Genomic DNA, 136,410 nt, shown 5'->3' with positions numbered 1-136,410 from the left:
CTCTGGGGGCCTCACTGCATCCAACTGCCTGTTCCTGGCGGTGAGCAAGGAAACCTCTCAGTCCCTGTGTTTGTGCACTGGAGACAGAGCTCACACCTTAGAGTGGCTTCTTGGGGCCCTGGATGACACTGGGAAGCCCCACTCAGGCCCACAAAGTGCTGGTCCCCAGGGTGCCAGGTGGAAGCACTATTGCTTTTCATGGCCTGGCCTTGGAAGTTATTTCGAGCATTCCCACATCGTCTGTTCTAATGCCCTAATGCCGTCTTTAATTCTCTTTCCTTTCTTCTCCTTCTTCCCCTCCTCTTCCTCTTCTTCTTCCTCCTCCTCTCTCTTCATCTTCTTATTGCTTTTGTCTTTCTCTTTCTCACTCACTCGCTCACTCACTCTCACTCTCATTCTCCCTCTCCCTTTCTCTCTCTCCCTCTCTCATTATTTTGTGGGGACTTTTTTGTTTCATTTGTTTGTTTGTTTGTTTTTGGAGGGAGGACCTTGCTGTGCATTCCAAGCTGGCCTTGAACACACTATGTAGCCAAAGATGACGTCAAATTTGTGATGATCCTGTTGCCTCAGCCTCCACAGGGCTTGGATTGCAGACGTGAAGCCAGCACATCTAGCTGTCATTTTAAATTCTTGAAAAATTCCAAACAACAGACTCTGCACTGGTCACGATTGGGCAGCCAGTCCTGCCTGGTGTCCTGAGCCTCCCCTCCCAGCCCTGCCTGGCATCTCACAGACCTTTCCCTCCCCTTTACATGCTTCTCTCTGCATCTGCCACTTATTCAGGGTGACAGGTGCCAGGCTGTCTGGATTGGAATTCTGGCCATCCCACCTACCCTTAGGTGTCAGCTCAGCTAATCTATCTACCTCAGTTTCCCCTTCTGTCAAGCAGGGTTGGCAGTAGTAATTCCCTGTCAATGCTGTTAAACCGGTTAGAAAGCTAATCACTCTAAAGGCGTTCACACAAGACAGGCACACTATATGTGCTCAACAAATGACAGCTGCACCACTGCCGCTCTGAGTGTTTGTGTCCCCCAAACGCCTGTGGTCACACCAAGGTGATGCTGTAGAAGAGCTCTTCAGGGTGTTTAGGTCATGGGGTGTGGTGCTCAGGAACAGGATCAGTGGCCTGGTGTAAGAGACCTCCACTGTCCTTTACTCTACCACATGAGGTTCAACCAGAAAGCACCATCCATGTCGCAGACAGCAGCCCTCACCTGGCCCCAACCTGCAACACCTTGGGCTTTCCAGCCCCAGCGGCGCTAATCCTAATCCACACCATCTAGTGTATGTTGTCAGAGCTGCCTGACAGCCAGGACACCTCTGTCATTCTCTCAGCCCCAGTGCCCATCTTCTGCAGAGGACAGAGCAGCAGCTGGGACCCGAGGCTCCCTCGCCCTAGCCTGCATGCCCTCCGAGCCCTGTGACCACACTCACCCTGTCTGTTTCCTGTTCTCTGGCCAGGCTCAGGGGAAGTCTGCATGAGGATTTGTTGGTGAATACTCCCCACTGTTGGAATTGGAGCTGTACCCTTAAAACAGAGACTCAGGTTATCAACCTGTTCTCTCCAGGGCAGAGGACAACAGGAAGCTTCCATGTGCGTTGTTCTGAGTGACTGGCATCAAGACACTGAGAACAAATCAACCAGCCCTCTAGGTTATTACCATTTTGCCAGCCCGCTGTCACCATGCAGGCAGACCATGGCGAATCTAGCCCTCTGAAGAATTTGGGTTTTGCTCAAAGAAAACTTAATGGCAACACCAACTGAAATGTTTAGGGGTTCTAGCTTCAGGGGCAGCTGGATCTAAGAGCTTAAATGGTATTACAGATGCTTTTCTCCAGACTTTTGCATTCTTCAATGGCTACATCCCCTGACAGGTCCCATCACTGCCATCTGCACCACTGATGGCAACGATTATCATCTACCAACTTGGCACCCCCAACACACAAAAACCTCTCTCTCAATAGGTGGAGAAATTCAAACTAGGATCACAGGGCCTTTCCGGCAGCCAGAGGAATGAGGAGCTGGGCTATGTGCATAGTCGGGCTGGGTTATGGGTCCAGCAGCTGTGGTTAGAGTCAGCCTTGTGCTCAAGAGACCCTGGGGAGGTGACTGGGAGGATGGAGGTTGCTGGGCACAAGGCATCAGCTGCTTCTCTTTGCCTCACACTCTAGCCACTCACCAAGTGGACCCACTTCCCCCAATTGGGCCAGTGTGACCTTAACTCACACTGAGCTCCCAGGAAAACCTCCCCAGGGGGTTCCCCCCCCCCAGTAAATGCCACTGGCATTTATTCTCCCAAGAGAACTGATCTTCCAGCCCCTGGAGCCAAAGGGTGGGAAAATGGACCATTCCTGGAGGGCCGCTTGCTAATCTGGGCTCTTAAGTATCTGGGTATTGAAAAGGATCGCCCCACTCATTCCTATTGCCAGCTGTCATTGCCCTGATGCAGTACACCACCACCCGCCACCCTTTCCTTCAAGGTTCCTCCCATCCCAGCACAAGATGAGAACTGAGGCTTGCAAGCTTCTCAGGCTGAGCTGTCCTTGTTCATGGGCATACCCAGAGTCACCGACGGGCAGAGGTGAGGGCACAGGCATCTCTCCATTTTTTAAAATTTTACTTTGAAAGTAGTAAAAATACAACAGAACAAGACAGAACAAAGCCAATTGAGACAATGCAGTGAAATTGGTACAAAACTTCACAGTAGGATACTGGGATGGTAGTAATAGGTACTATGGTATATCTCGTTATCTTCACAATAGTTGTCCAGTCATTTAGATATAGCAAAATCAAACCAAAAATAGAACTTTATAAAACCAATTGAGAGTAGTGAATAGAGCAAAAGAAATATAACAAAACAGTGATGACAACCTTTGCCTTCAAACAGAAGACAGAAGGAAATTCCCCATATTTGCTATATTGCATATGGTCATCCTTCCAAGAGATGCTGAGACATCTATCCCCAGTAGCTACGAGGAGGAGGCAGTGAGAGTGTTTGATTCTCAGCCTGCATGCTGGTAGGCTCAGGGGAGCTGCTGGTTCTCCTCCTTGCCCACACTGGTGGCGCTTACCAAGAGGGCGGAAGAATAAGCTGCCTAAGTCCTACTATGGCCGGATCTCCTCTGTGTATCTTTCCAACTAAGACCATGGTCTGTTTGTCATCTGTCCCCTGCCTTTACCTTCTAGCCCAGTCCCAGAGCTGTGGCACAAGTAATGCAAGAAAGAACCCTAAGGATGGACATGGAGGTTCCCCGTAACCCTGGCCCAGATTATAGGAATATCTGCATTCCTGAGTTTGCACCTTGGTTCCAGTTTAGCATAGGAGATTCAGTTTCTTCAGCTGCAAAATGATGCAAACAGCCCTACACTGGCTGAGGTTGCAGTGGAGCTTTCTGGTGACCAGTGCTGTGTCACAAAGTCACCAACATCTATTACTCTCAAAGCTGCAGTTCGGGTCAGGTTGAGTGGCAAGAGCTCAACTCTGCCCCACTCAGAATCAGAAGAGATTCTGGAAGGCTGAGTCTGGCATCATCAGAAAACTCCTCTCCATAGAGCTGAGATCTCTGCTGGGACATCCCCATCCGGCCTCACAGCATGCAGGCATCCCACAAAGGTGAGCAACTCAAGGGAGAGGGTTGGGCAGAGAGCACCAAACTCTCCTAGGCTCAAGTGCTCTTCATTCTGTCCCTAGAGGCAGCCATGGAGGCAACCACGTTCACGGGTAGGGGGAAGAGACTGCCCCTTGGTGTGGGGAAAGGTGCCAGAGGACGATGGGGCATGGGAGACACAGTACTGGCCATTTTTAGCAAGTAACACTGGTCATGTTGGGAAGGATAAGAAAGAGTCACTTGGGGCTCCGTAGGTGAGAAGTGGGCTTGTCACCTTTGCTGTCACTCAGCATCCTTTTGGCCAAAATGTCTTTCAAGTCTTGTGACAGCTGAAGGTGCAGCAGGAAGTGGGATTATTCCCATTGGGCCTGCCAGTAAATTGGCCCAGAAACATGCTGGGATTTGTTCCAGTCACCAGCATATCAGCACCTAGTTCACTCCAGCCAGGCCCACACACAGCTGCCTCTGTGCTCCCTAGATTTCTTCCCCAGCCTCAGTTTCCCTTCTGAACAATAGGACTGTCCTGATTGTGCTTCCTCGGAGACCAAACTGAAAGACAGGCACACTCGTAGTTCTGTCCAACCTGGGCCACTGGTTCTGTCACTCCTTCCTCAGGCTTGGGGAGCCTACAGCCTGCCTCTGCTAGACTGAGCTCCCAGGCCAGAGGACAGATCTATTCTGAGTCCTAAGATCCTGTGAGAGTCACAAAGAGCCTGTGACTCAAAGAACCTACAGGCCCCTCTGTATTTGGTTGTTTTTACTAAACAAGCACAGCCTGTGCCCCGTCAAAAGGTCAGAAAGTACATATTGGCAAGAGAAGGAAGGTAAGTGTTGCTGTGTGCTCACCAGCCAGAGGCAAAACCACAGCTAACATTTTAGAGTTTTTTGGTCCATCATTTCCCCCTGCATACAGATGCATATTTGTGCTTTTGTGAGACAATGAGGAATGCTTTTAGCAAAAACCACAAAGGAATGTCTCCAAATTTTTACTTATTTTGGATTCATTTATTGAAAAAAAAACTCAGACAAGTACACACAATTATATAATACACCTGCACACAGCCATCACCCTAGATGGATGCACATCAACATTTTGTGGAGTTGTTTTAGATACTGAAGGAGCTGGAAAACCATGGGTCATGCTGACTTTCCTGCTAACTTCTTCTTAATCTCATTTCTCTCCTTCAACTCCCAGAGGTTCACATGTGTGTACAAACAGTGTATGACATTTCTGTTTTGAAAACTTAAAACACACTACAGTGTGGGATGCACCATTCTGCTTACCCACTGTTTCCAGACCTATCTAAATTACACACATAGATCCTGTGACAAGGTCGTTGTCTTGTCATGTCTGCATGTCTGTGCAGTGCTGAATTCCATTTGTCCAGCCCTGACAGATGAATGTTTGGGTCAACGTGATCCTTCTATTATTCCCAGCAGTGCTGCTACCGCTGCCTGCCCAGGACCCATAACCCCAGAAAGAGAGCTTTTATCCTCCAAAGGAGTGAGCAAGAGTGACATCTGGGGTGTGGGGAAGAGGCCCTGCCAGCTTGAGGAGGTCCCCACACGGGAGCACGAGAGCTCCCATCACACCATACCCTGCCGTTCCTTGGTATGTTCCAGTTTTGCCTTTGTGTCAAGCCGATGGCTGTGAAAGGGTGCAGACAAATTTATAGCCAGTTTTTCCTACATAATGATATATTGTGGGTTACTTTCACTAACAGGATATCTTTCTCTAAGTGTAATGTTTAATGGTGGTCAAAGTCTTCAAGTCTTCACCTAGGCATGGCTAGGATTTCCTTCACTAATTTTTGGACACTGGGGTTGGCTTTTTCAGAAGGCTGAAGACCTGACGGCAGAGCCATCTCACTCCTTCAATCTCACATCTTGGCAAAACCACGAAGAGGCAGAGTACTGGAAATCATTAGCCCTGAGGGAATGCAAACTGCAGCCCTGAAGGTGTGTTGTTAATATTCACCAACAGGAGGATTGCAAAGAGCACTGGCAATAGGTACTGCGCAAGATGCAGAGCTGCCCATGCACAGGCCTCCCTGGTGGAAATGGGGCAGCCACTTTGGGAAACAGTCCTACAATTTCTTAGCAAGTTAAATATATATTTACTGTAAAACATGGCAATTCCCATTTCTTATCCAAAAGAAATGAAAACACATGTCCACGCTTATGTACATGTGTGCCTCTAGAACAGCATTATCCATACTCTCCCCAGCTGAACACAGCCTAAATGTACATGCACAAGTGAATGGAGAAATAAATTAGGGCACAACCTATCCACACAATGGAATACTACTCAGTAATGAAAAGAACATGCACAACAGCACAATCAGACACAAATGCCAGGCCCTCCATTGTTTCTCTGGTCCTTTCATTAGCTATGTTCTCCTCAGTGTCAAGAGAAGATGGTGGCTTCCTAGTAGTCACCAGTGAAAGCAGAGCACTGCTTTGATCAGGAAAGGCCAATCACCTACTTCATCATGTGGCTACTGTGGAGATGAGCAGGGATGCAGGAGAAAGGCCTCAGAGTTGACAAGGGCCAGGTACAGCCATTGGAATTCACCAGTCTGGTATGTAATGCATTCACCATGCTTTCCCTGGAGGCCAGCTCTGGGCTCTGCCCTGTGACTTCAAATCAGGCCAGAGGTTATGCACAACGGTGCATGCCTGTAGTCCCCATTCTTGCAGGCTGTGGCAAGAGGATCACAAGTTCAAGGCCAGACTGAACAACTAAAGCCCAGTCTGAAAATATAATAAATACATAAGCAAATAATAAATAAATGGCTGGCAATATGGTTCAGCCCAAAGACCAGGGTTCAATCCCCAATATTGGCACAGGATGGGTAACAGAACAGACAAGAAGTTCTGTTCTCCCTGGCTGATACTGTCAGTGAAGGAAAATGTTATCAAGCAAGAAATAGACAGGAAATGAATTTCCAGGTGTGAAGAGGGCTCTAAAGGGGCCCCAGGAAGCCTGGGCCAGACTACTAGGGTATGGCATTAGTCAGGTTGGGGTCAGGAGCTATTGCTATGATTAAGTCACAGGAGCTGAACCTGAGAGGGTGAGTGTCCCTCAGGCAAGAGGACAGGGGACAGTGCTGAGCTGCATGGGTCCTGTACAAGGAAGAAATTGGTGATAAAAGAAGAATCTTCCCTGGGGACAAGAGTTGTGGACACATGGGGTCAAAGGGGCCTTTGTCTACTTTATCTCTCACGGAGCTGGGTCTGTCAGGCCTGCAGAGCCTGCTGCCTGTCTGGGGATCTAGGAACTCCTGCTTCTATTTCCCTGGAACTCAGGAAGGACCAGGGTCTGAGATCTCTGGGGCTTGGTTGGGAGTGTGCAGCAGACACGTACCAAGACCAGTTGTATGGGGCTGTGGGAAGAAGTAAGGCTTGCAGGATGCCAGGTTTCACACTCAGCAGACCTGAATTTGATTCTCACATTTGTCACTATAATGATGATATTAGACCTGGTAAGGTCACTGTGTTGTCATCTCACTGTAAATGCCCAAGTTATCCAACCTTTTGTGGTCATGTTTGAACATGTTGTAAATAAAATACAGCCAAAAATACACTGCATTTTCTGTGTGCACCATTAGCTCATTTGCTATACTCTATTCTAAATCAGCAAATGCTCACTGTTTAATAATTCCCAAATGAGGAAGCACTTTGAATGTATGACATGTCAGATTGGGTGGGCTGTGCTGAAGAGGCTTCCTGAGCTCACCTGGGGTTCCATGTAACAATTTCAGAAACCCAGGTCTCTCAGCAGTGCCCAGTGGGAGGGAAGAGCACTCATGTTGTCCCACTTCCCCAGATGCCTACAGGTGTACCAGGATCCCTGTGGACTTTCAACCCTTGGCCTGTGGCTGGCATAGCCTCCCTCAGCTCTGCCTTGTCCCCCATGAGTGGGTCCCTCTTTCCATGGGGTCCCAAGGTGACAGAGAGGGTGAGATTCCCAATGCAGGCAATGAATGTTTGACATCTTGACCACAGTGACTCCCACATCCATGTCTGCTGGACCCTATTCTGACCCACTCTGACCATTGAGCCTCCATGATGATTTGGTACTTTCACTTGGGAATCAGCCTAGGCCTTTGGACAGCAAACAAGTCACTGTGATTTAAGGCCCCTAGGTAATGGAACCAAGGGAACTTGTGCCACCTGGATCCTGAGCCTCTTCCTGCCCAGCTGAACTCTGCTGCCTCCTGGTTGTCCCCGGATTTCATGTATCCATTCCAAGCAACCATATGAGGTCTACAGATGAGGGCTCCATCAGGGAAGACAGCTGTGCTTATTGTTGTAATTGTTATTTACCAAGGACTTTCTGTGGTCCATGAGCTGTGCCAGCTCTGCCCTAATCATCTCCACAGTAACAGAGCAAAGGATACTTATTCTTTTATTTTCTTTTTCTGTTTTTTTCTCTTTTCTTTCTTTCTTTTTTTTTTTTTTTTTTTTTTTTTTTTTTTTTTTTTTTTGGTACTAAGGATTGAACCCAGAACTTTTGACTGAGCTATGCTCCCAGTCATTTAAAAAAAACAGTTTTTTTTCCCAAGATCTAATATGGAACTTAGGTTACTGAACAAGAAAGCAACATGCCCCCCTGCCTGGTAAGCAGCTACAGCAGGCAAGCCAGGAAGAGAACCAGTCAGCCTCTCCCGTGAGCCTACCAGGACACGGGCTGAGAATCAAACAACCCGTCCCCACCCTTCCATTAGCAACAGCGGACTAGAGGTCTGAGCATCTCTTGGGAGGATGACTGTATTCAGTACAGCAAATGTGGGGGATTTTCTTCTGTCTTCTCTTTGAAGGCCAATATTGTTTTCACTGTTTTGCTCTATTCAATATTGTTTTGATAGGTTTTATGCTCTGTTTTTGGTTTGATGTTGCTATACCTGATTGAATGGACAACTACTGTGAAGACAACAAGATATACTATGGTATCTATTACTGTTATCCCAGTATCCTGCTGTGAAGTTCTATACCAATTTCACTGCATTGTCTCAATTGGTTTGTTCTGTCTTGTTCTGTTGTATTTTACTACTTTCAAAATACAAATAAAAACCAAAAAAAATTTAAAAGCAATTTTTTGAGACAAGATTTTATTTCCTAAGTTGGTAGGTTCCTATGGCTTGCACTTATAATCCTCCTTGCCTCAGCCTCTCAGGGTGCTGGATCACAGGTGATGCCACCACACCCACCTAAAGGACATCTTTTTGGAGGCTGAAGAAAACAGTTTTGGCAAAGCTAGGCACATGCAACTGCTGGGTCACTTGGGCTGCAGTAAATTGAAGCAGGGTAACACTAGGGCTGGGCACTAATGTAGCAGATACTGAACACCGAGCTGCCGAGTCCTTGTCCCTCCACACCAGCTGAAGGAGGGCGGCCAGGTTTTCTAGGTCTTAGGCTCAGACGTGCTAGGCTCATGCCTCCACCTTCAGCCACGTGGAGCTGGACACCACTGGACCTTCCTGTCAGCCTCTGCCTTTGAGATCAGCTAAGGTCCTCCCCAGTGGGGTTGTGGGAGGAGCCACTGAGCGAGGGCTGGAAAACCCAAGCCAGAGTCCAGGGTGCAGCAAGCTATGGGGAGGGATCAAGTTAGACAGCCTGAACATTCTGATGGACAGGCACCGGCTCCCCATAGACATCACCTCGGCAGCAAAACAGTTAACTGAGAGCTGGCAGCAGCATGAAGTCTGAGGATCACAGAAATGTCCCAACTGCCTGTTTTCTTAAGTGGATTTTTGTTTTGTTTTGTTTAATTCCACACTGTGTTAGGAAGAACTCCCCTTCCTTCAGTCATCGGGGTGTGTCCCACACTCAGGTCATTCAAACCCAAGCTTGGTGTCTTTGCATTGGATACCCCCTCTTCCTAGATCACTGCCCCTGGTGGCAGTTCCTGCCTTGGCTTGCACACTTGCCCTCCAAGAGGTGTCCTTGGGCACCTAGTTAGTGTGCACCTTTCCTCACTTCCCAGCCTGGTTTCTTCATGCCACTCTGACCATCTGACACTGTCTTCTGTTTGGTTTGGTTTGTCTTCTGTTTTTCTTCCTCGTTGACCATCTCCTGTCCTAGTGCATTCAGGGTGCTGTAATGAGTGACCAATGAGCTACTGGCCTATGAACAGCTGCAGCTTATGCCTCACAATTATGGGGCAGAGAGCCCAAAAACAAAGAATGGGCATATTTGAGCTTAGTGAGAAGACTTTCACTAATGGAGCCTTTTGCTTGTGTCGTCACATGATGGGAAGGGGCAGGGATTCTGGCAGAGCTCTTCCCCAAGGGGGCTGTTTGTACTCACCAGGGCTTCACAGGTGACCCAATCACAGTCCAAAAACCCAGTGACACAGAGGATCAGGAGCAGGGTATGAATTCACACTCACACCATAGCGCTTCTACTCATAAACTTTGGAGGGATCATAAACTTTGGAGCGAAGGGCTGTATGTAAGATGTTCACTATGCATTCCTGTCACCCACGATGTACCAGAGATACAGTGGGTACGCACTAAATCCTGGTTAATCCAGTGGATGAAGTACTGAATTCTCTAATCCAAGCATTTCCTGAGCACCTACTGTGCACGAGGATCTGGGGACACAGATTCCCAGTTAGGTCCCTGACTTCCAGTGCAATTGGTCTGAATGAATGAGAAATATACTCACCTCCAGTGACTATCAACGTTCACATGAATGTATGAGAGGGAAGAGGAAGGCTGTAACTGTGGGCTGATCTATGACCAGATGTTTCACAAGCCTCCACTGCTCTCCCCAACAATAGCTGATTGTAAAGAGGAAGCACGGGGAACTGAGTTGGCCCAAAGCACACTCACCACAGGACCAGGGTTAGAATCTTGATGCCTTGACTCAAAACTCTCAGAGCTGCCCCCTCTGCCATGAGCCCTCTCTTACAAAACAGAGATCATGTCCAGCTTACAAGGGCTCAAGCAAAAAATTCCAAAACTATACATGCAATTTTTGTTACTATTATTGTACTTATATAGCACACCCAAAAGAGTACTTTTCAGGTATGGCTGGATCGAGAGTCTCACACAACCTTAGCAGTAATAGGCCCATCCTCAGGTGGACAATCAAGTCCCATGGTATCTGCAGTGCAGTCCTCCTGTTTCCCTCCCCTCCAAATCAACCAAGACCTGAGAGGAAAAGAACATCTCACAGTAGACCTTGGAGTTGCCTAATTCAGAGCTCACTTCCAGGAGTTTGGGCAATCAAGTGTTCCCCTTTCAGCCTCCCCTACAGCCAACTATAAAGGAGGAAAGGTTTATTTAACTCACAGTTTGTAGAGGTTTCAGTCCATAATCAGCTGCCCCAAGACAGGGTACCATGGCAGAGAGGCATCTCAGAAGACAACAGTTCATGGCAGGAAGAAGGAAGCAAAGCAACAAGGGCCAACACAGTTCTGTCTATCCCTTGTTTTATCCAGCTACTTAGGGCATGCAGTGCTCATTTCCTTAATCCTAGAGTCCTTGAGCCTAGCACTGCAGCATCAGTCAATTCCAGCATCACACATTCTAGATCCAGCCACCTCTGAAAAAAACTCCACCTAGGACTGCACAAGGCTTTAGAGGGACACCTAGATACCAGCCATATCAAGGGAAATTCTCCAAATGAAGCAAATGCCAAAGCACATTTTAACCTGTTGAGACTACACCAGGCCACTCGTCCAGACAACCAGAGGTTAGAATATATACACGCATTCTTACTCTTAGTTCTCCCTCAAAGATGCCCCCAGGCTCAGAAATTAGCCACCCTTGTTACCAAGTGATTTCCCAAATCTCTGCAAGCAGGCAGGACATCAATGACTTGCACCTCCAAGACTTCAGGAGGTGTGCTTCACTGATGGAAGTAGTTTGTCAAAGAATAACATCAAAAGGCAGCTTATGCAGTTGACAGGTCACTGAGGTCAAACCACTTCCCCTGGGGGCCTTTGGTGAAAAACCAGAGCTCATAGGCCTTGCTCAGGCATTGATATTAGGAAAGGGTAAGGGGGCTAAATATTTACACAGAGTCCAAATACTCCTTTCTGGTTCTACTTGCTCATGCATCAATGTGGAGTAAAGGGTTTACTATCAAATAATCAGAAGAACCTACCCACTGGGGGTCATCTGCTCTCCAACCACCTTGATGGGCTGTGCCGGGTTGAAGAAAGGAAAATCTGTCAGGAAGCAATGAGAAAAGTGTAAATGACCACTGACCTTAGAAGAGGGCCAGATTTCCATGGTTCTTATAAATGACAAGTGTCTTGCTTTTAGAAGGGAAATCTCAACTTCCAAAGGTTCACAGGATTAACTTTTTTCTTTTAGATGACATTGTTCTTCAGAAAATTCAGGTGAAACTGGCTTTATTTTAAAAAGTTAAAAACCAATCATATATCGCTGCCACCTTTACTACAATAGATGTGACAAGTATCACTGAGAAGAGGCCAATTCATTTTGGGTATAACTGTTCAGCAGGTGTTATAAGCACCAGGTCTCCATGATGGAGAGCAAGTGGTCCTCTTGGGCTAGGAGCTGGCAGGACTTCATTCACACACATTTCAATAGCTGTTGCACTTGACCCAGATTAATGAGATATTGTAAGAGCCTCGTGATCTCAGGGTCTCCAACCACATCAGAAGATAGAAATGACCTCCTGTATAACATCTCAAATGGACTGAAATTTAGCCCAGTTTTGGGCATGTTACCAATCCTCATGAGCGCTAATGGAAGGAATCAAAACCAGGGCTCAGATCTCTCTAGACAGTTTTGCCAGAGCTCACATTAAGGTATTTATATATTTGCCTCTTTCTACCTTTCCAGGGAATTAAGACCACCATGAAGAATGGAAGTGGTGCTTTATATCCAAACACTATGCCACTCCCTGATTTATTATGGAGATAAAAGAAAATGCATTGTTATCCTGGAGGGGCTGGAACGATTTCTTTAACAACCACCTTGACTACCTCTATAGACCTTTCTGAACAGGTGGGAAAGGTTTAATCTAGTATATAATGGTGTCAATTAGTACGTTTAAACCCTCTACGTGGTGTCATGTGGGTAAAGTTTAGTTACAAGTCCTCTCTGGGTATCTCCCTCTACTCTGCACAGGTTCTAATAAAGGAGGATGTTTGTGTTTACCAGGATTATGTAGGAACAGAGTGGCGAGGGTCACAAACCTGTCAGGTGGTTGCTGCTAGTCCTAGTACTGTAAAAACTCAAATGACCATTTCCAATGTATCATCTCTTCCTATATGGAATGAAGTGTTTTTATACCATCACTGTATCCATTGAGGAACAATCAGCTAGTTTTTCAAAAATTTCAGGAGTCCTTTTTAAGTCCATCTTGTTCTGAGGCCCACTTATTTTCTTGGGAAGTATAGTCTGGTTTTAATTGTTCTTCAGAAATGGGAAATAAGGCTGAAGTTTTAAGTTATTAGAGTTGCTCTTCTTGCTTCTGTATCAGCCTTTTTATTTCCCAAGGAAACTTCAGACTTGTCTATTGGTGCCCTTTACAGTGTATGACTGAAACCTTCTTTAGGAAGATAAACTACCATTAGGAGTTGTCAAATTTCTTGCGTGTGTTTGGTAGATGATTCTTTATCCATCACTAAGTCTCTTTCTTTCCAGATTGCTGTATGGGAATGTAGTATCAGTAAGGCATATTTGGAGTTTGTATAGATGTTTAACCTTCTGACTTTTCCCAATATCAAAGAGTAAGAGTTACTAGTTCTGCCTTCTGAGAAAAGGCTTCTAGAGGAAGAGGTTTAACTTCATTGACCTGTTGTAAACTGACAGTTGCCTTTCTTTCAATGTCCTTCTTGGATATCAGTAAACCACACCTCTTCAGGATCTTGGAGGGCTAGATCACTAATTTCCTGCCTATTTGCATATGTCTGAGAGATGACTTGTTCACAAGAGTGGCTAACCTCTGGGTCTGTAGGCATCAAAGAAATAGGGTTTTTTTTTATAATAGCATAGAAGTATTTATAGTAACCTCAGGGATATTTAAGAGGATGGCTTGATATTTAGTGAGTCATTCCTCTGTTGAGTAAAATTTTACCTCCAGAATAGCCCTGAACTGATGAGAAGACTTCTAGTCTTGTCCCAAAGTTAATTTTGTAGCTTCTTTTTTTAATACACCTTTAGCTGCTATTACACGCAGGCAAGATGGCCATCCAGTAGCCACTCCATCTGATTTCTTTAAAAAGTATACTACTGGGCAAAGCTCTTGCCCTAGTCTTTTGATCAAACTCCAAAAGCACTTCTCTCTTTTTTGGTATATAGAGAAAGAAAGGTTTTATTAAGTCACATATTCCCAGTTCCAGATACTGAATTTTCCTATAGGCTTTGTCAGTCCCTTCAACAGACAATCTAGGGGCACAGACTCAGGGCCTTCGAAAACCTCACATCAAGGTTTTGCCATTAGTCCCAAATTACATATCCAGATCCTACAGAGCCTGACCATCTCCAGCAATGAGCAAAGCTGTTGTTTGGTGGCAAGAAGCTAATGTCACAGACAGCTGGATCTGGTCCCTAGACAACTATTGCTTCCCAGCTGTGAGATATTGAACTTTTTGAAGGAATATCTGAGCCTTTCTTTTGGAGACTTCATATTCTTTCCTAGCTAGAAAGTGTAGGGTCTGTCCAGTGTCAGATAATTTGTGAGTTGAGCTACAAACCAGAATATCATCTACATACTATCGGATGCTTCCTTGCTTGTTCTTTAGGTTCCTCAAATGTTTTTCTAGTGTTCAAGCGAAAAGGTAAGGACTATCTCTAAACACTTGTGGAAGAACTGTCCATGTATTTTGCTGCTTTTCTCTTGAAATATTACTTTCCCATTCAAAGACAAATAGAAATTGGGAGTCTAGATGTAGGAGGATCAAGAAAATGCATCGCCTCACTAGGATTCACTAGGATACTCGCTCTGGTTTGATTATTACTTGCTTTTGAAGTTTTACACTGTCTACAATGTTTTGTTTTTATTAATATTGTTATGTACTGCTATATTCAATTATACTATGCCTGATGATATGGACAATTCTATGGAAGATACCAAGAGACAACATAGTAACCATTGTAGATCACCTTGTACTATGATTTTAGGTGACTTTTTTGTTTCATGTCTTTATAGGAATTTGTTTTGTTTTGTCTTGCTATGATTTGTTTTTCTCTCTAATAAAGAAAGGATAGAAACACCTGTAGAGACTCATGCAGGTGTAGAACATATGAACAGTTAATGAGAACTGGTTATATAATGCATGATGAAATGAACAACTACTTTGAAGAAAAAGAGACACTACAGTACCCAGTGCTGATGCCGTAGTATCATGATGTGAAATACAGCAATACTATTATTCTTCATTCAGAGTGATTTTAGCCTGTTTTGTTTGTATAATTTAAACATACATGGAGATATGGACACTATTTTGAAGAGAATGAGAGACACTGTGACAGCCATTGTTGACTTTCCTATCGTTTGGCCTTGAATACCTAAAATGCCTTCCTCATCTTGTCCAGATTACTTCTATACTATGTTGTTTTGTGAGAATTCTCTGTATGTGAAGATATGGACAACTATTTGAAAGACAATAAGAGACAATATGATAGATAGTGAAGATTTCTGATTGTCTTTTGTGAAATGTATATCTCTTACATTGCTTTCTTACATTCTGTTTTGTTGTGTTAAATCTTTTTTTTAAATTTTATTTAAGGAGAAAAAGAAAAAAAGCAGAAAAAAGGTACAAGTTATACAGAATTTCAGAAAAAAAATAAACAGTAGGAAATCACTAGTTAATGGATTACATATTGTCATCTTAGAAATATTTGTTCAAGTTACAAAATTAAAGCTTATATAGTGGACATTCAAACAGTGAGACCAAACAGTTCTGTTCAATGACCCAACAAAACTCAGTAATATCATTGTCTATCTTTTACACTTAAATATACATGCAGTTATATCGTTTAGAGCACTTTCTTTTCCTCTCTTTTGTACAATGACTATTACACTTTTTGGGTTTTATTGCTCCCACAGTTCTTACTACTTTTTTTGGAAGAGAGTAAAACCAAATGTGACATAAGAGACAAGAGTCAGTCAAATCAAAAGGGTGGACATAATAGATAATGTAAAAGCATAATACAAGGTGATCAACAGTGGTTACCATAATGCCTCCCGCTATCTCTAATAGAGTTGCCTATATCATCAGTTATAATAAAATTTAACAAAACAGTAAAGAACGAAACCAACAGAACCAAAACATTGGAGACATTACAGGTCTTCAAAAGTAGATAAAGTCAACCAGAATGGGCATCATAATGAATCCCACTATCTTCACAGCTGTTGTCTAAACTTTCAAACCTGGTACTATCAAGCAAAACAGAATAGAAGAACATCAGTCAAAACAAGATGGTGAGAGCAACTCAGGGCTTCAAATCAAGTTAATAGTAAATCAAAGTGGGTTACTATAACATATCCTACTATTTTTTATTTATTTTTCCCTTAATTAAAAGGATAAAAATAAAAAAGTAAATAATAAAATGGAAATTGAGATAAAAGAGGGCATAACAACAAAACAGTGCAGATCAAAACATAACCATTTAAGCAAAATAGTGTTTCACCACAAGATAATCCCGACATAAAAGTAGTTACCATATTGTCTGTTTCTTTGAAATCTTTGAATATAACTTCGTATACTGTAGCATCAAATATATCAAAACAATGTAAAACCATTCAAGAGAATGACAGTATTACAGGGTATTTAGAATCAACTAACAGAAAATGAATAATGGTTTCTGTATAATCTCCTTGTCTATAAAAGTTTTTGTTTATACTGTCGCATATAATAAAATCCAATAAGATACAACATGTTAAGACCAATGGAGACAGAAGAATAAAAGCTTGATGAGACTTCAAAACAAGATGATACTAAATCAGCATTACCTATTATGACGTCGTTTTCTCCAAAAAGGCTGTTCCTATCATCCAATCTTCTCTGCCTCATTTCTGTTGAGCTCTTTTTCTGTCATTAGTTGTCACTTTGTCTTCTTCATTTTGTTTTCTGCTCCATTCATTGTGGCCTCTCTGCCACTATTTCTGGATTCTTCGTATTTTTCTTTTTTTAGAATATCCTGCAGTATTCTCTGTAGAGTTGAATTGGTGGTTGCATATTCGCCTAGTTCCTCTTTATCCTGGAAGCACCTTGTTTTTCCATCAATTTCCAGGGATAGTTGTGCAGGATATATCAATCTTGGCTGGAGGTTATTATCTTTCAAAGCTTGAATTATTTTCCCCCACGCTCTTCGTGATTTGATGGTTTGTGCCAAGAAGTCTGCTGTAATTCTGATGGGTGTTCCCTTGTAAGTGATCTGTTTCTTGTCTCTGACAGCTTTTAATATTCTGTTCTTATATTGGATTTCTGGTATTTTGATTATTATATGCCTGGGTGTTGCTCTGTTTGGGTTGTAGGTGGCTGGGGTCCTGAATGCTTCATACATCTGAGTATCTTTACCTTTTGCTAAATTAGGAAAATTCTCCTGGATTATTTCTGCGAGTAGCTTTTGTAGTTCATTGTTTGTGTCCCTACCTCTTCTTTTATGTTCTTAATTCTTAAGTTATAGACCCTCTTATCATCTTCTAGTCTTTGTATTATTGTTGTTTGTTTCTTTGTTATTTTTAAGAAGTTTTTCATTCCATGCTCCCATATTACAAATCTGGCCTCCAGTTCAGATAATCTATCCTTAGTTTCTTTCAAGCTGTTATGCCAGTTTTCGATAGAGTTTTTAGTTTCCTGGTAATCTCTTTGAACCTGCTTCACATATTCTATGCTTTCTCTATTTTCTCCATCAAACAATTCTCTCCTCTTTTTCTGTTCTTCCATTCCACCATCTGTTTTTTCTTGGGTGGTGCTTAGCATTTCTCTAACTATTCTGCTTATGTCTAGCTTCAGGTCATTAATAACTTCATTCCTGAACTCGACTATGAGGCTCTGGAGATAGCGCTTTATGTCTATTGGTGCTGTGTCTGCTATTGCCTGTTTCTCAGGGTTGGGGGCCGAGGGGCCTTTCTTGTTGCTCCCTCTTCCCATATTCTTTGTTCCTTATGTATGCAAGCGTATATAGGAGGCCCAGCTTCCTTCCCTGTTGGCCACAGTCTGTTTGAATGGCACCGGCTAGGTGTTCCTGCCCACTGCCATGCACCAGGGAGTTACAGACCAGGCAGCCTATGTGGGGCCTACCCCTCCAGGTCACCTTCATCGCTGGGACCTGGGTTGTGCTAGCCTACTGGGTCTCAGCCATCAGTGTCACGTAAGCTAGGCACTGCTCACCACTCCCGCTCGTGAGGGGGGATACGTGACTGAAGTCACTACAGCGCCCTGTTCCGGCAAGTCTGCCCAGTCCCAGTATGTTCTCTGTTGGTGCCTCCTAGACTGTGGAAGAGTCCCAGTTTCTCTCACTCACCGCAGGTCGATGCATGGCTCCTCACCATCCCGCTCTCAACTCTGTTCACCAATTCCTGTTCTCAGAACTTTCATGCATCTCTCTCCCTGTGGAGCGGATGTAGATGCAGTGGCAGCAGCAGGAAACCCAAATCATGGCTTCCAATGGCACGGGCTCCAGCTTCCACACTGAGGCTTTATCTGTTCCTGTTATAGCACCAGGATTGCATTCCCAGTTGGTTTCTCTCAGCCCAGTTCGTTCTTGGGTCAGCAGGGCATATCTCCTCTTGCTTAGGATTCCTCACTCTGCACCATTCCTGGATTCTAAGCTTGGTCTTTCAGAGAGCCTCCGTAGCTGCTGCTATCTGTCCGCCATGTTCTCCCGGAAGTCCTGTTGTGTTTAATCTTTAAAAGAAAAAAAGAAAATGCATCTCCTAAATCAAAGATTGAGAACCGATTAGTGTCCCCTGGAATTCTGTAAAAGTTGTGCATGGTTTTTTCACTAGATGAAGAATTGGGATGACAGCCCCATTCATGAGATGGAAGTTTTGTACCATCCAATATTCTCCCAAGAGCTTTCCTAAGAGAGAATGGGAGTATTACAAGGGAACTGATGAAGCTTCAGGAAGCCAAATTTGAGAACTTGTCTGTGAGAGGCTGGAAACTTTTTACATATATCTGCCTTGATTGGACACCGATTTTGGTTAGGAAACCAGATGAGGTCATTTAGTCTTAAAATTACTGGCATAACTGAATTTGCCCTTCCAGGTATTCCACTATACCACGCAGCAGGATCCACTTGTTAGCTAATTTGGTCAGGGAAACCTGGTGTGGTCCATACAAGTAAACTTCCATTTTTCCCTTAGCTGAAATTTGAGAAATGCCCCCTATTTAGCTAATAAACCCTTTTTAAACAAGGAATTAGAACACTGTGGGAACATTACAAACTCATAGTTAAATATTTGGCCTTCAAAATGACATGCCAAAAGAGTAGTAAAGAATCTCTGACTAGGGAATCTCCTTGACCCCAACACTGGCTATAGACCTAGAGCAGTGTTTCCCAGAGAAGGAAATCAAAATAGAATGAGTGTTCTTGTATTGATGAGTGTCTAACTGGCTCATTCATGACACCTAAATTTACCCAGGGTTCCTTGGAGGAGATGGTGATGTCCTTGGGAAAAAGCATTGCAGTTTCCTCTGGGCCTCTTCAGTCATCAGAGAACGTTCCAGCTGGCCTAGCTCCTGTCTGGGAATGGAGATAGTCAAACCTCCAGTGCCATGAGTCAGGCATATTAGTTGTCTCACATGCAGAACAAGGCTCAGGCAGAAGATTGATGCAATCTGATGCCCATTGGCCAGTCTTATTTCATTTGAACTCTTTACTAGGCCTTGAAACAGAAACTCTTTTCTCCTAGGTTTTTCCTAAGGTGACCTGGGTGGATTTAAAGCATTACAACTTGCAACTGCTATAATCTTAGCCTCTCTCCTTTGTCTCTCTTCTAGGCTGCAATTGTCAAACACAGAAAACACTATGTCTAACAATTGGTCATAGGTGTCTGTGGCCCCATCTGAAGTTTTGGTAATTTACATTGACTATCTGAAGCTGATTGGCAGGTGAAATCATGTCCCACTAGTACCTGTACCTTCTCGAAAGATGGATCTTAATTAGGATCCTTGAAGAAAGCCTCTGCTAATTGGTTATGAAACAAAGTTTCATAACTCTTTCTCTTTACTATAATTAATGGAGTTTTAATGCATATTTTCAACCTCATAGATCAGATACCCTACTAGACATCATCTCTAGTCCAACCTTAATATTATAGTCCTAGTTTGGCTCTGTTGAAGGGAAAATAGCCTCTGCAAGATAGTTTCCTCCTCTTTTCAAGGTATATTGCTCATCTGCATGGTTTTTAGCCTCTTATAGAATTATTTGTTTTTCACCAGTGGTATAGCAAGTGGCCAAGATGTATTGGACATCACACCATGATAAGTCAAAAGCAAAAGCCAAAGTTTGAAACCCATATGCAAACTTCCTAGAATCTTGTGACAGTCTACCTAATCATTCCTTGTACTGTTGGACTTCTGCTACTTGAAAAGGGGACTTGTGCTCGAGTATCTACTTCTGCTCCTGGGAATTCTCTTAGGGGCAGGATAGGTTATAAATTGGAGTATAATAACCACCAATTTGAATTTCAACCATGAGGTTTCAAGCCAGCTGAGAAGCATGATAAGGGAGCTGAGGAACACTGAGTTCTCCCAAAGCGCTAGGCTGTAATGGAATTCCTGAGTCACTTGTGGGATGGACTTGATTTACTGCTCCAGGAGTTATAAGGAGGAGATTGAGGAGACCTCCCAGTATCATGAGACAAGTGAGGGTCTCAGGATAGGTCATCTAGGATAATTTTTCTTCCTTGGTGGCTACTCTAAACACCATAGCTCCAACGCATATGCTGTAATAGAGAGTCACAAATACCTGAACATAAGGCATCTTATTTCATTCTGTGCATTTTAAGCAGAAGTGCTGTAACTGGAGAATAGCTTTATAATTTAAAGTACTATCCTGTACACATCTCTCACCACCTCCCAGTTCACATGGGACCCAAACTATATTGCAATGGACATAAGCTGTTTCTGTTTTAAATTGTCAGGATTAAACTCTTCTCATTCAGTGAGCCACACTAGTGGCCTCCTGCCACCATAGCAACACAAGTGAGCCCACAAAGAGGAAGACACACCTCCCTTGCTACTGCCACTATTAAGGTAAGCTGCTTGGAAAGGCTGAGTCCAGAAGGAAGACCAGCAGCAGAGTAGGTTTCCAACGATGTCATATCTGTTGTAATCAGTTGTTCTCCCTTCTGTAACAATTTCTGGGAAGTTCTGGGGTAATAATCTCACCACAGCCCCATACCACAGGACCAAGGGCCTATCCAAACAGATACCAACACCCCACTCTTAATTAATTAGGAAGGTATAATCTTGTAACAGACACAAACCAAGAATCTCCTACACAGAGAAAAAATCCCTGAAGAACAAACTTTTCCTAGAGAAGCCTTGATACTAGAAAATGTAACTACCTACTATAAAACCCACCAGAATCATCACAGAAAACAAAATTAAAATTTTTTGATATAGAACATGATGAGCCAAAAAAAGAAAAATGCAATCTCAGGCTTCCAGCCACCCAGAGCAAGTCCAGGAGACACTGACATAGAATAAATTGGAAGACATGTGAAATTTCTGAAATGGTAGCAACCAAAGTAAAGTAAATTAGATCAGAAATAATCTCTCAGGTAAAAAAAAAAAAAGAAATGTCAATATTGATAAAGAAACTGCTTAGCAAGCCTAGAGTAGAAATAGATTTAAAAAATAGATGATAGAGAAGAGGATGAAAACAATGACTGGTCAATATACGAAACAACTAAAATGCATTAAATGGATTCAAGTACATATGCAGGAAATTAAAAATTCCATTTAAGGCTGGCAAAATCACTTGAATGCAACTAAAGACAGACCTCAAAGACAAGATTCAGATCTCAAAGACAATATTGCAACTATTGATCATGAAAAGGAAGATCTCCTGAAAATAACAATAGATAAGGAAATAACAATTAAACAGCTTCAATATAACACAAAGAAAAATAATATAAGGCTAATTGGTGTCAATGAAAAACAAGGAGTTAACACAAATGACATTTTTTTTAAAAATCTGTTTGTAGAAGTAAGAGCAGAAAATTTCCCAAGCGTGGGACAAGAATCTGTCATACAGATAAGTGAGGCATCTAGAACTTCGATTACCCATAACCAAAATAAATCTATACCCAGACATATAATAATCAAGGTCCCAGAAATTCAGCCCAAGAACAAAATATAAAAAGCTGTTACAAGGCCATGTGAGGATGAGAAAGAGAAAAGTCAGACAGCAACTCCTGGGAATCAGCCATCCTGGAACTGGGAGGAGCAGACAAACAAGCCAACTAGCCAGCCTTTCTGGTAAGCTGCACAAGACATATGCAGCCCAGGAAGAGTCAGATAGCTCCTCCCGCGACCCTACCAATGCACTGGCTAAGAATCACCAGCTCGCCCCCTTCTCCCTATAAGCATCTATCTGGCTAGTTTAGAGTACAGGCTGATTTGATAACAACTTAGGTACAAAAAGCAACTGAATGTTTATATTGTTTGTTTGCCTTTACAGTCCTGGGCTGGGGCCAGTGTTCTGAACATCAATAGGGAAAATAACATTGTGCAATGTAGCAATTATGGGAGACTCCCTTCTATCTTGTTTTTGAAATTGAATATTGTTCTCACTGGGTTTTTTGTTCTGATTAATTGCTTTGCTTTATTCAATATTCTATTTTGATTGGTTTCCTTCTGTTTTGCTTTGATTTGATTTTTGCTATGTCTGATGGAATGGAAAACTATTGTGAAGATAACAATATATACTGTGATAATCACTGTTGTTTTCCTATTATTCTACTGTGAAGTTTGTACCAATTTCTCAGCTTTGTTTTGATTTGATTTATTCTGTTTTGTTTGTTAGGTTTTAATATCTTTAAAATAAAAAAATAAAATAAATACAACCTGTTACAGGAAAAGAGTAGATGGTCATTAAGCAATGAGATCAAGAAAACAATACGAAGAATAAACAAATCTAAGAGTTGATTCTTTGAAAGAATAAATAAAATTGATAAGCTCCTAGCCAAAATTATCAAAAAAGGGAAAGAAAAACTTAAATTCATGCACTAAAGAATGAAAAGGATGAAATCACTAACAATCCATTCTAAAATCTTTATTCATATAGAATAGAAAACAGAGATGAAATGAACAGATACCTAGAAATGTATAAACTGCCAAAGCTGAATCAAGAAGATATAAATATGATGAATAATGCAGTATCAGTTAATGAAACAGAAAGTGTAATTAAAAATTTAGTAACAAAGAAAAACCCAAAAACTGATGGACTCACTGTTGAATTCTACAAGAAACTTAGGGACGACTTAATGCCTCTCAAATTCTTCAATAAATTGAAAGGGAAGCAATTTTTTCTAACTCATTTCTGGGAGCAAGTATTATCCTTCCACCAAAACCAGAGAAAGACCCAAGCAAAAAAGAGAACTACAGGCCAATCTTGCTAATGCACATCAGTGTAAAAATCTTCAATAAAATACTGGCAAGCAGAATGCAGCAAGTCATCCAGAAGATTGTACACCACAGCCAAGTGGGATTCATCCCAGGAACGTAGGGATAATTTAACATACACAAATCAAAAAACATAATAAATCATATCAACAGAACCAAGAACAAAAATCACATGATCATCTCAATAGATGCACAGGCAGCTTTGTATAAAGTCCAAAACTCATTGATTTTTTAAAAAATAATTTTTAAAAAAACCTCTCCCCCACCTCCACACACATACCAGTCACCATCAGGGACACTTTCCACAAGTAACCAGGTCAGGTATGAGAAGCAGCAGCCAGTTCTGCCCCCACATGCACACCAGCCACCATCTAGGATGCTTCTCTCCAATAACAATCATGATCTGGGAAAAGCAGCAGACAGCTCCACCCCAGCCAGAACTGGCCAGGAAGCCAGTCACACTTTGGAGAAATTGTAGCCAATCCAGGAAGTGCCTAGGACCCCATTACCCACTTGTCTGGAAGAACCCAAGAAAATGTCAAGAAGAAGAATCAAAAGGCAGGCTCTGGGCTCCAAGCCATGCAGAGGAAGTCCAGGAGATGTAAACACAGAAGAGAATGGGAGTTGCACACCTGAAATTTCTGAAGTGATGGCAACTAAAGTAAAGAAACAACTTCATGAGACTGTAAAAGAAACTAGAACATAAACACTATCTCAGATAAAAGAAGTGGCAAACATAATAAAGTTGCTGAGCATCTCTAAAGAAGACATAGGTAACAAAAATAGAGAAACATAAAAAAATGAAGAAAAACTTGAATGAACAGAATAATAAAGATTTAGAATGCATGAAACAGATTCAAAGAGACATGCAGGAAATTAACATCTCCAGTGAAAGCTGGCAAAACCACTTGAAAGAAACTGAAGATACACTTTCAGACCTTGATGAAAGGTTTGCAGTTAGCAATTTCAAAAGGAAAAAATCTCTTAAAAACAACAAGGAACCAGGAAATAACAACTCAATAGATACAAGACAATGCAAAGAAAAATAATTTAAGAGTGACAGGTGTCACTGAAAAAGCAGGGGTCAACATAAATGACATAGAAATAACAGCAAAAAGCCAGGGATTTAACTCTGTGGCATTAGCACCTCCCTAGCAAGTGTGAGGCCATGAGTTTGATCCCGGTATCAAAAAAAAAAAAAAAAAAAAAAGAAGCAACATCAAAAATTTCCCAAGTATAGGAAAAGGAACTGACACACAGATAGGTAAAGCATATAGAATTCAGCTAGCCATAACCAAAATAAATCTATACCTGACATATAATAATCAGGATCCCAGAAATTCAGCACAAGAACAGAATATCACCTTTCAAGCATGTGGTTGTGAGTTCGATCCCCGGTACCGATAAAAAAAAAAACAGAATACCAAAGTCTGTTAGAGAAAATAAACAGATCACCTATAAAGGAAAACCATCAGAATCATGACAAACTTCTCACCACAAATCATCAAGTCAAGAAGAGGATGGACTAAAGAATTTCAAGTCCTGAAAGAAAATAACTTCCAACCCAAAATGATGTAGAACACAAAACTGTCTTCCAAACTTAATGGAGAAATAAAATACTTCCACGACAAAGAACAACTTAAGGAATTCATGACCACCAAATGAACTCTATAAAGAGTGCTGAAGAATATTCTAGGGAGAGATAAAAATGACCCTGGTCCCAGGAACAGCAGCAAAGTGGGATTTTTGAGTGGGGCAGGCAATTGAATGGAGGGGAAAAGTAAGGAGCCAATGGCAGAGAAATAGAATGACAAGATGAACCAGTGTATGTTGGCTGTAACCATTAATGTAGAAGGCCTCAATTCACCAATACAAAGAAACACAGGTAGATTGGGTCAAGAAACAAGATCCATCAATATGCAGCATACAAGAAACACATTAACTTGAAAGTAAATTCATAGATTGAAAGTCAAAGGAGAGAAAACAATGCTCCATGCAACAGAGAACCAAAAAAAGCAGGAGTAGCTTGCCCATCAACCACAGAATGGATAAGAAATATATGGCATTTTTATACAATGGAAATCTACTCAGTTATAAACAAGGGTAATTATGAAGCTCTTGTAGGTAAATGGATGCAGCTTATGATCATACTCTTGAGTGAAATGGTTCAGACTCACATAGGTGAACATCATGTTGTCTCCCTAGTATAAAAAACTGAAAGACTTAGTGGAATACAAAATGTTAAATAGATATTAAGAAAGTAAAAGGAGAGGAAACGTTTAAAAATGGAAGATGGTAGCCATTGTTATTCCCTATTATTTTGTTTTAAAGTCCTGTATTGTGGATCTTGGGAAGATGGCATTTTGATAAGTGGCAGGGTAAAGAGCCTCTCTCAGAGAAACAACTCAGATGCTAGAATTTAACATCATGGAGAAGATCAGACAAAAGGAGAGGGATTCTCATGACCCAGAAGCAAACTAAGGGAAAAAAAAAACAAGAAAGAAAGAAAGAAAGAAAGAAAGAGGGAGGAAGGAAGGAAGGAAGGAAGGAAGGAAGGAAGGAAGGAAGGAAGGAAGGAAGGAAGGGAGGGAGGGAGGAAGGAAGGGAGGGAGGGAGGAAGGGAGGGAGGAAGGAAGGATAGAAGGAAGGAAGGAAAAATGTGGATGGAAGGCTGGAGCCAGACACTCTCACCGGAGCCAGTCCTGCGCTGTACTGGGCGCCTTGGAGCCATACATGTAGAGACTCATGCATGCATAGAACTTCTAAACAGTTCACAAGAATTGATTATATAATGCACAATGAAATGAACAGATACTTTGAAGAAAAAAAGACACTAAGGTACCCAGTGCTAATCCCAAATCATCATGATATAAAATCTAGCAATACTATTATTCTTTGTTCAGAGTGATATTGGTCTGTTTTGTTTTGTTTAATTTCAACATACATGAAAGTATGGACAGCTATTTTGAAGAGAATGAGAGACATTAAGGCAGCCATTGTTGACCTCCCATTGTCTGGCCTTGAAGACCTAAAATGCCTTCATCATCCTGTTCTGATCAGTTTAATACTATTTTGTTCAGTATGAATTCACTGTGTGTGAAGATGTGGACAACTATTTGGAAGAAAACAACAAGAGACAATATGATAGACAGTGAAGATCTCCAGTGGTCTTGCTTTGAAATCTGTGTTTCTTAAATTATTTTCTTATGATCTGTTTTGTTCTGTCTTGTTCTGTTTAATTTTAACCTCTTTAAAACAAAAAAGAAACTGAGTGCTTATATTGTTTGCTGTTTTGCATGCTTGTAATCTGAGCAAGTACTTTGAAGATAGCAATACACAACTTAGTGACCATAGTTAAATTTCCTATCATCTTGTTTTGAAGTCCTGCATCATTGTTATTATTTTGTTTTTATTGTTTTTTATCTCTTTAAAATAAAAAATAAAATTTTATTTTAAAATATAAAAAAATAAATTCCTGTATTGTTTTCATTGTTTATTTTGTTTTGATTGGTTTTATTCTGCTTTGATTTTATTATAGGTTATGGCATGGGCAGCTATTTCAAAGATAACAAGATATATAATGGTAGCTATTGTTGATTTCCTATTATCTTGTTTTGAAATCCTGTATCACTTTCAATGTTTTGTTTTGATTGTCTTTATTCTGTTTTATTTGGTGTGATTTTAATATGTCTGTTGTTATGAACGCTATTTTGAAGACAAGAGGCATTATGATAGCCATTGTTGATTTCCTACTATCTTGTTTTCAAGTCCTGTATCACTTTCAATGTTTTATTTTGATTGACTTTATTCTGTTTAATTTTGTTTGGTTTTATTCTCTTAAATATAAAAAATTAAAAATTTAAAAAATAGTTACATGCCAGGGATTTAGCTCAGTGGCATAAGTGCCTACCTTTCAAGTATGCAGTGAGTTTGATCCACAGTACCAAAAAAAAGTTGTAAATGTTGAAACCAGTCATTAATACAAATCAAAATGACATACAGGGAAGCACACAAAAGACAACTTCTCATAAGCCAGAGTGCAGTCACATATATTTGGCCATGGCCTTTTGATGAATCAAGAACAACTATTATTTTAGTAAGTCTAGTAAAGCAGTAGTAAGACTATTCATACAATCTACTTACAAGAGGGCAAGTCATATTATCCATTTGATTCATCAAAGTAGTTGGTGTTTTCTTTCCTGAAAGAAACTTGAGATTGTCTATTGATGCAACATCAACAGGTTGAAATGATACCCAGAATTTGGAAGCAGTTTATTTACATCAATAGGCACTGATTGATGTGAGAGACAATTCCAGTGACTCGCTTTGAATCCAAAACAATTGCTGTGACTTTGAATACTTAGAATGACTCATTTCTTTATACTGATATGTAATAGACTGGCTAGGATATTTCCTTCTTTCTTCAATTGGCTCTGAGCGGCAAATAAGGCTAGCCAAGGTGCTATTATGCAAAGTCTATAGCCATCAGACAGTCCTGTTTCCTCGCATGGTGCTCTCTACAACAGGATTGAGCTGGCGGGATGTTAGAGCAAACAGTTCCAGGAATGTCAACTGGGTATGAGCCTCAAGATAAAAGGCTATGACTTCCCAGCACACAAGAATTTGCATATCAGAAACCAAAGCAATAGCCCCCCAAAACAATTCCACTGTTACCTTAATTGGGTTATGTAAATTGATCCTTGTGCATATCTCTATCTCTGCAAATTATAGAGATGCCATTCTTGCACCTTGCCAGCCAGCTCAAGCTACTCAGTAATCCCGGACATCCTCACTATCACTCATTCTTGAGTCACCCCCCTTTCTTCACAAGATAATAAATGCTGGGAGAGGCCTAGGATGGAGGCCTTTGTCTGCATGTCCTCACAAGATTGGAGTTAGGACCGCTTGGCTGTCCTTAACTTGGAACATGTCTTGGTGTCTTTACTCTCGCCATGGGTTGGATTGGTGATGGTAGATTGGAATTAACCTGCTGGGATTCCAATAATGTCTCAACAGATATAACTTTTTGAATTGTGAGGAAAACTAGAAAGAGGATTACAATACTTGGATGACTGAAGTTGGTATTTGGGTTTACAATAATCAAGATCATTCCCAGAATATCAGCCCCTGATCTCAGGTGGTCTAGGAATTATATGAGATAAGCAAGCAGGAAGTTCAAAGGTAGGGTGGCATGTTAATTGGGATTGATTTATACAATATACATCATAGTGATTAGCTATGCATCACAGTGACCATCATTTCTAGGAGACAGGAACAACTGGATGTGAAGCAGGAATTATTACCTAAGAACTAACATACTGAAGTACACTAGCTGGGGGGAGCATTTTCTGCTACATTTACCCTCTCTTTTACTTTCCCCAGCAAATCTTTTCTGAGCATGTTACATTTGATTTTTAATACAAGGTCCAACTAGAATTTATTCCTGTTTGTGCCATTACTCTGGTAAGGTAATGAAGGTCTTTTTTTTTTTAAGAGAAAAACAAAACTAAACGAAGCAAGACAGTAAAAGGCTAGAAGCAACACAGAATTTCAAGAGAAAAAACATACAGTAAGAGTTCACCAGTTAATATATCACACATTGTCAACTTACAAACAGCTGTCCAGATTACAAAGTTAAAGCATACAAAGTGGAGATTAATACAGTGAGATTGCAGTCAGTTCTGTTCAATGATCCAACAAAAACTCAGCAATATGGTTCTCTTTCCTATACATTTAAATAAACTTGCAGTTATATCCTTGAGATCACTTTCCTTCCTCTCTTTTTTACACTAACAATCGCACATTTTAGTTTCCATTACTCCCACAGTTTTTTTAACTTTTTCTTTGAAGAGGAAAAGAAAAAAGATTGAAAAAAGGCCAAAAAAACAAAAAACAAAACAAGACGGACCAAAGAAAAACCCAATGTGACAAAGCAAAACAGAGCCATTTAGATCAGGAGGATGGACATAACATAAAATGAAAAAAAAATAAAGTAAAGGGGGGATTACTAGGTGATCAACAATGGTTACCATTATGCCTCTTGTTATCCTAAAAAGAGTAGCCTATATCAGCTAGTATAAAAGAATTGAGCAAAACTGTACATAAGACCAATAAAACCACATTGGAGAGCTTACAGGATTCCAAAGAAGATAACAGTCAAATAATAACGGGCATCATAGAATATCTGGTTGCCTTCCAAATGGTTGCCTATACCCTCAAACTTGATACTATTAAGCGAAACAGAATATAATAAAATCAGTCAGAACAAGATATGGAGAACACTACAGGGCTTCAAATCAGGTTAATAGGGAAACAAAAAAAATTACTATAATCTATCACACTATTTTTAATTTAATTTTCCCTTAGTTAAAAGATACTAAGAAATAAATTAATTTTTTTTTAAAAAAAGAAAGAAAAAGGGGGGGAGACTGAGATAAAAAAAAAAAGAATGTATCAATATAACAACTCCGGTCAGAATCGAAAAATTTAACCATCATTGTGTTTCACCCCCAGATAGCTTGACATTAATAGTAGTTACCATAGTGACTATTTCCTTGAAATATTTGAGTCTAACTTCGTATACTATAGCATCAAATTTATCAAGACAGTGTGAGACTGTTCAAGAGAATGAAATTGTTGCAGGGAATTTAGAACCAGCTAACAGAAAGCAAACATCAATTTCTATATTATCTCTTTGTCTATAAAAAACTTGCTTATACTATCGCATACATTAAGATATAATAAGGTACCACATGTTAGAACCAATGGAAACAAATGAACAAAAACTTGATGGGGCTTCAAAACAGGATATTAAATCAGCACTAGCTATTACGCTCTTATTCTCTTCAAAATAGGCATTTGTAGCATCACAGACAATAAAATAAAAACACCCAAATTAAAACTTCCAAGTAATGAGTGAAAACATTATATGGCTTCAAACCAGTGTGACCAGGAATCATGATTACCACGTACTTTCATGTATTCTTATCGTTTCTTACACTAGGGAAACTATTCGGTATTTATACAGGTGAGTTTGATTTATTTCACTTATAAGTATGGTCTTGAGCTGCGTCCATTTATTTATAAATGTCTCAATGTGATCATTCTTTATAGCTGAGTAGTACTCCATTGTATAAAAATACCACAACTTTTTTATCCATTCCTCAGTTGATGGACACTTAGGTTGTTTCCAAGATCTGGCTATTACAAATTGTGCTGCTATAAACATGGGTGCACATATATCACTGTGGTATGACGCTTTCAGTTCTTCTGGGAATATGCCTAGGAGTGGAATAGCTAGGTCAAATGGTGCTTCCAGTCCCAGCTTTCTGAGAAATCTCCAGACTGACCTCCAGAATGGTTGCACCAGTCTACACTCCCACCAACAATGCAGGAGAGTTCCTTTTTCCCCACAGCCTCTCCAGCATTTGTTATTGGTGGTTTTCTTGATCTTGGCCATTCTTTCAGGAGTAAGATGAAATCTCAGTGTGGTTTTAATTTGCATTTCTCTAATGACTAGTGATGCTGAACATTTTTTCATATATTTATTTGCCATTTGTATTTCTTCATCTGAAAATTGTTTATTCATCTCCGATGCCCATTTTGAATTTTGGGGGTCTGATTTTTTTTAATTCTTTGTATGTTTTAGACAGAAGTCCTTTGTCTGGGGGACAGTTCACTAGGATTTTTTCCCAGTTTGTGGGTTTTCTTTTCACTATGTTAGACATTTCTTTCGATGTACAGAAACTTTTTAATAAGATGTGATCCCAGTTATTGACTCTGGGAAGTATTTCCCGTGCGGTTTGAGTCTTGTTCATGAATTCTCTACCTACTCCTATGTCTTCAAGGTTTCTACCCAATTTGTCTTCCAATAGATTTAGTGTTTCTGTTTTAATATTTAGATCTTTGATCCATTTAGATTTTATTTTAGTATATGGTGATAGGCATGGGTCTAGTTTTAGTTTTTGGCATATGGAGAGCCAATTTTTCCAACACCATTTATTAAAGAGACTGTCATTCTTCCAGTGAACCTGTTTGGCCCCTTTATCAAAGATGAGGTGGTTGAGTGTGTTTGTAGTTGTGGTTGTATCTTCTAATCTATTCCACTGATCTTCGGCTCTCTTTTGATTCCAGTACCATGTTGATTTTACGACAGTTGCTTTGTAGTATAACTTCAAGTCAGGGATTGTGATGCCTCCTGCCTTGTCTTTGCTGCTTAGAACTGTCCTCTTCTGGTTCCAGATGAATTTTAGGATTGATTTCTTGAGATCTATGAGGTATGTTGATGGTATTTTTATCGGGATTGCATTGAATCTGTATAACAGTTTTGGGAGAATGGCCATTTTCACAATATTTATTCTTCCTATCCATGAGCAAGGGATGTTTTTCCATTTTCTGAGATCATCTTCAATTTCACATTTCAGTGTATTATAATTTTCCCTGGACAAGTCTTTCACTTCTTTCATGAGAGTAATGCTTAAATATTTCATTTTTTTGGTTGCTAGTGTGAAGGGTGTGGCTTCTCTTATTTCTCTCTCTGTGTTTTGTTGTTAGTGTATAGGAATGCTATTGATTTCTGAGTATTGATTTTGTATCCAGCCACATTGCTGAATTTATTTACTATATCTAGGAGTCTTTCAATGGAGTTTTGGGGGTCTTCTATGTAGAGTATCATATCGTCTGCAAACAGTGATAATTTAACTTCTTCTTTTCCTATCTTTACGGCTTTTATTTTTCTTTCATGTCTAATTGCTCTGGCTAGTACTTCCAGTACTATATTAAATAGGAGTGGTGACAGGGGACATCCTTGTCTTGTGCCTGATTCTTAAAATCAGGCACAAGACAAGGATGTCCTTTATCACCACTCCTATTTAATATAGTACTGGAAGTACTAGCCAGAGCAATTAGGCAAGAAAGAGAAATAAAAGGGGTAAAGATAGGAAAAGAAGAAGTTAAGTTGTCATTGTTTGCAGACGACATGATACTCTACATAGAAGACCCCCTAAGCTCCATTGAAAGACTCTTAGATACAATAAATAAATTCAGCAATGTGGCTGGATACAAAATCAATACTCAGAAATCAATAGCATTCCTATACTTAAACAACAAAATCACAGAGAGGGAAATAAGAGAAACTGGACTATTCACATTATTAGATACAATAAATAAATTCAGTAATGTGGCTGGATACAAAATCAATACTCAGAAATCAATAGCATTCCTATACACTAACAACAAAATCACAGAGAGGGAAATAAGAGAAGCCACACCCTTCACATTAGCAAGCAAAAAAATGAAATATTTAGGAATTACTCTTACGAAAGAAGTGAAAGACTTGTCCAGTGAAAACTATAATACACTGAAAAAGGAAACTGAAGATGATCTCAGAAAATGGAAAGACATCCCTTGCTCATGGATAGGAAGAACAAGCATTGTGAAGATGGCCATTCTCCCAAAACTCTTATACAGAGTCAATGCAATCCCAATAGAAATACCATCAACATACCTTATAGATCTAGAGAAATCACTCCTAAATTTCATCTGGAACCAGAAGAGACCTAGAATCGCAAAGGCAATTCTAAGCAGCAAAGGCAAAGCAGGAGGCATCACAATCCCTGACTTGAAATTATACTACAAAGCAACAGTAGTAAAATCAACATGGTATTGGAATCAAAACAGAGGCGAAGATCAATGGAATAGATTAGAAGACACAGCCACAACTACAAACACACTCAACCACCTTATCTTTGATAAAGGAGCCAAGCAGGTTCACTGGAAGAACGACAGTCTCTTTAATAAATGGTGCTGGAAAAACTGGCTCTCCATTTGCCGAAAACTAAAGCTAGACCCATGTCTATCACCATGTACTAAATTAAAATCTAAATGGGTCAAAGATCTGAATATTAAAACAGAAACACTAAATCTATTGGAAGACAAATTGGGTAGAAACCTTGGAGACATAGGAGTAGGTAGAGAATTCATGAACAGGACTCAAACCACACGGGAAATACTTCCCAGAATCAATAACTGGGACCACTTCTTATTAAAAGGTTTCTGCATGTCAAAAGAAATCTCCAGCATAGTGAAAAGAAAACCCACAAACTGGGAAAAGATTTTAGTGAACTCTCTCTCAGACAAGGGACACTTGTCTAAAACATATAAAGAATTAAAAAAACTCAGACCTCCAAAATTCAAAGATCCAATCCAAAAATGGGCATCTGAGATGAATACGCAATTCTCAGATGAAGAAATGCAAATGGCAAATAAATACATGAAAAAATGCTCATCATCATTGGTCATTAGAGAAATGCAAATTAAAACCACACTGAGATACCATCTCACTCCTGAAAGAATGGCCAGGATCAAGAAAACCAACAACAACAAATGCTGGAGAGGCTGTGGGGAAAAAGGAACTCTCCTGCACTGTTGGTTGTTGGGAGCCGCAGCCCCGAGCCCGGTCGCCTCACTTGGCGGACGTGCGGCCTGTGGTAAAGAGCAAAGCCTGGGGTAGATTACCCCTCCCATCGAATATGTTAGTTTCCTGCTTACCGCGTAAACAACCCGCTCAACAATATAGTCTGCCTGGCAACTGATGATGTTAGCCAATCAGCTTGCCTTGCTTACTTTAACATGATTGGACACTGTACCCGTATATATACCGGTGCCACCCCTGGGCGGAAGAAGAAGCCAGGTAGAAGCCCGGAAGTAGAAGCCCAGAAGGAGCCGCGGAGAGCGGACCGGTAGAGGCTTCGGAGCGAAGCCCGGAAGGAGCCGCGGGGAGCGGACCAGAGGAGGCTTCGGCTGGGAGCGATCCCAGGGCAGGCTGTACGGAGAAGGAAAATAAAAAGAAAAGGTTGTCCACTACCAGACTTTGTCGTGTGTCCTTCCTGCCGGCCGGGAGCGGACATCGACATTTGGAGGCCCGCCCGGGGACTGATCACCCCCGAGACGTGGAAGTGGACAACGCTCCAGTACAGAGCTGCGAGACAGGTGAGTTGGGGATAAGCCTGGGCTCTGGGTGGCGCGCACCTACAGGGCTTTTAGACTCCCCTCAGGCTCACGCGTAAGTGGCGGATTCCTTGGGCCTCACGCGGTGAGTAACATATTAAAAGATGGGAAACATGTTAGGTAGCAACACTAAGAGCGAGGGTGGTTGTGGAGAAAGCTCTCAAGAGCTTACAAAAGTACGCAGGGTATCTGAGCAGGCCCAGTCAGGGAGCTCCCGAGAGGGGTCCGTCAAGGGGAACAAGGATGCTAAGGAGAAGGACGGGGCTCTAGCCTCGGAGTCGTCTGACTCCGAGGACGAGGGAAAGTTGAATGGCAAGGAGGCCAAAGAGACCAGCTGTCAGGAGCCTAAATCGCTCGATAAGGAGTCGCAGGGTTCTTTACCTTGGGGGCCGTTTCCGGAGGCGATTCCTTGCCACGAGGCGGCCGCCTGGGAGCTCTCTCCCCTTTCGCCAGAACAGGAAGTGATGCATGGGCCCCCATTTTCCGCCCAATCACGGCCGCTGTCTTATGCTCCGCCGCCGGCGGGTCGGTATTTTTACAGGCGGCTTTGGCAGGGGGGACGCTTGTCTCATGAGGTACATCCACCTGGGATAGATAGTGGCCCCTACGGGATATTTCCTGTACAAGTAGCTATGGGCCAGGGACGCAATGTATGGGAGCCTTTTGAGATAAAGCAGATTAGAGAACTTAAAAATGCAGTTACAACCTTTGGGCCGACTGCGCCTTACACCATTGCCATGCTGGAGAACCTGTCTTCTGGGCCCCTCACCCCCGCGGACTGGATTCAGCTGGCAAAGGCCTGTCTGCCCTCGGGCAGTTACCTGGATTGGCGAGCCTGGTATGCAGAGTTCTCTGCAGAGCAGGCTGAGAGAAACGCCAATCGGGGAAACCGGGGGTGGAACAAGGAAATGCTTATGGGAGAAGGTCGGCACGCTGATGACCAGACCCAGTTCCCCGGCGCTGTCTATGAGCAAATCAATGCCATAGGACTCCGCGCCTGGAAGCAAGTAAGTGGTGCTGGAACAGCCTCCTTATGTCTTTCAAAAATAATTCAGGGTACCACAGAGCCATTTGTTGACTTTGTGGCCCGAATGCAAGATGCTGCCGATAAGATATTTTCTGATCCGGGAGTGGCTCGACCGCTGGTAAGGCAGCTGATTTTCGAACAGTGTACAAAGGAGTGCAAGGCAGCGATAGCTCCTCATAAGAACAAGGACCTCAATGCCTGGATTAGGATATGCAGAGAGATAGGGGGGCCGCTCTCCAACTCGGGAGTGGCTGCTCTCCTGGCCGCGGCTGTACAGCAGAGGGGACCTCGCGGGTTAGAAGGGGAATGTAAGGCTAAAGGGTGTTTTGCCTGCGGGGAGCCAGGACACATTAAACGTCATTGCCCAAACAATGCAGATGCTAGGCCTCGCCCTAGGAATGAAGAACCATATGTTTGTGGGCGATGTAAGAGGGGATCACACAAAGCTGAGGAGTGTAGGTCGGTCTTTGATGCTCAGGGCAACGGTATTTGTGGACGAGATGCTAGAGGGCCAAAAAACGGCCAGAGGGGGCCCCCTTCGCAGGCGGGCCCCCGCCCCAGAGACAGGACAGCTCAGGGTGGCAGCCTTCAACAAGGGCCACCCCTGGGTCAGCAGGTGTGGACCTCAGTGTCGCCTCAGGACTTATATTAGTGCCTGATATGGGTGTTCAAGTGGTTGAAACCACTTTTAAGGGACCGTTACCCGAAAATTCCGTGGGTCTGGTGATCGGGAGATCCTCCACGGCCCTTCGGGGTCTCACAGTAATCCCAGGGGTCATAGACTCAGACTACACAGGACATATTAAAATTATGGTTCAATCTCTTGTGGGTACTATGGTAATTAATAAAGGAGACAAGATAGCGCAGCTCTTGCTGCTCCCCAGTCTCCACAAGAGATTTCCCTCAAAGCAGAAAATTAGAGAAAGTCAAGGTTTCGGTTCCTCAGGGGAAGTCTTTGAGGGACTCCATATGACACTTGATAAAAGGCCCATGCTCTCACTTAAGGTCAATGGCAAGAATATAACAGGGCTCCTAGACACAGGAGCTGACCGTTCCATTATCTCCAGAAAGGATTGGCCTTCCAACTGGCCCACCAACACTGCAGATAACACGCTGCAGGGCCTGGGGATGGTGTCAGCTCCTCAGGTTAGTGCTTCAACCCTGCTCTGGTGCGATGAGGAGGGTCATCAGGGCCATTTCCAACCGTTTGTGTTGCAGTTGCCAGTGTCTCTATGGGGAAGGGACATCCTCACTCAGATGGATGTCACGCTTACGTCAAACTGCTCCCCCCAGGCTAAGGATATACTCAGGAACCAGGGATATACCCCCGGCAAAGGCTTGGGCAATGCCCTGCAGGGTCGGACATCCCCAATACCAGTAGAAAACAAAAAAGGTAGGCAAGGATTGGGTTTTTCTTAGGGGCCGCTGAAGAAGCTCTCCTACCCACTTCGATCAAAATCACCTGGAAATCAAATGATCCGGTTTGGGTACCTCAGTGGCCCCTGCCTAAGGAGAAGCTATTAGCCTTGTCAGAAATAGTCAGTACACAACTCAGATTAGGACATATTAAGCCGTCAACCTCCCCATGGAACACCCCCATTTTTATAATTAAGAAAAAGTCTGGCAAGTGGAGGCTGCTCCATGATCTAAGGGCGGTCAACGCGCAGATGCAGCCCCTGGGGGCGGTCCAGAGGGGGCTGCCAGCTCTCTCAGCCATCCCTCAGTCCTGGCCAGTTTATGTTATAGACCTTAGAGACTGTTTCTTCTCAATTCCCCTGCACCCAGAGGACACTCATAGGTTTGCCTTTACTTTGCCCACCATTAACCAAGAAAGCCCTGATCTCAGATACGAGTGGGTAACGTTGCCCCAAGGCATGGCCAACAGTCCCACTATGTGTCAGATTTACCTTGATTCCCTACTGGCCCCCCTACGAAAATCCTTTCCCAAGATAAGATGTATGCATTACATGGACGAACTTTTGCTCAGCGGCAGGGACCCAGACATGCTAAATAATATGCTCAGCCAGTTGGTCGAGGCCCTGAGACAAGGCCCTAATAATATGCTCAGCCAGTTGGTCGAGGCCCTAATCTGCATGTTGCCCCCGACAAGATTCAGGGAGGAGAAATGGTGACCTACTTAGGCGCGAGAATCTCCCCTATGCTAGTCTCTCCGCAGAAGGTCACCATTAGGACGGATGGCGTTAGGACCCTAAATGACATGCAAAAGCTATTGGGAGACATTAATTGGATTAGGCCATATTTACATATACCAAATTCAGATCTCAAACCCCTGTTCGACCTTCTAAAGGGAGACCCAGATATAGCCTCCCACAGGAGGCTCACTCCTGAGGCAAGAGCTGCCTTACAGAGAGTGGAAAAAGCCTTAGGTGGGGCTACCTTACACAGAATTGAACCAGGGCGACCCTTTGATGTCTGTTTGCTACAGACTAGTCTACAGCCTACAGCGGTGATTTGGCAGAAAGGACCACTACTGTGGATACACCCTAAGGTCTCACCTGCAAAAGTCATAGAGCATTACCCGGAGGCAGTCGCTTCATTGGCCCTTGAAGCGCATGATAGAGCTGTCCAACATTTTGGCTCAGGACCACAAGCCATCCGAGTACCCTATACCGCCAGCCAGATCAAGACCCTGGCTGCCTGCATAGATACCTGGGCCATTCTGAGATGTGTTTTCCATGGGGATATAAACAATCAATACCCTAAAGACCCTATCTTGTCATTTGTCACTCAGCACCCTATAATTTTTCCAAAGGTTACTGCCTCTGAGCCATTAGTCCCAGCAACTACAATATATACAGATGGCTCCAAGACGGGGATAGGCGCCTATGTGATCCTAGGCAAGCCCCCGGTTACCATACAATTTGAACCAGATCAGCCTCAGGTGGTGGAACTGCAGATCGTTAAAATGATTCTTGAACGGTTCTCAGAAGCCATTAATATTGTCTCCGATTCTAGGTATGTGGTCAATGCTATGCAAGTGCTTGAGACTGCCGGTTTAATTAGATCCACTTCCACAGTGGCTGGGCTGTTCCTGTCTATCCAGACATTGCTTCAGAACAGACACCATAAGGTCTTCACCACCCACATAAGAGCACATACATCCCTGCCAGGGCCTATGGCACAGGGGAATGCGGCTGCTGACACTGCCACTCGCCCGTTATGGATTTTTACCTTACTAACACCAATCGAGCGAGCCCGTGCCTTCCATGATAAGTTTCATGTTAATGCCAGGACACTAGCAAACCATTTCCATGTTTCTAGAGCAGATGCACGAGATATCGTGCGACTATGTGACTCCTGTGCCACATACAAACCTGCCATACCGATGGGAGTAAACCCTCGAGGTTTGATCCCTGGTGATGTTTGGCAGATGGACATCACACATATACAGGAGTTTGGGACTCTTAAATATGTTCATGTTTCCACAGACACCTGTTCTCACGTCATATTTGCAACAGCAGAAACAGGTGAAAAAGTGTCTAATGTGATCAATCATTGCCTGGCGGCTTGGGCCGCATGGGGCAAACCAAAAATATTAAAAACTGATAATGGACCAGCCTATATAGGCAAAGCCTTCAATGAGTTCTGCAAAATGATGGAGGTTCAATTAAAACATGGTATCCCATACAATCCCCAAGGTCAAGGAATCATTGAGAGGGCTCATAGAAGCCTCAAAGAAATTTTACAAAAACAAAAAGGGGGAGTAGGCCAAGGCCTGGCCCCAAAGGCACGATTATCCATGGCACTATTCACACACAATTTTTTAAATTTAAATAATGATAATCGCTCCCCAGCTGTGGAGCACTGCAACCCTTCCCCCAACCATAAAGGGTGGGTGAAGTGGAAAGATGTCCTGACAGGACAATGGATGGGCCCGGATCCAGTGGTCAGCTGGAACCGAGGCGCGGTTTGTGTTTTCCCACAGGAACCGGGACGAGAACCACTGTGGATACCGGAGAGACTGACACGGGCAACAAAGCCCTCGACTGAAGATCAGACCTGCCCTACCGGAGATCCATCACAGACCAACCAATAAGATGAATAGAAATAGCGGTAGCCCGAAATGGACAAGAAGATCCTCAGGCATATGCATGGCTTGCTCAATTGGCCCACGACCGAGTCTAGATATGGCGGGCATCCCTCATTCTCCTCCATAAGGTGACAATACACAGCAGGGTAGGTGAGTCAATGACGGGTAAGAGCGTGCCTCCCCAGCACGACTCGACCTAAGCCAGGCCCTACCCCATCCTGCACGTAAGCCGCTGGACTGTTAGATGCTGCCCAGGTCTAAATTTCTCTCCGAGGGGATTTCTTTACGGAGAGGAAATGAGTGCAAGCTTGTGTGCATCCAGGTTCCGTCCAGTTTGTGCCTGGCCCTAGAAAAAGGACGAGGGCCTCAGGGCCTTGGCAGACCATGGCATGGCCAACCAGGGTCTAAGCCAAGGACCTACGGTGGACCTACACATAGGGCATAAGCCTCTGCACCCAGTCCAGGAAGGGCTACGATGCGCACATTCATAAAAAATAAAATAGGGGGAGATGTTGGGAGCCGCAGCCCCGAGCCCGGTCGCCTCACTTGGCGGACGTGCGGCCTGTGGTAAAGAGCAAAGCCTGGGGTAGATTACCCCTCCCATCGAATATGTTAGTTTCCTGCTTACCGCGTAAACAACCCGCTCAACAATATAGTCTGCCTGGCAACTGATGATGTTAGCCAATCAGCTTGCCTTGCTTACTTTAACATGATTGGACACTGTACCCGTATATATACCGGTGCCACCCCTGGGCGGAAGAAGAAGCCAGGTAGAAGCCCGGAAGTAGAAGCCCAGAAGGAGCCGCGGAGAGCGGACCGGTAGAGGCTTCGGAGCGAAGCCCGGAAGGAGCCGCGGGGAGCGGACCAGAGGAGGCTTCGGCTGGGAGCGATCCCAGGGCAGGCTGTACGGAGAAGGAAAATAAAAAGAAAAGGTTGTCCACTACCAGACTTTGTCGTGTGTCCTTCCTGCCGGCCGGGAGCGGACATCGACAGTTGGTGGGAGTGTAGACTGGTACAGCCTTTGTGGAGGTCTGTCTGGAGGTTTCTAAAAAAGCTGGGATTGGAAATCCCATTTATTCCAGCTATTCCACTTCTAGGCATAGTCCCAGAAGAACTGAAAGCATCATACCACAGTGATTTATGTGCACCTATGTTTATAGCAGCACAATTTGTAATCGCCAGATCTTGGAAACAACCCAAGTGTCCATCAACGGAGGAATGGATAAAAAAAGTTGTGGTATTTCTATACAATGGAGTATTATTCAGCTATAAAGAAGGATCACATTGAGATATTTATCAATAAATGGGCGCAGCTTGAGACCATACTCATAAGTGAAATAAATCAATCTCGCATGTATGAATACCGAATAGTTTCCCTAATGTAAGTAATGATTCAAATATATGAAAATATGTGGCAATCATGATTCCCCATTAGGTGGCCTTGAAGCCTTATAAAATTTTCACTTATTAATTATAAAGGCTTTATTCTGGGCTTCTTGATATGGAAATATTTGAAGCTATAGTATATGAAGTTTTATCCAAATATTTCAAGGAAAAAGACAGACACTATGGTAACTATTATTCTTTAAAAAAATTATTTAGTTATTTCTTATGTTTATTTTAATTAAGGGAAAAATTTAAAAAATTAGAATATATAATAGTAACTCTTTTCGATTTCCTACTAACTTGTTTTGAAGTCCTGTAATACTCCCACGATCTTGTTTTGACTGATTAGACTCTGTTCCATTCTGTGTGATAGTATCAAGTCTGAGGGTATAGGCAACTACTTTGAAGGCAATAAGATTCACTAAGATGCCCATTCTGGTTTGACTATTGTCTCCTTTGGAAGTCCTGTAATGTTTACAATGTCTAAGTTTTATTGGTCTTGTTCTCTACTGTTTTGTCCAACTTTATAATATCTAATGAGATAGACAAATCTTTTTAAGGAAACAAGAGACAACGTTGATAACCATTGTTAATAACCGTGTACTCTGTTCTACATCATGTGCTATGTCTATCCTTGGTTTTGACTGACAGCTTTGTTCTGCCATATTTGACTTTATTCTCCTCCCCCCCAAAAAAGTAATAAGAACTAAGGAGTAATAAAATCCAAAATGTGTAAATTTTGTTGTAAAAAGAGAGGAAGGGGAAAAAAAAGAGCTCTAACGGATATAACAGCAAGTGTGTATAGGGGTGTTGAATAGCTGACGATATTAATGTTTTTGGATCATTGAACACAGCTGTTTGCAGTCTCTCTGTTTGAATGTCTACTTTGTATTCTTTGATACTGTGATTTGAGCAACTATTTCCAAGATGATAATATGTAATCTAGTAACAGGTGATTTCTTACTGTTATGTGTTTTTTTGTAGTTCTGTATTATATGTAACCTTACACTGCTTTGTTTTGTTTTGTGTTTTTCTCTTTTTCCTCTTAAATAAAAATAAATAAATAAATAAAGTAAAGGCTTTCAATTTTGGGCCATTTAGCATGATACTGGCTGTTGGTTTGTCATAGATGGCCTTTATTATGTTGAGGTAAAGACCATCTATTCCAATTTTCTGTAAGGTTCTTATCATAAATGAATGCTTCACCCTATCAAAAGCTTTTTCTGCATCTATAGAAATGATCGTATGATTCTTACTTTTGACTCTATTGATATAGTGGATTACATTTATTGATTTATGTATATTGAACCATCCCTGCATACCTGGAATGAATCCCACTTGGTCATGATGTATAATCTTCTTGATGACTTGCTGCATATTTTATTGAGGATCTTTGCATCTGTGTTCATTAGGGAGATTGGTCTGTAGTTCTCTTTTTCAGTTGGGTCTTTCTCAGGTTTTGGTACTAGAATAATATTTGCTTCCAGGAATGACTTAGGAAGGATTGCTTCCCTTTCAATTTCATTGAAGAGTTTGAGGAGAGTCGGCATTAGGTCCTCTTTGTATTTCTTGTAGAATTCTGCAGTGAATCCATCTGGGCCTGGGCTCTTCTTTGTAGGTAATGACTTAATTACATTTTCGATTTCATGAATAGAAATTGGGTTATTCAGCAGTTTTACTTCTTCTTGACCTAGCTTTGGTACTTTATATGCTTCTAGAAATCTGTCTATTTCTTCCATGTTATTTAACCTTTGAGAGTAGAGGTTTTTTATATAGGTGTTGATGATCTTCTGTATTTCTGTTGGGTCTGTAGTGATTTCACCTTTTTCATTCCTTATTGCATGAATTTGAGCTTTTTCTTTCCTTTTTAAAATAAGGTTGGCTAGGGGCTTATCAATTTTATTTATTCTTTCAAAGAACCAACTCTTTGATTCATTGATTCTTTGTATTGTTTTCTTAGTCTCTATTGCATTGATTTCTGCTCTGATTTTTATAATTTCCTCTCTTCTTTTGGCTTTGGGCTTGACTTACTCTTCTTTTTCTAGCTGTTTGAGGTGTAGCATCAAGTTATTTATTTGTATTTGTTCTGTTTTCCTGATGTGGGAACGCAGTGCAATAAATTTCCCTCTGAGGACAGCTTTCATTGCATCCCACAGATTCCGGTAAGTTGTATTTGTGTTTTCATTTGTTTGTAGGTATTGTTTAATTTCCTCTGTGACCCACTGATTACTCAAGAGTGTGTTATTCAGTTTCCATGTGTTTATGGGATCTTTGCAGTATCTTTTATCATTAATTACTAATTTCATAGCGCTATGATCTGATAACATGCAAGGGATGATTTCAACTCTTTTGCATTTCTTTAAATATGTTCTATGAGTTAATATATGGTCTATTTTAGAGAATGACCCATGTACTGCTGAGGAAAATGTGTATTCTGTTGTTGTTTGGCAGAATACTCTGTATATGTCTATCAATTCCATTTGTTCACAGGTGTGATTCAGTTCTTTTATCTCTTTGCTGATTTTCTGTCCTGTTAATCTGTCCTTTGGTGTCAATGGTGTGTTAAAATCTCCTGTTATAATTGTATTACTGCTAATTTGGTTTTTCATTTCTGATATTACTTGTTTTATATAACTGGGTGCTTTGGAATTTGGTGCATACATATTTAAGATAGTTATCTCTTCCTCTTGAAGTTTTCCCATAACCAGTATGTAGTGACCTGCTTTGTCTCTTCTGATCATTATTGGTTTGAAGTTCACGTTGTCTGCAAACAGAATAGCTACCCCCGCTTTTTTTTTGGGGGGGGGGGTTCTTGTTGCATGAAGTATTGTTTTCCATCCTTTGACTTTCAGTCTGTGAGTATCCTTCTGAGTTAGATGGGTTTCTTGTAGACAGCATATGGTTGGATTTTGTTTCTTGATCCATTCTGCCAGTCTATTTCTTTTAATTAGTGCATTGAGACCATTTACGTTAATGGTTATAGCTGTTATATATTGGTTTATTAGTGACATGTTATATTTCTGCTGTTGCATCTTTATCTTTCTGTTCTATTTAATTGTCTGCTTTGTTAAGTGGTTTTTTCTTAAGTGTATAGACTATCTTTCAGTATTCTTTGCAGGATTGGCTTGGTGATCATGAATTTCTTCAGCTGTTCTTTGTCATGGAAGTATCTTATTTCTCCATCAATTTTGAAGGACAGTTTTTCAGGATACATCAGTCTAGGTTGGAAATCATTTTTCTTTAGGGTCTGAAATACTTCACTCCATGCTCTTCTTGTCTTTATTGTTTGTGTTGAGAAGTCTGCTGTGATTCTGATAGGTTTTCCTATCAGAAAGGTAATCTATCTTTTATCTCTGACAGCTTTTAATATTCTATTCTTTTTTTTGATTTCTGGAATGGTGATTATTATATGTCTGGGTGTAGTTTTATTTTGGTTATGGCTATTTGGAGTTCTATATGCCTCATTGATCCTGATATCAGTTTCCAATTTCATGTTTGGGAAGTTTTCAGCAATTACTTCTCTAAATATCCTCTTGACATCCTTTGTATTGTCTCCTTTTTCATTTATCCCTATCAACCTGATGTTGTTTTTCTTTGTGCCATCTTGCAGGTGTTGTATTGTTATTTCTTGATTTCTTGTTATTTTTAAAAGATCTTTCCTTTCCTGTTCACTGGCTGCAATCTTGTCTTCGAAGTCCAAAATTCTATCTTCGCATTCATTCAGGCGGTTTTTACAACTTTCAGTGTTGCTTTTGATTTCTGTATATCTCTTTGCATCTGTTTTATATATTCTGTTTGTTTCTTATATTGTTCATCCAGAGATTCTATCCTTTTGTTTAGTTCCTCCAATTTTTTAGCTGTGTCTTCTTTAGATATGTTCAGCATCTCCTTCATTTCTTTTATTATTTCTTCTTTTACCTGATATATTATTTCTAGTTTGAATTCCTTCAAAGCTTCCCGGAGCTGCTTCTGTATTTCTGTTACTATTGTTTCAGGTATTTCAGGTATATGGTATGTATTTTCTTCTACGTACACGGCTCCTAGGCTTTCTTGGGGGGATAGGTTGGGTGTTTGAGATTGCATTTTAGTTTTTCGTTTTGTCATTTTCCTATATTACTGTGTTTCAAGTGTTGTTTCAGAGTTTCCCCTGGTTGTGTTGTAAATTGACTCTTATGTCCTGGGCTCTTGAGACTCCTCTTGTAGTAGCTCCCTCCTGGGCAGCGGAGCCCCTGAATTAAAAGAGGCTTGCCAGGCTCCTCTCAGGTAGACCTAAAGCTTCCTCAATTTGCACAGTTTCAGGGCCGGACCGGAGTCACCTCCGCTCAGCTGGATGCGCACCTTCTGGTCCCCAGAGGTGGTAGTTGGGCCCTGGGTGGGAGAGGGGGCAGCAGGGCTGGCCTCCGCTCAGCTGGATGCGCACCTTCCAGTCCCCAGCAGTGGCGGTATGGGTCCTGAGCGGGATAGGCGACAGCAGGGCCAGCCTCCACTGGGCTGGACGCTCACCTTCCGGTCCCCAGAGGTGGTAGTTGGGCCCTGGGCAGGAGAGGCGGCAGCAGGGCCCGCCTCCACCTGGCTGGACGCTCACCTTCCGGTCCCCAGCGGTGGTAGTTGGGCCCCAGGTGGGAGAGGCAGCAGCAGGGCCGGCCTCCGCTCAGCTGGACCGGTAATGAATGTCTTAATCTGATCTAGAAGAATGTCCAATGGGCATTAGACACTCATCAAATCTTAGTGAAGTGTTTGATTGGTGGTTCTATTTTCTTGGGGCAACCATCCATACAGTTTAAGGCCTAGGATGGACTCTAGCCAAGGTCCCCAAATTGTCCTATTCTCTTGTACAGTTTTTATCTTTTATTTGTCTGCTCTTGTCATTCTCCAGAAAAAACTTCTTCAATGATGGGACTGTTGACTCAGATTCCCTCAGAAAGACAGGAACCACTGTGTGTTGAGTGACATGACTTGAAGGTCATCCACAGCAAACTCTAGCTGTGCAGTCCCAGAACCTTACTCAGGACCCGGTTGGGCCCCACTCAATGACCCCAGTGACCCCAAGCTTTGATACACTGTTTGGCATAAACTGAAGGCCTGCCCAGTGTAGTTCATGTAACGTTCATTCTTAGTACACCACTCAGAACGTGGTAGGGCCCAGCCCAATGACACAATAGCCAGGAGATTCAGTGAGTCACATGGGATGTGCTGAACATCTCCAAGTGCACTCATCCCCATTTGAGGAGCCTTTGAGTGCCACTAAGGACGAGGACTGCCTAACATCCCTCACTCAAAAGAGGAAGACCCCGACAGCCATCTTCAAACCAAGAAACAACTATAATTTTGCAATCAACTGCCCTAGGGAAATATAGGAAAATGTCAAAATGAAACAGCAAAATGCAATCAAAAACCTCCAAGCCATCCTGAACAAGCCCAAAAGACATGGAAATAGAAGAAAATGTAATCCATATACCTGAAACTTCTGAAATGATAGCAACTGAAGTAAAGAAAAAGCTCCATGAAGCTGTAAAGGAATTCAGATCAGAAGTAATCTCCCAGGTAAAACAAGAAATGATAAACATAATGAAAGAAATGCTGAACATGTCTAAAGACATACTTTTAAAAAATAGAAAAACTGCAAAATGATTGAAAACTTGCATGAACAGTATAAGAAATAAATAGGAAGCATGAAACAGATACAAACAAATATCCAGGAAATCAAGACTTCCATGAAAAGCTTGCAAAAACAACTCAGTGAAGGAGAAACTAGACATTCAGATCTCAAAGGTAAGATTGCAGGCAGTGAACAAGAAAGGAAAGATCTTTTAAAAATAACAAGAAATCAGGAAATAACAATTCTATAGTTGCAGATGATGCAAAGACAAACAAAAAACAAGATTATAGGTATAAATAAAAAAGGTAACAACACAAATGATATCAAAGAAACCATTAACAAAAGTACTAGCCCAAAATTTCCCAAACATGGGAAAGGAAACTGACATACAATAAGTGAATCATACAGAACTCCAGTTAGCCACAACCAAAATAAATCTACAACTATACATATAAAAATCAACATCCCAGACATTCAGCATAAGAACAGACTATTAAAAGCTGTTAGAGAAAACAGACAGGTTATCTATAAAGGAAAATCCATCAAAATCACAGCAGACTTTTCAACAAAAACAGTGATGTCAAGAAGATCATGGAGTGAGGTATTTCAATCCTAAGAGGAAAACAACTTCCAACCCAGGTTGATGTACCTTGCAAAACTGTCCTTCAAAATTGATAGAGAAATAAAATACTTCAATAACAAAGAAGAGCTGAAGAATTTCATGACTATCAGACCAACCCTGCAAAGAATACTGAAAGATATTCTAGATAGGTATGAAAATAACTATGAGCCGAGCGTGGTGGCTCACGCCTGTAATCCCAGCACTCGGGAGGTTGAGGTGGGAGGATCCTTGTGAGTTCGAGACCAGCCTGGGCTACAAAGTGAGCTCAAGGCCAGCCTGAACTGCATAGCAAGACCCCGTCTCAAAAAAGACAAAAAAAAAAAGAAAATAACTATGACCCCAAGAACATCAACAGAAAAAATTCACTGAGCAGGGCAGACAACTAAAAAGAAAAGAAAGTTAAAGAACCAACAACAGAAAGATAACATGACAAAAATGAACCAATATATGTCAGTTATAATCATTAATGTAAATGGCCTCAATTTCACCAATTAAAAGAAACAGAGTGGCAGAATGGATAAAGAAACAACATCTATCCATATGCTGTATACAAGCAACACATTTACCCAAAAGGAAACTCACAGACTGAAAGTAAAAGGATGGAAAACAATACTTCATGCAACAGAAAGAAACTCCCCAAAAAAGCAAAGGTAGCTGTACTATTTGCAGACAAAGTGAACTTGAAGCCAAGAATGATCAGAAAAGATAAAAAAGGTCACTACATACCAGGTAGGAGAAAACTTTCAGAGGAAGAGATAACAATCCTAAATCTATACACACCAAATATGGGAATACTCAGCTATGTAAAACAAATCTTAATAGAATTAAAAAATCAGATAATCAATGACACAATTACAACAGGACACCTTAATACCCTGTTGACAAAAAGAGACAGAACAACTAAACAGAAAGTCAACAAAGAAATAGCAGAATTGAATCAAACTTATGAACAAATGGGCTTAGTACACATGTATAGAGTGTTCCATCCAGCAATGTCAGGATGTACATTCTTAGATGCATATGGGCCATTTTCTAAATTAGACCATATACTAGCCCATAGAACATGCTTAAGTAAATGCAAAGGACTTGAAATTTTCCATGCCTATTATCTAATCATAGTACCATGAAACTAGCAATTAGTAATAAAAGAAGCTGCAAAAATGCTATAAATACATGGAAACCAAATAATACATTCCTCAACAATCAATGGGTCATAGAAGAAATTTAAATATTCTACCAGTAAATGAAAAACAAATACATTTTATGGGAGCTTGTGGGATGCAATGAAAGCAGTCCTCAGAGGAAATTTATTGTGGTGAACTCCCATACCGAGAAAACAAAACAAACACAAATAAACAACCTGATGCTACATCTCAAACATCTAGAAAAGAAGAGCAAGTCAAGCCCAAAGCCAAAAGAAGGGAGGACATTATAAATATCAGAGCAGAAATCAATGCAGTAGAGACTAAGAAAACAATCCAAAGAATCAATGAATCAAACAGTTGGTTCTTTGAAAGAATAAATAAAATTGATAAGCCACTAGCCAACCTTATTATAAAAAGAGAAGAAAAAGCTCAAATTCATGCAATAAGGAATGAAAAAGGTGAAATCACTACAGACTCTATAGAAATACATAAGATCATTAACACCTATTTCGAAAACCTCTACTCTCAAAGGTTTGATAACACAGAAGAAATAGATAGATTCCTAGAAACATATGAAGTACCAAAGCTAGATCAAGAGGATGTAAAACTGCTGAATAACCCAATTTCTATTAATGAAACTGAAAATGTAATTAAGTCGTTACCTACAAAGAAGAGCCCAGGACCAGATGGATTCACTGTGGAATTCTACAAGAAATACAAAGAGGACCTAATGCTGACACTCCTCAAACTCTTCAATGAAACTGAAAGGGAAGCAACCCTTCCTATGTCATTTCTGGAAGCAAATATTACTCTAGTACCAAAACCTGAGAAAGACCCAACTAAAAAGGAGAACTATAGACCAATTTCCCTAATGAATACCGATGCAAAAATCCTCAATAAAATATTGGCAAATAGGATGTAGTAAATCATCAAGATTATACACCATGACCAAGTAGGACTCATCCCAGGCATGCAGGGTGGTTCAACATATGTAAATCAATAAATGTAATCCACCATATCAGTAAAGTCAAAAGTAAGAATCACATGATCATTTCTATAGATGCAGAAAAAGCTTTTGAGGGGCTGGGGACTTAGCTCAGTGGCATAAGCACCTGCCTTGCAAGCAGGCAGTTGTGAGTTCGATCCCTGGTGCAGATAAAAATGAAAAAGACAAAAAAAAAAAAAAGAAAGAAAGAAAGAAAAAGCTTTTGATAAGGTCCAACATTCATTCATGATAAGAACTTTACAGAAAATTGGAATAGATGGTCTTTACCTCAATATAATAAAGGCCATCTATGACAGTCCAACAGCCAGTATCATACTAAATGGCCAAAAATTGAAGGCCTTTACTTTAAAATCAGACACAAAAAAAGATGTCCCTTATTACCGCTCCTATTTAATATAGTACTGGAAATACTAGCCAGAGCAATTAGACCAGAGAGAGAAATAAAAGGCATAAAGTTAGGAAAAGAAGAAGGTAAATTATTATTTGCAGATGATATGATACTCTACATAGAAGACCCCCTAAACTCCATTGAAAGACTCCTAGATATAATAAATAAATTCAGCAATGTGGCTGGATACAAAATCAATACTCAGAAATCAATAGCATTCCTATACACTAACAACAAAACACAGAGAGAGAAATAAGAGAAGCCACACCCTTCACACTAGCAACCAAAAAAATGAAATATTTAAGCATTACTCTCATGAAAGAAGTGAAAGACCTATACAGGGAAAATTATAATACACTGAAAAAAGAAATTGAAGATGATCTCAGAAAATGGAAAGACATCCCTTGCTCATGGAGAAGAAGAATAAATATTGTGAAAATGGCCATTCTCCCAAAACTGTTATACAGATTCAATGCAATTCCAATAAAAATACCATCAACATACCTCATAGATCTCGAGAAATCACTTTTAAAATTCATCTGCAGTGAGAAGAGACCTAGGATAGCAAGGACAGTTGTAAGCAGCAAAGGCAAGGCAGGAGGCATCACAATCCCTGACTTGAAGTTATACTACAAAGCAACAGTAGTAAAATCAACATGGTACTGGAACCAAAACAGAGTCGAAGATCAATGGAATAGATTAGAAGATACAACCACAACTACAAACACACGCAACCACCTTATCTTTGATAAAGGGGCCAAACATGTTCACTGGAAGAAGGACTGTCTCTTTAATAAATGGTGTTAGAAAAACTGGCTCTCCATATGTTGAAAACTAAAACTAGACCCTTGCCTATCACCAGGTACTAAAATAAAATCTAAATGGATCAAAGATCTAAATATTAAAACAGAAACACTAAATCTATTGGAAGACAAATTGGGTAGAAACCTTGAAGACATAGGAGTAGGTAGAGAATTCATGAGCAGGACTCAAACTGCATGGGAAATACTTCCCAGAGTCAATAAATGGGATCACCTCTTATTAAAAAGTTTCTGCACGTCAAAAGAAATCTCCAGCATAGTGAAAAAAAACCCACAAACTTGGAAAAAAATCTTAGTGAACTCTCCCTCAGACAAAGGACTTCTGTCTAAAACAAATAAAGAATTAAATAAATCAGACTCCCAAAATTCAAAGACCCAATCCAAAAATGGGCATCTGAGATGAATACACAATTCTCAGATGAAGAAATATAAATGGCAAACAAATCCATGAAAAAATGTTCATCATCATTAGTCATTAGAGAAATACAAATTAAAACCACACTGAGATTCCATCTCACTCCTGAAAGCATGGCCAGGATCAAGAAAACCAACAACAACAAATGCTGGAGAGGATGTGGGGAAAAAGGAACTCTCTTGCACTGTTGGTGGGAGTGTAGACTGGTACAACCATTGTAGAGGTCAGTCTGGAGATTTCTCAAAAAGCTGGGATTGGAAGTCTCATTTGTTCCAGCTATTCCACTTCTAGGCATATTCCCAGAAGAACTGTAAACATCATACCACAGTGATATATGCGCACCCATGTTTATAGCAGCACAATTTGTAATAGCCAGATCTCAGAAACAACCTAAGTGTCCATCAACTGAGGAATGGATAAAAAAGTTGTGGTATTGTTATACAATGGAGTACCACTCAGCTATAAAAAAGGATCACATTGAGATATTTATAAATATATGGACACACCTTGAGACCATACTCGTAAGTGAAATAAATCAAACTCATATTGTATGAATACCGAATAGTTTCCCTAGTGTAAGAAATGATAAGAATACATAAAAGCATGTGCTAATCATGATTCCTTATTATACTGCTTTGAAGCCTTATAAAGTTTTCACTCATTAATTGGAATGGTTTTATTCTGGGCTGTTTGATATTATTGCCTGTGATGATATGAACAGCTATTTTGAAGAAAACAAGACATCATAATAGCTAGTGCTGATTTAGCATCATCTGATTTTGAAGTCCCACCAAACTGTTGTTCTTCTCTCTCCATTGGTTTTATCATGTTGTATCTTACTGGATTTTATTATATGTGCTAGTATAAACAAAAATTTTTATAGGCAAAGAGATAACATAGAAACCATTGTTCATTTTCTGTTAGCTGGTTCTAAATACCCTATAATACTTTCATCCTCTTGAATGGTTTCACACTGTCTTAATATGTTTCATGCCATAGTATACAAAGTTATACTCAAATATTTCAAGGAAAGAGACACTATGGTAACTACTATTAAGTTGGGTTATCTTGTGGTGAAGCACTATGTTGCTGAAATTGTTATGCTTTGACCTGTATTGTTATGTCCTCTTTTATCTCAATCTCCCCTTTTTTTAAAAAAAATTATTTTTTTAATTAAGGGAAAGAATCAAAAATTAGCAGGATATATTATTTTTTTATTTCCTATTAACTTGATTTGAAGCCCTATATTGCTCCACCATCTTGTTTTGACTGATTTTACTCTATTCTGTTCTGTTTCATAATATCAAGTTTGAGGGTATAGGCACTACTTTGAAGGCAATAAGATTCACTACGACACCCATTCTGGTTTGACTATTATCTTCTTTTGAAGTCCTGTAATGTCTCCAATGTTTAGGTTTTATTGGTCTTGTTCTGTACTGTTTTGTTCAATTTTATTATACCTAATGATATAGGCAATTCTTTTTAAGGTAGCAAGAGGCATTATGGTAACCATTGTTGATTACCTTGTATTCTGTTCTTACATCTGTACTATGTCCATCCTTTGTTTTGACTGACTGCTTTTTTCTGTCATATTTGGTTTTATTCTCTTCCAAAAAAAAAAGGTAATTAGAACTATGGGAGTAATAAAACCCAAAATGTGTAAATGTTGTTGTAAAAAAGAGAGGGAAAAAAAGTGCTTTAAAGGATACAACTGCAAGTGTGTTTAGGTGTGTTAAGATAGATGACCATATTACTAAGTTTTTGTTGGATTATTGAACACAACTGTTCGCAGTCTCACTGTTTGAATGTCCACTTTGTATGCTTTAATCCCGTAACTTGAACACCTATTTCTAAGATGACAATATGTAATCTATTAGTGATTTCTTAGTTTTTTTTAAATTCTATATAACTTGTACCCTTATACTGTTTTGATTTTTTTCCTTTAAATAAAATTTTAAAAAAAGATAGCTAAGATGATTGTGCTACAAATTCTATTAGTTCTTAGAAGAAAACAGCTAAGATTCATAGGATTGGAACAATTTTACATGTTTGTATCTGGTGATCTGAGGAACTGTTTTGAAGATCACTGTGCAAAATAACAACCTTAATTACATTCTTACCTCCTTGTTTTGAAGGCCTATTATCATCATTGTTTTGGGCTCCTTGCTATTGTTGACTTTTTGTTTCTTATTTTTTCAGTAATTTGTTTTCTTTTGTCTTTTCCTCTAATACAGAAAGGACAAATGTACACAAAGAGGCTTATGCATGCCTAGAACTTCTCCTAAACAGTTAACAAGAATCGATTGTATTATACATGATGATATGAACAGCTACTTTGAAGAAAAAGAGATGTTATAGTATCCATTGTTGATTTCCTATCATCATGCTGTGAAATCCAATAATGATTTTATTCTTTGTTTAGACTGGTCTTAGTCTGTTTTGTATTATTTAATGTCAACATACACGATGGTATGGACAGCTACTTGGAAGAGAATATAGAGACACTATGGTAGGCATTGTTGATTTTCATATTGTCTGGTTTTGAAGGCCTATAATGTCTTAATTATTCTGATTAGATCAGTTTTATACTATTTTATGTTACATGAATTCATTGTGTGTGAATATATAGACAACTATTTAGAAGAAAACAGACATTGTGGTAGCCAATGTTGATCCCCTGTTGTCTTGCTTTGAAACCTGTGTCACTTACATTGTTTTCTTTTGATCTGTTTTGTTATGGCTTGTTTACCCCCTTTAAAATAAAAAAGTTGGGGCTGGGGGTTTAGCTCAGCAGCGTAAGCACCTGCCTTGCAAGCAGGCGGTCGTGAGTTCGATCCCCAGTACCGATAAAAATGAAAAAGACAAAAATAAATAAATAAAATAAAATAAAATAAAATAAAAAAGTTAAAATAAAAGCAGGAAAAGTAAAACTAACAAAGACTCAGGAAATCTCTGAAGCTCCAGTCATCATGTTAGATCTTGTGGCCTGAACTTCAATAACCATTTTACTACTCAGATTTCTTTAAAAGTTCATACATATAGACTACATTCCATGTATGCAATTTAATCAGTGTGATTCTGGGACAGGCATGCATGGTAAAACCCCCTGAAATGACTCAGCACCCTGCCAGTCATTTCTTTTAATTCTATCCAGAGACTCAATGAGAGGCACTCTGGCTAGGGCATATATCTTTTAAAAACCAAAGCCTGCTTTTCACTGTGCTTTTCTTTTCTTTTCTCTTCTTTACTTTCTTTCTTTCTTTCTTTCTATTTGTCATCCCAATACCACTTCTGTTTGTGTCACATTTTTTTGTCTTTGCTAGTGTAGACATAATCAGAGCATCATCTTTAAATGCAGCTGTTTTTTCTTTTACCATTAAATGTACACTTGCAATTCTTTGCTCATCACACACAAGAGCCTGGAATCTATCTGTGGGACTCAACACAGAATCACATGGAGCTTTCACAGTTCAATAATAAATAATGCAATTTTAAAAATAGGCAAAGGATTTAGAAGGACATTAGACACAAAAATAGCTAATGAAAATGAATAAGCACACAAAAAGATGCTCCACATCATTTGTTATCAGAGCAATCCAAATAAAGACCACTGTGGCAGACAACTGCTCATGCATTAAGAAGCTAAAATAAAAACTAATAATTAACAACACTAAGTGCTGGTAAGGAACTTAGAAATACAGTTTAGAAATTTCTTATGAAGTTAAACTGACACCTTTCATATTGACATGGGTGAAATAAATATAATTCCCAACCTGTTAGATGTCAGATACACCAAGTTCATATTCCCCAAAATCAAAAGTGAATTCTTAGGAACAATGGAGATTAAGAATAGGAAAAATTTATTCAGAGAGATAGCTCCTGAGAGACAGGAAGGAACCCAAAAATGGGTTGCAAGTGAGTCCACTTCTTCAGGAAATTTTATAAAGCAAAATCATGAGTTGGGCACTAAATGATGAGATGTGTGCATTGTGGATCAAAACTATGATCAATTAATAACATTGTAAGAACAGCCACTTAGGTAATATTGATCCAGTGGGGAAGCAGGTCATGTAGCAAGTGGACATGGTAAAAACAAAGACCTTCTTAGGAAGGGATGTACTAGGAGGGCTTGGTGGCCCACCTGGGGACCTGCCATCTACCAAGACTTCACTGGAGCAGGTGCTTTTTATCCCTTGAGGAGCTATGTAGGCCCAGTCATTCTCTCTTTATCTTGAACTCTGTTATTTATCAGATGTGCCTCTAGCCACACTTGTTATGTGTTCTTATCCTCTACACCTACTCTCTCAAGGGCCTGGCCCTGTCTAATTGCCTACATTTCTACCTTACTTAGCTGTCTATAATAGTCTACCCTACAAAAATGTACCCCCAACTGTCATGAGGGGGAAAGGGCAATGCTGCTCTGGCTTCTTTGTCATAGGGGGATCATAGTTCTGATCAACAGTCAGACATACTCTCTAGAGGGTCTATCTACAGAAATTAGGTGGTCTCATCTTGGCTATCCATATGTCTTGAAGTGTGGGGGCCACAAGGCCAAAGAAACAGTTATGTATGCATGGGTCAAAAATAAGATCAACATCCGGGAGAACATGGCAGACAGATAGCAGCAGCTACCGAGGCTCTCTGAGAGACCCAGCTTAGAATCCAGGAATGGTGCAGAGTGAGGAATCCTAAGCAAGAGGAGATATACCCTGCTGACCCAAGAACAAACTGGGCTGAGAGAAACCAACTGGGAATGCAATCCTGGTGCTATAACAGGAACAGATAAAGCCTCAGCGTGGAAGCTGGAGCCCGCACCATTGGAAGATGCGATTTGGGTTTCCTGCCACCGCTGCTGCATCTGTATCGGCTCGGCAGGGAGAGAGACGCATGAAAGCTCTGAGAATGGGAATCGGTGAACGGAGTTGAGAGCAGGACGGGCGGGGAGCCGTGCATTGACCTGCGGTGAGTGAGGGAAACTGGGACTCTTCCATGGTCTAGGAGGCTCCAACAGAGGACATTCTGGGACCAGAAGGCAGACTTGCCAGAACAGGGCACTGTAGTGACCTCAGTCACATATCCCCCTCTCAAGCGGGATTGGTGAGCAGTGCCTAACCTACGTGATGCTGCTGGCTGAGACCCAGTAGGCTAGCACAACCCAGGTCCCAGTGCCTGGAGATGCACCCTAGCAGTGAAGCCTTCGGTAGGTTGACCTGGAGGGGTGGGCCCTGCATAGGCTGCCCAGTCTGTAACTCCCTGGTGCACTGCGGTGGGCGGGAACACCTAGCCAGCACAATTCAAACAGACTGTGGCCAACAGGGAAGGAAGCTGGGCCTCCTATATATGCTTATATTTAAGGAACAAAGGATATGGGAAGAGGGAGCAACAAGAAAGGTTCCACGGACCCCAATACTGAGAAACAGGCAATAGCAGACACAGCACCAATAGACATAAAGCACTATCTCCAGAGCCTCATAGATGAGTTCAGGTATGAAGTTATTAATGACCTGAAGCAAGACATAAGCAGAATAGTTAGAGAAATGCTAAGCACTACCCAGGAAAAAACAGATGGTAGAATGGACAAACGGAATAAAAGAGCAGAATTGTTTGATGGAGAAAATAGAGAAAACATAGAATACGTGAAGCAGGTTCAAAGAGATTACCAGGAAACTAAAAACTATCGAAAACTAGCATAACAGCTTGAAAGAAATTAAGGATACATTATCTGAACTGGAGGGCAGATTTGTAATATGGGAGCATGAAATGAAAAACTTCTTAAAAATAACAAACAAACAAATAGCAATAATACAAAGACTAGAAGATGATAAGAGGATCTATAACTTAAGAATAAAGAACATAAAAGAAGAGGTAGGGACACAAACAAATGAACTACAAAACTACTCGCAGAAATAATCCAGGAGAATTTTCCTAATTTAGCAAAGGATAAAAATACTCAGATGTATGAAGCATACAGGACCCCAGCCACCTACAACCCAAACAGAGCTACACCCAGGCATATAATAATCAAAATACCAGAAATCCAATATAAGAACAGAATATTAAAAGCCGTCAGAGACAAGAAACAGATCACTTACAAGGGAACACCCATCAGAATTACAGCAGACTTCTTGGCACAAACCATCAAATCATGAAGAGCGTGGGGGGAAATAATTCAAGCTTTGAAAGATAATAACCTCCAGCCAAGATTGATATATCCTGCACAACTATCCCTAGAAATTGATGGGAAAACAAGGTGCTTCTAGGATAAAGAGGAACTAGGGGAATATGCAACCACCAATTCAACCCTACAGAGAATACTGCAGGATATTCTAAAAAAAAATATGAAGAATCCAGAAATAGTGGCAGAGAGGCCACAATGAATGGAGCAGAAAACAAAATGAAGAAGACAAAGTGACAACTAATGACAGAAAAAGAGCTCAACAGAAATGAGGCAGAGAAGATTGGATGATAGGAACAGCTATCTTGGAGAAAACGATGTCATAATAGGTAATGCTGATTTAATATCATCTTGTTTTGAAGTCCCATCAAGCTTTTGTTCTTCTGTCTCCATAGGTCTTAACATGTTGTATCTTATTGGATTTTATTATATGTGATAGTATAAACAAAAACTTTTAGAGACAAGGAGATTATACAGAAAACATTGTTCATTTTCTATTAGTTGATTCTAAATACCCTGTAATACTGTCATTCTCTTGAATGGTTTTACATTGTTTTGATATATTTGATGCTATAGTATATGAAGTTATACTCAAAGATTTCAAGAAAAGAGACAATATGCTAACTACTTTTATGTCAGGATTATCTTGTGGTGAAACACTATTTTGCTTAAATGGTTATGTTTTGATCTGCGCTGTTTTGTTGTTATGCCCTCTTTTATCTCAATCTCCATTTTATTATTTACTTTTTTATTTTTATCCTTTTAATTAAGGGAAAAATAAATTTAAAAATAGCAGGATATATTATAGTAACCCACTTTGATTTTCTATTAACTTGATTTGAAGCCCTGTGTTGCTCTCACTATCTTGTTTTGACTAATGTTCCTCTATTCTGTTTTTCTTGATAGTACCAGGTTCGAAAGTTTAGGCAACAGCTGTGAAGATAGTGGGATTCATTATGATGCCCATTCTGGTTGACTTTATCTACTTTTGAAGACCTGTAATGTCTCCAATGTTTTGGTTCTGTTGGTTTCGTTCTTTACTGTTTTGTTCAATTTTATTATAACTGATGATATAGGCAATTCTATTGGAGATAGCAGGAGGCATTATGGTAACCACTGTTGATCACCTTGTATTATGTTTTTACATTATCTATTATGTCCACCCTTTTGATTTGACCGACTCTTGTCTGTTATGTCACATTTGGTTTTACTTTCTTCCAAAAAATTAATAAGAACTGTGGGAGTAATAAAACCCAAAAAGTGTAATAGTCATTGTACAAAAGAGAGGAAAAGAAAAGTGCTCTAAACGATATAACTGCATGTATATTTAAGTGTATAAGATAGACAATGATATTACTGAGTTTTGTTGGATCGTTGAACAGAACGATCTGTTTGCAGTCTCACTTTTTGAATGTCCACTTTATATGCTTTAATTTTGTAACTTGAACAAATATTTCTAACATGACAATATGTAATCCATTAACTAGTGATTTCCTACTGTTTATTTTTTAGGAAATTCTGTATAACTTGTACCCTTTTTCTGCTTTTTTTCTTTTTCTCCTTAAATAAAATTTAAAAAAAAAAACAAGATCAACAAGACCATTATGAATGTAACAAACAAATGTTTCTACCAAGAAAACCCAGTAATAGCCTCTCATAAAAAGGATATGAGAAGGCTAGGAAATTTAGAGTCTGACTTTACATTATCCTGTCATTTCATATCTTGAACGGCAATCAAGATATTAGAGGAAGGATCAGGAATGCATAACAACATTTACATTTTATAATTGCACAAGTACATTGTGCTGTAATTAGGATGTCTAATACCATCTAATTTTGGAGGATACTTTGTCTCATTAACTTTATTTCTTCATTTAGAAGAGAGAGAAAACATCCAAAGTGTCACTGGGTATAGTTATTCAAGGCCTAGATGTGTTTCATGACATCCTCTAATCAAGGAAAGGACAAAGATAGAAGCCAAATTATCATGCCAATAAAAGATCATTAATGTCTTAGATAGTATAATTTTGCCAGTTTATTGATGATTTTGACACTCCTGCCTTGTAACCACACAAATTTCAGCATGCATCTGTCCCTACCCATACAGAGAGTAACCCAGGCCACAAACTGATACCACAGGGCCCATGAATGCCACTGGGATTCCCATCTATTTCCCTAGTGATTAAAGCAGTCTCTTGCAAACCATCTTCTACCTGTAAACTTATGGTACATACACGCTGCTTGGGGGGTATCCATCCCAAGTATTTAGTAGAATTAAACCAAAGAGAATAGGAGTCATTTCTTTGTTCTAAATCAGGCAGCCCATTTTCCAAGTTGTTCTGTAGTTGGAGTTAACCACATATCATCATCCCATTCTTGAAAATAGCCATCTTGATATCTGATTATTGGCTTTCATGATGGGTCCCTTACTCTTCCTTAATAAGAATTCTACTAGTCTGCAGAGAGGCTTCAGTGACAGTCTTAGAAAAATTCAATTCAGTGATCCTGACTAGTACCAGGATAATTAAGGACAGAGTTTAAAGATCACTCACTTACTTTGTAACAGTTGGCTCAACTATGAACCACTGAGCTTCTTTTTGTCTTCTCAATGTAGCTGTTTTACTTTTTTTAATGTAGTTGTTTTTCTTGTTTTGTTTTGTTGTTTGTTTTTTGGTACCAGAATTCAAACTCAGGCACTTGCCAGACAGGCACGTGCCACTAAGCTATATCCCCAGCCCTGTACTCTTGTGGCTTATTCCAATCAGCCCCTGAAGTAGGGACACCCACCAGGGAAGTCCTGATACATTTGCCAAGGGAGACATTCAGCAAGATGTTTGTTATAACAACTCTGCATATTCGTTTGTGCACATTAACAAGGAACTGCACTCTCCTTTAAGTGATGAGGTAGTTAGTAAAAGAGTTAAAACTAACATCTTAGATTACTTATCTGATGAGTTTGCTTTCTTTTTCAGCAAGAATTTTGATTGGGAGGAACATGTTCAAAGGAAAGACAAACTGTGATAGTGAAAAGGAAGAAAGTGAAAAAAATATATTTTTATGATAGTTATACAGCTAGCTTCTATTTGTTCCTTGAAAAGAATGTTTTGTGCTAATATTGTATAGACAAGATATCATACTGTACTCTGAGTAACTACTATGTAGATAACAATATGCAATGTATCATCTATTGTAACTAACCTGCTTTGAAACTTGGTTTCATTGTTTGTTTATCTTTTTTTCTCTTTAAAATAAAAAAGAAATTTTCATAGGGGTATTTGGATAGTTGCTCACACTCAGCAACAGCTGCTGGTTCCCAGGACTTCAGTCAGTTGTGGTATATTCAGGAGCCCAGCCCTGTTACCTCGACAGGTGATGAAGTTGACAAATCACAGTGTATGACCCTTCTCAAGGTGGTCCTAGGGAAGATGATGAGGGAAGAGACTTTACCACTACTAAATCTCCAGAGTGGAATGTAGGGTTTCCCCTTCTCTTTAGGTTGAGCTTCCATTACTGTTAGAGTCTGTTGAAATTTAGTCAGTGAGGTGATATATTTTAGTAAAGCATCTGTTTCTCTATCAAAAATAAGGAGAACCAAGAAACCAACCCCCTCCTGTGAGCCAGCCAGTGTGCAAGCTGGGAGACAGGAAGAGCCAAGCCCTCTACCACCACTACCATAAACAACCAACCTGTTCGGAGGAACACAGGCTGAGATGATAGCTACTGAATTAAAAAACAAAAAACAAAACTTAAGGCTTGTGTTGTTTGGTTGACTTTGCAGGCCTAAAGCCAGTAGCTTGAACATGCATTTAGAGAATAACAATAGGCAAAAATAGCAACTATGGGGGATTTCCTCCTGTCTTGTTTTTGAAATCCAATATGGTTCTCAGTGTTGTGTTTGGTTCTGTTTTTATTGTTTTGTTTTATTCTCTTTAAAATAAAATAAGAAAATCAGTGGTGAGAAAAGGAAATCAATAAAGCGTTTCAAATGGACTGAGGCCTAGAATTTGAGATGTTAATTTTTACTTTGATCAGAGCTAAAGGTAGTAAATGAGACCACTGTAGGTGACTTTCCTGAGCCATTTTTTGAAAATATGTCTTTAAATTTTTACTCGTTTGCTCTGTCTTTCCCAATGTTGTGGTCTCCAAGCACAATGAAGGAGATAGAGAATGTCCAGTGCTTGAGAGACATCCTGTGTGACTGTTGTTTTAAAAGAAGGCTGATTATCACTCTGCAAACTCTTAGGAAGTCCAAATCTGGGTATAATTTCTAAGACCCCTTTACCACCTCTTGTACTTTTTCTATTCTACAAGGAAAGGCATCCACCCAGTTTGTGAAAGTATCTACCCAAACCAATTGGTATTGGGGCCACCTACTCTTTGGAATATAAGTAAAATTTAGCTTCCACTCTTTTCCAGGACTTTTATGATGTCTCTGTGCACCTGGCGGGGGGGGGGGGCTATTGCCCAGGTAAGAAGATTGTTCTTTTGGCAGAGCTCACATCTTAACTATCGGAGATATTGCCCAAGAAAGTCCCTTGAATAACTTTGAGGCCATCTGGTGAGTCTTGTCATTCCCCAAGTATAAAGATCAATGTAAATATTTAATAATTTTTCATTGATTAGCACCAAAAAGGAATAGTTTGCTATCATCTGATTATAACCATGCTGACAAAAGGAACTGAAGCCCACTGGAGAGAGCCCATTTGGTTTCTAACTGATAATCTTTGGGTTGAGTATGATCAAAGGACCTTTCCAAGATCAAGAGGGGCCTGACGGGAAGGCCCTTGAGCAGCTCTTTTGCAGCTCCTTTTAACAGCTGATTACCTTGAGACACTTCATTAACTTCTTTTTGGTGCCCTCTACAGTGAATTACCACCACTTAGGAGGGCATATTGACAAATGATAAAAGTTCATCTATCTCTTTATGATACTTTATGGTAGATTTGCTGGCTAACACATAATTTCTTTCTTTCCATATGACTGCATGAGCATGCAGCACTAGGAAATCGTACTTTGAATCAGTATATATATTGACTTTTTGTTCTTCACTGAGCTGTAAGCCCTGGTTTAGAGCTATGAGTTCTCCTAGCTGAACACTAGTCTCAGGGGTAAGTGGGGAACTTTTCAATATCTGATGCAAAGTCAGTACTGCATACCCAACCATTCCTGTCCCATTTTCCTTAAAGAGCTGTCATCACAGAAGAGGTTCAAATCAGGGTCAGAAGAATTTGTCTCTAAGCCTTCTCTGGCTTTGTATGGAGAAGTATCTGTTCACAGCCATGCCTTTTAGCCTCAGTTTCCTCCTTTTCTGGTAGAATAGTGGCAGGGTTTAAGGAGGAACATGTCTTCATTTGAATAGCTGGTCCTTCTAGGAATAGAGCCTGATAATTAAGAAGTCAGTTGTCTGTTATCCATAGGCTCCCTTTGAAAGAAATAAACACTGCCAAATTGTAAAATTTATTTATATATATAAAGTGAGATCTTTCATAAAGTCAGATCAAATGCCCCTCTGGTATCAGAAGATCTATGGAACAAACAGCTCTAAGACATTGTTGTGGTTTGTGTCTGGGGTTCCTCCAAAGCCTCATCCATTCGAGAGAGTAGGCTGTTCACAGGTGACTGAATCTAGAGTTTGTGATTGGCTCGTTGTCTAGTGCTGGGAATGGGGGTATGAGTGCTACACCCACCTTAGATCTGGTAGCCAGTACACATTATAAAAGGAAAAGAATCTTGCTCCTCCTCTCTCTGGGTGCTTTTGCTGTCTTCCACCACCAAGAATGGTTGCCCTTCTGCCACACCACCCTGCCTTGGAGGCAGATGATTATGAACTGAAACCTCTAAAAACTGTGAGCTAAATAAACCTTTCTCTCTTTAACTTCTAGTATCAGGATTTTGTCTCAGAAATGAGAGAAAAATAACAAAGACAGGCACACAGGCCATCCTTTCACTACAATGTCTAATTCATGATTCAGATGCCCTGCAGACTGTTGAGCAAATCTTTGATCCTGCATAAGAACTAAAACTCCCAAAACCATTCCCAATCTTTCATCAACGTATAGATTAAAACCATGTCTTTTAGTAGGCTCAGTGCCAGAACACTTAGTCTTTGTTTAAGCTTCTTGAATGCATTTTGCACATATATCTGCCTTTTTGGCTTCCTTTATAAGCTGATAGAAGGATGTGCAATCTAGCCATACCCTGCTATCTGAAAGCAACAAAAACCTATAGTTCCTAGGAATCCCCTTAGCTGTTTTAGGGTCTGGGACTATTGGGAAGGAAAATATTAGTTTGACCCTCTTTTCCTCCCGACTTCAGGTTCCTTTAGATATGATACGGTCCATGTGTTTTATCTCAAGACTGCAAAGTTGTTCCTAAGACCTAGAGACCTTATAACCTCTGTTTGCTACGAAATTTAGCAGAGCATAGGTGTCCTATCCAAAGAGATATTCTGAAGGGGTGCAAAACACTGCATCATGTCTACATAATGCATGATTGTGGTTTGGGAAAACTTAAAACATATTAATTCATGGGAAAGCACTTACCCAAAAAGAAGACTGTCTCTGAACCTTTGAGGAAGCACTAAGTCAGTTTAGGGGCTAGTTGTGAAGATTTTTACAGGCAAAAATAAACTGGGAATGTGTTTATTAAAAAATACCAAAAAAAAGGTATCTTTTAAATTTAACACTGAAAGCCAAATGGCATCTTTCAAGATCAAGAAAGGAGAGGGTGCAGGTTAGGTGCCACTGGTCAGATTGATGCTGTTGCCTCATTTACCAATCTAAGTCCTGTACCAACCTCCAATCTCCATCGGGTTTTTTTTTTAAAGAGAATAAAACAAAACAGAACAGAACAGAACAAAGCAGAGCAGAGTACAACAATGCAAGTAACACAGAATTTCAAAGATAGCAGGAAATAACAGTCGCTACCATAATGTCTCTTGTCTCTGAAATAGTTCTCCATAATGTCACACAAAATAAATTAACACAAATCAAAATAATATAAAAACAATCAAAACAAATGAGAACCCTAAGGGCTTTCAAGACTAGGCACTAAGAAATCATTAATGACTACTGTAATGTCTATTGTTTTCTACAAAATAGCTGTCCATATCTTCATACATATTGAAATCAAATAATTGTAAACTAAAACCAATCAAAACAAAGAATAAAAGCATTATTGGCGGGGGCTGAGGATTTAGCTCAGCGGCATAAGCACCTGCCTTGCAAGCAGGCGTCATGAGTTCAATCCCCGGTACCGATAAAAATGAAAAAGACCAAAAAAAAAAAAAAAAAAAAAAAAAAAAAGCATGATTGGCTTTCAAATCAAAATGATAGGAAATCATCAATGGCTACCATGGGGTCTTGTTTTCTTCAGTGTAATTGTTCATACTATCACATATACTAAAATCAATTCTTGTAAACCCTTTAGGTGAAGTTCTAGGCATATATAAACATATGCATGTACATCTATCCTTTCAGTAATAGAGGGAAAAACAAAACAACAAATAAATAACTATAACTAAAAGCCCAAAATAATAACAATGTATGCTTTCAAAACAAGGTGATAGAAACATAACAAATTTTGTTCTTTTGCATAGCTATCTTCAAAGTCTTGCTCAAACTACCAAATATAGTCATGCAAAATCGATCTAATATGATGAGTGTTATTTGTTTTGTTCCAACAACTAATAGAATTAATAGTACAATCATCTTAGCAATCTTAAGTGTATATATACCTATTTATATCTTATTTCTCTTCCTTCTTTTCTCCTTTTCCCTGAGTTATTTTTTCCTCTTTGAGCAGTTTCTTACCCTTTCACAATATTTACTGAAGATTTTGTAGCTTATTTACTTGTTCAGTTCCTTACACTAGGGAGACAATATGATATTTACACATGTTTGATTTATTTCACGTATGAATATGGTCTCAAGTTGCATCCATTTACCTATAAAAATGTCAGTGTGATCATTCTTTATAGCTGAGTAATACTTCATTGTATAAAATTATCACATCTTTTTTGTCCATTCCTCAGTTGATGGGCATTTACATTGTTTCCAAGACCTGATCCTTTGGTTTTTGTTTGTTTTTTTAATCGGTACTGAGGATCAAACTTACAACCACGTGCTTGCAAGGGAGGTGCTTATGCCACTGAGCTAAATCCCCAGCCCCCAAAATCTGACTATTACAACTTGTGCTGTGATAAATGTGGGTGTGCATATATCACTGTGATATAATGTTTTCAGTTCTTCTGGGAATATGTACAGAAGTAGAATAGTTGAGTCAAATGGAACTTCCAGTCCTAGCTTTTTGAGGAATCGCCAGACTGATCTTCACAGTGGTTGTACCAGTCTGCACTCCCACCAGCAGTGCAGAAGAGTTCCTTTTTCTCCACAGCCTCTCCAGTGTTTTTTTTTTTCCTCCAGCATTTGTTGTTGGGGGCTTTCTTGATCCTCTCAATTCTTTCTGGAGTGAGATGGAATCTCAGTGTAGTTTTAATTTGCATTTCTCTAATGACCAATGATGTTGAACATTTTTTCATGTATTTATTTGCCATTTGGGTTACCTCATCTGAGAACTGTGTATTCATTACAGATGCCCATTTTTGGATTGGGTCTTTAAATTTTAGGGGTCTGATTTTTTAAAATTCTTTATATGTCCTTTGTCTGAGGAACAGTTGACTAAGGCTTTTTTTTTTTACCAATTTTTGGGTTTTCTTTTCACTCTGTTGAAGATTTCTTTTGACATACAAAAACTTTTTAATAAGATAAGATCCCAGTTATTCATTCTGGAAAGTATTCCCTGTGCAGTTTTATTTTTTGAATAAATGAATTCTGTGCCTACCCCTATGTCTTCAAGATTTCTACCTACTTTGTCTTCCAGTAGATTTAGTGTTTCTCTTTTAAAATTTAGATTTTTGATCCATTTTGGCTTTAACTTATGGTGATAGGCATGGGTCTAGTGTTAGTTTCTGGCACATGGAGAGCCAGTTTTTCCAGCATCACTTACTAAAAAGGTTATTTTTCTTCTAGTGAACATGTTTGGCACTTTGGTCAAAGATAAGATGGCTGAGTGTGTTGGTAGTTGTATTTGTATCTTCTGATCTATTCCATTGATCTTCAGGTCTGTTTTTATTCCAGTACCATGCTGATTTTATTACAGTAGCTTTGTAGTATAACTTCAAGTTAAGGATTGTGATGATTCCTGCTTTGCCTTTGTTGCCCAGAATTGCCTTTGTTATTCTAGGTTTCTTCTGGTTCCAGATGAATTTTAGGAATGATTTCTCTAGATCTGTGAGGTATGCTAATGGTATTTTTTTTTTGGAATTGCATTAAATCTATATAACAATTTTGGGAGAATGCGCAATGTCACAATGGTTGCTCTTCCTATCCATGAAAATGGAACATCTTTCCATTTTCTGAGATCCTCTTTGATTTCTTTTTTCAGAGAGTTGTAATTTTCACTGACTAGATCTTTTACTTCCTTTGTTAGATTGATTCCTAAGTATTTCACTGTTTAGGGTGCTACTACGAAGTGTGTGATTTCTCTTATTTTTCTCTGTAGAAAAATTATTTTCTCTGTTTGTTGTTTGTGTAGAGGAATGCTATTGGCTTTTGAATATTAGCCTTGTATCCAGCTAAATTACTGAATTTTGTTATTACATCTAGAAGGTTTTCAGTGGAGTTTTGGGGATCTTCTCTATAGGGTATCATCTTCTATATATGGTATCATCTGCAAATAATGACAGTTTAATCTCTTCCTTTCCTATCTTTATTCGTTTCATTTCTCTCTTTTGTCTAATTGCTCTGGCTAATATTTCCAGCACTATATTGAATAGGCATGGTGATAGTGGACGGCTTTGTCTTGTTTGTGATTTTCGAATGAAAGCTTTCAGTTTTTGACCATTGATGCTGGCTGTTGGTTTGTCAAAAATGGCTTTTATCAGATTGAGGTAGAGACCATCTATTCCAATTTTTCATAGAATTCTTATCATGAATGAGTGTTGGGCTTTATCAAAAGCTTTTCTACATCTATTGAGATGGCCATGTGACTCTTATCTTTGGCTCTACTGATATAATGTATAACATTTATTGATTTGCATATGTTGAATCATCCCTGCATTTCTGGGATGAATCCCACTTGGTTGTTCTATATAATCTTCTGGATGACTTGCTGCATTCTGTTTGCCAGTATTTTATTGAGGATTTTTGCACCGATGTTCATTTCCAAGATTGGTCTGTAGTTCTTTTCGGTTGGTTGTTTCTCTGGTTTTGGTATTAGGGTAATACGTGCTACCAGGAATGAGTGAGGGAGAACTGCTTCCCTTTCAATTTCACTGAAGAGTTTGAGAAGTGTCGGCATTAAGTCTTCCTTGAATTTCTTGTAGAATTCAGCTGTGAATCTATCAGGACCTGGGCTTTTCTTTGTAGGTAAGATTCTAATTACATTTTCAGTTTCATTAATTGAAATTGCATTATTCAGCAGTTTTACATCTTCTTGATCCAGGTTTGGTAATTCATATATTTCTAGGTATCTTTCCATTTCTTCTGTGTTATCAAACCTGTAAGAATAAAGTTTTTCAACATAGGTATTAATGTTCTTCTGTATTTCCACATGGTCTGTGGTGATTTCACCCTTTTCATTCCTTATTGCCTGAATTTGAGTTTTTTCTTTCCTTTTTTAATAACATTGGCTAGGGGCTTATCAATTCTATTTATTCTTTCAAAGAACCAATTCTTTGATCATTAATTCTTTGTGCTGTTTTCTTAGTCTCTATTGCATTGATTTCTGCTCTAATCTTTATAATGTCCTCTTTTCTTTTGGCTTTGGGCTTGACTTGCTCTGCTTTTCTAGATGTTTGAGACGTAGCATCAGGTTGTTTATTTGTGTTTGTTCTGTTTTCCTGGTATGGGAGTTCACCACAAGAAATTTCCCTCTGAGGACTTCTTTTATTGCATCCCACAAATTCTCATAAGATGTATTTGTTTTTTCATTTACTGGTAGATATGTTTAATTTCTTCTTTAATTTCTTCTATGACTCATTGATTGTTGAGGAATGTATTATTTGATTTCCATGTATTATGGCAATTTTTCAGCTTCTTTTGTTATTAATTGCTAGTTTCATGGCACTATATCAGATAATAGACATGTAATAATCTCCTGTTATAATTGTGTCATTGCTTATTTGATTTTTCAATTCTATTAAGATTTGTTTTACATAACTGGGTGTTCCCATATTTGGTGCATACAGATTTAGGATTGTACCTCTACCTCTGGAAATTTTCCCCTACCTGGTATGTAGTGACCTTCTTTAACTCTTCTGATCATTCTTGGTTTGATGTTCACATTGTCTGCAAACAGTACAGCTAACTTTGCTTTTTAAGATGTTTCCTGTTACATGAAGTATTGTTTTCTATCCTTTGACTTTCAGTCTATGAAAGAATTTTGGGTTAAATGGGTTTCTTGTATGCAGTCTAACCTTTTGTATTAGATGGGTTTCTTGTGTACAGAATATTTGGATGTAGTTTCTTTATCCATTCTATTAGCCCATTTCCTTTAATTGGTGAATTGAAGCCATTTACATTAACAGTTATAACTGATATATTGGCTCATTTTTGTTACATTATCTTTATGCTGTTGGTTCTTTAACTTTTCTTTCTTCTTAGTTGTCTGCCCTGCTTAGTGGGTTTTTCTGTTGGTGTTCTTGGGATCATAGTTATTTTTATATCTATCTAGAATATCTTTCAGTATTCTTTGCAGGGTTGGTTTGGTGGTCATGAAGTTCTTCAGCTGTTCTTTGTCACGGAAGTATCTGATTTCTCCATCAATTTTAAAGGATAGTTTTCCAGGGTACATCAGTTTGCATTGGAAGTCATTTTCCTTTAGGATTTGAAAAACCTCACTCCATGTTCTTCTTGACTTCACTGTTGTTGTTGAAAAGTCTGCTGTGACTCTGATGGGCTTTGCTTTATAGGTGATCTGTCTCTTCTCTAACAGCTTTTAGTAGTCTGTTCTTGTGTCAAATTTCTGGGATGTTGATTTTTGTGTCTAGATGTAGATTTATTTTGGTTATAGCTAATTGGAGTTTCATATGCTTTACTTATTGTATGTCAGTTTCATTTCCCATGTTTGGGAAACTTTCTGTTATTATTTCTGTAAATAGTTTTTTGATGTCATTTGTGTTGTCATGTTCTTTTTCATTTACACCTCTCAATCTGATATTATTTTTCTTTACATCATCTTGCAACTGTTGGACTGTTATTTCCTGATTCCTTGTTATTGTTAAAATATCTTTCCTTTATTGTTCACTAGCTGCAAGCTTGTCTTTGAGGTCTGAAAATCTATCTTCACTTTCATTCTGGTAGTTTTGCCAGCTTTTGATGGAATTTTTGATTTCCTGGATATCTCTTTGAATGTGTTTCATGCATTCTAATTCTTTCTAATTCTTTCTTCTCATTCATTCAAGGTTTCAATCAATTTCTTTGTTCCTATGTTTTTGACTATATCTTCTTTAGACATGTTCAGCATTTCTTTCATTGTGTTTATCATTTCTTGTTTTACCTGGGAGATTATTTCTGATCTGAGTTCCTTTACAGTTTCATGGAGTTGCTTCTTCAGTTGCTATCATTTCAGAATTTTCAGATGTGTGGTTTGCACTTTCTTCGGTGTCCATGTCTTTTCTTCTTGTCTTGTTTGGGATGGGCCAGAGGTTTGAGATTGCATTTTGCACTTTTGTTTTGTCATTTTCCTGTATTATCTGTGTCCCTAGTGGCACTTAAAGTTCCCCAGATGGGGAGTGTGCACTGAGTGGATCTTCAGCATTCCCATGTGGCCCACCAAAGCTCCCTCGCTGCTTGAGGTCACTGGGCAGAGCCTTATCAGATTCTGAGGGGTGTAGTAAGGCTGAATTGTCTGTGGAGTATACGGGGCAGGTTTTCAGCTCATGTCATTTGGCACACCAAAGCTCCCCAGCTTCTTGGGATCTCTGGGCATGGCTATATGAGCTTATGGACAAAGACCACCTCTGCACAGCTAGGTAGGGATTGCTATGGCAGGCTTCAGGTCACACATGGTGGCTCCCAGCTATCCTGGAGCTCACTGGGTGGGGCTCAACCAGCCCCAAGTGATGACCTAAAGGTCCCACACTGTTTGGGGTGCTGGGCAGGGGCTTACCAGGTTCCAAGCAGAATACTGAAGCTACACAGCTAGTTAGGGATTGCTGTGGTGGGCTTCAGCTCTGCATTGGATTTTAAACTCTCAAGATTGGAGATTTGCAAAGTCTGTTACAAGGTATAAGTAAACTTTGTCCTTAAATTATTGATTATATGCAATAGTCCTTTTTTTAACTTCAATCCTTGGAGTGTATTGCCATAGTGAGGAAAAATAGTGGGATCTTTTAGAAGTATTTGTACCAGGGCAACATTTATTGCTCTGCTTTTCTACCTTTAGTTTCCCATACTGTACAATTTATTTCTGTATTTATGAAAGAGAGACAGTATACCTGGTCTGGATGCATGTAAATTATGATATTCAAGCAAGATAAAGTATCCCTCAATTGGGAAACTGGACTTTGAGGTATACTCATAAAGGAATGGGAGAACAGAAAGAAATCCCAGCTACAGCTTAAGGGTTGTGGGAAATGAGTTACTAACTCTCCAGTGATGCTTTCACTGAAGTGCAATTGCTGGACAGAAGGTCAGGAGTGAAAATAAGGACTGAGAGACATATGTCACCATCCAAAAAAGACTGAGGTTTTTTCCTTCTACAGTCATGATTATTTGAGGCTTCTCTTTGGAGATGAAAGTCTGACCAGAGAGAAAAGGCAGAGAGTACCATAGGGCCCCTCAGACTTGCTGGGCCAGCTGGTGAGATGGGTCTGATCCCTGGGACAGTCACCTCAGGAGGCAGTCTGACTTCCAGTGATCACCTGTGCAATCAGGACAAGGCTCAAGGAATCTCTTGTCATGACAGTTTTTATCTCCAATCCTGCTAAGGTGGCCGGCTTTCCACAGCAGTAGCAGGTAAGTTTATCCATCAAAGTCTTCTTGAGCCCCAGAAATCAGACTTAGAGTCTATTTTTTAAGGCTGCAACTAAAGCAGCCACTTTATCTTGGTCTCTTGATTTGTCCCCTTAGCCTCTTCCTGGTCTTGATCATAAAATTTTGAAGAGATGATTTTTACAAATCAAATGAGCAATGTGGAGCAAAAGCATTTTCCTAATATATGAAACTGACTGGGCAATACATTTGTCTTTAAGAATAATCTGTCCTTCTAGCAAATTAGGAGCTGCAAATTAGGAGTTGTATGTTTCATCAATGCCTCTTTTAAATAGTCTAGGTAGACAGAGGGGTTCTCATGTTTCCTTTGATTAATAGTTGAAAATTTAAATTAATTGAAGGACTTAGTTCTCATCCTTCTTAGACTTTCAAGCATATATATCTAAAGATGTTCACTATTCTCATCTGGTTGGTGGGCCAGTAGGGATCTTGTGTAGGGACTCTTGGGCTGCAGTAGGAACTGGCAGTTCCCCTGGCTGTCTGTACTCTGGTCTTCTAAAATTAACAGTGTGATATTAATCTCCAAATGTAAAAGCAGTTCATAGTGGTGCCTGTGTCTCATTAGAAGTCAATGTTTGATTTAAGAATTATATGCCATGTTTCCAGATTAATTTATATGTCAGAATAAGCCCCATAAGAGCTCAATGTACTTAGCAGGGTTATCTGAAAACTTCCCCAGATCTTGTTTGATCTGTTTGAGGTCACTGAGAGAAAAAGACACATGGATACAGGCAGTGTCAAGTTGTCCAACAACCTCTTGTAGGAGACACTATCCTTGAGGAGCTAGAACAAAATCAGATAGGGGTGAACATAGTCTACTAGTGGTTTCAATTAAGACTGGCATGGAACCCTTGCCCTTAGAATCCAGAAGGCAAGGACAGAGGACCTCAGGTTCAGTAATAGTAGGTGCATTCGATTGCCCTATTATTAAGGGGTAGGGTGTCTGGTGGCTTACATTTACACTTTGAACACAAGTAAGGATTACTTCTTAGTTCGAAGAAACTCTGAACATAAGGTAAGGTAATTCTGACCATTTTCCATCTCTCTTACAGTATAATTCTAGTTGTGAAATAGCATCACAAGTAATACTTCCTTATGCATTCCATTTGCCTCAAGGAGTTAGGCAAGCCATGCATGAATGAAGAAAAGTATTTAACAGTTCTTTTTTATTATATGACCATCAAACAATTTTCAGTAATTAAGAATGCATTCCAAAGCAGGAAGAGAATTTGGCATTGAGCTTCCCATCTGCAAGGCTGGGGGAAAATAGGCACTTCTTTAATCCCTTCTTGGTTTATACATTCTCTCAAGACATCCCCCAAGGTACCTGCTCCAGAGCAAGTGGCTGCTACCTAGAGAGTGAACAGAAGATGGGTCATGTCTGACCAGCCACCCTCACCAATGCACACTCCTGTGCTCCCCAGAACCGCACTCTCCTAACTCCAGCATTGTATTTCCCAAAGCACAAGCTACAACTGATTTCATCTGTAACAGTCATGCTTAAAGAATAAAGCACGACTGGCAAAATTAAGCCAATAATCAAGAGAACTGAACAACTGCTTTCCAATTACCTGAAAGAAGAGAGGAGGATCAAAGGGGAAATTCCCACCTTGCAAAAGAGATCATATCCAGAAATAGATAGAGGTAAGTAATGGCTCAGAAAAATCTTATCCTGAGCCCTTTGGCAAAAATGTCCCCAAAACATCTGTGCTATGTACCTAATCACCTAGGCAATCTTCCTCAATTCCAAGACAAGCCTAAGTTTTACTCAAAATCCACTCTCAAATTTCTGTGCCTCTATATCTGTAACACACTTATGCAACTTACAGGTTAATACTTGTACCCATCATTCAGGAAATACAACTTACGCATTATTAAAAATACCTCTCTCCTTTACACGCATAAATGATGAAAACCAAGCCTAAGAGGGAACAGAGAGACAGACAGGGAATTGGGAATTCTCCCATGATCTGAATGTATTTTTGCCCCTTAAATGTGCTTTAGGAAATAGTTCTTTATGGTCTCACCCAAAAATTGGTTCTTTCCATTGGGTTTCAGGTTCAGTTTGCCATACCTAGAAGACTGTTCCCACAGCACTAAGTGGGGACATCATTTTCATGTGTGTCCTCCTGGATGGGGAAAATTCCAAAATTTTACCTGACTCGGAGATGGAGTATGTGTTCTCCATCTAAGATGATTTCCCTGCCTTAAGCATTACCAAACAACCATTTTCTATGGGCTCAACTTAAAATTCTTACTTGTTGGGTAGGAGGGAAAATTTGAAACACTGTATAATCTTTAGCAGAAACATGACCCAAAAAAAAAGAAAAGTACAAAATGACAAGGGAAAACCAGAAATAAAATCGGAAAAATGTCTTTTTTGGCCAATTGTAGTGGCACATGTCTGTAATCCCAGAAATTGGGAGGCTGAGGCAGGAAAAATCACTGCAAATTGAAGGCCAGCCTGGTTTACAAAGTGAGTTGAAACCCTGTCTCAAAAAGACAGAAAGAAAGAGAGAAAGTGTTTTCTTCTCACACTCATAGTGAGTTACTGAGACTCTTTTCACAGGAGTTGTTGCCTTCAGACTAGAAAGGCAATAATGGAGACTCTAAAGAGCTAAAATCACCTCCTCACCAAGCAGAAGATTAGACTAGAAGGGAAACTGAGGCAGAGGAAACTTGAGATAGCCCTCGATAGAGGGGGATCGGTCCAGACTGTCCCAGTGAATCCTGTCATCCAAATCTCAAGAATGGCTGCTGATCTATTGCCTTTCAACTGGCACTTTGGGTCCTGTGACCTACTAGTAGGCAGGTAAATTTCCTAAATATAGATTAAATTTCATAAAAAGGCCCATTTTACAGCACTTCAAAAATTCACATTTTGATTAATATCAAAGACAACAAACCACAAGAGTCAAGACAAGCCAAATAGGTGAGGCAAGAAACACCAGTCAATTACAGCAACTAGGAAGTTCAAATGCGGCAAATACAAAGCAGGAATATAAGACCTTGCCTGCAAAAGTAAAATGTCCCATCAAAGAAACATCATAATCTTCCTATGTTCTCAATTTAAATTCATCATTTTAACAAAAATGCATTTAAAAAGGCAAGGTATAAGCAGCTATTAAACAAGGTTGACAATCGTGGTTACCTAAACAAGTCACAATCCAGAACCCATGGAACAAAAAGCAAACTCTTACCTTCTTTCAGTTATCTCACTAAGGCCTCCAAATGATATATGGGAAATAAGTATAATTCCCAGCTGGTTAGATGTCTGATACACCAAGTCTGTGTTCCTTAAAATCTAAGAGTGAATTCTAAAGAACAATAGAGGTTAAGAGTAGGACAAATTTATTGAGAGATAGCTCCTGATAGAGAGCAGGGATGCCAAATGGGTTCCCAACGAGCCCACTTCTCAAAGCCCACATCTCACCTCATGATTTTGTATCTACCTTGTGATTTTGCCTTGGAGATACAGCTGTATCCGTGAAGGTATTAGTGGCCCATTCCTTTTTATTGCCTACTACTATTCCATTGTTTATTTATTTCCCTAAAGGTGGGTGATTGATCACAGTTTTTGATTATTATAACAAAAGTTTCCATAAGGATTTTTAATAGTTTTTGCATGAGCAAAATTTTTATTTCTGTTGGGAAGATACCTAAAAATAGAAAAGCTGAGTCATATTATTATAAACAGGTAGGAAAAAGTATTATAGGCAGTCAGACAGTACTAGGCCCTTGAGAGAGTCAGGGCACAATATACAAGTTACAACAGAGGCCAGAGGTTCATCTGTTAAAGTCCAGGCCTCAAGATAAAGAGGGAATGAGCAGCCCTACATACCTCCCCAAGGGGCAAGATAAATGGTAGCATCTGGTCCAATAAACTCTTGATAGACATCAGTTACCCAGCTGGGTCACCGAGCCCTCTTAATCCATTCCTTCCTAAAAAAGATCTTTGTTTTTATCATGTACATTTGCTATGTGATCTTCTTTGCCACTGTGTTAGTATTACCTGAGTGGCTATACTTATGACTCAGCTGTATCTCCAAGGCATTGAGTGAGTGCAAGAAGCTGGACACAAATACTTGGGTCACTGGGGAGGAGAGCTGGGCGTGCTGCATGACAGGAAGGCTTTGAAAGTTGCCACAAAAATGTGATAACACCTTTGACTGAGGAAAGAAAGACAGGGAGTGCAGAATAATAGAGTAGGTGGGGGCTCTGGAGACAGAAGGCCTTCCCCAGACTGGACAGGATGGAGGAGAAACATGTGCAGCTTTGAACCCAACTGTCCTCCCTTGAGCTGCACCACCCAACTACACACTGAATCTTCTTGCCTCTCCTGTTCACACTCCTGTAAAGTGAACCATCTTCCTTGGGTTGAGTGAGGAGCAGACTGCTTGGCATATAGAAGCTCAGGAAGAGAATGACCTGCTGCCTCTACTGTATCCCTTCCCTCCTTTTTTCTTTTATTCATGTCACAGCTATGGATTGAGACCTTTCCATGTGCCAGGTGCTCTTCTGCATCCTGGTGCTATAGATTTGTCTATGGGCTTAAAGTTGGATAGGGGTAGAAATGGAACTTATGGCCTTCCTGTTTTCTCTGACACATCTGATTTCTTGGGCTCCACCCTAGGAGAGAAATGTCAGGACTGACCTTATCAGCTGACTCCACCCCATTTAATCATGTTCCTAGGTTCTGAGGATTAGGATCCTGACCAGGGATGGAGTCCAATTTGACTGTAGGGCCAGTGCTGGGAAAACTCCACAGCTGGGGCTGCAGTAGCAGCAGGAAATGAGGTCAGCTGACTTCTTCTTTGAAGGGTTGGCCTGGGTATCTGCCCATCTTGTGGATGGCAAGTTGGATGGGGAAACAGGCCTAGAAGTGAGGCTGGAGGTTGTAGGGTGAGTTGGGAGCCAGCCATCCTCAGGTTTAAATCCATGGTTTAGGATCTGGTAACTTACAAGACTTGAAAATTTGGGACCTGGCTTCCTGGCTACCCCCAAGAAGAGCTTCTCCTTTGGGCCTTTGCACACACATTTCTCTATGTAAGACCCCTCCTCACCTTTCTCATTCCCAATCCCTGGTCCTTCAGTTCTTGTGGGAGACAATTTGAGTGATTCCCCTTGAGTACAGAACAACTGCTGCAACTTTGATTATATTGAGACTTATTTCCTTACACTGATATGTACAGAGCTGACTGCGGTATTTCTTTCTCTCTTCAATTGGCTCTAAGCATTGCAAATAAGGATAGCCGAGGTACTGATATGTAAAGCCATCAGACAGTCTCCTGTTTCCTCCAATAGTGTTCTCTCTAAAATATATAAGCACAGCAGGATGGTAGAGCCAGTCAGTTCCGGGAATGTCGACTGGGTACGAACCTGGGTATAAAGAGGCTGTGAGTATCCAGGGCACAAAAGTTTACAAATCAGAGATGGAAACAACAACCTCCTAAAACAATTCAGTTGCTACCTTAATTGAATTATGCAAACTGAACTTTCTGCATATCTTTCCAAATCTTTATCTCTCCATTTTGCAGAGATGCTTTTCTCCCTGCCTGACTAGCCAGTTTAAGTGACACAGTTCCCCCACCATCTTCACTGTCACTCATCCTCAAACCACCACTATCCCCCCTTCACAAGATAATAAATTCTGGGAGAGAGCTAGGATCAAGGCTTTTGTCCACATATCCTCACAGAGATTGGATTTAGGACTCCTTGACTGCCCTTCACTTGGAATATATCTAGGTGTCTTTACTCTCATTGTGGCTTGCATTGGAGATAGTAGATTGGAATTAACTTGCTGGAATTCCAATAACATCTCAATGGGATTATAATCCTATAAATATAACTTTTTGGATTGTGAGTAAGACTGGAAAAAGGATTTCAATACTTAGGTAACTGTACTCAAGATTTGGGATTACAATAGTTCAGCAGGTTTCTGGTGCTGGAGGAAGAGTTCCCTTTCTCTGGGCTATGGGTGGATTCACTACTGTCCTCCTGGATCCTGTCCTCCATGGAAGGCCTTTCACATCACTGGAAGCGACTTGTCTATACTGAGCACTCCAAGAATGAGGATGGTGTCATTATCATTGAACACCTGCACAGTCCACAGCATGCAGTAGGCAATTAATGCATATTTGCCAAAGAGATGGATACACCAGGCCAATGGAGTTTAATAACTTGAACCTAAGCCTCGCTTTCCTCTTCTGTGAGATAACTCACAGAGTTGTTAGCTAGCAAGAGATAAAGGATGTAAAAGTGGAGGGTCATAGGAAGAAGTCAAATAGGTTACTAAGATCTAGATTGAGAAGCCAAATCAAAGACAATAAGATACTGTACATAAGGTTCCTGGCAATGTCCAGCACAGAGTAGGTGTTTGATAAATATAAGCAGTTCCACTGTTATCATCACTATTCTTTCTACTGTTATTAGAATGTGCATTTACAAGTCACAAGGATGGTGTAGGATGAAGATTTTCTGTAAGTGGAAGCAGAGAAGTGAGATAATCATCATTCTGTGCAGCAAGGTCCTGGCCTGGGTGCCTGACATTCTGTGCCGCTGGCATTGATGCTCAGTTGGGGTTACCATGGTAACAATCTCTGTTCAGCCTAAAGTGGGAAGCAGCCCCTCACCTGTCCTCCAGGATGAAGGCTACAGGCCTCCTCTTTACCTACCTGGCTGCTGCTGAGTAAGCAGCTCCCGTTGGTGGCAGGATGTGGGAACAGAAGACAGCACTGAGGTCCTAAAGAGAAGGCTCAGATGTGGCCAGCTGGGATGGGGGCAGAGCAGGGCAGGAGGGGCAGGCACAGATGCCTCAGTTCCGCAGGTCCTGCCACTGTTCTCCCTCACAGGAATGGCATCCAAAACGGCCAGAGTGACTGGAACCTCTTCCTCACTTTGGCTGTGTGACCGGGGCCGTTTCAGAGCCTCTCTGTGAATTCTCCAGCTTAGCCTAGAGGGGGCAATTTGGAAATGAGCTCTTCACAGAGGATTCCTTCCAGGAAACAGGGGAGGCATGGTGGGAAAGGAGAGATTCTTCTACTCTTTAACTTGGTCTTTTAGAATTCTGGTCTTTGGAGCCTCCAGCAACCTAGGATTTGGATCTTAGCAGAAAAATCAATGTAGGATATATATAGAGAGAAGTTGAGTTGTAGCCCTCAAATCTAGACCTGGGACTCTTGGGCAGAAGTCATCCTAGCTGTGTTCTGGGCCCAGCCCAGGCTGTGCTGGAATGAGCATTTGCTTTCACTGCCTGCTTCTCAATTTGCTCACGATTAGCAGAGCTGGTGTGAGGCCTTGGGGGGTCAGATTATCTTCTCCTGACCACTACTGCTTTTGACTGCTGAGCCCCGCTGCAAACACCACAGGGACACCTTCCTGGGGACCCAGAATAGAGGAGGAAGTGCTACCAGAGGTAGAATGGCAGGCCATCACAAACCCATGGATTAGCTTGGTCTCAGCCGTGACCATCCTAGTGTCCTTCCTGTTTGGGGAGCAGGGGTCACAGCAAAACACAAAATCTCAGGTGTCAGGGTTGGGTCAGGTGAGTGGGCAGCCCCTTTCACTCCTAACGCCCCCACCCATGTCCTTTATCACCTCCCCAAGAAACCCTTGCTATTTTCTCTCAGCTGAGATGTGCTGAGACCCTGCATGATATTCCCTGTGTGACCTAGAAAGTCTCCTCCTTCCTGGACTTTGGTTTTTCCATGACTAAAATGAGTAAGAGGTGTCAGGATGGAGAACTAAGTGACTTGGCAGATTCAGTGGCTTCTTCTGGGATGAGACATTTGTTCCCTGGGAGTGACAGCCCCATCTGAAATACATTCAGTTCCTAATGTCTTGGGAGCTTCTGTACCTTCTCACGGGGTACAGAACCGTGAGAGGGAGGCAGGTCAGGGAAGCTAAAAAGGATGAAGCTGGCAGGACTGGGCCCCACCATGGCTCCTCCTCTGCCCACTGGGGCCTCACTAGGCTGTTCCTCAAGAGGCCTTCAAACCTCTTCCAATGAGGCTCTTGGGTGGCTCCTGGGGACTGGACACAGGACAAAGGGCTCACAACAGTTTCTGGGCTCTGTGGGCTCACTCTGCTGTGCACAGGCTGCTCCTTGTAAAGGTTTCTTTGCCAGTGTTGGCTCAAGCAGGTCATGGAAGACACATGAAAAGAATGTTTGCTTTCTTTAGGGAACAGAAAGAGACACAGGAGACAGTCCAGGTTCAAAATCTCTAAAGATGTACGTGTGAGATAGAGAGACAGACAGACAGATAGACAAGATGAAGAACACACATAACAAGCGGAAAGATAAAGAAAGGCAGATAAGTAAAGCGAAAAAGAAAAAATATGAAACATGAAAAGAAAGAAGAAAGGGATAGAGGGAAGGAGAAAGGAAGGAGAGGAAAATAGAATGGAGGAAATAAATTATGGGGGAAAAGAAAGATTGGTTGATTGTGAAAAGAAAGATGGGGAGAAAGAGAGAAGCACAGTGTCTTAGTCACTTTTCTTTTGTTGAGACAAAATCCCTGATGCTCAAAATTAGGGAAGGGAAGATTTTTTACAATTTTGGAGGTTTCAGTCCATACTCAGTTGTCAAGAGAGCACATCAGGGTCATGGTACTAGTGCCTGGGCAGCTGCTGTTTGTCATTGTTATTATTGACAAGTGAGAAAACTCAGGTATGATTGGGAGAAAGACAAGCCCGACATTTCTGGCTGCACGGCATCTCCATATGGAGGCCATTTTCATTCAGCAATCAGCCCCAGACAGACCCCAGGGAGTTTGTGCCCATTGGGGCACAGCAAAATAGGCTGATGGAGCCAGTCTTCAAGGACTCAGAGCAGTGGGGAGGATCTCAGAGTCTGGCAGCTGTGGATTACTTCTTAAGTGTCAACTGTGTGTCTGATTCCATAGAAGTCTGGGTCATGCTCCAGCCCAACTTCTCTCCATGCAGGGCAGACTCAGGGTCCTCCCTTAAGCCAGGCTGCCTACTTTGGGGGCTCCCAGGCCCACCCCAAACCCCAAGAAGACACTGAAGCCAGACTCCTATTCTCAATTCAAGATCTCCAGAAGAGAACATCAACTGGGGACAGGTGTGGTGCTGCCTGAGCCTGCACTATCAGCTTTGAGGGTGCGGAGTGGATGGTAAGTGGCTTTGTGTCCTTACCGCTCCCCTAAGCCAGGCTGTAGCTGCCCATGTACACATTCATCCATCTCTACCCCATCCATCTACCTATCTATTCCACCCACCCACCCACTCACCTATTCACTTACCTATGCATTCACCCAGCTATCCACCACCCATTCACTTGTCCAAGGAAAGTCAACAGGATATCTGCTACATACATTCCAGGCCCTGCTGGAAGCACTGCTGGAGTGACAGCCGGGCACAAGCAAAGACCTTGCTCTCCTTGGAAACTATATCCCGCCTTGCAAGGGAAGCAAACACTGAACAGCAACCACCGACTGAGCAGGATCACTCAGAACATTGTGACTGCTGTGACGTGATATGACAGTGACTCCAGGGGCAGGAAACTCAGACAGTCTCTCTGCATCTATGGAAGAGGCATCCAAGCTGAGTCCAGGTGATGCCAGGAGCCATGTGGAGCTGGGAAGATTCAAAGAGCCGGATACACACAGTGCTCAGCATGGTGCTGGTGCCTGGGCAGCATTTTATGAGCACCTGCAGCTGCTGCCTTTATTAGCATCATTAGCATCTGCACTGTTATCATCATCTAGGGGACAGCCTTCCTCTCTGGATCCCTCAACAGCCAACCCCTGCCAACTCTCAGACCCAGAGGGTAAGAAGGGCTGCAGAACTCTCTCTGTCTGTCTGTCTCTCTGTCTGTCCATCTCCCCAAGTCTGTGAGCTCTTGGTTTCTCAACCATCTCAACCTCCCTCTCTGTTCTCAACTGCCAGACATGACTCCCAGAGGCTCCACCTTTGCTCTGCACTCCCTACTTAGAGACCTCATATCCTTCTGAAATGGGGGTGTCCATGGCTCAAATCCTGCATCCACCATGTCCTAGCTATGTGTCCAGGTGACCCAGCTCCAGGTCTGTCAGCCTTAACCATGACTTTAGATTCCTCTTTGCACACTGACAGGTTCACCCCTCCCTGGCTGTGTGACCTTTGGGCAAGATACCAAGCTCCCTGGGCCTCCATCTCCTCAACTATTTCACAGCATCATTGTGCAGAAACTGTTTTTCATGTTTAACAAGTCACACTCACTTAAACTTGATCCTGTGCCTTGAACAACCACAAAAGGCATAAACTACCCAATGCTGCTGAGGAAAGGTGAAATCAAAGGCTTGCAATTCTTAGCAGAGATAAGTTGTCCCATATGTATGTAAATATATATTTTATGTATATTACATTTGATTCATCTAGGAGCCCCTGAGAAGCAGACACAGGGATACAAGTGACTGAGAAAGCCCTCATCCACAGAGCAGCACACTGCAGCCTGGAATAGGCACAGGGCTTGCAAAGGGGCACACAAAGACTTCAAGGTCCCATGAAGCCTGAAGAGAGCAGAGGAGCTGCCAAAGAGCAGCTGGACCAGCCCTACCTCCTGACTCTGCACCCACATGGCAGGCTGCGGCAGTGGCTGCCAGTGCAGCTGGGGGTGCCCAGAGGAGGCAGGAAACACAATGTGGGGAACCAGGAAGGCTTCCTGAAGGGGGGGGACTCATGAGATGAGGATAGGCTAAAGGATGGAGGTCTGCAGGCAGAAAGAGCCACCCAGAAAAGTTTCCAGGACCACGTGGCCCAGAACACCCTCCTGGAGTGAGTAAGCAGCAGTGGAGCTCAGACAGGAAAAGGAAGATGATGCGGAGAGGTCAGCAAAGGGGGGCAGATTGCCTATGCCTGGGCAGGCTCTGCTCAGTGACAGCAGGAGCCAAAAAGGGCCTTGAGCAGAGAGCCACCCTAGCATTCTAGAATAAGCTGGCTTTGGGATAGAGCATGGGTGCAGAGCAAGAGGTGAGGTAGGGAGGCAGTCAGAGGCTTTGGCCTTAATCCAGTAAAGGGTCACAGGTGGGCAGTGGGGGCAAGGCGGGCTTGGGAGCTTCAGGCTGCTTCTGTTTCATGCCACAGGTTCTCTCTGTCAGTTGGTACATCGTGCATTCATTCTCATGTCTCCTAACCGCCCATTGAAATATCACTCTGTGAGGGCAGAGGCTCTGCCTTCTGCTCAAAAACACATCCCAGTGCTGAGGACAGGGCCTGGTGGGTGTGGTGGTGCATGCCTATAATCCAGGACGCTGAGAATCTAAAACAGGAAAATCTCAACTTTGGGCCAAGCCTGGCCCATTTAGTGACTTACCACGACTCTGATTCAAAAATTCAAAAAGGTCTGAGTTCAAAGGACTGGGTGTACAGGTCCTGCATTTAATCTTCAGATCTGAAAAAAAACACAAAGAGGCCCTGGTCAGAGCAGGTGGTCTAGTGAATAATACTTGAGTGACTGAGGGACCAGACTAGGTTACACAGAGGGTGAGGGAGAGAAGGGTCCAAATGTCACCAGGTCTGGGCATGGCCACAGCAGAGTCGTGGAGTTGAGTGTGGAGCAGAAACTGAGGAGGTGCCTGGCTTTGACCTCTGGGGGAGAGGCCTGTGGATTCAGGAGCACAAGCCAAAAAGTGGGGTTGCCAGTTGTTTTCTGTTAATGTGGGGTAACCATCCATAGAGCTAAGGAAAAACCACGGCTAGCAGGAGTGCAGGGAGCAACAAGTGCATACACAAGCTGAAATGGAAGCAAGGGCTGAGGTAAGCAGCCTAAAAAGGCACAAAACTCCAAGGGCAGTAATGTGTGGAAGTACGGAAAATCCTGTGAATGGTGTCCTTGGGCTTCAGTTATGCATGAACTGGGCAGCAACCAGAATAACCAGAGCAGGGCTTTGAATGCATATCTTTTCAGAGTGAGCTTCAGAGAAGCTGCCTAGTCTAGACAAATTCTCCAGCAGTTGTCTGGATGAGCTCTTTTAACTCTGGGGGATCTAAGGCTAATTTTTTTAAACTTTAAGAGCTCTAGAGATAGTTAACACACACCTGGGTTGTATATGTGTTCAGGGATTTCCACAGGTATAGCTGGTCTTTTGGCTAAATTTTATGGAGCTGATTATAAGCTGTTCCTGTAAGATTGTTTTTATTTGTTTAACTCTCTCAGAGCTCTGTAGATGATATGTTTGTCTTAGTTGCTCTTCTCTTGTTGCTGAGACAAAATACTTGGTATCCAAAATTAAGGGAGAAAAGGTTTATTTAGCTCACAGTTTTTGGAGGTTTTAGTCTTCAGTCAGCTGGCCCCAAGAGAGGGTGACATGGCACAGGAGCAACTGTTCAAGGCAGCAGAAGATACAAAAGCAGCAAGAGCAAAAGAGGGAAGAGCAAGCTTTCTTTTTTTTCCCTTATATTGTAAGCAGGCTACCCCTCCCCCAGGCAAGAGTAACATCTGCATCATCTCCTTGCCCTCCTCTTGCAGAGGCTCAGGACTTTTACACAGAGGGCTCTGGTCCCTTGCTGAGCCTTTTAGTTAAACTTCTAAATTTCTTAAGTTGACACAATGAACAACACTCTAGAGTGATATGAGTATGTCCTTTACAACCAAGGATGTAGAACTGCTGAGTTACTTAGTTAAGCTTTTAGACTTCTGAAACTGGCACAATGTATCGACCATAACAATCCACCCCTTGTCCACTTAGCAACCAAACACATTTATTTAAGCCAGTTTTTAGATATAAAGACAAGTTTATTTAAATCATTTTATACCTTGAACATTGTAGCATAGGTTTGACAATTCTTAAAAACCAGTGTTGTAGTCAGAGTTTGTGAAAACAATTTAATATAGGACACATAATTTATAGTATTGTTTTATAATAGTCACCCAAAGAGTCAAACACAAAAAGTGCAAGAAATCTATCCACACACTACAGACCCAAAAAATTCCAACCAAGGGTCTGGATCCCACAGCAACATCCTGAATGAGCCCAATTGAAGACCTAGAGCCCATGACAATGTCTCATGCAAGTCTGTTCCATGGATCTGCATTGGGAAGGCCCAAAAGTGAAAGCCAGAAGTTCTGTACCAGCAAGATAAAGGATCTGTCCCAGTAGGTTGAGGGTTCTGCACTGGAGGCAGGAAGTGATACTCAAAGTAAGGACCAGGGCTCCCCTGAAAAGTACCACAGCCATCCTCAGTGATAAAGAGGTCCTGAGTTCCTCTGATGATAAGAACAGCTGACTTCAGATCAGGGAGCTGGCATGGCAGTTTTTCCTGGAGAGCCAGAAGCAATGCTCAAGTAAGGACCAGAGCTCCCCCAAAGTGAACCACAGCTATTCTCAGTGATAACCAGGTCCCAAACTCCACTATTGATGAGAACACCCAAGTTCTTATCAGGAAAGAAGCTCCACAAGCTCCTCCAGGAAAACCAATGGCACCAGGAGAACCAACAACACCACAGACAACCAACAACACTACTTCCTCTCCAGTTCTCCTTGTTATGTTGGCAACAATCCTCTAGTGGGCCACCCACACTCAGCACCACACTGATTCGGTTCATCTGATTGTTAAGTTGACCATCAGCTGTCAATCCACCACAACAAGTAGTAAGTCTGTCATCATTGTATTATTTTAGAACCAACATTTTATGTCTATCCCACCCAAGACTCTTGCCTTTGTGTATATCCCTTTAGTCTCTTCTCTAACAGTTGCCAAGGATATAGCAGTTTTGGTATTGCTGAAGTCTGTCTCAATTTTTTCAAGATGTAAGACAAACTCTTAGCTTCAAGCCCTTACATAAATAAAAACAAAATTAAACACTTTTTAAAAATTTAATTGCACAAGATAAACATTTTTATTCAAAAAGTTATAAATAGGAGGAAAAAAGGGTCGGGACTAAAGCAAGTCTAAAATCCAGCAAGTCAAACATTAAGTGTTATAGTTTCCTGTGTAGGATTTAAGACAGTCTGTGACAAGTTATCAGTTCTAAAGAGCTTGCATGGCTCTTTTGCTATGGCATTTTTGGTGGTTCTAACTCTCACAGCTTTTATCCTAGACCCACTCTGTTTTTCCTTTGTAGATATTTTTAGATGATCTATATGCTTGGTTTTTTCAACTTTTGGGTTTTTCACAGTATCTTTGACCTTACCTTCACAGTTTTATACATTGCCCTCTCAAGGCTACACTGCCTGGCCCCTAGCCTCCTGAAATTGGAATGGAAGCCTTTTTAACCCCACAACTGTTCTCTGTTGTATGTACCTAAAACCAGCACCATGTGGATGATGTAAAGGTCTGCTGTCAGCTGAAACAGTAACCAGGCTTTTCTGTCTCTTGGCTATAGGGGTCAAGTGCTGGATTTCTGAAGCTAATTTTTGAGAAACAAATTTTTTGTGCTACTACCACTTTGAAACATTGTGCCCTGTGAGTTTTTTAAAGCAAAGTCTTTCACTTTTGCAGTTTTGAGGCTGCAAAGGGTAAAGATTGGCTGCTTTCTGTGATGCCCTCAGGCCATCTTTTTTATATTTCTAGGGGGTTTTGCTGTGTTTTGTTTTGTTTTTTTTAGCTATGGAGATCTCCTCAGCTCTATCTTTGTAATCTATAGCTCTATTGGAGCTTTTTTGTCTGGCCAAACTCACATTTTAAATTGTCCTGCTGTGCTCCTTGTATTTGACTTTTAACATAGATCTGGTTAAAGGCCCCCAACAATAGTCATGCCACAGCCTTACATTTAACTGACTGGAAATTTTTGTCAGATTAATTAGTCCACCATCCTTACTCACAGTCTCAACCAAAGTCTCTGCACATGAACAAAATGTAGACATACAGCATCGGACTCTAACAGTCAAGGTAGTCTTTTTTTTCCCATCAGAAACCTCCTGAACCTGGTCTTACCAGCAGGATTTTTATCAGCCCTCTGGTATTTTGAGCTCTAACCATAATTTTACATACAAAACAGTATTTCAGCACTACTCTTTTAGGCAACGTCTCTGAACCTTTTTAAATGTTTCCCACAAGCCAATCGCAAAGGCTTGAGAACCACATAGTCAAGTATAGTCACAGCCATGACCCCATTCTTGGTACCATATTCTATCTTAGTTACTTTTCTTTCTTTAATTGCTGAAACAAAATACCCAGCATCCAAAATTAAGCATGGAAAGGTGTGTTTAATTCACAGTTTGTAGAGGTTTTAGTCTATAAGCATCTGGCTCCAAGGTAGAGTGGCATGACACAGGGCAACACTTCAAGGCAACAAAAATAGCAAGAGTAAAAGAGGGAAGAGCAAGCTTGTTTTCCTCCCTTATATTGTAATCAGGCTACACACACACACACACACACACACACACACACACACACATACACACACACACACACACACACACACACACACACACACACACACAGCGGGCGTAGTGCTCACATCCTCTCCTTGCCCTCCTCTTTCAGAGGCTCAAAATGTTTACAAAGTGAGAGCCCTGGTCCGCTGCTAAGTCAGCTAAACTTCTAAACTTCTCATATTGAAATAATAAACAACATCCTGGAGTAGTAAAGGTACGTCCTCTACAACCCAGGATGTAGAACTGCTGAGATATTTAGTTCAGCTTTTAGACTTCTCAAGATGACCCAATATATCAACCATAATAATGTCGTACAGCTTTTAGACTCCTCAAGATGACCCGATATATCAACCATAACAATGTCGTATAGCTCTGCCAGTTTCGAGTTATCTCTGCTACAAATGAAGGCCTGCTGTCGCTTCCAGTGGTCAAGGGTAGGCTAGGGGTGATTTTTACAGCAGACTTTGCAAATTTCTGTTGTCTTCTCAGTGTGGGTAGGGAATATCTTGAGCCAGCCTGAGTAGATGCATATAAGCACCAATAGATAATTGTAGTCCTCATAAAGCTTTACTTTAGTGTTTTTAAAGGGTGATGTTTCAGTCAATTAGATCCCCAGAGGGAGCTTTAGACTCTGAACTAGATTGCTTTGACCACAGGTTTGGTATCATTGGCAGACAGTGGAGCAGATGCTGGCCAGGCATTGGATGTCAAGCCTTATTTCTTTGTGACTCAGGATGGTTTATTGTTTGGGCAGGTTTCCAGACAGCAGCAGGAAGTAGTAGGCCCTTTCATTTTCAGGGTTTGTTGTGCAGACCATCCTTATGAGAGAGCTTTAACTAAAACAACTTTGTTCAAGGTCACTACAGTATAGCTTTTTGAACTCTGTGTCTTCTTCTACCTTTGGCCATTGTAAACAGGCTGTACTCAGCATCTATCAGGGAGTTCATTTTAAGTCTGGTTGGATCAAAAACAATTCATCAGTTAGTGTCAGGCAGTCATAGTCTGGTGGGCTCAGGTTTGTGGGCAGGTCATAAGAGTCCTTGGTACTGAATGACTTGGCTATTGAAGCCACTGTTATTCAGGAGATCCTGTTTGGCATGTGGCACCTAGACATTCTCAATCTAAGATGAGCTTCTCAGGTTTTTTTAAAGGAAAATGGTAGCATTAGAACACAGAGGCATAGGGGGTAGCCCTTAGTGATTAGATCCAAGTAGTTGTACAGGTATATCCCAGGGTATGACATCTGAGCAAGTATCTTTGAAGCCACATGTCATCATTTATCAGCAAATAAGTTGAATTCTAGTTACATCTGGAATTTCCAAGATTGGGGCTGTAGAGAGGGCCTTTTATTTTTTGTTTGCAGATTTGTATCTTTTCCCAGGATATCCTGTAGCAAGTTTCTGCTGGATATTGCAGCAGAGTTTCTGTGTCTTTCTAGAAGGCAACTGGGGTGTCATTAATCAAAAGTGAAGTGATATTTTTTACTGGGAAACTAGCAAGGTAAACAAGTTTTTGAACCTCTGGGAAGTTGAGCTCAGGTCAGTCAACCTTTGAGTTCAGAATTTGAGTCTTCTCACTTAAAGGTGAAAAGGCACTGGCAGGAGCCAACCGAAGGTAAAAGAAGGCATTCATTAGGTCCAGGAAGGTGTATCAGTAGGCTGTAGGAGGCAGAAGACCGAGAAAAGTATACACGTTTGAGATTGCAGGATGGAGAGCAAACACAGTGACACTGATAGCTCAGAAAGCCTGAAACTTACAAATCCTAAAAGCTCAAAAAGCCTGAACTTTTCAGGCAGGAGAGATGCATTTCAGCAATTTGACAGTCTATGAGCATCCCATGATTCTGACACTTCTGAATATGTGGTTGAATTCCTAGTCAAGTGTGTCATGGCATGGGATACTGTTTGCTTGGGAGACCATGATGAAGCTGAAAGAAACAGAGAAGCATACATCTCACAGTAGCCAAATCTGTTCCCAGAACCTCCCCAAAAATAGTGGAAGAGTTCCCAAACTCTTGTGGCAAATGAGTCCAAGTAAGCTGGCCCTTTTGATCCTTCCTCAGGATCTGTCCAGTGAAAGGCAAAGGGACTGGCTTATGGGAGTAACCCGCAAGCAGAGCCATCTTTTAAATCTAGACATGTGAACTAGGTGGCATCTGGAGTCCAAGAAGGGTGTATGGGTTGGGAAACACAGAGCGCAAGGTGGTGGCTATGTTGTTGATTTTGCACTGACCACCTTGAGCTTCTTCACAAAGCTTCTTCACAAAGAGGAGATTATTCCAATGGGGTTGACAGTCTATCAGGATCCAAAACTGCTTTAGGCAGTTGATGTGTGGCTGGATCTCTGTTTGTACTTTCCATAACATTCACTATGGCAGCATGGTTGATGGCCAGGCCCAGAGGTAAAACTTTGGCCCCTGTCTCTGAGAGGAGAGTTTTCAGAATTTCAGGATTGTGATTATCTGTCTTAGGCTGATGCAGGTATCATTCTTCCTCTTGAGGAACAGTTAGGAAAGCACAGGGTTAAATGAGGGAGGCTGACTGATTTTGTAACAGGAATTCATGTTTGCTGAAATATCTTCCCATGCATAAGTTTGTCCCTGGCAGAAGGGACAAGAATCGAGAGTCCCAGTTGCTCTGGTGATGGTAATCTTTTTTGTACAGAGGGGACCTTAAACAATTACAAAGTTCTGTCCCATTGTGTATGATGAAAGTCATAAATTGCCCCCAAATACAGACATGGACTGTGTGCTCCTAAGGGCCCAACAGAAGAAGGGAACCAAGTCTGGCCTATCTGAATCTGTCAAACTACCAAAAGGGATGTTGTTTAACATAGGCTGAAACTTTTGAGAGTCCTTATCCTTTAATCTGAAGGGGCATTTATTTTTCAGAGTCCACAGTATTTATAACTCACATAAGGGCTTCATCAGGCTTCTGGGAAACAGTGATAACTTTTGACATATTTTTGGACTTTTTTGCTCTCTCTTTGATGACTTTGAGAAGCACTTTACTGGGTTACTTTGTTTCTTTTTGCTGGTTGAAGAGCTGGCCCAGTGAGAGCTTCAGTGGCATCTTCCAAGGTAGAATTCTCAGGTCTTGTTCAGGCTCAGGGAGCAGCAGTTTGATTTTATTTTAAGCCTGTAAACACCAGAAAAGTTCTTTTTAAAATTCTTGGGCTTCAATCAAAGTCTGTGGATTTTGACTAATTAGATCCCATTTCTGACTCCCTACATGTGTGTTAGGTATCTTTGAATGATGGCACAACAGATAAAAGGTGGGTGCCCCTCAAAGAGAGAGGCCATTCAGATGCCTGCCTGGTCATTTGCCTCATGGCAACATTGGGACCCTTTGCACTATGGAGAAGTGTGGGTAGTTTCTCCATTTTGCCTTATCATATGTGTCTATAGAACAACAGGTTGGGGCCCAATCAAGCTCTGTAGTTTGGAGAATTCCTCCTCCTCAATGTGGAGCACTGAAGGAATGATCCTTTGCTTTCACCACCCATTACAAAAACTTATGCAATCATTCAACAGGCACTCAGAGGTTAAAGTGTTCCCTTCCCCAAACCACAGGGAGGCCTAACTAACAAGAGGAGATCAAGCTCTCCTTCTTGAACTGAGCAGGCACAGATTAAAGCTGGTGCCAGAGGTCTCACTGGAACCTGGCAGGCAGGTAGGTAAGCAGACCATGTACTCTTCTCTTTTGGTTCTAATGTGAGCTGCTTGAACAGGGAGCTAAGAATCTTCCTCTAGACCTTCAAAGGGACTTGTGAAATCTTGAAGGTGTACCTTCCCATCAGGACCTGGAGAGGTCCCTGCTCCATCTGCAAGGACCACAACCAGTGACCAAAGAGGTCAGCATGGTCAGTTTTCCCAGCCACTATGCAAGATGCAATGGTAAACAGAAACTGAAATGCCACGTAGGATTTGAAGGCAGATTTACTTAACATTGACAAGCACTGACAAGGAATAAATCTTCATAAAAATGTCAGGCCTTGAAGGCTCAGGGATGGAGGGGTTTTTTTAATTTTTTTAAAATTTTATTTAAAGAAAGACTAAACAAAACAGAAAATGGGTAGAAATAATACATTCAGAGAAAAAATAAACAGTAAGAAATCACTAATGTTTACATACTATCCTTTTACAAATAATTGTTCAAGGTACAAAAGTGGAACATATAAAGTGGGAATTCAAACAGCGAGACTGCAAACAGTTCTGTTCAACTATCCAGCAAAAACTTAGTAATATGGTTGTCAATCATATACACTTAGACATACATGCAGTTATCCATATCTTCATTTATGCTGAGATCAAACAAACTAAAGCAGGCTAAAATCATTCTGAACAAAGAATAATAGTATTGCTGGATTTCACATCATGACACTACGGAATCAGCTGGGTACTGTAGTGTCTTTTTTATTTTATTTAAAGACTAAACAAAACAGAAAATGGGTAGAAATAATTCATACTTTCAAAGAAAAAAATAAACAGTAAGAAACAACTAGTTGATGATTACAGATTGTCCTCTTACAAATAGTTATTCAAGATACTAAAGTGAAACATATAAAGTGGGGATTCAAACAGTGAGACTGCAACCAGTTCTGTTCAACTATCCAACAAAAACTTAGAAATATGATTATGAGTCCTATACACTTAAACATACATGAAGTTATCCGTATCTTCAATTATGTTGAGACTGAACAAACCCAAGCAGTCTAATATCACTCTGAACAAAGAATAATACTATTGCTGGGTGTCACATTATGACAAGGGAGGGAGGTTTTTATGGAGTTTGCAAACAAGAAGCAGAGTATTTATCAGTTTTTGATTGGTTCTTACAATGTACATCATAGTAACCATCATAATGATGGGCTGTTTCTGAGACACATAAGTAACAGACACACAAGTAACAGAAAATGTAACAGAAATTTAAGTAAACTGGAGGTTACCTGGGCAACTAACAGAAACTGAAGTATACTGGTGAGGGTGGGGGGCATTTTCTGCTACAGTGAGACAGAGATAGCAACACCTAACAGGCACTGAGCATTTGCTATGTGTCAGTTGCTGAACAGAGTACTTTAAAGTACAAAGATGCATTTAATCCTACAACAACCCTTCTCCATGGATAGGGTCTGTGTTCACTCATGACTTTCAATACTTTCAGAAAATTAAGTTACAGAAATCACTAATGAATAGATTTTGGAGCTAGAATTTCATCCTAGACCTTTTTTTTCAGTAGTATGGATTGATCTCTTCAAGGCCTTTACACTGATCTATATACACAATCTTTTTTATAGTTTTTTTTTTTTTGTATTTTGTTGTTTTGTTTTGTTTTGCTTTGTTTTTGTGAGACAGGATCTCATCAAGTCACTAAGTTGCCCATTCTGGGCTTGAACTTGCAATCCCCTTGTCTCAATCCAAGAGTGCTGGGATAATAAGCTTGCACCACCACTCCTGGCTTGATCCTGGATTGCAAAATCATTGCTCTCCTTCTGCCTCTTTGGTAATCACATGGATGCAACTTTAGCGATAGCTGTCACCATCACAGTGACTGGGTCAGTTCCAGCAAGGATGACTCTGTGCAGGTCTCCAGTGAAGGAGACTTGGTGACACTGGACCTGCCATCACTAGTGTGATGTGTCCCTGTCTTCCAACACCTGTCACTAAACCCTGCTCCAAGCAGGGGAGGAGTCTTCACTCACCCTGGGTGCTCTACTGGGTCAAGGTGCCTGGTGAGCAAGTGGGTAGATGCTACCCCTTGTGCAGAAAGAATTGTCGCTTGCAGAAGTGGATGCAGCAGTCCTAGCTGGAGCAGCTGTCGTGTGCATTGTGCATGTGCGTGCTGCCTTCTGCAACAGAGCAAGAATGCGGCCTGGTGAGGGACCTTGCCCAGGAGGGGCCCTGGGTCTGCCTGAGGTAGGGTTCTGGGCTGCCACAGGCTCTGTATGAGGGTTTGGGTGCAGAACCTCCTCTGAATTGCAGACTTAATCAAGGTCAAAGTGAGCTCCATGTAGGAAATCTTTTCTCATTTTAGCTGTGCTCAGAAAGGGCAAGTGAGTAGCTTTAAAGCACACAGCAAATCTGGACTAGAGGTGTGGCTCCCCTGGCTGTTTTCCCAGTAAGGCTCAGACATGATAATGGCTTGTCCCGGGTCACAGCAAAAATAGGAGTTAGACACTCTGCTGAGCTGGGTCCAGAGAAGATGTGTAACATGCCTGAGGCCACAGAGCAAGCTGGAAGTCAAGGTTCCCTGCTGTTAGTGCTGATGAAGGCACAGAGGAAACTGACTGCCAGTCTGGAGCTGAGCTAGTATCAAGTCCGGGCCCAAGTGTCTTCCTGCCTCCCCTCAACAGGACAGGGGTAGAGGCCACCTACTGCACCTGTTGACCTCCTGGCCATGGATGCTGAAGCTGAGAAGACAGTCACACACACACTTGCCACACTGGCAGATCCCCTCACAGTGAATGAGCAGGATGAGCCTCTACTGGCAGATGGAGCAAGCATTCTCCTCTGAGCAGATGATGCAGCCTGTGCAGTTGCCCCCCAGGCCAAGGCACACTACCTGCCAAACTGAGAAGAGCGGGAGAGAGCATCAACACACGTGAGCTGCCCAGACTGTCTCACTGTGCTATTACCTGGGCACACTGGTACCCAAACAAGACTACATTTCCCAGCTTCCCTTGCACCTAGATGCAGGCATGCAACCATGACAGTCATGCCCTTTGTCACCCCTTGTCTTTCCTACTAGGTGGAATGTGTGTGTGATGGTTGGAGCAGTCATTCGGACTATAAGGTGGAAACCAGGCCAGAGGATGATGGAAAAAATAAAGTCAAAGGAGTTTGGGTCCCTGAAGAAAGCTGGACTGCAGTACCAGCTCTAGACTGCACCTGTAGATCATTAGGATGAGAAAGAAATCAATGTCTCTTTTGCTTAAACCACTGTTATTTGGAATTTTCTCTTATTCACAGGCATACTTAATATCTACTAATGATTCATGTATAAAGTGTGATTAAAAATACAGAATGCTTAAATTTTCTTTAAAACACACTCTATCATTAGTCCCCTTCTAAATACTCCGCTCTCTTTGAGCACGCTTACCCTGTCATTCTTGCCACCTTCTGAAGCATTTTTGAAAGTCCTTTTCATAAGTATGTTTAGTTGCAGTGTTGGGACTGCCTTGATATTCTGAGTTGATTCAAAGTGTTTGCCTTTCATGTTCATTTTGACTCTGGGAAAGAGCTAGGAGTGATACAATGCCAAATCCAGTGAAGAAAGTAGATTAAGGCACATAGTGATGTTTTTACAAGCCTCCCTTTAATGCTATTGGCAACAATCCTCAGGCAGGTCTTCTACTCAAGAACTACATTGATTCAGCTCAGTTGGGCGTTATGCATTGATTCTTAGTTAATCCACCACAGAGACTATAATTGGACCAAAACTCAGCAAACCAAGCATTAAATCCTGTGCTTCCATGCCCGGCCTCCAGGGTGAGCTATTGCTTGATGTGCAATCCAAATGGCTTGGATGGCTCCACCCGTGTAGCACTGCTGGTGCCGGCAGCCTCTACAGCTTCTCTCTTGGCCTGGATTTGCTCAGTCCTAGCAACTCTTCTCAGATGAGCCTCATTCCTGGCTTCTTGAGCTTTCTGGGGTCTCCACAATACTTCTGGATCCACTCTCACAGCTTCACACCTTGCCCTCTCAGGGGCACCTTGCTGGCCTCCTGGACCCTCTTCTGAAAGCTCGGTAAGGCTCCCTGACTCTCCAACTCTTGAATGTCACATGTCTGTAAAACCAGCGTCAAGTGAATGACACCAAGGGCTGCCACTTGCTCAGCCCAGGGCTCCTTGAATCACAGCCTCAAAGGTCTTTAAGTGCCTGGATGGCTGAGCTCTGTGAAAGGAATCCCAGGAAGCCAATTCAAATTGGCCTCTCTCATCAGAGTGCCCTGGGGCTTTCTTTCAAAGCAAAGTCTTTCACTTTTGCACTGCCCAGTCTGAGAAGGTCAGGCTTTCAGATTCCTCTCACACCCTCAAGGTATCGTTTCTAGCGGCCAATACAAAGTGCTTGGCTTCTTTTTAATGCGTCTTTTAGCAACCAAACTTTCCTCTGCTCCATCTTCGCAGGCCCCAATTTTACTGTTGCTTCCTTTCTGACTGAGCTAAAAACCTTTCAAATCATTCAGCTGTACCCTTTGCTCTTGATTTTCAGTATAAATCTGGCCAGGAATCTCCAGCAGTACCCACATCACAGCCTGAAATTTGGTCTACCTTGAAATTTCTTCCACCAGATTGAAAAATCCATCATTCTTCATCTGTCTCCTGCAAGACCTAAGACCTAAGTAAAATGTACAGAGGTTTTCTCCCAGAGCATAACACACATGACCTGGAATCCAACCTTCAGTGGAGTCCATCTTCCCAACTGAAAACTCTTAAGTCTGGTCTATTCTGGCTATATTACTATCAGCATTGAGGTTCTCCAAGCTCTGACCAGAATGTTCCATTAAGCTTGACTGATAGCATTCTGTGGCTGCTTCTTCCAACCAGCATCCAAATTCCTCCTGAAAACCAATTGCAAAATATTTTTTTAATTTTATGAAAAAAATAGAACAATATTTTTCATAACAAATAATAGGAGACTAACAATAGTTGATACATTGCATATTGTTATCTTTAAAGTAGTTACTCGAAGTATAAATTAAAGGCATAAAAATTCTCCAATCAGGTGGCCACGGAGAATGGGAAGAGGATCAAGTAGCCAAACCATGCCTTTCTGTGATCTAGCCAGTGCGTGGGCTGGGAGACAAGAAGAGCAAGCTCCCACCTCCTGTAAGCAACTGCCTGATTCACAGGAACCTGGATGATAGCAACTGAATTAAATAATAATAATAACAACAATAATTTAGTGCTTGTATTGTTTGATTGACTTTGCAGGCCTAAAGCTGGTAGTCTGAGCATCTATTTGGAAGATAACAGTATGCATTATAGCATCTGTGGGGGATTTCCTGCTATCATATTTTTGATTACAATGTTTTGTTCCATTCTAATGTTTTGTTTTATTCCTGTGTCTGGTAATCTGAGCAACTATTTTGAAGATAACAATATGCAGTAAAGCAACCGTTGTTAAATTCCTATCATCTGGTTTTGGATCTCTATATAGCTATTGATGGTTTTTGTTGTTGTTGTTGTCATTTTGCTTTTGTTGTTGTTGTTGCTTTGTTCGCTTCTTGATTTTTCTGTTTTTTCTTTTTTCTCTTTAAAATAAAATATTCTCCAGTCAATATTAGCACACGCCTTCCTTTTCAATGAACTAAGAGACACTAGTAGCATAACTAATTTGAATTTTTTTCCTTTTTCCCTTCCTTCCTTTCCCCTTTCCCTCATTCTAGTTTCTTTTCCCTTTTGAGCAACTGTTTCCCATTTAACAAAACCTATTGTATATTTTAGACCTTGTTTACTCTTTCAGTTTCTCCTACCAGGGAGACAACACAATATTGATGGGCATCTGGGTTGTTTCAAAGATTTAGTTATTACGAACCGCGCTGCTATAAACACGGGTGCACATATCTTGCTATGGTATAATGTGGTTTTTTTTTTTTTTTTTTTTTTTTTGGTCTTTTTCGTTTTTATCGGTACCAGGGATCGAACTCACGACAGCCTGCTTGCAAGGCAGGCGCTTATGCCGCTGAGCTAAATCCCCAGCCCCGGTATAATGTTTTTAATTCTTCCAGGAAGACTCAGAACAGGAATTGTTATATTGAATGGGACCTCTAATTCTAGGGGTTTTTTTAGGAATCTCCATACTGATTTCCACAGTGTTGGCACCAGTCTGCACTCCCACCAACCGTGGAGAAGGGTCCCTTTTTCCCCTACAACTGCACCAGCATTTAGTATCAATTTCTTGATAATAGCCACTCTTTCTGGAGTGAGATCAAATCTCAGTGTTGTTTTAATTTGCATCCCTTGAATGACCAATGATGTTGAATATTGTTTGTGTATTTGTTTGTTTGCTTGTTTGTTTGGGGAGGTTTTTTTATGTTGTTTGGTACCGGGGATTGAACTCACAACCTTGAGTTTGCCAAGCAGGGTCTCATGCCACTGAGCTAAACCCCACCCCACCCCTTTTTGTATATTTAGTTTCCATTTGTACTTCTTCATCTGCAACTTGTGTATTCATCTCAGATGCCCATTTTTGGATTGGATCTTTGAATTTGGGGAGCTCAATTTTTTTCAGTTCTTTATATGTTCTAGATAGAAGTCTTTTGTCTGAGGGACAAGTGGTTAAAATGTTTTCCCATTCTATAGGTTATCTTTTCACTTTGTTGGTGAATTCTTTTGATGTGCAAGAGATTTTTAATAAGAAGAGATCCCAATTGTTGATTCTTTGGAGAATTTCGCATTCAGTGTGTGCTTCGTTCATGAACTCTTTATCTACACCTATGTCTTCAAGATTTCTACCTGCTTTCTCTTCCAGTAGGTTTAGTGTTTCAGTTTTAATATTTATATATTTGCTCCACTTTGATTTTAGTTTAATGCATGGTGATAGATATGATTCTAGTTTTAGTCTTCAGCATGTGGTAAGCCAGTTTTTCCAGCATCACTTATTAAGGAGGCTTTCTTCCAGTGAACATGTTTGGCTTCTTTGTCAAAGATAAGGTGTCTGTTCCTCTAATCTGTTCCACTGATCCTCAGGTCTGTTTGTCTTTTTTCTTATTGTTGTTTGTTTAGTTGGTTGGTTTTTGCCAATATCATGCTAATTTTATCTCACTACTTTTTTTTTTTAATCGGTACTGGGAATTGAACTCACGACTGTGTGCGCTTGCAAAGCAGGTGCTTATGCCGCTGAGCTAAATTCCCAGCCCTCTCACTACTTTATAGCACAATTTCAAGTCAAGGATTGTGGTGCATCCTGCCTTGCCTTTGTTGCCCAGAATTATTTTTGCTATTGTAGGTCTCTTCTGGTTCCAAATGAATTTTAGGGATGTTTAAGAATGTTAGGAATGGGGGCTGGGGATTTAGCTCAGCGGCATAAGCGCCTGCCTTGCAAGCAGGCAGTCCTGAGTTAGATCCCTGGTACCGATAAAAACGAAAAAGACCAAAAAAAAAAAAGAATGTTAGGAATGTTTAGGAATGTTAGGAATATTTCAGAACATTAGGAATGTTAGGAATGTTTTTTTTTTTTCTAGGTTTGTGAGTATTGGTTATTGGTATTTTGAGCAGAATTGTATTCAATCTGTGTAACAATTTTGGGAGTAAGGTCATTTTCACTATATTGGTTCTTCCTATCGATGAGCAAGAGATATCTTTCCATTTTCTGATATCCTCTTCACTGTCCTTTTTCAGCAAACTAATTTTCAATGTAAAGACCTTTTACTTCCTTCGTTAGATTGATTCCTAAGTATTTCCTTTTTTTTGATGCTATTGTGAAGGATGTGGTTTCTCTAATTTCTCTCTCACTGAGTTGTTGTGTTCATTAATGCTATTGATTTTTGAGTGTTGACTTTGTATCCAACTACACTACTGAATTTTTTTTTTTTTTCTTTTTCCTTTTTATCGGTACCGGGGATCGAACCCACGATTGCCTGCTTGCAAGGCAGGCGCTTATGCCACTGAGCTAAATCCCCAGCCCCTACACTACTGAATTTGATTGTTAAATCTCTAAGTCTTTAAAAAAAAAAAACTCTAAATCTTTTGGTGGAGTTTTGGGGGTCTTCTATGAAGATTAACATATTTTCTGCAAATAATGATAATTTAACTTCTTCCTGTCCTACCCTTAATCGTTTTATTTCTGTCTTGTCTTATTTCTCTGGCTGTTTCCAGAACTATAGTGAATAGGAGTGGTGACAATAGACATCCTTGTGTTGTTCCTGATTTTAGAGTGAAATCTTTCAGGTTTTGTCCATGTAGTATGATGTTGACTGTTGGTTTGTAAATCTTTATCAGATTTAGATAAAGAACTTCTATTCCAATTCTCTGTAGGGCTTTTATCATGAACTGGTGTTGCTCTTTCTGTATCTATTGAAATGATCATGGTGATTTTTTTTGTTTTTGGCTCTGTTAAGATCATGTATTACATTTATTGGTTTGCATATGTTAAGCCATTGCTTTAACCCTGGAATGAATCCTACTTAGTATATAATCTTCTTGATGATTTGCTGCATTCTATTTGCCAGTACGTTATTGAGTATTTTTGCATCTAGTTTCATTAGGGAGATTGGCCTGCAGGTTTCGTTTTGGGTTAGGTCTTTCCTGGTTTTGGTAACAGGCTAACGCTTGTTTCCAGGGATGATTTTGAAAGTACTGCTTCCCTTTCAGTTTCACTTCATAAAGAGTTTCAACATTAGAGGCACCAGTTCTTCTCTAAATTTTTTGTAGAATTCAACAGTGAACCCATCAGACCTGGGCTTTTCTTTGTTGATAAGCTTTTAATTATTTTTTCAGTTTTATTAACTGATATCAGGTTATTTAGAATTTGTATATCTTCCTAATTCACTTTTAGCAATTCTTATGTGTTAAGGAATCTGCTCATTTCTTGTTTCCCATCTTATTTGTGTACAGGTTCTCAAAGTAAGTATTCAAGGTCTGGAAAATCTTCTGAACCACATAGTCAGGTAGCATCACAGCAACCACCCCACTTCTATGGTACCAAAATCTGTCTTAGTCACTCTTCTCATCACTGAAATACAACACATGACACAACAAATGTCACTGAATGCAGAGTTGGGAAGCATGAACATGATCAGCTCTCCTGAGGTGGTTCCCTCCTCCGTGGGGTAGACTGACCCCACAGAGGGCTGAAAGGAGCGAGCAGGGGGCCTCTGTGCACACTCAAGAGTTTGCTGGGCCTCCCTCCAGCAGGTTAGGTGCATGTCCCCATCTCAGGGGTCTAGGCTGAGGCTCAGGGGACCTCCTGTGTTTGCTCAGCATCTCAGCATCCTGAGCACACACCTGGCTGGAATGAACAGAACTGTACAGGCAAAGGTGACCCAGACCAGTTCCAGTCTGCCTGACCCAGCTGTGGGCTGACCACAGACACACAGATGAGAGCACAAGGCCGAGGGGAGCCTCTGTTCGGGGGGACAACACAAACGTTAAGAGCATGGATTCTGGTCCTGGATTCCCTGGCCTCAATCCCAAACTCTACCACTCCCTGCCTGTGTGGGCTTGGGCTAGTTATTTAACCTCTTAGTGCCTCTGTTTACTCAGCTGTAGGAGGGGACATATTATTTCAGGGTATAGCTAGGATTATGTGAATTAATGCAAGTATGAACTCAGAACAGAGCCTGGCACATAATAAATGCTCAGTAACAGATAAGCACTTTACTGTGTAACTGCAAGAAGGAAAGAGGGGTAAGGCAGGAGGAGGAGCCCAGTGTGGGGAATTCCACCTGGACAGGAGCCCCTTGGGAGGAAGGCTGTGGGCTGTGGCCCCTGTTCAGAAGCCGCAAACTCTGTGGAGATGGGAATCTAACATTACAGTGTGCAAAAACAAGAATCACGCCATATTCTGCCCGTTTCAGCCCTGTGTGTTCGTAACTGCATATAACTATATTCAGAAAAATGCCCAAATAGCACTTGAAAGGTGACTTAAAGAATTTTTTAGGAATCTTGAAATTTTGTTTAGTTTCATAGTTTCCTCCTCACATTGGAGCCTAACGCCCCCCTACGAACTGCTCCCCACGATGACTACTGCGTACTGTATCTCAATCGGCAAGCGCTGGAATCTACAGGCGAGAGTCTCCCCAGGTTGTTCGGAGCGTGGGTGGGGGTGGGGAGGCGGCGAGCCAGACCCCAGCCTCGGGACTCCGAGTCTTTCTTCTGCCAGGAGGACAACCCGACCCCCGTCCAAGGATGCAGGGTGTCCTCCTTGTGGCAGTGGCTCCGCGGGGCAGAGCAGGACGCGGTCCCCGGAGCTGCGGCAGAACCAGGAGTCCGCACCCCGGAGGATGTGTGCAGTGGAGGTGAAAGGAAAGTGTGCAGTTTCTTGCCAGCTTCGCAGATGTTCCGAGTGACCTCCGCGGCCTCGCTCTCCTTCTGTGCCAAGCAGAGGGAACGACACCTGGCTCGGTGTGTGCAAGTGCAAGCAACCTGTGCGCAGCGGAGTCCAAGGACGTTCTTTCCTCTGCCCTGGCGCGGTTTGGGCGGCGCTGGGTGCAATGTACGTTTGGAACAGCAGGTGGCGCTGCAGCACAAGGAGCAAGAAAGGGGAAGAACTGGGTTGCGGGGAGGGTAGGTCCGCTGGGGTCCTGCAGGCGGGACATGGGCCTTCAGAACGGAAGAGGGGTCCAGGGTTTGGCTGTGTCCCGCACATGGTCATTCCCAGAGGCTTACGGAGACGCACAACCAAGCCCGGCACTGTGCCAGAAGCGCCTTTCATGCAGGCTGAACCCTCACAGTTGCACTGCGAATGGTGCCACCCCCAGGTAATTTTTGCACAGGCTCATACTATCCTAAGCCCTTCTGCACCCACTATTCCGTTCAGCCTCCCGACAACCCGGAAGGAAGTATGAGGATGCGTACTTTTAAGAGCCAAGGAAGAAATGGAGGCACTGAGAGGGTAACTGATTTGCCCAAAGCCACACAGCCAGAGCAGGAGAGCTGGCTTTTTACGGCAAAGTTTTGCTCTGAACCACAGCTGTGCCCTGGTTAGTGGTACAGGCACGCGGGTGTGTGTGTGGACAAGTCCCCTGTCACCCCCACCATTCACACCCCAGCCCCATACACACCCTATGCCACCTTCTCTGACCACTTGAGAAGCTACGCCTTTGGAGGGTCTCCTATTGAAAGGAGACCCCCTGGCTGGTCACTCCTGTTTCCCAAGGGAGCGTCCTCCCTGAAGCTCTCAGAGGTCATAGGGAACCTCATCCATTGCAGTGTCACTGTGTGGGGCAGGGTCTGGGCCACTAGGGTAGCAGGGACAAAGCAAGGAGACCAGGGGGAGGCCATGGTGAGAACCCAGGTGGCAAGGATCCAGGTGAATGAATACGGTGGTAGCTAGGGAACACCAGTGCCCTTGGAGGTGGCAAGAGGGATTCAGAGTCCCCATATGTTTTAACGGAGGAGCTAATGGGATTTAATGAATTTTGTGTGTGAGTGTGAGAGAAATTGTTCTCATATGTAATAAATTCCAATGCAAATTATTATGTCTTAAGCTATTAGTTATCAAATGTGGTGTAACAGATTAACCCAACCCTAATGGCTTAAGACTATAGTAAGCATTTGTATCACAAAGCCTTTCCGTGATCAGGGAAGTCTCCATGAGGCTGTGGTCACCAGCAGTCTTGATGCAGCTAGAGGGCCTACTGCAAGGTCACTGTGCACATGGTGCTGGCTAATACCAAAGCTTGAGTGTCCTCATGATGTGGCACTTGTCTCCCCCATAGCCAGTGATCAAGAGAGCAGACAAGACACAAATCTAGTTGCTTTTCCTGACCTCACCTCAGAAGTGACATTCTGTCATTTCTGCAGTGTCTGTAAGGCACCCTGTTCAGTGTGGAGGTCAGGGTCATGTGACCTGCAGGAGGGGCAGATTGGAGCTAGCTGCCACAGAAGGAGAAAATTGTTTTTATTCTGATAAAATGTGCATAAGTAAAATATACCACTTTGTTTTTTAATTGTACAGCTCGATGACATTAAGCCGATTCACACTGTTGTACAACCATTATCACCTTCCAGGTCTAGAATTTATCCATGTTTCCAAACTGAAACTGAGTACCTGTTAAATCCCAGTACCAGTCTCTTTGGCCCCTGGGAACCACATTCTACCTTTTGCCCTGAATGTGACATTTCTCAGTCCCTTTTTAAAGTGTTCTTTTGCAGGATTTCTTTTTGTGATAGGCTTGTTTCCCTTCACCAGATATCCTCAGGGCTCACCCATGTTGTACCTCCTTTTAGGGCTGAGTGAAGTTCCATTGCATGTACACACCACACTGGGCTTCTCCATTCACCAGTGCACAGACGCTTGGGCCGCTTCCACCTTTTGGCTGTGGTAACTAACACTGCTATGAATGTGGCCATACCAGAGATCTGTTCAAATCTCTGTTCCTAGTTCCTTGGGGTGCCTACCCAGTAGTGGGACTGCTAGATCACATGGTGATTCTAGATTTAATTCTTTGAGGACGATGTCACATGATTTTCACAGCAGCTGCCTATGCTATGTCCCCACTCACAATTCACGAGGGGTCTGTTTTCTCCACCGTCTCACCAGGGCTGTGCTCCTCGTTTTGAGAACAGTATCCCAAAGGATGAGAAATGGCATCTCATTGCTGGGACTTTTCCTAGTGATTAGTGAAGCTGAGCTCCTGTCTGTGAGCTGGTTGGCCTTTTTGATATCTTCTTCAGAGAGAGGTCTATGTGGTTCCTTTGCTCATTTTCCCCTTGAATTGCTTCTTTTGTTGACACTGTTTCCTCTCTTTACAATTGAATGCCCTTCGAGCTGAGCCTGATCACTCATTTTGGCTCTGCCTTCTCTTCTTTTCCTCAGTCCATGCCAACCCCATGTACTGGGGACACCACTGACAGCAAAGTCTACAGATCGCTACCCATTGACCTCCTCACTCTTTGATGATCTAAGGTGATGTCAGGCTGTGGTGCAACGGCAAGCAAAAACCCTGAAATGACACCTAGGATTTGGAGGCAGCTTTATTTTACATCAGATGGGCACTGACTAGGAATCAATTGTTCCTCAAGAAGTCAGGCCCTGATTTCCAGTAGTCTAGGGGTTATGTAGGATAAGCAAACAGGAAGTTCAGAAGCAGAATGGCTTGTCCCTTGGAGATTGGTTCTTAAAATATGTTTCAAAGTGACTAGCTGTTTCTAGGAGACAGAAGCAACTGGAACTACAACAGGAACTGTTACCTGGGCAACGAAGAAACTGAAGTATACTGGCTGGGCGGGGGGCATTTTCTGTTACAGTGGCAGAATGGAGCTTATATCAGGAAGTACTGAGAGGGGTGGGCCTCAGTTCTATCAAGCCCTGAGCCTTGTAGCTTAATAACACATTCTCAAGGTCTTCCTGCATGACACCATTGGGAGAGGTAATACTTCTCTCAGTGCACACTTCTCTCAAAGACCTCACAGCTCTGACCCCTGGAGCCTGTGTCCCATCCGGCAGCCATCGTAGGACAAAGGCCCTGCCCCACCTGCCTGAAGAGTTGGCTGCTGATGACTTGGGTTTGGGGGCTGAGGCCTCCTTTGTGAGGCTACTTACACTCCACAGGCAGCAAGACAGGCACAGTATCCAGTTCCTACTTTGATGAGTCTGACGAGCTACCCAGCTCCAGATCCCTGAGGAACTGCCAAGGCCTCCATGACAACCGCCATAGCCTGAGTCCCTCATTCCCCAAAGGTCCTACAAGCACTGCCTGGAACCACATGCAGAAGATCCACATCTCAGGGTCTCATCCCCTGGACCTGGCAGGGCAAGCACTCACCAGCCTTCAGTTTCCCACACCTGGTTGTGTCCTGGCCTCCTCCACAGTGGTGGCAATAGGGGGCTGTGTTTAGGCACTATTAGGTGACATCCCATGGTAAACTGAAAATATCTGATCACAACTGCTTGAGATCCACATAACCCACCAAAAGTCATAGCCTCCCTAGCCTACCTGCAATTACCCTGAACACTCATGTGAGCCTGCAGTTGCCAAAAGCAAACACAAAACCTATTTATTTGTTTTTGGCAAAGTCTTGCTATGTAGTTCAGGCTGATCTTGAACTCGCTTTGTAGCCCAGAATGACTTTGAACTCTCAGCAATCCTCAGCCTTCCAAGGGCTAGAATTACAGTTATGCATCATCATGCTCAGCTTAAGGCCTGTCTTACAATGAACCACTAAGTAGCTCCCATAACTTACTGAGTACTGCAGTGAAAGTGAAAAACAGAATGTCATATGTAAAACTAAAAAGTCATAATCCATACCATCATAAGTCAGATGTGTGCATGGGTATATATTTAATCCTCACAGTAATGCTATGATCACTACATGCTTATTAGAATGGCTAATCCCTTTTTAAATTGACAATACTAAGTACAGGAGACAATGGAAAACAGCACAGTTACATTGAAGGACGGCTTGTTAGTTTATAAAATGACAAATACACTTACAGTGGGACCTGATAATTCTTCCAGGTGTCAGCTCTAGAGAAATGACAGCATGTGCCCACTCCAAGACCTGTCCACACATGTTCCGAGTAGCATTCTTTGTAATCACCCAAACTGGGAAGGGACCCAAATGCTTTTCAATTTGTGAAGAAATCAGTTGCACCACACCCTGCTAAGCTTGGATCTGCACATGTGTAAAAAAGAATGGAGTCCTCATACCTCAGGAACATAGATGGATCTCAAATGGGTCGTGCTGAGTGGAAGAAACCAGATTTCAAAAGCTCCACTTGCTGCAGGAGTCCAAACCTGCATCGCAAAACAGACAGAAAGGTAGGGCATGGTTGTCAGGTGTCTTAGTTTACCAAGACCCATACAACAAAGCGTCACAAACTGAGCAGCTTAAAGCCACACAAATTCAGTTTACCATTTGAAGCCAGAATCTGAAATCAAGGTGTCAGCAAGATCAGGCTCACACACACACACACACACACACACACACACACACACACACACAGAGGAGGTTCCAGAGAATTCCTCCCTGTCTCTTCCCTCTGGCTTGTGGTCATGTTGCCCCTCCCTTCTACAAGGACAATTGGTGTGGCAGTTGGGGTCTGCCTAGGTAATCCTTGTCCTGGGATCCTACCTTAATTAATTTGCAAATATCCCTTTCAAATATAGCTCTATTTATAAACCTCCAGGATTTAAACTCAGTGTCTTTGAGTGGCTATAATTCAACCCACTGTAGCAGGGCTAAGAAGAGAGATGCTCCTACATTCTTGGGGCATGAAGAAACATTTTGGGGGATGGGAGTGGTATATAGTCATATCCAGATGCTGCTTCGAAACTCTTCCAATTTGGTACTGGCCCAAATTTTGTCCGAGGACTTCCTTTTGGTTTGGTACTCAATGCTTCAGCTACAACTTGCTCTGGCATCCGTTACCTCTGAGCTCAATACCTGTTTCAGCCAAAACAATCTGGTACTCATTGGTTTTGGTATTTTTGGTACTTGTCATGCCTCTAAAAAAGGAAAAGATTAACCACAAAGACCACTATAATTACAGTGGTGGTTACATAATTGGTGCACCTGTCAGAACCCACAAAATGGCACATGTCTCCCAGCTGCCCCAAGTGTGAGCGGCAGAACTGGGGATGTACGGGCAGCAGGCTGGCACCAGACTCACTTTCAATGCAATCAAAGCACTGTTTGTTATTTGGGGGGTGAGGATAAGGTGTGATGGTGGTGACTCTGGGTCCCACTGCTAATAATTAAACAAAAAAGTTTGACAATGATGAGAGACAATGAGCTCTCCCACAGTGGCGAGACGGCATGACTGAAGCGCTTTGGCTCTCTGAATTCTTGCTTCGGGATTCCAGGAGGTAAAGCCCCTGCCCACTTTGAACCCAAGGGCAGGGTCTGGGATGCTCGGGCCTGGTGGGGGAGGGGAAGAGGGAGAAGTGGACGGAAATGATAGCAAGGAAGGGCATTCCTCTGACCCCTCTCCCCACAGAGCACTCATGCCCTATCCCCAGGGATGAAGCCTCTGTCCTCTGTCCCATTCACTCACCCCAGCTGATGCCACACACCCCCACCAGGGGCCTCCCCTCCTCCTGTCATTGTCTGAGGGCTCAGATGGAAGGAAGGCACATTAACCCTTTCATGCCCTCAGTGCTGCACTGTGCAGCTGTCACCGCGGCCTCAGGCCCGGAGCTGGAGAGGACCCGGTAGTTAATCACAATTAGAGAACAGCGTGTCAGCTGCGAGGCTGGCCTTGCCCATCGGCTGCCAGCCGGTCCAGGCCAAGGGACGACCCTCAGCAGCCACACAGTGGGTTGGGAGACCCATGGAAACAGAAGCCTTCCTGATTCTTTCTTGGGGACCGCCTTGAAAACTCAGCCAAGTGGCCTCCATCCCATAGCAGTAGTATCCAACGCTTTGATTTTTTTTTTTTTTTTTTTTTTTTTTTTTGGTCTTTTTCGTTTTTATCGGTACCAGGGATCGAACTCACAACTGCCTGCTTGCAAGGCAGGCGCTTAAGCTGCTGAGCTAAATCCCCAGCCCCATCCAACGCTTTGAAATCCACCAAGAGCCCCACCCTCAGCATCCCTGCCTCGTGTTCACGTGGCCAGTTCTTGGCCACCTCCTCCAAGAGGCCTTCTCTGACTGCCTGGCTGAGGTGACACGGCTTCCGATCACTCTCCATTGCCTGCCATGTGACCTGGTGTCTTGTCTTGTTTTATTCTCCCAAAGTGCTTGCCATTTCCTAGGGTCATTTTAGATTTTACCTGTTTTAGTGTGAATGTTAGCTTCCTACAGTTATAACAAGTTACCACAAATTAGGTGGCTTGAGACAACAGAAATGATGAGCTTTCCAGGCAGGGCCAAGGCCCAGAAGTCTGAGATCTAGGGGTCTCCTCAGAAGTGCTGAGGGAGGATGCTTCCTGGCCTCTTCCTGGCCTGTGGGGGATGCAGAGCACCTGGCTCAAGCTCCTTGGTCTGCAATCCATCTGTGCAGGCTCCGCCTCTGTTCATTATCTCAAAGTATCTTTCTACGTAGCTGTATGCAAACCTCCTCTTGCAAGGATGCCAGTGCCAGCCACTGCACTGGTGCCCTTCACATCCTGTATGACCTCATCGTCACTGATGACTTCTGCCTGTCCCTATTTCCAAATAAGACTACAAGTACAGGTGCAAGGTTCTGAGGGGAGCTCTTTTTGAAGGACACAGTTAATCCCCTGGCTGTGTAGTTCTCTGTCTATTCTAAGAGAGCAGGGCCTGCTTGCTTCCTCTCATGGATTGTATTCTCTATGCAGCCACCACTTAATTTAAAACAATATATTTTCTAAAGGATTCTGCTCAGGCCAGAGCTGGGCCCTAGAAGAGGCCTGAGATGCTCTAGGTGAAGAGAAGGCTGATACCTGGAGAGGACAGACCTGGGAACAGGGTCCTCCTAAAATGGCTTCCATCTGTCTCCACAATTCTGGGGTCCAGCTCACAACAGATGATAAGAAGCATGTTGATCTGATAGACAAGGGAGAGCATCCCCAAGTCTGGAGGGACTAACTCTGTGGAGGACTGGTGAGAACTGCCTAGGCATGAAAATTGAGGGGAGCCACACAGGGGGCACATGCATCTGCAGGTTGACATTGAGCATCCACAGAGAGGTACCAGGCACCTGCAAAGTTTCAGAGCACCAAAAAGAGCCTTTAGGGGGCTCTTCTTTTTCTTTTTTTTAAAAGTAGATTCATGTCGGGGCTGGGGATTTAGCTCAGCGGCATAAGCACCTGCCTTGCAAGCAGGCAGTCGTGAGTTGGATCCCTGGTACCGATAAAAATGAAAAAGCCAAAAAAAAAAAAAAAAAAGTAGATTCATATCAAATATGCATCTAACTGATCTTTGCATTTTCAACTAGTTTTCCATTATATAGTACATTCATTTTGCTAAAGACTCAGGTTATGCTTAGAGCTTTTCTCTTCCAATCCAAAGCTCCTCTCCTATAGGCAACCACTGTCCCCCATCTCTTCTAGACAGAATCAATGGATACAAGCACATGTCCTTGGTGTGTTTCCTTGATAAACATACAAGAGCACATAATGCATATGCCATTGCTATTCTGCGTCTTTTTTTTTTTCCTTCATCAGTATTAGAACCATGGGAGCTCTAAACTGCACACTTCATTTTGTAACAAGTCTCACTAAATTGCCAAGATGGCCTCAAGTAGCTGCCTAGCTGCCCAAGTAGCTAAAATTACAGACTTGTTCCACCATACTCAGCAATTCATTTTCCTTTTTTAAAACTACTGAGGTATCATTATATACAGTGAAACGTACCTGTGTAACCAGCTCCCTAATCACAATTCATAGCATATCCAGCACCCCAAGAAATCCTTTCATGCTCTTTCCTGACCTCAATCCCAGAGGTAGCCACTGCCATGCTGCCTGTGCTCACTGACTGGTTTTACCTGTTCTAGAACTTCATATAAATGGCACCATCACAGCATGTTATCTTAGTGCCCGCTCACTCTCACTCCACGTCTGAGATTCGCCCACAGTGGCATGTGCATCTCTTCACTGATCTGTACTGCAGCACACATTTCAAATGCACAGATACAAGATTTCTCGATCTTTGACAGTGCCACTAGGCTGCATCTAGATATTGTCTCTTCTATATTCAACTTATGAAATGTTTGTACAAGTCTTGGGGGTTTACTTCCTTTGTGCAAAAGCTTAAGAGCAAATTTGCCAGGCCATCGGGCAGCATGTGTTTAACTTTATAACAAACTACGAAACTGTTTTCCAAAGTTTAAGCCCCTCCGTGTCATTTCATGTCCATGCACCTGTCCATGCTTCATCTGTGATGTCCTGGAATTGCTCTAAACTGCCCCTTATCGAGAGACACTTAGGTTGTTTCATCTTTGGTTGCCACAAACAATGCTGCAGTGAATAATTGTGCAGATATGTCACACATCACATGGGTAAGAACCCCCTGGTACACCCTGTTAGAGGTGGCACCCATGAGTGTGACAGAGACTGATAGTTATCCCAATAATCAGGTTCTGCTTCTTCCTTTGAAATACACTCTCAGTTTTCATCTGGATGCGATGGTGCCTGAACACAAAACATCCTTTCTGGCCTCTACTGCAGCTTTGGTGGTCATGTGATCAAGATCTAACCAATGAAGCAGAATTAAAGGATCATAACTTTCAGAAAGCCTTTAAGGGGAACTTCTTCCCTTTTTGATTCTTTTCCCCTTTCTAATCACTGATAGACTTTCCATCTTGGGATACAGATGTGACAGCCAGCGTTTAACAGCCATTTGGAACCAAAAAATGAAAGCCATGCACTGAGAGATTTAGCGTAGTAAGATAGGAATCTAGGTCCCTGCGCTTCGGAGGACCACTTCCCACCTGTGGACTTCATTTATGTGTGAGAGACGTCTCTAACTTGTGTGAGCCACTACTCCCTATCTAACAGATGACTTCTCCCTACCCTAGCCCACCGTCAACAGAATGGCCTTGAGCTTCCTGCTCACCTCTGCTGCCTTCGCAGCAAGTTACACCGGGGCGCCCTTTGCCCTTACTGCGGCCGCTTTGCACCTACCGAGCCCCCCTCTCCCTCACTTGCTCTCATCTCCCACCGCCTCCTCCTGGGAGCCCCCTGGGACTCCTTCCTCTCCCAGGGGCTCCTCTTTGCTGCCCTCACTGGAGTTCGCTGGCCCAAACCGAAATGCTCTGTGAGTCTGGGGCGCTTGGGTGGGAACGAGGCGGGGTCAGGTCCTGATGGCGCTGTTCAAACGGGTCCACCTGCCTGAGCCTCAGCCCTGCACCCCAGCTCCTGTCTCGCTCTATGCAACAGCCCCGCGGACTGCGGGGGTGAAGTAAGGAGCGAACCAGCGAACGAGGGGCCCACCAGGGGGCGGTGGCGCTTTGCCACACCGACCCGGCAGGCGCGGAGCCCCGCGGCTCCTCCCCGACGCCCCAGGGCCCCGCCCTCCCCGGGCAGATAATTAACTCCACCAATAAAACGCTGATTGCGCCGCCTTTGTACGCGCCGCCTCGGCCATTGTCATGGAAAGCGGGGTCCCCTCCCCGGCCCCCGCAGCTGGCCCGGAGTCGGCCAGAGCCACCTGGACGGGACCAGGGGGACCCCGGGCCGGCCCGCGCCCAGTCCATCTGCTCCGCACCCCGCCCCCACTGTCAGCTGCTGGACCCGCGTCGGTGGGGGTGGCAGAGGGCGGCGCCTGACCGCACCCGGCTCCTAGGCCAGCACCACGGGGGCCCTCGCCATCCCCAAGGAGGAGGCAGAGATGTGTCGGGGCCTTAGGGCCCAGGGAGGGATGAGGAGCCCCGAGAACACAGAAGAGAGCACGTGGTGAGGTCCCCCACCCCTCATCCGTGTAACCACCCAGAAATAGTCTTGAAATAAACATTGGGTGTTGTGAAGAGGCTTCAAATAAAGCAAGAAAGTGAGTTGATGTGACCAACTTAAACTGTAATGTTATGATTTTCTTTTGGGTTTTTAAAATTTGTTTATTTTTTGTTTTCATGATGTTTGTTTGTTCTCATTTTTTAATAAGATTCTTTCCAAACCTCTGGCTAGTGGAGCTGTCTGTAATCCCAGCATTCTAGGAGGCTGAAGTAGGAGGATTGAGAGTTCAAGATCAACCTGGGCAATTTGGAGAGCCCTTCTCTCAAATTTTTAAAAAAACTTTTAAAAGGTCTGGGGATATAGCTACATCTGGGGATGTAGCTCAGTGGGATCAATTCTCAGTACTGCAAAATCAAAACAATACATGCAACATTGTTTCCCCTAAATTCTCCACCCCTTGGTGACTTCCACTGTGGGGGCTGTTTCCCCAAGGAGCTGACTCAAAATCACATGCCTGCATGGAACCTACGGGTCACTTCATTTGCCCCCACAAGTAACTTGAGAGAGGTCATGCCACAGCTTGGTCGTTGACAAAACCAGGCTGGCAAGTCCCTCTGTTCACTGCTCAAGCATGAGCACTCTTCCTGGCCCCTGCACCCTGGTGTAATCTGCTGTCTGGTCTGTGTGTCTGTCCCCTACCCTTCATGTGTGGGTACAACCTCTGCCCACAAGTCCCTGGGTAACTGGTGTGGGTGGGGTCTGGGAGTCCCTGGGCTTTGGGCATCCTGTGAGATGTGGGAGCTGACTTTCATCAGAGAGAAGTGTAGAATGACAATAGCCACTGATAAGAAAAAAACATCAAAAGAAAGTCTATGTTCACTTTCAACCTCTAGCCCAGGCCCTGTGTGATGATGGGTCTGCCTGAGTCCTGATTCCCTACAGGGTCGCCTGTTAACCTATAGAAGATGCCCATGGGGCAAATGATTTCTGTCCTATAGTAAAAGCAACAGCACTTCTTATGGTTTTGTGGCTGGAACATTCATCAGTGTTGTCTCTGGCTGTACCACCCCACCCTCCTGTGCCCAGCGCTGCCACTTTCCTCAATCATGCGATAAACAAGACTGACCCATTCTTACTATATTGCTACATGACATCCATGTTTCAACACCCCAAAGATAATTTGACCCTGTCCAGCTGGAAGACTTTGCTAATCCCCTCCCAAGACTGGCATGAGGTGGCGGTGGAGGGTGCGAAGTGCCTGGGGCTCTCACTTCTCTTCTCAAAGCTGTTCCCATGAGACTCCGAGATACAAGCACATCACCCTCCCTTCTCTGTCTATGCGTTCCTCATCTGTCACATGGGAACAGTAAGTGGAATGGGACTTGTATGAACTGCACAAGAATGAATTTTGAGAACAAGCATGATGGAAGTCAGAATCATGTCTCCCTGAGTGTCTGAAATGTTCCAGGTCTTGATCCATACGATTGTCACCCAAGAGCTCACTTAAGAGAAAACTCACTGAATTGCACACTTGAGATGTGTGTGTTCTGTGTACTTGATTGTGTGTGGTGTAAAACTTCCTGAAAAAGGAGGGGATAGTGGGGAGGATGAGCATAGTGATCCTTGCCAAACCTGGCATCCAGAACAAAATAAGGAGGCCAGTGCCCAGGTGTTTCTGCAGATGGTGGGCAGGGGATGCTTGATCCAGCCTGGACAGCAAAGGCTGGACGGCCAGTGTCAAGCTTGCCTTTCTTCCTCTGTTCTGTCCCCAGGCCTCTCCCAGCTGGACATTCCCTCAGTGCTGGAGATGGGTAGTGCCATCTAACAGAGTAGAAAGTGGGACGCTGAAGTCACACCCATTAGCTGTGTGACCTTGGCTGTGTTGCCTGCCTTCTCTAGGCCTCAGACTTCTCACCCAGAAAATGAGGCAGCTACTCTCAAAGCACCATAACATCATCTGAGCTGTCATTTCCTTCCCTCAGAAGATCACCTACACTCTGCCAGGGCTCAGTTTGTTGCCTCAACCATGGGGATGACACAAACCCAGTTGTGCAGGGTGGCTGTGAAGACAAGAGGAGTCTTTGCTGGGCCACAGCAAGGACTTGGAGACCCCCTGGGTGATGGCTCCACTCACACTCATCTGTCCACTGAAGCCCTGCTGTGCCCTGACACAGTGTTGGGATCCCAGGGCACCGCTGGGCTAGGGGTCCAGCCAGGGCCAGGGAATGCCCTTCATATGGTCATGCAGACGGATAGCAGGGATCTCCAGAGCCGGCTGCATGAATCTGCCAAGTAAGGAACTGTCACTGGGGACACCAAGGCAGCCCTGCGCACTGACTCAGCATGGGCGGGCGGGGACAATGCTCCTGCCACCTGGCTCTGCAACTGTTCTGGGCAGCCTGGCTGTGCCTGAGAGGAAGGGGCAGGAGGACAGGGCCAGCGAGTGCAAGATGCCTGGCAGATAGAGACAGGAGCAGAGCCTAAGACTCGGAGAGACAGTGGGAGGCAGACTGCAGACAGTGAAGGGAAGAAAGGGAGCCAGGAAAGAGCATTAACAATGAGCGGGGGATGCTCCTGAGGCACCTAAAGGTGCCAGGCACCCACCAGCCAGGAGGCCATTACAACTCAGGAAACCAGAGCACAGAGGAGGGAAGTAATTTGCCTGAGGTCGCACAGCCAGTGTGGTAGAGCTGGTTTAGGACCCTGGCAGGCTGCCACCACAGTCCATGTTTCTCATAATTCAAGGACAGAGAGGAGGAAGGAGAAGAGGGGAAAAGGAGAAGAAAGCAGGGATCAGTTCACCAGGCCTGGTAGCTGCCGAGCTTCAGGTGCAGGGCTGGCTTGGAGACTTCACCCTCAGCCTTGCACTCCCCAGGCCCTGGCCTCCCATAGGCAGAGGCCACAGCCAAGACTCAGCACCAGCAGCCGGCAGGGCCTGGCCAGAGAAGTCACCCGTAGACATGCAAGCTGGCTCTCTCATCCTGTTCCTCTGAAAGCTAAATCTCCCATTCATCAGCCACAGCCTGCACACTGCTGGCCTCCTCTGTGCGGCTCAGCCTCCCAAGGGTGCAGAAAAGAGGAGGAGAAGCAGTCAAGGTCATGCACACCCAGGTCTGCCAAGTCAGAGATCCTGCAGCAACCAGCACTGTCCCACTGCCTGCAGGAGCAAGCATGCTTGCAGTGCACCCGCTGGGACTCTGCCCCCTCCTCAGTCAGGTGCTGCAGCCATGATGGGCAGAGGAGCATGGGGACTGAGACCTAGGGCCTTAAAGTTCCACTTTGGATGGTTTGGGATCCCGTTGAAATTGCACCCCAATTTACTTCTGTGTCCTTGAATTTGACCAGAGAAGGGTGTTAGTTTTCAATAGTCATCAGATGACATCAGGTTCACAGAAGAGGCCAGAAAGGGCCCAGAGAAGACCTCATGATCCACTGCTGCAGAACAAACCATGCCCAGCTCAGTGACACAATAGCCAGCATCACTGAACAGCTGTCCTCATTTCTCCGGGCTTGCCACATGGCTCTGGGCTATGCTCAACTGAAAGCTGGACCAGGCTGAGGGTCCATTGTAAGGTGGCTCATTCATAGGATGGGCAGTGGGCACTGGCTGCCCATGGGACCTCAGCTCCTCTCCATGTGCCACTGCATAGGTCAGCTGGGTGAGTTCATGGCACAGCAATGCCTCCTCCAAAGCTGTCAAATCCATTGACCAAGGCAGAAGCAGCAATGTATGTTATGATCCAACTTTGGAAGTCACACTCTGTGCTTCCCAGAAAATCCTCCTAGCTGCCCAGGTCTGCTTTATAGAACTTAACAAGAGCATGTACGCAGAGGGGAGAAGGGCAGTGGGGCTTCCTTGGGGGCTTGGGACCACAGGAATTCAGAGTCCTATGCATCCAAAGTCTCCTGCAGAGAATAGCCCTATCCTGAAAAGAGAAGAGGCCACAGGCCAGGCCCAGAACCGCTGCCACAATCCCCAGGCACTGCGTCACTTTCCACCTCATTCCCAGCCACACTGTCCAGTGTTCTAGTCTTGCTGACTTCCTGAAGGCAATATGAGTTCTCTTTCTCCATTTCTCTCATCTTTGAATGCCCTCCTCACGTCCTCTGCTCTCAGTCTCCCTTCTCCAGGAGGTATCCTGAGTGCACATCCCAAGCCACCACACCCTGCAGTGCCTTGCACTCCCACCAGAGCACTGCTCTGAACACACTTAACAAAGCACAAAAGTAAGACTAGAAAGGATCACCTGAGCAGAGTTCAAAAAGATTTATAGTTTAAAATTCATCACTACAAAAAACTGTATAGAGATATAAAAAGCACCCAACAAAGGAAAAATTCACAATGTCTGATGCTCAAAGGTTACTAGGCATGCTAAGAAGGAATTAAGTACAGCCCCTAGTGAGGAAACTGACATATATATGTTTAAAGCTAAACTAGGGAGAGACATAGAGACAGGAAAGGCATAAAAAGACCCAAATTAATCTCCCAAAAATAAAAAGTACAGTGTCTGTAATGGAAAAAATGCTGACTAAACATGGCAGAAGAAAGCTATAGTAAGTTTGAAAACATAGCAGATAGAAACTCTCCAGAACTGAGCACATAGCAAAAAAATAAGAATAAAAAAATTAAGAAGAGCATTAGGAAAAGAGTTCATTAAAACATTCCAAATCTGTCATAAACCATACATTCACAAATCCCAGAAGTTTAACAAACCACAGCACAAGGCATCATGATCAAATTGCTCAAAACCAATGCCAAGGAGAAAAGTACAATACAAGAGATGAGCTAGGTACAGGGGAACAATTATAAGGATGACATCGGATTTCTTCCCAGACACAGCATAAAGGAGAAAGTGATGAGGCAACATCTTATAAGGTACTAAGAGAACCTTTCACCCAAATGCTATACTCAGTTAAAATGTCTTTCAGAAACAAAAGTAAAACAAATATGTTTCCAAATTCAGTTGTAGTGGTGTGCAACTGTAATCCCAGAACTAGGGAGTCTGAGCCAGGAGGACTGCTGTAACTTTGAGCCTGGGCTACGTAGTGAGTTCAAGGCCATCCTGGAATACACAGAAAGATTTTGTCTCAAAAAATTAAATAAATAAAGTTTTCAGACTTTCAAATGCTACAATAACAGATCTACACTAATAGAAATGATAAAGAAAATCCTTAGGCAGATTCCCAGAAAAATCTAGGCAGATTCCCAGAAGAACTGAAAGCATCATACCACAGTGATATACGTGCATCCATGTTTATAGCAGCACCATTTGTAATAGCCAGATCTTGGAAACAACCAAAGTGTCCATCAACTGAGGAATGGATAAAAAAGTTGTGGTATTTTTATACAATGGAGTACTACTCAGCTATAAAGAAGGATCACATTGAGATATTTATAAATAAACGGGCGCAGCTTGAGACCATACTCATAAGTGAAAAAAATCAAACTCACATGTATGAATACCGAATAGTTTCCCTAGTATAAGAAATGATAAGAATACATAAAAGTATGTGGTAATCATGATTCCCTACTGTATTGGTTTGAAGCCATATAATGTTTTCACTCATTAATTGGAATGGTTTTATTCTGGGTTGTTTGATTTTATTGGCTGTAATAGTATGAACAGCTATTTTGAAGAAAACAAGACATCATAATAGCTAGTGCTGATTTAATATCATCTTGTTTTGAAGTCCCATCAAGCTGTTGCTCTTCTGTCTCCATTGGTTTTTATCATGTTGTATCTTATTGGATTTTAATATATGTGATAGTATTAACAAAAATTTTTATAGGCAAAAAGATAACATAGAAACCGTTGTTCATTTTCTGTTAGCTGGTTCTAAATAACCTTTAATACTTTCATTCTCTTGAATGGTTTCACACTGTCTTGATATGTTTGATGCTATAGTATACGAAGTTATACTCAAATATTTCAAGGAAAGAGACACTATGGTAACTACTATTATGTCAGGTTATCTGGTGGTGAAACACTATGTTGCTTAAATTGTTCTGTTCTGACCTGTGCTGTTTTGTCCTCTTTTATCGCAATCTCCCTTTTTTAAAAAATTAATTTTTTTATTATTTTTTAATTAAGGGGAAAAATAAATTTAAAAATAGCGGGATATATTATAGTAAATTTTTGTTTTCCTATTAACCTGATTTGAACCCCTGTATTGCTCTCACCATCTTGTTTTGACTGATTTTACTCTATTCTGTTTTGTTTGATAGTATCAAGTTTGAGGGTATAGGCAACTACTTTGAAGGCAGTAAGATTCATTATGATGCCCATTATGGTTTGACTATTATCTTCTTTTGAAGTCCTGTAAGGTCTCCAATGTTTAGGTTTTATTGGTTTTGTTCTGTACTGTTTTGTTCAATTCTATTATACCTGATGATATAGGCAACTCTTTTTAAGATAGCAAGAGGCATGATGGTAACCACTGTTGATCACCTGGTATTCTGTTTTTACATCATGTACTATGTCCATCCTTCTGTTCTAACTGACTCTGTTTTGTTTTGTCACATTTGGTTTTATTCTCTTCAAAAAAAAGTAATAAGAACTGTGGGAGTAATAAAACCCAAAATGTATAATTGTTATTGTAAAAAAGAGAGGAAAAGAAAGTGCTCTAAAGAATATAACTGCGGGGCTGGGGATTTAGCTCAGTGGCATAAGCGCCTGCCTTGTAAGCAGGCAGTCGTGAGTTCGATCCCTGGTACCGATAAAAAGGAAAAAGACAAAAAAAAAAAAAAAGAATATAACTGCATGTATATTTAAGTGTGTAAGATAGAAAACCATATTACTAAGTTTTTGTTGGATCATTGAACAGAACTGTTTGCAATCTCAGTGTTTGAATGTCCACTTTGTATGCTTTAATTTTGTAATTTGAACAACTATTTCTAAGATGACAATATGTAATCTATTAACTAGTGATTTCTTACTGTTTATTTAATTTTTTTTGAAATTCTGTATTACTTGTACCATTTTACTGTTTTGTTTTGTTTTGTTTCTTTTTTCTCTTTAAATTAAAAAAAAAAAATCCTTGGGCAGAAAGAAGGTAAAACTAGATAAAAGTCTATACCCACACAAGGGAATTAAGATCACCAGAAATATTAACTACATGAGTAAATATATGTTTTTTTCTTAGTATTTTCTGATTTAAGTTGTCTTTAAAAGTAACCTCCCGTCTAAAGAAAAACATTGTGGATGTAGTAATTTATGGACATTCCCTTACAATGGTTCAACTTATGATTTTTCAACTATACAACGGTATGAAAACAATAAGTAGAAAACATTTCAGTAGAAAACATACTTGGAATTTTGATCTTTTCCTCCTGTATCAGTGTATGGTTTGATGTTTTCTTGTGAGGAGAGCAGTAGCAGCAGCAGCAGTTCCCAGTGAGCCATCAAATCACGGGGGTCAACAATTTGTACCAAGCTATGCTGTCCTGAAGATCATATGTACTACAAATGACTGTAAGCACATGAAAAATATTCAACATCATTGATCATTAGAGAAATGTAAATTAAAATAACACTAACATTCCACTTGATTGCAAAAAGAATGGCTATCATAAAGAAATCAAATAATAGGGCTGGGGGTTTAGCTCAGCGGCATAAATGCCTGCCGTGCAAGTGTGTGGTCATGAGTTCGATCCCTGGTACCGATAAAAAAAAATCAAATAATAAAAAAGACTGGTGAGAATAAGAGGAAAGGAAACCTCATTGGTGAAAATACAAACTCGTACAACCACTATGGAAATCAGTATTCAGATTCCTCAAAAAAAATAACCCTAGAAATTCCATTTGGCTCAACTATTCCCCTTCTAGGTGAATTCCTGAAAGAGTTAAAAGCATTCTATTAGAGTGATACGTGCATACCCATGTTTATGGCAGCACAATTCATAATAGCCAGATATTGGAAGCAGCCTCTAGGTCTATCAACAGATGAATGGATGAAGAAAATGTATTTATATGCAATAGAATACTACTTGGCCATAAAGATAAATTTGAGGGATTTGTAGGAAAATGAGTGCACCTTGAGACCATAATGTTAAGTGAAAGAAATCAGACACACACTCTTAGGTATTACAGTTAATCTTACATGAAAAACCCAAAGTATAAACAAATTAAAGAGCAAAATAAAAAATAGGTAACAGAAAACAGGAAGAGAGATCTTTTGCAAATGGAAAGGGGACCGAGAGATGGAGGAAGAAATAGGGAAGGGGGAAGCGAGGGGACATAAAAAGGTTTAAGATGTGTTATGTACATGTACCAATTCCCCATGATGAATGTAATCATTATGTGCCACAAATGTGTACTAATAAAACAAAAATTTAAAAAATAAGTGCATTTTCAACCTATGATGGGTCTATCAAAATATTCTATCAAATCAAGAAGCATCTGTATACATAGCTACAATCCTTGACATCAATAGCATAAAGCCCAGAAAGAGAAAAATTAAAATATACTTTTGCAAAGTTCTTATACTGCACACGAAGTGGCGTGACATCACTTGAAGATACACTGTGATAAGTTAGAGATAGATATTACAAAGCCTAAGGCAACCATTAAAACAGAACACTAGCGCTAATAAACCAACAAAGGTGGTAAAGTGGAATAATAAAAATACTCAGAGAAGACAGAGAAAGAAGAAAAAGAAAAGATGGGAAAAGTAGAAAACAAATAGATGATAAACTCAACTCTAACTGCATCAATAATCACATTAAATGTAAGCAGTCTAAACACTCCCAATGAGAAAGCAGAAATTGTCAAGTCGAATTAAGGAAAAGAGACATAACTCATAGATATGCCACCATAAAAATATTAAAAAGATCACACTCTAAACACACCTGTTAAAAGCACAAGGGTGGGAAAAAACACACTATATTACTACTAATCAAAAAACACTAGAGTGGCTAGTTTAATATCAGACAAAGTTGGTTTCAGAGCAAATATTACCAGAGACAGATAATCACTTAAGAGCATATATATAATAATACTAAGTAGGTATGTCCCTATAGCAGAAATTCAAAATATATAAAGCAAAAGCTGATGGACCTACAAGAAGAAATAATCCAGCATTATCCATTTAGATTTTCAACCTCAATAATTGAAAGACAAGCAGAAAAATTTAACTATGACCTCTTGACCATCGATTTTAACTGTATTCTCCTCTTCCCTGCATCCTTCTTGTGCAATTTTCTAACATAATACTTTTGGCTTACTTTATGTATTTGTATAATGCCTAGCACTTAAAAGATTCTCAAAAAAATACTTGTTGAATAAAAACATGGTTGAAAGACTGTTAGTTATGATTACTATGATTCATATTATATGTGCATGTACTCTTTCCCCACTGTTATTTGAATGGGTGCACCTGCCACAAAACCAATACGGGAGCCTCGGAATTTTACAGCATAAATTATGGAATTCCAGAATGTTTGTGCCAGATGCGCAGGAGGTTAAAATTCTAGAAAGTCAGACGCCTACAACATTGGTATTCCAAGATAAACATCAGAATCAGGCTCACAGCTAATGCGGAATCTAAACCTGGTGTGCACAGGGGCAGGATGGGGGCTCTTTTTTGGTATCTCACCTGCTGGGTCTGGATGAGCCCAAATTTTAGTGTCCATAAAGAGGTGTCCACCCAGCTAACCCAGCTCAGCAGAGCAAAAGGATGGAGCCATACTCACGCATGGCTTCAGGAGCTACGGGGGGAGGAGGGTTTAGGGGAAAGAGGCTGTTTTTCTCCATTTTAATTCAGCTCCTGTTCACTGGGCCCCTTCTGGACTACAGGCTCATGCAGCATTGTGGTCATGCAAGACTGGAGGCTGTCATTATCACAGGAAACCACTCTCGCCACCACTTCCTCAGGGATGGGGGGAGAGGCCACTGTGCTAGAAGCCTGTCCATCATCCCAGAGACCCTGGCCCAAGGCTACAGAGCTGAGGGTTGGAACTAGGAAGTGAAAAGAGGAGACTGCACAAGGTCAGAGGGACTCTAGGCCCAGGAGTGCGGCCTTAACTGCCCTGGCCATGGAACACTCTAGAGGGGCAATCAGTTGCCTTATAGTTCTACAGCTCTTTTCATCCACTGAACTACCACATGTCCGTGTGTTGATTCCTCATCCACCCTCCAAACTAGACTGAGTCTGCATAGGAACCCACAACTGTCCCCAGTACCCACTGGCACTAGTGCAAACTCAAATATGCATTTGATCAGTTTTGCTCTTGGATTGAATGGACTCCGCTGTCTCCCCGGCGCTGTACAGGGGATGCTTTACACCCAGGGAGGTGACACGTCTTCTTTGGGAACAAGAAAAGGTTATGAATCCTCTGTTCAAACCCTACCACCATCCCTGCCCCGAGCCAAGTTCAGCCAAAGGACCACGGAGCAGCCTGCCTGTCCCTGCTGAAAAGGCTCCATCCGCTGCCCTGCTGGCCCAGAGTCCCACATCTGCCGCCGTCAGATTTCACTTCACTGAGCCTTCCAGAGGACACTGTGGACTCACGAAAAACACACCTGTGAGCACTCACTGAGTTCCCTGCTCTGCACAACACGCTCAGCTGGTCACACCATCACCCAAGCACGGAGTGGTCCCAGCACACCACCCCTTTTGGGACCCGGTGCTTTCAGTCTCTAAAAGTGCCCGGGCTTTTCCCACCAGCTAGGACCCTGGTTCTGTGCGACCTGAATACTGTCTGCCTTTCTGAGGCCGGGTGAACTGCTGGCAAAACCCTTCAAACAGCACAAAGAGGCACGAGGTGTCAGGCAAATTCCCAGGGACACTCCCTCCCCCACCCCGCCCCCAGCCTGCATCCCCCAGGTCCCAGCCAATAACCAGAAGGTACCCACCTGGTGTGCAGAATGGGTGGCAGCGACCCCCTCTCTTCTGGACCCTGCTGGGGACCCCCCCGCCCCCATTGCTCAAACTGCTGCTATGCATCCTGCCTTCCCCTTCTTAATTATTACTGCCCCGCTTAATTGGGCGGCCCCGCGTGTGTGTGTGCGCGTGCCTCCTGGGCGGGGGGCGGGGGGCGGGGGGGTCACTTCTGACACATGGGGTGGCCGGGTGGAGCGGGTGCTGGCTCCCTGCCCGAGAGCGGGACCCTCCCCCAGCCCCGGCCGCTGGGGATCTCGCGGCGCAGACAGATGGGCTGAGCCCAGGGCGGGGGCGCGCTGACGGGGTGCGAGACGGCGGCGCGGCCGGCTCCGGGCGCTGACAAAGGCGGGCGGCGCGGGCGCCTTATCAGAGCGAGCAGACCGGGCGGCCGGCCGGGCCCGCGGCCCGCGCAGCGCGCACAAAGGCCGGCCGGGCGCGGGCGCGAAGATTAATTGCCCAATCAAGTTGTCGGCGCGGGCGGGGGCGGGGCCGCGGCCCCGGGGGACGCGGGGCGGCGCATAATGAAGTGTGCAAAAAGTTAATTTGCACCGCGACTCGCTGCTTGCCACAATCAAAGGCGGGCGGTGGGGAGGTGGGGGGCGAGAAGGTCCCCCCTCTCCTTGACCCAGCTTGCGATCCCCAAGCGAGGCGGGATTCGGGAACCCGGAGCTCCCCAGTGCTGGGAAGCCGAGGTCTCCAGACTCGCCCTCTAACCTGCGTGCGCGCTGTGCGGACTGTGTAGGTCCAGCAGCACTCAGCTCTCTCTGAGGACGCGGTCCTCTGCTGGCCGAAGAGTGGTTGACACTTCTGGAGCGCTCACTGCTCCAAATGGCCAAGCGTTTTGCTGGCCTGGTCTCTTTCTCCGCACATCCCGGGGCCTAGGGTACCTAAGGGGAAGGGGAATCCGAGGCCTCCCAATGCTTAGAAAATACTCCAAGGCCTCAGGGCTCTTTCCTTGCTGCCTACACAGGAGAACTAGGAAGACGGTACTATTCACACTATTTATGAGGGGGAGCCCCAGACACATATCACAGTGTCCCGACAGGGCGGGTTTCCCCTCCCCAGGCCTATATAGAAAGGAGTAGACAGGTTACAAGTGGGGTAATTAGGGGCCTGGGTTGTCTTGTGCCAGGGGGGGCCTCCATCAGTCAGCAGGAAAGGAAGTGTTTATCCCCAAGTAAAGTTAGCTGCAGAGGGCACACAGGGCCCTAATCTCAGCTGACCCACCCTGAGACAAAGAAGAGGAAGTGGGAGGGTCCTGTCTGGCTTCCTCAGCAGGTTCCTGTAAAAGAGAAAAGGTCACAGACAAAGGAGGAGTCATCCCCAGTCCCCAAAGAGTGGACAGAGAATCTGACTTCAGTCACATGCAGAAAAGTGTTTCAGTCTGTTTAGCCATTTCTCTGAACAGAAAAGGCTTGGGGAGGTGGTTCAGAAAACAAAAGGCTGAGGTGTTTCTTACCCATTACTGTTTTCCAGGGGCCTCAGACAGAGGCTCACAGGTAGGCTGGTAGGCTGATGGCACGGGGAGAAGCCCTGGTAGCTGCCACAGCACCTCTGTTGAGCAGCTGCTTGCTGAGGAATTATTTGAACAAATAATTTAACCCCTCCTCTGCAACATTTAAAGGATATCAGCAAGAACAAAGTGGGGTACATGGGAAGTGCCTCTGTTTGGGTGAGTTCTGCAGTATTGCTGTTTTCTTAGAAAGGAGTGGGCCCCGGGTTGGAATTCAAACTGTAGTCTCAGGATCACATCCCCAGACCACCCCACAACACACCAGTCCAAACACCTGACCCATCCAAAACCTGGGGCCCAAGTACTGGGTGCCCTGAAAAGCAAAGGAGCCAGCCTGCCCTCCCGTGAGAAGCTCACACAACCCTCACAGACAACGGAGCACAATTTAGGGGACCATGGTGGTCCTGAGGAGATCCCAAGCCTCCCCCCCCCCCCCGCTTTGAGATGCACCATCCAGGCCAGACTGGCCAGCTCACCCCCTGCCTCTGACTGGTGGCTCCTAAGTCCTGACTCAATGACTCACTGCCCAGGCCTGTCCCTGGGCTGCAGCCAGGCCAGGAGCCTTGTGACGGAGCCCTTGAGGGTAACAGGAGCCAGGCTTTCAGGCGAGAAGGGGAGGGGGTACAGCCAAACCAAGATTTATGGGCCTGATCATAATAATGAAAGAAAAAAGAATAAAAAGGATGCGTGTTCGGCAATGCCCAGGGACCAGGACTGCTGCCCTATTACCAAAAATGTCGTCGCTCTCGACTCTGCAAATTAGCATAAAACATGCTGTTTTGCATCCATTTACATCTCATTTGCATGCTAATAACTTGACGCCACAATGCACCCAGTCCCTTAAGAGGTTTCTGGTCTTATGTTTTTTTTCTCCCAGCCCCTGCCCCTTGTCTTTTCCAGAGAAAACCAGGAGATCTAGGTTCTAGGCTGAGCTAGGCTGGGCCACTCTGGGCTGCTCCTCTCTATTTCATTTCCCTGACTGTGAACCAAAGGAGACAAACTGAGTGGAGGTTTCCAGATTTTACTCCATTAGCTCTCTTGGGGGCTGCAGGCAGAGAGACAGGGGAGCAGGTGGGGCAGGCACACCCCATCCCCTCCAAACAGCTGTAGCTGCAAGCAAAATTTCTCTTGAGCAATGCAGAGCTTCTTTATTAAGAACAAAGACCAAAAAGTTTCCACACAAATAGACCCAGTTTTCTCCACTGCGTCTTTCTGGTGCAGTGTTCTCTAAACACTTCAACAGCAGCAATCCTCACAGGAACTGCTCGAAGCTCCAAAATTTCACTCACTCCATCGTTCAGTCTTCAAACAACCCTTGAAGTACTAGTATCACACTTAAATGGGTAAATTGAGGTGCTAGAAAGTCAAGTAACTTACCTGAGTTCCCAGCTGCCACAGGATCAAGTTTCAAACCCAGGAAGCCTGGCACTAGCATCCCCACCGCAGGTTTACCCAAGTCAGACTTTCCACTGCACAGATGAGGAAACTAAGGCTTAGGAGGGAGTGAATTGCTCCACAGAGTGGTTCCACTGGCCAGGCTCTTTGTGCCCACAGAAGGATGGCTGGAGGCCCCAAGTTGCAAAGATGGTCAAATGAGCTCTAGAAAGGTTTCTTGGCTTGTTTGCTTTTTTGCCAGCCACCACAAGGGCCTGCAGTTTCCTGCTCAGCCAGCTCCCCAACCTCCCCACACCCCACACAGCTGGTGGATTTCAGGGAAAAGGCCCCTGAGCCAGGCGAGACGAGCCCCTAAATCAGAGCAGCCAGCAGGCTGAAGAGCACCAGGTGTGCCAGTCATAGCCAACATACAATGCCATACACCCGGCTGTGCAGGTGGAAGTGCCCCAAGGGGGGCCTTGGGAAGGGGGGCAGGGAGCTCTGTTTCTGCCTACACAGCCCATGCTGATCAGCAGGTGCTGGGCCCACCCCTGGGGGCCTGGCTGGGAAACCCCCAGATGGAGAGATGACTAGGCGCCCCCCCCCCCAGGTTGCACTGTAAGGCCAGCCATCCGCCCCTCCATCCAGGGCCTCTCCATTCCCCTTCCCCCTGCCAACCTCCCCTCTGAACCCTTTCACCCTGCTCATCCACCTTGGCCTGCTCCAAGTGCTTCCCATGCCCCAAACGCAGTCCACCTCCTGTTCCTCCATCTGGAACTCCCTGCTTGGCCCTGGAGCAGCTATCTTTCACATCTCAGTTCAGGCTGCCTTCCATGACAACCCAGCCAAAAGAACTTCCCAGTGTCCTCCTGGGTGCTCTTGAGCATCTTCACCTTCACCTTCTCACTAACGTGGCCTGAACTTCTGCTCATTTCTGGGTCACTTGTGCTTCCCCCCACCCCAGTCCTCTCCCTGCAGGGCAACCAGGACTGTGTTCATCTTAGAACAAAATAGTTCTCGATGACTATTTGTTAAAGGAAAGAAATAGAAAAGAAAGTTGCTGTGGATGATGTATTTGGTGTCAATTGCCTCCACCTCATCCAGGCCTAGAATATCAGTTTCAGGGCAAAGAGAAGAAGAGGTATGTGATATGTTTGCTACTGTACTCTCAGACCTAGCAATATGCTGGTACACAGTAGGTGTTCAATAAATATTGGTTGCCTGAAAGAGTAAAGCTGACGAGACCTCTGGGCTAAGATCAAGACCCAAGTCCCTTCCTTGTATTCCTCATCGATGGGGTGCAGGACCTTGAGGACAAGTTCCTTCCCCTTTGGGGCCCCAATTGTCTCTCTGAAAGCTGGACTTGGAGATCTCATCCCCACTAAGCCAGGATAGGAACCATCTCCACCAGGAACATGGAGGATCAAGTGTGGTCCATCCTCACTCATTCCCAAGAGGCAAAGGGGCAGGCAAACCCGACTGTGCCACACTGGGGAAGCCCCTGTCCCTCCCTTCCCACCATCTCCTCATTTACAAAAGGGATACCGAAACTGTGAGGACTGCATCGCATGATGGCGGGAACAGAGCTGTGCGGAGTGTAAAATGGCGCATCTGTGTCATCAGCAAAGCAGTGTCATGGAGCCATCATGGCATGGCTTCACCCAGCAGAGCTCTGCTTCTATCTGTGAAAAGGGGTTCCTGCTGGATGTGACCAGTAGTCCCAACTGCTCTGGAGGTTTAGGCAGGAGGGTCATAAGTTCAAGGCCAACCTGGGGAGCTGAGAAAGACTGTATCTTCCTTTAAAAAAGGAAGGAGAGGCTAGGGATGTAACTCAGTGATAGAGCATGTGCCTAGCATTTGCAGGCCCAGAGTTCAATGCCTGGGACTGAAGAAAAAAGGAAAGGAAAGGGAAGAAAAGAAAAAGGGAAGGGAAGGGAAGAGGAGGGGAAGGGAAGGGGAAGGGAAGGAGAGGGGAAGGAACCCTGAGAGGGTATTGTGAGAATTAAAATGAGAAAATGTTTGCACAGAACCTGCCACATAAGAGGCACATTATTAAGTGCCTCTGTAGCTGTTCACATCTAATCAAAAATAATCAGAGGACAAAGGGAGACCCAAGGTGAAAATAGGGGTCAGCATGGCTCAAGCATCGAGGCTACTGAGGGTGGACTAGGAGGACAGGGCTGGGGTGTGGAGTGGGGATGAGACTGGAGCAGTGAGCCCAGGTGAGATCAGCAGCCCTGAGGATGGAAACTCAAGATCTAACCTTACCCACAGGAGCAGAGGGCACAACAGGAGAGGCTTAAGCAGGACTCAAAATGTGTGCTCTGGGGCTTCAGGGTAGAGCTCAGAGGTGCACTGCATGCTCAGCACCCTTAAACCCTGGGTCCAACCTCAGCACCCAAAACAACAATGACAAAACAAAAATTCAAAATGCTCACTCCAGTGACCAGACGCTAGGTGTAGCTGCCATTGCTGCTGGTTCCCAAGTGTGGCCTCCCCCTCCACTGCTGGTTCATGGGCACCCAAAGGAGATCCACCCCTCCCAGTCCCTCTTACAGTTAAAGGCGGCCATGGTCTCCATCCCAGCCAAGAGGAAGTAGGTAGAATAGCACCTACAATTTCTCATGGGGGAGGTCTTTAAAAACAGTGGCACATGCTTTGCCTATTCCTCCTCTCCTTAGTTTGGAATTTGGACCTGGTGGCTGGAGAATGAGCAGGTGTTTAGGACTGTGAACTGTTGCAGGTAGAACAATAAAACAGAAGGAGCCAGATCCCTGAGGATTGGGGAACCATCACACATGCCTGGGACTTCCTGTCTCCAACCATTTGTAACCTTCTCATGAGCTCTCTGCTACTCACAACCAGCTCTAAGTTAGATAGCTCCACCTGGTACACATGATCCTGGCACTCAGGGGCCCACTTAAGGTGTACAGGGCACAGGATGCTCCTGGGTCCTCCTTCCTGCTCACACTGAAATGAGGCCCTGCCCCTCACCACTCAGCTCTGTCTCTCTGAGAGCCCTGCCCGTGCCTGACTGAAGTCATATCTTAAAATGGCTTGAGCAGTGCTAAGCCCATCACAAGCACTCATTAAAAACAGTTAGTAGAAGTCCTGAGTACAAAAGCAGCAGGGTTCAATCCTGTATGCATGTGTAGAAACAGGCATATTGAGACACCCTAGGCATAAAGGGGTTAATGGAGAAAGCATGGGGACAAGTCTCTGGAACCTGACATCCCCACTAAGCCAGGACAGGAACCAAGAAAGAGCTTGGATAATAACATAATATGTCCTAATATCTTTCCAGGCATGAAACCAAGCACTTTCCATGGATGATATAATATAATCCATGCAACAATCCAAGAAGCAGATCCTATCATTATGTCCATTTATGGATGAAGAGTGAGAGGTTCAGAGAGGCAACAGCTCTTGCCCAAGATCACACAGCCAGGAAGAAGCACAGCCAAGACTAGAACCTAGGCTGTGGGTGGTCAGAGTTGGTCTTCACTCCCCAACACTACGCTGGGCAGTAATCCAGGCTGCCAGGTGGAACAGACCGTCCTGACTGTTTGGTGACAGACAGAGAGGGCTTGTTCTGCTGGCTGGAGAGCCAGGACCAGGAGGTATGTCAGCTGCAAGCCCACAGCCACAGGCTGAGGAATAGGGCCAAGACCTCCGTCTGGAAGGGGGCTGGGAGGGAGTGGAGAGAACCCAGAGAGCCGGGCGGAGTCCCCTCCAGAGGCAGCAGAGCATCACACAATGAACAGAAAGCCATGGGCACGGACCAGGCTCTGAGCGCTGTTCCCTGGAGCCCCGACCAAGGGGCACTGGTAGCCTCCTGGAGCAGGGCACCACTGGTGCTGGAGAAGGGAAGAACTTCAGCTGTCAAATGGGGACAGAGAGGATGGGAAGGGTACAACTCCACACAGCTGACAACAGTCACAGAGAAGCCCAGCACTGTGTCCACAGGCCACCGGCGCCTGGGGCCAAGACAGTTCTGGGCGGAGGCCTTTGTCGTGACTGCTCTTTGCATGTCCTCTATTCCCTTTCCCTTCTCTCCTTGCCTTCCTCTTGCCCTCCTTATTTTCCCCCTCCTCCCTTCTTCCTTTCTTCACCCCTCCATCCTTTCCCTTCCCATATGAAGCCTCACAGATGGGAGAAACTGCCGCCTCCAGAGACAAAAGAAAGAAACCTCTGACCACCAACTTCACTGTGAAAGGAAATTAAATTCCCTAAACTGTTGCTATACAGGCCACAGTGCACCAAGTCCCAGATGATTCTCCAAAAATCAGGTATAAAACGGATGTCAATCTGCCCCTAGTGAAAGAGAGTGTCTCCGAGAGTTCATATGTAACTGGCATCCTGGGAGGCAGCTTTGTGGGCCCTGCATTGTTTGCTGGGCTGCTTGGGACTGGTTTCTAGGCCCCTCTGAACCTCCACATTCATGGCTGAACTGCTTCAGGGGCTGAGAGGTTAGTGAGGCTGGATGACACCCATCACACACTGTCACAGCTGCCTGGCCTCTTGCTGGCATAGGCTTCTGACCTTCCTCTCAGGTCCGAGGCTGAACCACTCCCAGCTGATGCTGGCTGGGAGTGTAAACAGGCAGGTTGTCAGGATCAGCCATGTGCCCAGAGAACCTCCTGTGCCACCATTCCCTCAGCCAACATGTCCAGCCACGGCCACTTCCTGTGCCCCTGGCAGGACAGGGTTACAGCCCTACCTCTCCCACATCACCACTCAGCTGATGCAGGCCATCCCCACATCCACCCTTCCCCACCCCCCAGCCAAGGTCTTGGAAACAGAAGTCTCCAATATAAATGCAAATTTGCTGCGGTCCCCAGTCACTTGGCAACTCCACTGGCTGAGGACAGGAGCTGACACTGGCCCAGAGGAGATAAGGCACTTCTGGGCCACCCTTGTCCCCAGCCTTGCCCGCCTCTCAGCCTGTCAGCTCCACAGGACCCCAGGGAGATCAACCAAGTTTTTTCTGTACTTCCCTGTCTCATAAGGCCTGGGATGGGTCTGCACAGGTCCCCTTGCTGCAACTGAGGAAGCGGGCAGTCCTCTAATGGGGAGGAGCCCCAATGGGCAGGAGGCTGGCAGAAACAAAGCAGGATGCAGAAGATGTGGAAGAAAGGGCACCATGACATGGGGTCTCATCTTGCCCATCATCCTGCACTCAGTTCAGAAGTCACCAGCCCAAGCATTGTTTTGTGTAAAGAGACACCAGCACCCTTTCTTCCTGCCAGGACAACTCCCAGAGAGTATAAGGCATTCTGCCAGCCCCCAGACAGGCACCCATGAGCCCAGCGCAACTCACATAGCTGTGACCTGCAGCTATGTGATACAGATCCATCTTGTCTTTGGGACTTAGTTTCCCTTTTGACAGGGAGACACCTAAAGACCCTCAATGTTGCATAACTACCCCCTACAGGTCCTGGAGTTGGGCAAAAGCTCCGGGGATGAGATCTCTCCTGGCTCAGATATTTATTATACTCCTCATCCTCTGGTTCCTAGATCTCATGTGCTGACTCTAAGATTCTTACCAGGGACAGAGGAGACTATCCAAAGCAATCTGTGATCCACACAACTCAGAGTCAGGGTGTGTCTTGGTTCAGAAGCAAGACTCTCAAATACCAGGTTCCAGTCTAGCACAGTCCTGTCTCTGCTACTGATACCACCTCCTCCCCGATGGCCTCATCTGGGGCAGCCTCTTTGCTACCTCCAGAGGCCACATCACACTGCCTCATTGGTTTTTATCTCCGTGGTGTTTCTCATTAAGTGAAATTAGCTCATTCATTTACATTTTTCTGTGGTTATTTTCTGGCTCCCCTCTTCCTTACTGGAATTCAAGTTTCTGCAAGAGCAGACACCATAGATCAATAACTCCTGCCCTTGACTCTTTCTGGATCACAACACATCCTTCCCATCGGGTTAGCAAACTGTTCGGCAAGATATCACAGTCAGTGAACACAAAGCACACACACAGTAAGTGCTGGATAAATGCTGATGGGTGTGATTGTCACTATGCAAGGACTGGAAGCATCCTGGCCCATCTCCATCAATTCCCAGTGAAATTCCACCTCTTCCCAGCATGCTGCCCACACCTGCCAGGGACCAAGCTTGTCTCCCTCATTCTCACTCAAGTTCTTAGGCAGATTACTCTTCTCTATATTCCTCGAATTCTCTCTGGAAACTGGTGTGGTGATCTCCCAGCCCAAAACTTCACAAAGTCGCTGTGAGCATCAAGGGACATAATGACAGACACTATCTTTTTGCCCTATATATGATTCCAATACCAAGAAGAGCTCAAGGCCAAGTATCCTTTTCCTCAATTTTCCCAGGCCCCTTGGCCTGGGATCTTAAGGCCCTGCCTTCTCCTAACTGAACCCCACAGTGTCTTGGGAGTTCTTTGAAGGAGTGGTTCCATTTACAGCACGGTTTCTCAATATTTGGACATAATCTCTACATCTTCCCTCACCTACAGCCCATCTTTCTTGCAATTTGCTTTATATCTTTCTTTAAGTTGCTTCATTTAAAAATGGAAAGTCAATCTCTGTTAATGGGAAACTTTATACAACTGCCATAAATGAAAGCTACTACCAATTACTATAAAAAGAGGGTATATGTTGATATTTGCTAAAATAAATGTTTAAGTATTAGAAGCTTGATACCCCTAGCAAGAAGGGATTGTGGAGGGTTTTTAAATTCTCAAGATGAGATTCTTAAAGCAACTTCAAATTCCATAGTTTAGTAGACAAATACTCTGTGTGAATACTATGTGCCCGGCCCAGGGGCAGCAGCTGTGAGAGGGGCCGTTTCCACAAGGGTGCCACGTGAGGCCACAGCTTACTTACGCCATTTGAAGTACAATTAATTAGCAGAGAATCATCGCCCACACAGGCCTACGAGGTTCTTTCTGGATGTTTTCTCTCAATACTATATAATAAAGGGGGCTTGCCTGAGAAGCAGGCAGGGCTGGGGCAAAAAGGCAGGGAAAGCCTTTAACTCTCAGGAAAACTTCTGCACATGGGAAATAAGTCTGTTAGCTATGCTGGTCAAAATACCACCTCCAGCACCCTGGTTTTCTGATTTCAGAGTCTTGGGAAGGAAAATTGAACACAGTGGCAAATCACTTCTTGGAAAAGGGTCAAAGTGGAACTCTGATACATTTGGCAAAATTTGAATTCAGTAGGCAATTTTACCCCTAGAAAAGAACCATGAATGTGGAACCTCAACAGTGGAAACTTTTGGCAATGTTGTTGGTCATAAGAAAAAGTTGGAAACAACTTGAATGCTCATCAATAGGGGATTCATATTGTATACAATGGAAAACCATGCAGCTTTTATCAGCAATGTTGTGTAATATTCAGACATGGGAAAATGTCCATAGTTGATTGTTAGGTGGGAAAGTAGCTACAAAACAAAATATACAATATGATCCCTTTTTTAAAATATGTGAGATGTGATTGAAATATATGGTGAATATTTTTTAAAAATTACAGATTCCTCTCAAAATACTCCTTGTTCTCAATTTATTTATTCCATTGTTCTTATCACTTTCTGAAGCAGATATAGAAGTCCTCTTTCATGAGTGTCTTTACGAGGTGCAATAAAAAAATACATGGAATTCTATTGCTATTTCCAATAGAAGGCAGATTTGTACAAATGTTGTGGTGTGGGGGCTGGGGATTTAACTCAGTGGCATAAGCACCTGCCTGGCAAGTATGAGGTCGTGAGTTTGATCCCTGGTGTGTGTGTGTGTGTGTGTGTGTGTATGTGGGTATGTGTGTGTGTGTTTCTTCTGTTATAGTTCGTGTCTGAATGTCCCCCCAAGGCCTTATGTACTTTTAGATGAGGCTTTTGTGGAGGTAGCTCAGTCTAGAGTTTGTGATTGATTCATGCATGGTTCCATGCTGGGATTAAAGGTGAGTGATTGGTGGATCTGTACATTGATTGGATTGGTACTACCCTAATCCCAGCAGCCTAGATATATTAAAAGGGGCAGAAAGACACTTGTTTCCCTTTTTCTTATTGTTTTTGGTGTTTTCTGCCACCATGAACTGTTACCCTCTGTCATTTACCACTCTGCCTTAGAGCCAGCTGATTATGGACTAAAACTTCTACACACTATGAGCTAAGTAACCTTTGTTGCTTTGTTGTAAGACATTTGTCTCAGCAACAAGAAAAGTAACTAAGATGTTTTTTACTCCATCCTAGTCACCTGATCTAGCGCTTTGAGATTTCTGGCTCTTTTTCTACAGGTAAATGACAGGTAAATGTTTTGAACTGATTTAAGATATTCGGCAGTGTAACAAAGACACTCATGAAAGAAAACTTCTAGAACTGCTTCAGAAAATGGTACAAATGATAGGATAAGGACTTCAAAGCAAAAGGGGGATTCTGAGGGGGGTTAATGGCAATGTATCTTTTACTATAATAAAATGTTTAAAAAATTAATCATTCAGCTAGGTGTGGTGGCACATTCCTATAATTTCAGCAGAAGGCTCAGACAGAAGGATTGTCATGAATTAGAGGCCAGACTGGGCACATAATGAGTCCAAAGCCAATCTGAACTATATAGCAAGACTGTATCTCAAAAACACACAAAAAAAACAAAAACAAAAAGAATTTAATCATTCACTTTATTTTTCAATCACACCTTGTAGATAGATGCATGATAGAAAGATTGGGAGGTCTTTGGGCTACTGAGAATTTTTTAAACAAAAAACAAAAAGTACAAACCAAATATTGATAATAAAAAGGTACAAAGGCAAATATTGATAGTATAAAAAATAATCTCCGCACTGTTCCCTAACTCTGCTTCTGGTTGTCAAAACTAAACATCTTTGCTCCACCGTGAACTAAGCAGCTCTGTTCTACAATGCCCTTCTGTCTTGGAGCCAGATGATCTAGACTGAGCTGTGGGCTTGAGTATTATGTCCCAGGGACAGGAAAACTGATTTGGACAGACAACCGGTGCCAGAGAAGTGGGATTATAGCTGTGACTATACCTAACAATGTGGTTTAGAAGTCTTTGGAATTGACCTTTAGGAGGAATTTGGAAAAGTTTCAAAATGTGGTCTAGAGAAATCTTAGAAAACTATGAACAGAATCTGATGATTCTTGTCAGAGCACAGAAGATCAGAGTGCTGATAGGAATGCAGATAGTAAAGGCCATGCTCGGGATGTTACAGTTGGGAACAAGGATTCCACTGGCAGTTGGACTAAAGGCTATGTGTTGGTTACTTTTCACCCATTGCTGAGACAAAACATCCTACATCCAAAATGAAGGAAGGAAAGATTTACTTAGCTCACAGTTTGTGGAGGTTTCAGTCCGCAGTCAGCTGGCTCCAAGACAGGGTGGCATGACACTGGGGCAACAGTTCAAGGCAGCAGCCAGAGCAAAAGGGGAAAGCCATGGGATCTGTAACCACCAGAGTGCTGGTGGGACCAGAGGTGGAGCCACACAAGCCCTTTGGAGGTCACAATTTGCCACAGACTGCTTCAGATGCTGGACATGTAACTACAGGACTCAACATTTGCCTGCTGGATTCTGGACTTGTTTTGGTCCCAATCTCTTGTATCCCCCTTTTGCTCTGGCTGCTGCCTTGAACTATTGCCCTAGTGCCGTGCTGCTCTGTCTTGTAGCCAGCTGATTATTGACTGAAACCTCCAAAAACTGTAAGCTAAATAAACCTCTTCTTCCTAATTTGGGGTGTTGTATATTTTGTCCCAGCAACAAGAGAAAAGTAACCAAGACAGGCTATATTTTGTCTGTTTCCCAAGACTTTGCAGGAGACTAAGATTAAAAATGGTGGGCTAATTAATCTAGCAGAGGAAATTTCAAGTAGCCCAGTAGTTAGGATGTGGCATGGGTATTGCTGGCCACTTTTGATCAGAACTGTACACCATAGGAGTAAAAAGCAGAGCAGAAAAATTTTTTAAACTTAGATTTTTGGACCAAAGAAATTGTGTAAAATTAGTGACAAAGGTGTAGTTGCTGAAGACATTACCACATTAAAAAGATACCAAGCCTGGTCAAATCTAGGATTTCAAGTAATTTAGTCTGCAAGTCTCCCACAAAATAAGCAAACATTTCTAAGAAATTTTAACTTGATAAATGAACAGTGAGATACAATGCAAGTAGTATGTCATGCCAAACATCACATGAACACAACAGGTTCTTTTCTCTCTCTCTCTCTCTCTCTCTCTCTCTCTCTCTCTCTCTCTCTCTCTCTCTCCGTCTCTCTGCTTTGATATACAAGTGCTTTGGATTATGAGTGGAATAAGTTCCTTTTTGTTTTTTGTTTTGCTTTGTTTTTGTTTTGAGACAGAGTCTCACTGCCTGCCCCTGAACTCACTATGTAGTCCAGGCTGGCCTTGAACTTGCAGCCATCTTCCTGTGTCAGCCTCCCACGTGTTGAGGTTGCAGTTGTGCATCACCATGCCCAGCTAACAAATTATTATTACAAACCAAGGTTTTACTGCACCTTTTCCAGTGATGAGAAGAACTACGCCTTGAGGATATCTCAGAAATTAGCACGACCTCATCCATCATAAGCTCAAAAATACAAAATTGTAAATTTTCATTTGAGAAGAGATCCCCTGGGACCCTTGCTCAAAAAGGATCTCCTAGAGAACTCATTACTCAGGATTCATTTCACTGTCACCAGCCTTCCAGGCTCTCACAGGCCACCACAGCCATGGTCATGTTGGCCTGAGTTTTGCTTCTGCTGACAGCAAACCTTAGCTTCATCCATGTGGTGCTGGTTTTTATTAGGAGTTGGTTGGTTTTACAAGAGTTGGGATCAAGGAGGCTTCCACTCAGATTTCAAAGGAAGGCTTGGAAGGCCAGACAAGAACCTCCTTTGAAGGCAATGTATAAAGCTATGGGAACAGGGGCTGGGGATTTAGCTCAGCGGCATAAGCACCTGCCTTGCAAGCAGGCGGTCGTGAGTTCCATCCCCAGTACTGATTTTAAAAAAAATTTTTTTAAAAAAGCTGTGGGAATAAAGCCAAAGGTACAATGGAGACCCCAGGAAGGTGGGGTTGCCAAGCTTGTAACCAGTCTGCTGAGGAAAGCTGCAGGATTGGGGGAGGTAGCCCAAAAGGGAGACTAACTGGGCTGCTGCCAGCAAACCCGTTAGAAGTGGAGCTGCCCAAGCCCTCTGGGATGCACATCTCACCACTATGTGCTCCAGATGCAAAATAGGGAGCTACAGAATTTAATGTTTACCCTGATGAATTTTGATGTTACTCTGGTCACATTCTTTTCTATCTCACTCTTTTTCCCCTTTGTAATGAAAAAGTTTAGTTTGCTCTGTGCCATTGTACCTTGGGATTATGGGATTATGTAACTTGCTTTTATTTTTACAAATATTCACAGTTAAAAGTTTGCTTTGGATCTCAGAAGAGATTTGGACTTAGACTTTTAAAAAATGCTGGAGCTACTAAGACTTGATGAAGGGATTAATTGTTGCCAGTTGTACAAATAATAATGTTAGGTGAAATTATTAATTTGATTTTTTTGTTTATTTGGAGATTAAGTGTGGTTTACGGACATATGTTTAGGTGTCAAGTTGACAAGTAGAATGCAGAGGTTAAACTCAAACATATCAACTTGATTGGCTTAGGAGTAGGCTAGGGGATTAATGAAGCACACAAGCAGCTGTGTTTCAATGGGTCATGGGGACATACTTTGCTCCACCATGTGCTCCTGCCTTGGAGTTAACCAATCATAGACTAAATCCTCCAAGGCCATGAGCTAAGTTAATCTTCTTCTTCAAATTCTGGATGTCAGATATTGTGTCCCAGCTATGTGAAAACTGACAAATACAGCTCCTGCATTTTCCAATCCTCTCCCTTTCAGGTATGTGACCTGAAAAATCCCCTGGATTAGAATCAGAGTATGCCCCCATGATTAGGTCATTTGGGAAAGGTCACTTGAAGATGTGGAAAGTATCTGGGTGGTCCTAACCTAGTCCCCTGAGCCTTTTAAAAGCAATGAGTTCCCATTGGCCTGTTACTGAAGGAATCACAGATTGAACCTGAAAAGGGTTTGACACACCATTGCTGACATGGAGATAGAAGAGGCCACATGTCAAGGCATGCAAGTGAGCTCTAGGAACTGACAGAACCTCTAGGAAGAGGCAGGACAACCAGAACCTCAGTATTGTGCCAGCAAGAATGAATTTACTACCTGAGCAGGGTGATACACACCTGTAATCCCAGCACTTTTGGAGGCAGAAGCAGAAAGATCACAAATTCAAGCCCATCCTTGGAAATTAAGGAACTTAAGAAGATCCTGTGTCAAAATTAAAAATAAATAAACAAATAAATAAATAAATGTTTTAAAATGCTGAGATATAGCTCAGAAATACCCTGGGTTCCCCTCAGTACTCAAAAGGGGGGAAAAGGAATTAATTTACAAGTAGATGTTTCCTCTTCAGATAAGAACAAAGCCCAGCTCACCTCACTC

The 136,410-nt window shown here is 42.7% G+C and overlaps 1 long non-coding RNA gene across 3 annotated transcripts; it reads right to left on the bottom strand.

Annotated features, from left to right (window-relative positions):
* Positions 1 to 17,035: 17,035 nt before the first annotated feature.
* Positions 17,036 to 121,405, bottom strand: LOC134476026 (uncharacterized). 3 transcript variants are annotated; one of them, XR_010047438.1, is made up of 6 exons: positions 121,015 to 121,405; positions 117,470 to 117,631; positions 104,516 to 104,602; positions 93,299 to 94,759; positions 82,196 to 82,273; positions 17,036 to 18,454 (listed from the first exon to the last, which is right to left on the bottom strand). It is a non-coding gene; the product is annotated as an uncharacterized LOC134476026 (long non-coding RNA). The 3 variants fall into 3 exon arrangements; XR_010047440.1 differs by lacking the exon at positions 117,470 to 117,631; XR_010047439.1 differs by lacking the exons at positions 17,036 to 18,454; positions 82,196 to 82,273 and adding an exon at positions 83,644 to 89,338.
* Between the last annotated feature and the right edge of the window lie 15,005 nt (positions 121,406 to 136,410).

The sequence above is a fragment of the Cavia porcellus genome, unplaced genomic scaffold, assembly GCF_034190915.1.
Source record: "Cavia porcellus strain 051 isolate PalLab524CR breed Dunkin Hartley unplaced genomic scaffold, mCavPor4.1 scaffold_5, whole genome shotgun sequence".
Classification (NCBI taxonomy): Eukaryota; Metazoa; Chordata; class Mammalia; order Rodentia; family Caviidae; genus Cavia; species Cavia porcellus.
This window is presented reverse-complemented; position numbering and strand designations above follow the sequence as displayed.